The sequence below is a fragment of the Oryx dammah genome, unplaced genomic scaffold, assembly GCF_014754425.2.
Source record: "Oryx dammah isolate SB20612 unplaced genomic scaffold, SCBI_Odam_1.1 HiC_scaffold_8, whole genome shotgun sequence".
NCBI classification, from domain to species: domain Eukaryota; kingdom Metazoa; phylum Chordata; class Mammalia; order Artiodactyla; family Bovidae; genus Oryx; species Oryx dammah.
The window spans coordinates 20,175,035-20,313,921 of record NW_024070192.1 but is presented as its reverse complement, the minus strand read 5'-3'; the positions used below and the strand labels follow the sequence as shown (position 1 = coordinate 20,313,921).

The window sequence follows — 138,887 nt, the reverse complement described above, 5'->3', positions numbered from 1 at the left end:
GTCCCACAGATCACGTGCTCGGACAAATCAAGGTTATCGATCCCAGAGCTCAGGCAGGGAGACCCAGTCTCAGGCGCAAGGCTGGGGAAGGGAGAGAGAATGGAGCTTGACAGGGAAAACTTTTCCGCACAGACTTTCCCTGCTGACGACAACAGGCCTGCAGAGCTAATCAGTTTGAGTGGGTCCCTGGCGGCAGCCAAGGCGAGACAGTCCTCACCCTCCCTCCCCGCGTGTCAGGAAGCCCCCGCCCGCCCATGCGTGCGTCATTGCTGAGTCAGGGACCAGACAGTGATCCATCAGAGGTAATGAGCCGCTCCTGCCCGGGCAGACACTGCTGCCAGCTCAGATGTCCCCAGCGTCTCCCCCCACCCCCTGACAAAAGCCAGCTAAGAATGAAGCATAAGGACCTCCCTGGGGACACTGCTCAGCCCCTCAACCCTGCTGTCCTCTCCCCAAAGGCCTGGGGGCATGAAGGTCAAGATCCCTCCACCCTCAAGCCCGTGTATAACTTCAGGGATACCTCTTTATCCAGGAGAGCCAGAAATGGGAAATTAAACAAGAAGAGCTGATTTAAGGAAGCCCGGGTAAAAAGGAAGATGGCTCCATCACCACCTTCATCCTACTCTGGGGAGATCAAAGTTAGCAGCTCAACACTAATCCACAGGCACCCCAGATGGGACAAAGCCAGGTATGGACAGCAAATGCTCCCCGGCTTAAGCCGAGCCTTGGTCCACTCCCTCCCTTCAGTTCTCCAGCTCCCTTGGGGAGAAGAAAAAGAAATGCAATTTTATTTCTGGGCATCACTTAGCCTTCCTAAGCCATATTTCACCTCAACTCTCACCTACAGAGTTGAAATTAATCAACAAACTGGGAGAAGACAAGAACTGAATTGACTCTTCAGTATTAATTGTCTCTTCCTAGATTCTTGGCTCAAGATCGTTTCTGCCTAAATGATTCTGCATCTCCCTTCAAGTTCTTTTTTTTTCCTTTATCGTTCCTCTTATGTATGCAGGTCATGGTGAGCTACCCTATCCTTTCTGGTAATTGAAAAGAAAGGAGGTCCCAGAGTAGGTCTCAGAGTCCCATCACCACGACTGTTGTTAAAGGAACAGACTATCTCGGCCTGGCTCGGGTTCCTCAGGCTCAGCTTCCCTGCAGCACGTGGGATCTTACTTCCCCGACCAGGGATAGAACCTTCATCCCCTGCATTGGAAGGCAGATTCTTAACCACTGGACCACCACAGAAGTGCCTGTAATACTTCTTGTACAGCACATCTCACCATTCCCTGTCAGGGGAGCTCGGAATGAGCATGCAATGGCCCTACTACATAAGCCAGCCCTGCAGGACTCCTGCCCTCCCCAGGCTGCAATCGGAGCAGTCGTGGGGGTGATCCATAGGGTTGCAGATCTGGAAGCAACCATGTTTGCTTCTGTTACCAGAGCACATCCACCCCAACCCTACACCCAGACTCACTGTAGCCTCCTGTCCCAGGCGTGGCTTCAGCCAGGACTTGACTCCATCCAGAGTGAGGTTGACCCCAACGAGGCCCAGCTTTCCACGCCGTTTGATCAGCTGGTCTGGCTTGACCACCAAGCTCTGGAACAAGAGAGTTGGTTTGCTTGTTTTGTGTTTTGGCTGAGCCATGTGGCTTGTGGGATCTAGTTCTCCAACCAGGAATTGAACGCAGGCTCTTGGCATTGAGAGCCTGGAGTCCTAACCCCTGCAGTACCAGGGAATTTCCAAGAGGGGTTTGTATTTAGAGCAAAGAAGGAGAGGGAAGAGTTAAGAGGTAATAGTCTAGGGCCCCAAAGCACAGGATAGCCTGGGTGGCTTCCAATTCACCCCACCCCCAAGGTAAATTCCACCCATCTTCAAGGTCAGCTCCCAGAAGCTTCCTTCACCTATCCCAGCCAACACCTTTGACAACCGGGAATCTAGAGCTGTCCTGGCTCAGGATAGGGTCTTGCACAGAGTAGGTGCTCACTGAATACCTGCTGAATGAGTAAAGGATTCCCTACCCTCCCTATGTGATATCTTAGCTTCATTCAACACCTCAGAATATGGACTGGCACCCACATTCCAAAAAGAAAGAATAGAAAGACAGAGCCCTGGGGTGACAAAGCACCATAGAAGACATCTGGTCAAGATATCCCTGTGTTTGAACACCATCTGCAAGATCTACAAGCAGCCCCTAGCCACTGCTCACACACCTCCAGTACCAGGAAGTTTACCAACTCCCTTTGTGGTTTGGGGTTTGGGCTGCCTCATAGCAGAAGGAAAATTGCATCCCTGAACACCCTCCCACTCGGTCCCTCACTGGTCCTTGTTCTCTGGGACCTGCCAGAGACGTCTAAATGGATCTACAGAGAGGATTCCCTACTCCGGGTGGATTCTATCAGCCATTCTACATAAAGTCCAGCATCGCATTTCCTCATGGCCCTGACATACTCCTGATGGAGCAGGTGCTTTTTACTGAGCATTTACCAAACGCCAGGCAGCAGACCAAAGACTTTCCAGGCATTATTACTAGTTTAAATTCACAGGGTGAGTGGTTTGCCCATATGACAGATGGGGAATCTAAAACTCAAGAGAGGTGAAATGGTTTGCCCCAGGCCACATGGTTAATAACCAGAGAGCCGCCACCCGGACTCCAGTTGACCAGTTCCGGTCCAGGCGCAGCACCTCAGCGTGCGGCACACAGGGCTGAACACAAAACGCGCTCAGCCCCCTGCACCCTGCCCACCCAGGCAGGCCATCTGCCATCACATGTTCTGAGGGGACATCTGGGCCTGGAGGAGGGGTCTGGCGGGGCGGAGAGCTCACCTGGCTGAGCAGCCACGGGTGGTCCTGCAACAGGCGGGCCCAGTCTGTGTCAGGGGTGACCCGGGCGTACTTGAAGCGGTTCTGGATGGCCGAGGTGGTGCAGATGTACTTGTAGAGGAGTTCTTTGCCTGTCTGTTCGGAAATCGCCTTGGCCGACATGGCTACAGAAGGCCCTGCGCTACCTGTTGGGGAGAGAAGGGCTGGTCAGCGGGGGCGGAGAGATGGAGGCGCTATCTTCTCCAGCAGGACAGACCCCCACCCAGCTGCCCCCAGACCATAAAACCTGATCTCAGCGCTTCTCCAGAGGGAGAAGAGGGCTGCCCCAGAAGGAGGGATGGAAGGGAGATCTCAAACAGCACTGACCACAGAGAGAGCGGATTAGAAAATGATGGGTGAGGACAGGGTGGAGAAAAACAAAGGTGGCATTTACGTCCCCGGGGACTCATGGCCTCTACTCTCCAGGCAAACTAGCTCACCCAAGAGCACATTCACGAACACTCACCCTGGAGCAAAGAAAGCTGGATGGGGAGACCATGAATAGCAGGGATGTGACCCAAACCTGAGTGCCTGTCCCACCCGAGATGGGCACAAAGACCCTGAAATGCACCCTCTAGTTCTGTGACCTGCGGGGAACACAGTTAAATAGCGTAAGACTGGCCCTACCCCTCCTCCATGTCTGGTCTCCAACACACTCAGACTCACTCATTTTACACACTCACACACATCACCAGCCCAAAGGTAAGCAAGTCTATTTAGCCTCACGCAGGACCACGCCCCGCCCAGGAGTGAAGAGGAAGAGTTATGTCAAAGCCCATTTCTCCCAGGACACCAGACTCCCACCCAAGTTCAGAGCTGACACAGGGCAGGAAACTGTGACCTTCAGTGCATCCCACCCACCCCACTGAGTCATCCAGCTACTCATTTAGAGCAAAACAGAGTCCTCTCTGGGAACCACCCATACCGGTCACTTCTAACCGACCCAGAACTGGGGGAAGAGAGGCAGAAGCCATCCTGGGTCACATGTAGGTGAGCCCTGGGAGGTGCATGGAGATTGAGGGTCCTGTTTCTTATTTTTATTTTTGGCCACACCACGTGGCACGCAGGACCTTAGTTCCCCAACCAGAGATCAAACCCATGCCCTCCGCAGTGGAAACACAGATTCTCAACCACTGGACCGCCAGGGAAGTTCCCACAGCCCTCCCTATTTCTTAGATGAGGAATAAAAGCTCAGAGGGGTTAAGGCAACTTGCCCAAGAAGCCTAATTAATATGCAGGGGTCCCGAGGCTTGAACTCAAACCCTCTCACTCCTGGTCCCCAGAAAATCCCACAGTCAGCCCGAGAGAAAAGACCACTTGTCCAGGAGCCAGGCCACTTCCCCCGTTCACCTCGTTCACCTCACAGAAGGGTCTGTGATGACAACTTCACCTTCCCTCCCTGTCACTTTGTCCTGACACACCCCTTCTCTCTTGGGGTAGTGCCTGGAGCAATTTGGGAAGATAAAGGGTGGGGAGACAGGAAGGGCAAGGAAACTAAGTCATTCATGCCAAGAGCTTGGCCAGATCAGGAAGTCACCCCTGTCTCTCCGACAAAGATCCAGAATTGAGGTTGTTGAATTTACCGGGAGGGAAAAGCCAAGTGTAAATAAAGGAGGGTGGAGCTGAAGGGCTGGCTGCTTTACATATTCAGGAAGGTTAGTCTCTCCATTTCCAGCTCAGGGAAGGAAGGCCAGAGTTTCCAGGGCCACTCTGCACCTCCTTTCCAATTCGCCAGGCTGGGCTTCAGGTTCTACTCCTGGATTGACTGGCTGGCTGAGCCTCCCAGCTATCCTCCAGCAAGGCACAAAGGGTACATTCAGTCTGGTGTCTGGCCCAAAGGCGGGTAGCTGGGAAGGGGCTCAAAGGAAACGTTCCCGTTTCTCGCCTTCCCCTGGGATGACTCCGGCTCCTTCTCAATATGAGTTTCCAAAGGAGATGCCTCAACCAGCCCCACTGCCCCATACCCCTCCACCCCCCAGCCACTCCAGCTCCATTTCCCAACCTTCTTGACACAGACCAGAAAAACTGGTCCTGAAATCAGATGGGTACATGTGCCCCTACCCTCTCCCAAACAGAGTGCAACCCAGGGCAGATCAAGCAAATAAAGGAGACAGCAGCCGCTGACCACCCTTAGTGGTTAGGACACATCAGTTCAGTTCAGTTCAGTTCAGTAGCTCACAAGCTAATCACAAATTCCAAGAGAAAGGAAGGCCCCGCCCCGTCCCCCAACCCTGGCTAAGCCTCTCCAGCAGAGAGACATTCCCAGAACAACGACCGCCCCCCACCCGATACAAAGACCCAACTTTGGAAAGAACCTGGATGAGAAAAGGGACCTGCAACTGAAAAAAAAAAAAAAAAAAAAAAATCACAATTTCCATGAGCCTTAGTTCAGATCTCAAATTCAAGAACTCATCTCTGCCTGGGGCTCAGGAGAGGGATGGGAGAGCAGATAACAGGGGAATGGCACAGGATAGAAAAGCTTTGCCAGCTCACCAAAACACAGACTGGCCACCAGAGCACTTTGGCATAGATGGGGCAGGCCCTCTCAAAGCCAAGACAGAGAATTTATAGGATAGAGTAGAAAGACAGGAAAAGAATCTGGCCTCTGCATATTTACCAAGACAGAGTAAGAAGGCTCACAAAGCCAGGGAGTGGACTGGGTGGCAATAAATCACAAGTTTAATCATTCGGGGGAGTCTCTTGAGGGTAGTGGATCTTAACTTATTTGAGGTCTCAGACTCTTTTGAGCACCAGAAGAAAAGCCCAGAAAAATGTACACATACCCAGTTTTGCTTATCCCTTCAAGATGGTGACCTGTGACCATGATCTGACAGCCCAGAGACCCACAGCTAAGAACAGTGGCTCAAACGACAAAAGCACTTAAAGTATAAACCTGTCTGGGCTGGGAACACAACACACACACACACACACACACACACACCCCCACTGCGGAGTCTTGGGCTACCTCCCCAGTAGCTGAATAACTGAATGTGCTGTCAGACTGGTCAGAGATGGTTTCAGGGCAGAGCTAAGATCCTAGGGGTCCACTTTGGGGGTCCCAGGAACTGTTACCTAGGTAAATTTGGGGAAAATCATGACAGGGGCCCTGAACACACATACACACACATTCTCTCAATGGAAAGGAGGGCCCTTCTGAGCTGAATGGGGTCTTTTCTGCAGACAGGATAAGTGACCCAGAATTGAGTTCATCCACAGCAGCCACGGAGGGCAGAAGTAGCCCACAGGGAGGGATGAATGAAAGGAGTCTGTTCCCCAGGACTGTACCCCTGGGACACAGCCAGTAGAGAGGAACCACTGGGGATGCTATGTAGGGTCTCTGTGAGAAGGATAAAGAGCACTTATTTTAAGGTTAGTATCCACAGGAGTGGTTTTTTTTTTTTTGGAAAGGCCAGGCAATCCCTGGAGTAAAGAGAGGGACAAAAGTCTGAGGGTCCTCTACTGCAGCAAATATAGTGGAGAATGGGGGTGAAGACACCTACCACCCAGCTGAGCTCAAGAGCTGTTCCCATTATCATCTTCCAAGCTGTTTAAGAAGCTCTTTAAATATTAAAAGAAAAAAAAAAAAAAAGAAGCAGCAGCAGCAGCAACAGCTCTTTAAAAAGTGAAAACACCCCTCTGGGCAGCTGGGTCTACCAGCTGTCCTTCACCCAACATTTCAGAATTTCAGAAATCCAATGATCTGAGCTGACTGAAACAGTGCAAAGTTAAAGGGTGGAGAGAGGAGTGGGCTGGTTGACCGAACAGTGCTATGCACTGCTTCCCCGCCACCCCCCACCACCCCCACCCCCCGCAAAATCCTCTTTCCAGGCAGACTCCGGAGGACCACCTAATAGTACAACTCCTTTATCCGCCAAGGTTGGAGAGGGCAGCAGGCGCTGGGACTGGCCCTCTGCCAAGCCAGACAGGAGGTTGGCGGCAGCATCCTCCAGCCCCTGCAGGACCTTGTCTCGGCCAAGCTCGGCATCAACGCCAAGGGTGGGGAGAGAGACGGGCACCCCAGCCATTTGTCCCTTAGCGGCTGGGCCTAACGGCACCCCCAGAGCGAGGAGGGTCCTCCCTGCGCCGTCCATCCAAGGATAGGTCCTCGTGGCGAGGCCTGGGGCGGCCCTGCCAATGTGATCCTCGGCGGCTGCGCGCCCTGCTCGCTCCTTCCACTTTGGCGCGGGGCTCAGTCGACGCTCCACAGAACTAAAAGGGAGGGCCTGAACCGACTGGTGAGTAGGAGTGGGGAGACTAGCCACCGCTCTACCTCCTTTGACCGGCATCCGATGGCGGGGGTGGAGGGACCCAGATCGGGGCAAGAAGTGGCCACAGAAAGCCCGATGAGGCTCGGCGACTAGTCCCGGGGTGGGGATGAGAGGAGGCAGTTAGGGGCAATGTAATACGGCGGAGGGAAGGCAAGCAACAACGGCGGTCAGCCTTGTGCAAACTCCGGGAACTAGAATGTGGAGGAGTTGGGGCGGGGGAGGGGAGGGCGACACGAGGCCACCGGCCGGGATCCCAGCGAAGGCTAGCCTAAAACTAAGACCCCCAAAACTCCAAGCAGGTGCAGGGAGCGCGCGTGAGCCCCAAGCCGGCTTCGAGGGCGGCGGTTCCGGGTTGGGGGAGGGAAGCAGGAAGCTCCTGGACCAGGTGGGGTCCATCTCGCGAAAACAGCCGTCCGCCACTCACCTCTCCGAAAAAGTCTGTGCGCGGCGTTCAGGCTACAGGCCCCAAGTCACCACCCACTGCTAGGAGCGCTCCAGCCTCCCGCAGTCGCCGGGGACCTGGCTTTTGTCCGCGCGCTGGCGGGCTTCTCCCCGCCCCCATCGGCACACAGCGCGAGCCGCCGGGCCATTGGCCACACGCATTCCCTAGCCTGAGCCCCAGAGCTCCTCCCAATTCGCTGGCTGATATAGCCCCGCCCCCGAGGCCAGGCCCCAGGGTTTGCTGGGACTTGTAGTCCCGCTGGTGCGTCTGTCCTGGACGGCTGGCGGGCACCGCCTCTCCGGAGCGGGCCGAGCCAGGGAGGGGTCGGGGGCGGGGCCTCTGGTGGGGAGATGGGCCGGGCTACGCTGGGAGGAGAACATACAAGGCTGGGGGCCATGGCCTGATCGCTTAGGAGGTGGGCCTAGAGCCGCTGCGATGGGGTGTTGGGGAGTGGGGGCTGGGGTATTGGCCGAATGGGCTGTATCGCAGCCTTGGGGACCCAGAGTCTCCTTCCCATCTCGCTTTGGGAGAAGCTGACGTCCGTATCCTGGCAGCTTGAAATCGGCCACATCGAACCCAGATGTTTAGACCTGCTTTTTGCAAGACTGCTTGCCCATTTGCACGTGGACCCTCTTCCTTAAGCTGGTGGAGCGAGGCCGAGAGCAGAGACTAATAGATGAGACCTCCCACTGTGAGTGGGGTAGGGCGGAGGACCGCGTGAGCAGGTGGGGCTAGAAGGGGTCAGTCACCACCTTGCGTCAGTCACCACCTTGCGTCAGTCACCACCACTCATCCACTCACCTGGGCGCACAGAGCAGAGAATTCAATGAGAGATTCTAGCGCAAGGCTGGGGCCATCTCTGCTGCTCGGGCTCCCCGCCCCGCCCCCACTATCTCACGCTTAGACAAGAGGAATGAATGAACTGCTGCCTTCCCCTTCTCCATTACCGGGGAAACAGTGCATTTTCCAAATCAAAATCTGGGACACCCGGTCTGACAGGTATTGGTGAACTTGTGGGACAGAATTTTTTAAATCAGACAGTCCTAGAAACCAAGACATAGATTTACTGCTGAGACATCCTGGAGCTTTCCTATGTCCATCCCAGTCCTCTAGGTCTCTGGAGCTGCTCCCTGACCCTAACAGCTGTCTGGCTCCAGGAAGGAGGATCATGCACTGAGCAGCTCAGGTGAAAGGGTCAGCACAGTGTGCAAACAGACCACATGTCTGTGTTCCTGCCAGGCGCTGGGGTCACACTATAACATTGTTACCACATTGCTGTACACAAAAACCTCGCCAAATCCTTCTCCCCCAAGTCCAGTCACAGCCAGGAACAAGGAAGCTACACTTGTTGGCCATGCCTGAACAAAGTGATCCCTGATGATGTCAGTTTCTGGTCCGATCCCTCACAGGCATCTTTTTGAAAGAGCATTTCCTCATCTCCTCTCTCCTATTGGTCATAGAGAGCCTTCCACTCTTACATGGAATAAACTCCACCCCTACTCAGAATCTCCCCAAATAGCACCCATCTTGGAGAAGGATCACCTCTCCAGAGCTAAAGAAAACACCTCTTGTGAAGGTACTCCTTTTCTGGCCTTGGCAGACAGCCACTCAGGATCTTCGTGGGCTAATGGGCAGACTGAAGTCAGGGAGAATCCACTGTGTAGCAATTATCCCCCTGGTTAGAGAGATACACCCATCCAAACAACAAGGTCCTACTGTATATCACAGGGAACTATATTCAATATCCTGTGATAAGCCATAATGGAAAAGACTGTAAAAAAAATAATACATATGTATAACAATCACTTTGTTGTAAGCAGAAATTAACACTTTGCAAATCAACCATACTTCAATAAAATTTTTTTAAAAATTACACATCCAGAAACAGGCATTCAGACTGTAATAAACTTTGTACATCAATTTGACAGTATTGAGAAAATTTTTAAATGCACATGTCCACAGCCCCAGCAATTCCATTTCTAACAATTTATCCTTCAATATATTGCAGATGTATGTATTTTCTGGCCTCTCTCCAGCACATGGGCTTGCCAGGTGGTGCTAGTGGTAAAGAACCCTCTTGCCAAGGCAGGAGATGTAAGAGATGCGGGTTCAATCCCTGGGTCAGGAAGATCCCCTGGAGGAGGGCATGGCAACCCACTCCAGTATTCTTGCCTGCAAAATCCCAAGGACAGAGAAGCCTGGCAGGCTACAGTCCATAGTGTCGCAAAGACCCAGACATGACTGAAGCAACTTAGCCTGCATGCACCTAGTCAATAAGTATTTGCTGAGTGATTAAGTTCCCCATCTCGATGTTGCTGGACCCAGGTTTTGACTAATCTTGGGCAGAACAACAAGAAAGTTACTATCCAAGGAGTGAGAGAGGAGAGGTGCTGACCAGGGGATCCATGAGCCAATCATGGAGGTTTTTCAGTTCCCTCAGTGGGCCCATTGCAGACCCCCAACACTCCCCAGACTCCCTCATTACCCCACCATGCCACCACAGAGGCTCCTCTGCCTCAAATGAATCAATATGGACCCCCTATTTTTACCTTTCTGTTCTCTGACTTAAAAGCTTTAAACTCTTCTGATTTTCCTATTTGAATCACCTCCCTCCTCAGCTTGGCAGAGGACAGGTTCCTGTCCCTGGGTACCGTTGATGGCCTCAGGCTGCAACAGCTTGGAGCAAGGCTTGGGTTCCCAACCAGAGGTTGGGGTTGGGTCGCAGCAGTGAAAGAACCAGATCCTAGCCACTAGACCAGTGGTCAGTGACAAGGGCCCTGGCCCTTTGGATTTGCGAAAAGAATTTCCATGAAAACAGAAAGTAGTGAAGCAAGTAAGTATTAGGAGGAAAAAGAGTACAGTACGTGTTGGTAGGCACACCAGCAGACTCAGTGGAAGAGTCCCTGTGTTGCACCATTATGGCAATTTAAATCACTTAAATGGGGCAATTCTTCCAGTTTTCCCTTGGCCAATCATTTTGATTTACCTGGTTCACAGTCCATATTTGGTATATCTCAGTGTCCTTCCATGTGTGCATACATCTCTTAGCCAAGACGGATTCTACCGCAAAGACCTATGGGTAGAGCATCCCTTGACATCACTCCTCCTTTGATTCCCAAGGATCCTTTCTGAGCACCTGTGGTCAGGGAGGTCTCCTGACTTCGGGAATGAGAAATACGTGGTCTGGGCAGGGCTCAGCCTCCTCCCTTAATTGTCCTGCTATTCTTGTATTAAAGTTTTGCTCCACAAGGAATGAATCTCCAATTGTTTTATGCTGAGGGCAAGGGGAGGAGGCATTTACCGCCTGCCTCACCATCTTTGTGCCTAGGCTTTGGGCATTCTCTCTCAGTTTCAGAAGCTTTAGTCTGGGGACTTCCTTGCTGGTTCAGTGGTTGAGAATCTGCCTTCCAATACAGGGGCCTCAGTTTAGATCCTGGTAAACTAAAATTCCACATGCCACAAGGCAGCTAAGCCCAAACTAGAGAGGCCCACGCTTGGCAACTACTAAGCCTGCACTCTCTGGAACCCATAACAAGAGAGGCCCTGGCACCCCAACAAGAGAAGTCCCCATGCCACAGCGAAGACCCAGGACAGCCAAAAAAAAAACAAAAACAAAAACAAAAAGAGAGAAGCTTTAGACTGCCTAATGACTCCTCCCTGGATTTTAATCCATTTTAGCTAATATTCATTGAGCACCTACTATGGGAAACCCAGTCCCCTACAACCGCTTCAGGTGAAGAGGAGGGAAAGATAATCCTATCCAGTGCATCTCCCCATTGGCTGATGTGCCTCAAGACTCAGCTGTATGCCTGTTCATTATGCCATCCCCTGTGCCTCACAGGGAGCTAGGCACATATTAGGCACTCACTGTATGCATGACCGAATATCAGCTGGACTGAATATGTGGATGAAGGAAAGGAATCATAGGGGAACAGTAGGGGGGAGGAAGGAGAAGATGCAGCCAGGAGGAGGGTCTATGAGAGCCTGGGGTTCTAAACCCACTTCTATCATGCGACAGCCATGGGTCTCTGACTACAGAGACCCGTCATTCTCCTCCCTCTGGAGAACCAGGGGGAGTTCTCACTCCTACAACACTCATTTTTTTCCCCACAACAGTTAGAACCAAGGACGAGTGTGCTCTGGGGAAGTGCCCCAGGGAGGGTCCACCAGAGCCAGCATCTGTGCTCAGGAAATATTTCCCAGCCAGACCAACTGATTTGTGGCTGGCCTCTTTCTAGTCATCCTCAAATTTACCACCCTCCATGTGCGTAGTCACTCAGTTGTATCCTACTCTTTTTGACCCCATGGACTGTAGCCCGCCAGGTTCCTCTATTCATGGGATTCTCCAGGCAAGAATACTGGAGTGGGTTGCCATGCCCTCCTCCAGGGGATCTTCCCAACCCAGGGATCAAACCCAGGTCTCCCACATTGCAGATTCTTTACAGTCTGAGCCACCAGGGAAGCCGTCACCCTGTCTAAAAAACTGCTGCCGCTTCCTCCCTACCAGGTGTTTTTCTTTGATATTCCCTCTTCTTTCAGGAAACTTTCCCCTAAGAAGGCAGTTGACCACTTCCTCTTCCAAGACAGAACCTGTACAACTTCTCCCTAACAGATCACTCACCTTCAGCCTTTACTTGCCATGTTTTGCCTTATCTCTGAGTGGATTCATCATTTTTCCCTCTTGTCTCTCTTTGTCATGTTCTGTTTTGGGGATGTAAAGGGTAGGTAGAAGCAGAGGTCATGATGTACAGATAAGAGATGTCAAGTTCCATCAGGGCCACAGTCTCTACCCTGACACCGATCCTTTTTTTTTTTTTTTTTTTAATTTGTTTATTTGGCTGTGCTGGGTCTTAGTTGTGGCACACTGGATCTTCGATCTTCATTGTGGCATTTGGGATCTAGTTCCCTGACCAGGGATTGAACCCAAGCTCCCTGCATTGGGAGTGCAGAGTCTTAGCCACTGGACTACCAGGGAAATCCCACCACCAATCTTAAGAGACATCCTGGGATGTTGGGAGGCCTCATCTAAAGCATGAGTTGTGTTCACCGCTTTCCCTCACAACTTAGGTGTTGCTTCAAGGATGCACAGCCCCAAGTGCTATGTATTCAAGGCTCCGTGATGACAGAACCAAAAGAGACCTCAGAAGAACCCTAGTCCAGTTCTCTAATGTTACAAAGGAAGTACAGGGAGAATTGAGGTCCAAAGAAGTGACTGTATTGCAGACAGGTGTCCTTATTGCAGATGGGAGGGCAGATTGAAGCAACTAGTTTGGAAACCATTTGACATTATCTTATTAAGTTGAAGAGTCATATACACTAAGTCCCTGCAGCTCCACTCCTGTGAATGTATCTCGTAAACATATGTGCCAGGACACATATACAATATTGTCCAAAAACTAGACAGAGCCCAGATGTCCTTCAACACCTGGCTGGCTGGATTGTAGTGTATTCATACTATAGGAAACTTGACAGCAGGAGGAATTAATGAACTGCAGCTACACACAGCAACATGAATGAATCGCATAACAGAGTATAAAGCAAAAGAAAGTGGAACCAAAAAGAACACAGTCATGGTAAGATTCAAATCGCATGGAACCCTGGAGAAGGAAGTGGACTCCAGTGTTTTTGCCTGGAAAATCCCATGGCCAGAGGAGCCTGACGGGGTCCAGTCCATGGAATGAGTTGGACACGACTGAGTGACTGAGCACACACACAGCACACAATATAAGGACCAGCTTTTGCCTTTAACCAGTTCTACCACTCCTTTGGAAAGTCATTTCTGACAATGTCTTTAAGTTTGAATTTATTGCTATGAGTTGAGTATTTACTAAAGGTCTCTTTTTTTCTTGCCTTTGCTAGAGACTTATTACTCTGGATAGACATTTTGAATAATCACATAGAGTTAAAATAAGAAAAACTAAATTGTATTATTTGGAAGGGATACATAGTTGGAAAAACTGCAAAAAAAAAAAAAAAGCATGGAAATGATCACTGCTTAAAAAAAAAAAGAAGAAGAGGATAGTCCTTCTTTCATTCAGTGAGTACTTACTGAACTCCTGCAATATGCCAGGTTCTGTTCTGAGCACTGGAGAAACAGTGAGTGAAACAAACAAAAATGCTCACCCTGTGGAGCTCACATTTTATCAGGGGAAGCAGCAATAAACAATCCATAAAATAAACAAAGAAGTTATAATAGTATCTTGAAAAGTGGGGCTATGGGAAAAAGAAAACAAACAAAAAACAGAGGATAAAGAATTCCCAAATCAGGGAAGGATAAATTAGGAGACTGAGATTAACATATACACACTACTATATATAAAATAGAGAACCAACAAGGACCTACTGTTTAGCACAGGGAACTCTACCCCGTATTTTGTAATAACCTATAAGGGAAGAGAATCTGAAGAATGTGTGTGTGTGTGTATGTATAACGAAATTTCTGTGCTGTATACCTGAAACCAACATGATGTTTTAAATCAACCATACTTCCATACAAATATTAATTAAAAAATAAGTAAATGAATACAGAATTTCCTCATCAGAGGTTGAGGGCAAGTAGGTTGCAGTGTTAAATAGGGTGGCTAGGGTTTGCCTCATTGCAAAGGAGAGATTTGAACAAATACACAAAGGAGGGGAAAGAGTCAGTTAAGTAGTGGGGAGGGAGCCTTCCAGCCCAATCCCAGGCTGACTGGGGCTGAGAGAACAGGCAGCATGAAGGTCCTAAGGAAGGAGTCTAGCAGGGGTCTTCCTGTGCAAGGAACAGTGAGGAGGCCAGGTGGCTGGAGCTCAGGGCATGATGGGGAGAGTAGCTTTTACTCTGAATGAAATGGGGGACCACTGTAGGGTTTTACACAGAGTGACATGATCTGACATATTTTATAACTCTTGGGTTTTTGGGGGTGCTGTGCTGAGTCTTCATTGGGGTGCATGGGCTTCTCTTGTGGTGCACAGGCTTAGCTGCTCCAAGGCATGTGTGATCTTAGTTTCCAGACCAAGGATCAAACCTGCATCCGCTGTATTGGTAGGTGGATTCTTAACCACTGGACCACCAGAGAAGTCTCATCTGAGCTATTTTAGAAGGAATATTCTGACACCAGCGTTGAGAAGAAAGAGGGCAAGGATAGAATGTGGAGACCTTGTTCGCAAGGATCTTGCATTAATCCAAGAAAGAGACCATGGGCCCCCAGCCACGGTAGTAACTGGAAAGATGGTGGTTACCTGTGCAGGGGGTGGCTGTGCAGGGGTGTGGCTGTGGTTGGGGAGGAGTCTCACAGGGAGCCCTTGGTTGACAATATGTTTTTCGACCTACCTGGGTGATGTTTATGTGGGTGTTCATTTTATAATTATTTATTAAACTGCACTTATGTGTTTTATTAATGTTTCTGGTGTTGCTATTGTTCAGTTGCTCAGTCGTGTCCGACTCTGTGACTCCATGGTATCTATATTCTAATTCACAATAAAATAAGAAAGAAGTAACCTAAGGAGATCAGCTAGTAAATGGCTGGGACAGATTGGGATCCAATTCCAGTGACTTCTACTCTACCAATCCAATCCAAAGCATGGGGCCCAGCTCAACTTACCTATATTCTGGTGTTGTAGCTTAGGGCAAACCCTGTCACCTTTCCCAGGTCCTGTGTTTCATCTGGGAAACCAGGCAGATACTCTGCTTCCTCCCTTCTTCAGGTGCTGTGAAGATCACAAAGTGTTTCTTAAGCTGCCAAAAAGCACACATTACTGTTATTATTTTATTGGATTTTTAAAAGCATCTCTATTGATATAATTGAAGTATGATGAAATTTACACATTTAAGGTACACAGTTTGATGAGTCTTAACACATACATACACGATGAAAATGTTACTACAATTAAGATCATACACATAGGGAATTCCCTGGCCGTCCAATGGTTACAACTCTGCCCTCTCACTGCCAAGGGCCTGAGTTCAATCCCTGATCAAGGAACTAAGATCCCAAGAGCTGGGTGGCATAGCCAAAAAAAAAAAGATAATACACACATCCTACACCTCCCAAAGTTTCCTTCTACTCTTTTGTAATCAATCCCTCCCTGTCCTAACTCTGTGTTCCCAGGATACATCATTTTTCTTTTGGGCAATAAAGATTATGTTTGCATTTTCTAAAATTCTATATAAATGGAATCATATAGTCTTTTTTGTATGAACTGTTTTGTTCAGCATAGTTTCTTTGAGATTTATCCATATTATGCATGTATCAATATTTCTTTCCTTTTTACAGCTAAGTAGTATTCCATCACAAAGATAAACTATGATTTATCCATTCACCAGTTGATTGGAAATGTTTCCACTTTGGGGCTATTACAGATAAAACTACTATGGATGTTCTCATACAGCTTTGATTTCTCTTGGGTAAATTCCTAGGAGCAGACTGGCTGGGTCATATGGTAAGTGTGTTGAACTTTTTAAGAAGCTGCCAAACCATTTTCCAGAGAGGTTAAACCATTTTACATTTTCACCAGCAGTGTATGAGAATTCTGGTGGCTTACCGTCTTCATCAACACCTGGGAAATTCAGTCTTTTTTCACTTTAGCTATTCTAGTAAAGTGTGTATCGGTGTCTACTTGCGGGGCTTATTTTGTATTTTCCTAATGACTAAAGACACTGGAGCATGTTTCATATTCTAATTGACCATCCATATATCTTCTCTGATGATATAACTATTAAAATCTTTTGCTCACTTTTTATTTGCCCTCTTATATGGAGTTGTAAGAGCTCTTTATTTATTGTGCATACAAATTCTTTGTCAGATAGATGTTTTGCAAATATTTTGTCCCAGTCTGTGGCTTGCCTTTTAATTTTCTTAACTTTGTTGTTTTTTAAAAATATATAATTTTATTTATTTATTCTTGGCCATGCTGGGTCTCCGTTGTTTTACGGTGGCTTTTCTCTGATTGCCAAGAACAGAGGCTGCTTTCCAGTTGTGGTGCACAGGCTTTTCACTGCAATGACCTCTCTTGTAGCAGAATACGGGCTCTAGGGCATGCAGGCTTCATTAGTGTGGCACGTGGGTTCAATAGTTGCAGCTGCCAGGCTCTAGATCATAATAAGCTCAGTAGTTGTGGCTCGAGGGCCTAGTTGCTCCTTGGCACTTGGGATCTTCCCAGACCAGGGATCCAACCTATGTCTTCAGCATTGGCAGGTGGATTCTTTACCACTGAGCCACCAGGGAAGGCCCAATAATATTGTTTTGAAGAACAAAGAATTTTCACTTTGATGACATCAAATTTGTTTTTTGCTTTTCACTCTATTACATTCACCTATTTTTCTGGTTTTATAATTCTACCTCTTACATTTAAATCTTTTGAGTTAATCTGTCTATATCGTCAGATTTTTGTTTGTTTTGGCACAGTGAAAGTCGGTAAGTCACGTCCGACTTTTTGAGATCCCGTGGACCGAAGCCTGCCAGGCTCCCCTGTCCATGGACTGCAGTGGGTTGCCATTTCCTTCTCCAGGGGATCTTCGCGACCCAGGGATCGAACTCAGGTCTCCTGCATTGCAGGCAGATTCTTGACCGTCTGGAGCCACCAAGAGGCTCACTCTTGAGGGCGGTACACGGGCACAAATACTTGCCACGAATGCCTTATCCCTATTTGGAATTATGCCCCCAATCTTTTCCCTATCTTCAGGGCTGTACTTTTTTTTTTTTTTTTCCTGACGGTGGCTTCTGAATGCGAAGCAACTCCGGGAAGAACCGATGGAGCGTGCAACTGCCAACATTACAAGTCGCAAAGAGGCCTCCTTGAAGCGAATAGCCACGCGCTCGTCGCGGTCCAACCAGTTCGCGGTTCCCTAGGCACCAGCTACACAGGCGGCGGTTGCGACCCGGACTCCGCCCCGCGCTCGAGGGTCGGGGCCGGAAGTAACTTACGACTCCCGGTTGCTAAGAGACGGAGCTTCCACAAACCAGACTGAGGTTCTCAGGCTTCTTTTCCTTCCTTTCTCCGCTTCAGCGTCTCCGACTTCCGTCACCATGGCGGACCCAGAAAATGAAGTCTTGCGAAGCACCTTTCCATCTTACATGGCGGAGGGCGAGCGGCTGTATCTATGCGGGGAGTTCGCTAAAGCCGCCCATAGCTTCAGCAATGTGAGTCGTGCTCTGAAACGTTCAGCCACCCATTACTGAGGGCTTGATGATGCCTGGACCACCCTATTGTTTCCACTATTCCATTGTTACTGATTGATGCACCGCTGTCAAACCCCTGTTTAGTCATTTTCTACCATTTCCCATTTGTATTCTACCTGGTTGTTAATAACCAACCTCTGCGCTAATAGTGACCCCGTCTCCTACATTTTTGCTCAAATGTGTCGTGATTGGTCTCCTTCCTCAGTTTCCCATAACTGGCTAGGAGATTGGCTAGGGGGCTGCTTGCAGAACGGAAGTCTCTGGCACACAGTTGCTTATTGAAGGTGGTCGGTCAGTAAATAACATCATAAAACTTTACTGTAGTATAAATTGTTCCAACCCACCCTAAGGCGGTAACAGTTGAGCGCTGTTTTTGGATACCAGACGTACTGCTAAGTGGCAAGCTTAGGGGGAGGTGCTGTTATTATGCCATTTTGAAGGTAAGAAAGCTTTTATAGAAGTTGAGTAACGTGCCTAAGATCACTGAACTAGCAGGTGGCAGAGGAGGGATTCAAACTCGGGCAGTCAGACTTCAGTGCTGAGGTGCTAACCTTACCATCATACACTACTGTACTGTCTTGCAAATAAGCTATTGGATGTTTTATTATGACTGTTTTTTTTACAACAAATAGCCCACTTGTTACAAATAATGGGGTGGTAGCATAGCTCTCTAACGTGTCCCAAGACTCCTAAAATCAAACTTCTCAGTTGCTACCTAGAGTCTTTAGTCCCTTTGGATCACCAACCGCATCCTAAAACCAGAAATAATGGATCAGATGGACCAGCAATTAAGTTCAGGAGCCCCATCCATTCTCCTTTTTCTGGGAACGGTTTCATCTTGGAGAAGCTCAGGTAGAAAAAAACACCACAAGGGCTTATAGCTTTGGGTGAGAAGTGGTCTTTTCTAGGAAAGAAAGGCTCTTTCTGGAAAAGTAGGAAGGTCTTAGACGGAGGTGGGTACAGTCTGATGCCTCAGGAAGGACATCGCACTGCAGACTATGTAGTGATCTCCGACAGGAGAAGGAAGGACATGGGGACAAGGAGAAGCTTTCCATTCCCACTTCGGGTCCAAAATCACAGTTTCCTTTTGCCTGGCATTTTCATCTTAATCCCCTGAAACAATGATTCATTCTCAATAAGCTATATAAAAAGAGAGGGCATGTATAATGGGTAACACAAGTTGCATATCATCCTAAAATCCATTTTATTAGCCTTCAGAATGCTTGTTCTTCAAATAGTATTGTTTTTAAAATATTTATTTATTTGGCAGCGTGGGGTCTTAGTTGCAGCCCATGGGATCTTCATTATGTTGTCCCTTGTCATGTCATGGGATCTTCCATTGTGGCACACGGATTCTCTAGTTGCGTCACCCGGGTTCAGTAGTTGTGCCGCATGGGCTTAGCTGCTGTGTGGCATGTTGGATCTTAGTTCCCCGAACAGAGATTGAACCCACAACCCCTACATTGCAAAGCTGATTCTTGCCCCTTGGACCACCAGAGAAGTCCCCTTCAAGTAGTATTTTGAAGGTGTTGTACAACCATTTCAGGTTCATGGTTGAATTTGTTAAGCACTAAACACCCTAGGATTCTAAGTGAACTGGAGGAATCCCAGACACTGGGGAAGTTCAGTATATCTACTGGGTAGTATAGTATATTCTCACATCTCAACCAGTAGTTTCCAAGATAGCTTGTGATGTGACCTTGTCCATGATGACTACCCGCAGATAACCTAGTTGACTAAGCAGAGATCAGTGTGGTGCTGGTTTTAGTCTAAAAGGATCCAAAGAAGACCTGTTTGCTGGCCCATGGAGTCCCCCTGAAACTCTGGCAGAAGGATTTGGGCTGCTGTGTCCAGTCCAGCTTCTTGCCTCTCCCTGCCAGATGCCTGTTAATCTGAGTGGTTCCTTCTTCAGGCTCTTCACCTTCAGAGCGGAGATAAGAACTGCTTGGTTGCCCGCTCCAAGTGCTTCCTCAAGATGGGAGAGCTGGAAAAATCCCTGGAAGATGCTGAGGCTTCACTCCAGGGTGACCCAACTTTCTGCAAGGTGACTGTTGGGGTGGGAGGACTCCTTCTCGCTTTTCTCACTGCCACTACCTGCAGCAGCCTCTGATGGTTAAAGAGCCAGTAGACTGCCTGGAGTTTACTGTTGTTTTCCTTCATAGATCACTTGCCTCTGCCCCTGTATCCCAACATTTGTTCTCAACCCAGGGGTCCTTACGTTCCACCACACCTGAGTCTGGGAAGGCTTTGTCTGTTCCCTTTGATTTGACTTCCTCTCATTTCAGGGGATTTTACAAAAGGCCGAGACCCTGTACACCATGGGTGACTTCGAATTTGCCTTGGTTTTCTACCATCGGGGCTACAAGCTGAGGCCTGATCGGGAATTCAAAGTTGGAATTCAGAAAGCCCAGGAAGCCATCAACAACTCGGTGGGAAGTGAGTGGCCATGGGGCCTATGCGCTTATTTGGGAGGTTCTTGGAATCCTTAGGTTTGGAGGGAGGCCTCAGGTACACGGGGTGAGCACCCCCCACTGGGAGGACTACAGGGAACCCCCAGCTTAGATTTGGGTGCTCCTGATTTTCTTGAGGATTAGAAACTGTCCACTGGGAGGACTAGTCTCCAGTCCACTGTCCTAAGCACTGCAGCATCTGTTTCTCTTCAAAATCAGATGAATAACACTGTTTCACTCACCCCAGTCCAGAAGAGTAAGCCTCTTTTTGGCCTGGTGTCATAGTAAAGAATGAGGTTCTGAGAAGGGCCTTCCCTGGCCCCTGCCTTCCTCCCTTACCACACATGCACCAGGGGCTGGCTCTCCCATCAGTTCATCTTGTGCAGGTGGCGGGGGGAGGGGGGTGCTGGCGGAGGGGCTTGCCACTGTGGGTGGCAGAGTGTGTAAATGGAAAGGGGCCCTGGTATCCAGGGCCTGTTTTTGTTTGGAAATGTGGCCTTGGGCTAGTGGGAGTGGCTTGGCTGCTCGGAGAGAGAGTTCCACCCTCCCCACAAAGGCCAACTATTTCCACCTAAAATGTGTGATAGGTTGTGCCTAAGGCCACTGCCGGCCTGAGCCGCAGCTTCTGTCTTTGCAGGTCCCTCTTCTATTAAACTGGAGAACAAAGGGGATCTGTCCTTCTTAAGCAAGCAGGCTGAGGTAAGAGCCTGGCTCTGACTCCACCTCCCTCAAAGGGCAGAGGCCCCTTGTGCCTGAGGAGCACAGGGCTCAGTGGCTCTCAGCGCCTGCGAGTGAGGAGCTCCTGCCCAGCACGGGCGGTCAGGGGGTTCTGCCCCAGCCCCCACGAGCTGTTCCCATACCAGACATCCTCCATGGTTCTCAGCACACAGAGGTCCTGGAGGGAGGGGTCTGGGATCACAGGCTCGGGGGACCTTGGCTGGTGCTCTGGGCTCCTTTCTAAGACTCTGTGGGGGTACTGCTCCATCTTCCCAGAGTATGCGAGCCCAGCAGAAGCCTCATCCCGTGAGACAGCTCGTACACCACCCCAAGAGAGAGAGCAAGCGGAAGGGCTCGCTCAAGAGCGAGAAGATTGTCCGCCAGCTCCTGGGTGAACTCTACGTGGACAAGGAGTACCTGGAGAAGCTCCTGTTGGACGAAGGTGTCGGACACTTTGTTTGCAGCAGGGAATTCAGGGCAAAGAAAACGTGGGGTGGATGCTTAACACATGAACCAGAGGCAAAGCCTATAAAACGATATTTCCTGATACGTTCCTCTGGACAGGTTCCACTACTGTTCTCACTTTACAGATGAGGAAACTGAGGCATAGGGAGGCTACATAACTTAGTGATGCGGCTGTCAGATTGGAAGCCAAGAAGTCCAGTTTCAGAACCAGTGCTCTTAAGTCCTCTGGTACCCTGGGTGGGAACGCTAGAGATCTGGGTTTCTTTACCACCTTGGTCCCTGAAGGGGCACCCCCCTGAGCCTTCAGTGTGTTCCAAAGGCAAAGGAATCCAGCTCAGAGGTGCTCACAAGGGACTCCCAGGACTATGGAATTAGAATGTCCTAAAATCTCATCTGGTCCAATCCCTTCTATTATCGGTAAGGAAAGAGAGACCCTGAATGGGGAGTAACTTGTCCAAGGTGACAAGTTAGTGGTGGAGCTGACAGCAGCTCCCAGGCCTCCTAACCTCCAGTTCCACACTCTTCCCGCTGCACCACGCTGGCAGGAACAAGAAATAGGAAGGCCCCTTGAAGTGAATATCTCGTATGAACACTGGTGGTGGGAGTGTTGCCATTAAGCTGTTGAGCTTGCACAGGGATCACTCTCAAATCCAAGGGCTTTTCTCCAGAACTGACTTCCCAAAGTCCTCTATAGGATTCCCTGTGGGTTGCATCTCAGAGGCAACTTCACGGCTGGCCCATCTCCTCTGAACAGGCCTGGACGCTTCCCTCTATATAGAGGAGCTTCCAAGGAGGGAAGAGGTGGCCCACGTGTTACCCAAAAGGCCTTGCAGCTTTACTCCCATTTCTGACCTCTGCTCAGGTGAGCGAAGAGAGCTCGGGCCTGTCCCTCTGGCTCCCAGTTTTCCCTGGCCCACTTGGCACCCAGGGACCCACTGGGCACTGGCAGCCGGGGCCAGGTTATGCATTTCTACTCCGACTACTCTGGGGACAGCTTGAAATAAAGGAGCCCTGAGGGCTGGGAGCCTCTCAGAAAGCAATCTACCAGCTGCTGCTTCTGCTAGCTCGTCCTGTCTTGCCGTGAGGGGCCTATGCCCTAAGCCCTGTACCATAGGAGTGCCACAAAGAGGGGGCTCTGGCTTCATCTGATCCCAGATAGACCCCCCTCTCCCACCCAGGTGCTCTTGATTTCCTTACTGTCCCACAGTTCCAGGTAGAGGTCCCCCCAGGGACACCTTTAGTTGAGAGGAGGTGACTCCCCTCAATCCCTGTTCTAGTTGGCTCCTCCCCACCCCCTTCCCCACAGATCTGATCAGAGGCACCATCAAGCATGGCCTGACCGTGGAGGACCTCATCATGACGGGCATCAACTACCTGGACACGCGCAGTGACTTCTGGCGGCAGCAGAAGCCCATCTACGCCAGGGAGCGGGACCGGAAGTTGATGCAAGAGAAGTGGCTGCGGGACCGCAAACGCCGTCCCTCGCAGACAGCCCGCTACATCCTCAAGAGTCTGGAGGACATTGACATGTGTGAGTGGCATTCTCAGAAGGGCTGGCCGATGGCCAGTTGGGGACAGAGCCACATGGCAGCTGGAGCCCCCTGGCTTTGCTTGGCCGGTGGATGGAATCTAGTTGGGGTGGGGGGTGGGGGCGGGTGACCGGGGTGGGGGTGGGGTTAGAATGCAGGCTCTTCTGTCGGCCAGGGGGAGACTGCTCCCCCCTCCACAACACCTCTTTCCTTTCCCAGTGCTGACTAGCGGCAGTGCTGAAGGCAGCCTTCAGAAAGCTGAGAAAGTGCTGAAGAAGGTACTGGAATGGAACAAAGAGGAGGTGCCCAACAAGGATGAACTGGTGGGAAACCTGTACAGCTGCATAGGGAATGCCCAGATCGAGCTGGGGCAGATGGTAGCAGCCCTGCAGAGCCACAGGAAGGACCTGGAGATCGCCAAGGAGTAGTGAGTGCCTGCACGGGCTCGGAAAGCCAAGTGGCCAAGGCCCAGCTACATACGGACCTTTCAGTGGGGCTGCTGGGGCTGGGGGCTGAGCCCCTGCTTTCTGCCTGCGTGCTTGAGGTGGATACCCTGGATTGAGGAGCCACCTCCCTAGGATAAGGGCACATCTAGACTGTCAGCTTTTTTGCCACAAAGAGGGAGGGTAGAGGCCCCAAACTCCAAAAAACTCCCTGTGGTTTGGCTCCTAGGTATATTTTTATTTTTTAAACAATGCTTATCATTTTATTTATTTGTTTGGCTGCGCCAGGTCTCAGTTGCAGCCTGCAGGATCTTTAGTCTCCACAGTGGCAGGCAGGATCATTAAAGTGCAGCATGTGGGATCTAGTTCCCTGACCAGGGTTCGAACCTGGGCCCTCGGCATTGGAGCAGAGTCTTAGCCACTGGACCAGCAGAAAGTCCCAAGAGCTTAGGCTTCTGAGCTGTACCTCCCAGCTGTGGGGCCTTAGGCAGGGCACTTAACTAACCTCTCTCAGCCTCTGTCAAAGGGGCACCATGGTAGCCCCTACCCAGTAGGGTGAGAAGGAGAATGACATGCAGAAATTCACATAAAGATCTCAGAACACCACTGTGTATCCATGATGACTATTGTAACGTCAGCTCTCAAAGGAACCAACTCTTCCCAAGACTTGATGCCCCCCCCCAGAGGTACCATCCCTTTCTGGGCACCCTGGTTCCAACCTCTGGAGCCGTTCATGACTTTGTCTTAAGCAATTTTACTCGCCCTGCACTTCTGAGCCCCCTCAGCCTCCCATCCTCCCATGCCCACTCGGGTCAGCCCTCGCCTCTCCGTCTCCAGCTGCTCTCATAAGTCACCTCCAGAGACGCGCTACTTCTTACCCTGTCAACTGTTTTCCTGCTGACAAACAGGCCTTGGCCTCTCACTGCCCTCAGGTTCAAAGCAAATGGGCCTTTCCTGGTCACTCAGGGCCCTCTCTGAATCCACTTCTGCACAACCCTCCAATGTCAGGGCACTCTTTGGGTCAAACTGGATTTCCTGAACACACCCACCTCCTGTCCTCTCCTCAATCACTAGAACCCTATAAGCTGTCCGTCCATTTCCAGTTCATTTCTTACCGGCCTCCCATCTTGCAGAGCCAGAATCTCATGTGTTGGGCATTCCTGGTTCTCAAACAATAGCTAACTTTGGAGATAGACCTGGCTTTAATTCCTGCCTGGGGCACTTAGAAGTAATGTGGTTTTAAGTTGCTCACTCAGTTTCCTTATCTCTAATGAAGGCACGATAATACTGCCTCATGGGGAATTTGAGGATTAAATAAGTATAGACAGTATTTAGGGCTTCCCTGGTGGCTCAGATGGTAAAGCATCTGACCGCAACGCGGGAGACCCGGAGTTCGATCCCTGGATTGGGAAGATACCCTGGAGAAGGCAATGGCAACCCACTCCAGTATTGCCTGGAAAATCCCATGGACCGAGGACCCTGGTAGGCTGCAGTTCATGGGGTCGCAAAGAGTTGGACACGACTGAACGACTTCACTTTCTTTCTTTCTAGACAGTATTTTGGATCCAGTCTTTTCCCATGCCTTAAAGACATAAATCTTCACATCTTGCCAGCCCTCCCCTCCGAGCTCTCAGACCTGCATATCCAGCAGAGTCTGAGGCATTTCCACTTGATGTCCCATGGGAGCCCCCAGTTTGACATATCCAAAGTGGAATCCATCATCTTCCTTCAAGACCTCTTGCTCCAGGGCTCCCTTTCTGGGAGAATGGCACTGGTGGCTGCGTTGTCCCCAGGAAAGAGCCCAGGTGGCTTCCTAGACACCTCCCTCCCTTCGCTACCCACACCAGCCTGCCATGTCCTGTCCACGCCTCTTCCTCCTATCGAGAGAATCTTCCCTTCTGTTCCCCTCCCACGGCTCTATCCACATCTTCCTCACTTCTTGCCTATTTCCTCTGACCTGGGTTTCCTGCTGCCCAGCTGGCCCTTCGATGCAAAACAAGTCCTGCAGTGAGGTGCAGTCCCAGTGCCCGCCCCACCCTTGCTGACCTGACTTCTCCTCATCTCTGTTGACTTGGCTGTCTCCAGGACCCTGGGCATCCTGAACCCTGGCAGCAGCACATGGCTCTGCTCCTATCAGCCTTCTCTTTTGCCAGTGCTTTCTTCATCAGCTCCCTCCTCCCTGTCCTTCAGATTGTAAAGAAGTGTTTCCCGCCCAGGGAAAGACCTCCATGTGCCCAGAGTGACCTAGCAGCCCTCGTCCACGCTCCCCCCCAACCCAGGCCACACATTTCATCTGCCTGATAGACCTTGGACTTCTCTGTTTCCTTTCTCTCCCCAGCACCTGCCCCATAATGGACATGCGGTGAATATGTGCTTAGTGGCTGATTGCATAAACAGAAGGGTCCCTGCAGCAATGTTGGTTCCTTTTCAGTCTCTGTCCACAGGCCTCCAGTCTCACCCGTGAGTCTCATGTGTATGCCCCACATGCTTCCTCAATCAGATCAACCTCACCCCTTCTTCCAAAGACTACCATCCTTACAGCCGTGGCTCAAATCCGACTAGTCTGAGTAGCTTTTCCAGTGACCTTAGTCAGCCCTCATTTCTTTCCCTGATTACTGTATAGATGAATTGATGGCAGGCTTTCCCCATCCTGCACATCTTAGTACACATTACTTAGTTATCTTAGTACACATTACTGTTATGAGTAAATCAACATATTTATTCACACCACAACAGAGCAGCCACTCTGGAAGCCCACATCAGAGCTGCAAACATGGCCCAGGAGCCCCAGAGAGGGGAAATGAGGGAGCCTCTGAGAGAAGGGGGAGATAGGACCAGGGGGTGGCCCCCAAGGCAGAGGGACAGGGCAGGGGTAGGGGGTTTGGGGCGCTCCAGGTAGTGTTGGGGTGGCCAGGACCTGGGGGGACTGGGAGGAGGGGAGGCCACGCTGAGGCAGTGAGGGCCGCTAGGAGTCTGCTCTCACACCAGTCCCGGAGGCTCCGTGCTTGACCCAGGACGTGTGGTGCAGAGAGCAGGACTCAGATGTCTCCCCTTTCCCCAGTCTGGGGCCACGTTGAGATAATGTCCTCCTGGCCCCTTTGCAACATATTTACTTGCATATTTATGTACCTGTACACATACATAGCATTAAAAAAGTATATATTCCTTTATGTGGCTGTGCCGGGTCTTGGTTACAGCATGCGGGACTGATAGCTGGAACATACAAACTCTTAGTGGTGGAATGTGGGATCTAGTTCCCTGACCAGGGATCACACCGAGGGCGCCTCCCCCGACTCCACATTGGGAACATGGAGTCTTAGCCACTGGACCACCAGGGAAGTTTCCCCATAGGATTTTTTTTAAACAGAAATGACCCATTTCTGTGGGTCTTCTTTTTAAAAAGCCTGTATCTTGGAAAGGAACATCTCATTCTTTGAATGGCTTCAAAGAAAGGTGTTTCGGTGCCCACAGTAACGTGCGTAACTGCATCCCTGGGCAGCCACTGAGGCTGCTCCCCTTTGCCAGCACACACAGAGCTCCAGTGAGACCACAGACACACATGGGTATGTCTGTGGGTGGAGGGAGAGCTTGGTCAGATTTGCATGTGAGAAGGCAGCCCAGCCCTGTGAGGAGAGGGAATCAGCAGAGCTTCCTACCGCTGGGGGTCAGGGGCTGAAGGGCTAGGGGACAATGGGAAGAGGGGGAGCTGTCCAGGGAAGGAGGGAATGAGGGCGATGCTGTGGGAGGGGGCTCAGGTTGGGTTTCTTGGTTTATTTGTTGGGAAGGAGATATTTTTTTAAAATGTATTTTTGGCTGCGTTGGGTCTTTGTTGCTGCACACGGGCTTTCTCTGGTTGTGGCAAGCGGGAGCTACTCTCCAGTTGCGATGCACAGGCTTCTCCTTGCAGCAGCTTCTCCTGTTGCAGACCACAGGTCTTCGGGCATGCAGGCTTCAGTAGCTGTGGCTCACGGGTTCTAGAGCTTGGGATTCATTGCCCCACGGCTGGTGCCATCTTCCTGGACCAGGGATTGAACTTGTGTCCCTTGGATTGACATTCTTAACCACTGGACCACTTGGGAAGTCTCCCGCACATTCATTTTTAATACTAATAGGGCATCGGATATTGTGCGAGCTCCTATATTCTGACTTTTTTTTCATAATTGATTTTTTAACTTAAATGTATCAAGGACGTTTTTTGTATGCAAAAATTGCACTGATTGCATTTAGATTATTTCCACCGTTTATTATTATAAACAATACTTTAATGAGTGTTCTTGTCACATTATCTTCTGGAGGTAAATTTCTAGAAGGGGAGTTGCAGGACCAAAGGGGTATCTTTGTAGGCTGTTGCTTGTTTGCCCTCCAGAGAGATTCTGATAATGTCCGTTCCCACAAGAGGGCCAGGGTACCTCAGCCTTGCCAGCCTGGGCATTGTCCCTTCAACTGGCCTGTCTTTACCTTCTTTCTAGTTTCCATAGTGCCTAGAATGACCTTGTCTTGCTTCTTCCCTACAGCGATCTTCCTGATGCCAAGTCCAGAGCCTTGGACAACATTGGCAGGGTTTTTGCCAGAGTTGGGAAATTCCAACAAGCCATTGACACGTGAGTGACCCAGGACCACCCCCTCCGTACTCAAGGGCCAGGACATCCCAACCTCCCCCTGGACTCCCAGCCTGGGGCAGGACGTCAGGCAAAGAGGCATCAGAAGACCCGAATTTGGCTCCTGGCTATGCTAGGCGACCAGGAGAAAGCCACTTTGTAAACTCTGGGGCTCATCAGCTATATTAATTAGTAGAATAGAGTCAGCATTTTCTCCTAATTTCCTGTTGACAAACGTCAGGACACTTGTTTTTAGGCATGTGCATTATCGAGCCTCTCCCCTGGACATTCTCATTCTACAGGTCTGGATTGGAGCTCAGTTCAGTTCAGTCGCTCAGTCGTGTCCGACTCTTTGCGACCCCATGAATCGCAGCACGCCAGGCCTCCCTGTTCATCACCATCTCCCGGAGTTCACTCAGACTCACGTCCATCGAGTCTGTGATGCCATCCAGCCATCTCATCCTCTGTCGTCCCCTTCTCCTCCTGCCCCCAATCCCTCCCAGCATCAGAGTTTTTTCCAATGAGTCAACTCCGCATGAGGTGGCCAAAGTACTGGAGTTTCAGCTTTAGCATCATTCCTTCCAAAGAAATCCCAGGGTTGATCTCCTTGCAATCCAAGGGACTCTCAAGAGTCTTCTCCAACACCACAGTTCAAAAGCATCAATTCTTCTGCGCTCAGCCTTCTTCACAGTCCAACTCTCACATCCATACATGACCACAGGAAAAACCATTGCCTTGACTAAACGGACCTTAGTCGGCAAAGTAATGTCTCTGCTTTTGAATATGCTATCTAGGTTGGTCATAACTTTTCTTCCAAGGAGTAAGCATCTTTTAATTTCATGGCTGCAATCACCATCTGCAGTGATTCTGGAGCCCCAAAAAATAAAGTCTGACACTGTTCCCACTGTTTCCCTGTCTATTTCCCATGAAGTGATGGGACCAGATGCCATGATCTTCGTTTTCTGAATGTTGAGCTTTACGCCAACTTTTTCGCTCTCCTCTTTCACTTTCATCAAGAGGCTTTTTAGCTCCTCTTCACTTTCTGCCATAAGGGTGGTGTCATCTGCATATCTGAGGTTATTGATATTTCTCCCAGCAATCTTGATTCCAGCTTGTGTTTCTTCCAGTCCAGCGTTTCTCATGATGTACTCTGCATGTAAGTTAAATAAGCAGGGTGACAATATACAGCCTTGACGTACTCCTTTTCCTATTTGGAACCAGTCTCTTGTTCCATGTCCAGTTCTAACTGTTGCTTCCTGACCTGCGTACAGATTTCAGGAATCTGATTTTAACAAGTTCTCCAGGCAACCCTCACCTCTGGCCAAGTTTATGACTGGGTGGACCATTGACTTCTGGGAGTTCTTCGGAGGCTATTCTGTGATTCTCTGTGGTCACATCGGGTCACTGGGAATGGAGCCTGAGTTCCCTAGAGACCTTAACTGATGGACTTTTGATGTCCAATGCTGGAGCTGGTGACCTGCTCCAGTGGGGTGATTCAGCCCCTCGGAGCCTTAGGGGAGGGCTTGACTGCAGAGAGAAATTGTCCTTCAGGCATTCGTTGCCTGACTAGAACAGACTTGTTGACCGGAGCCTGGTGCTCCAGGTCATTTGGTCTCCCCAGTGGCCCTTGGCGCCTGTGTGCCAAAAGACAGAGGCATGTGAGCATTCACCTCCCCATTCATGTCTTTTCATAAAAAAATGTTTTATAGTAAATATGTGCTTAATGTGGGGCTTCCCTGGTGGCTGAGCTGGTAAAGAATCTGCCTGCAATGAGGGAGACCTGGGTTGGATCCCTGGGTTGGAAAGATCCCATGGAGGATGGAAAGGCTATCCACTCCAGTATTCTGGCCTAGAGAATTCCATGGACTGTATAGTCCATGGGGTCGCAAAGAGTCAGATGTGCTTAACCTTAAATTATTCATTTGGAAAATATAGAAAATTAGATGAAGAACTCTTCAGTCCCACCATCCAAAGACAAGTGCTCATTCTTATTCTCCTCTGACTTTTATTGATATTTTGTTTTTTCATCCCAATCTTTTTCATTGTGTTGATTTTCTCTTAAATGTGCTTAATCATATTCTTAAAGGTTATGTGTGGGCTTCCCTGGTGGCTCATATGGTAAAGCGTCTGCCTGCAATGAGGGAGACCTGGGTTCGATCCCTGGATTGAGAAGATCCCCTGGAGAAGGAAATGGCAACCTACTCTAGTACTCTTGCCTGGAAAATTCCATGGATGGAGGAGCCTGGTAGGCTACAGTCCTTGGGTTTGCCAAGAGTCAGACACAACTGAGCAAATTCACTTTGACTTTCAAAGGTTATGGAGTTATTTCAAATGCTATTTTACAAGCATTATTTTCAACTGTGGTATCAAAGCCAATTCTATAGATGCACCAAAATAACCCTGGTAGTTTAAAAAATACGATAGTGCTTGTTAGCTCCACTCCTGAACCTGAAAGAACTGGTAGTTGGAGGACAGTTTTTCTTCTGCCACCAGTAGGAAGCCCAGCCTCCTAAGTCCGAGTACAGGGCCTGAGTGGAAGAAGCTGACCCGGTTCTTGGTGTCTCCAGGTGGGAGGAGAAGATCCCTCTGGCCAAAACCACCCTGGAGAAGACCTGGCTCTTCCATGAGATTGGCCGCTGCTACCTGGAGCTAGACCAAGCCTGGGAGGCCCAGAGCTACGGTGAGAAGTCCCAACAGTGTGCCGAGGAAGAAGGGGACATGGAGTGGCAGCTGAATGCCAGCGTCCTGGTGGCGCAGGCACAAGGTACAGTGCCCTTCCCAGCGCTCAGGCCCTGCCCTCACACCCGCGCTGAACTTTCCATCCTGATGGGCCAGACAAATCCTGATTTTGAGAGTGGGGAGAAACCCCCATGTTTTGACCAGGGTGTATAGTGCCTCCTCTAAGCTACACTCAGTTAGGGCTTGGGAGACCCAGAGAACTGCCCTACCCTTGAGGAACTCAGCTGAGCCGCATGCAGGCCAGCACAGTGTCATGTCCTCATCAAAACAGCTCCACTCCTCTTGGCTCAGTAGTCTTTATACAGGCATTCTCGCTTTAATCACTCTGCAAGCCAGTGCTGGAGGTATTGTCCTCCTTTTATAGGCTGGGGAACGGAGACTCTGAGTGGTGCCGCAGATTGCCCCAGGTCTCGAGAGGGCGCTTTTCTAGGGGGCTGGAAAAGTTCTGAAGCTGAGTTGTGGTGTTCATTGCACAAGTCTATAAATTTTCTAGAAATCATTGAACTGTATACTTACAAAGGGGTGCACTTTATACTGAGTGAATCATATTTCAGTACAGTTAATGGGCTTGTTAATAAAACAGCAAGGAATAGGGATGAGGAGGAACAGATGGAACAGGATTGGCAATGTTCTGGTAATTTTTAAAAACTTTTATATTAGAATATAGTTGATTTACAATGTTGTATGAGCTTTAAGTGAGCAGCAAAGTGATTCAGTTATGCATATATCTATTCTTTTCAGATTCTTTTCCCATGTAGGTTATTACAGAGTATTGAATGGAATTCCCTGTGCTGTGCAGTAGATACCTGTTGATTGTCTATTTTATATATAGTGCTGCTAAGTCGCTTCAGTCATGTCCAGCTCTGCACAACCCCATAGACGGCAGCCCACCAGGCTCCCCCGGTAGTGTATTAACATATATGTGAATCCCAACCTCCTAATTTATCCCTCCCCACCTTTTCCCTTTTGGTAAGTTTGTTTTCTGAGTGTTTCTGTTTTGTAAATAAGTTCATGCGTATCATTTTTTTAGATTCCACATTCAAGTGACATCATATGATATTTGAATCTAGGTGATGAGTAATGGGGATTCATGATTCTGTTCTATTCTATTCTTTTCTGTATATTTGAAATAGTTCACGATACAAGTTTAAAAGGAGAAGTAGCTCTAGGCCACAGTAATAAGGAAGCCGTGGAGCTGGGTCTTCTGTTCACAGTTTCGGACCTGCCCTGCCCTGGGCACACGGCTGACCCCAGAGAGAGGGTTAGCATGACAGGCACTCTGATCACGGGTCTCATCACTCATTCACTTACTCACGTCATTAATGCTTTCCTGGCACCTTCTAGGCACCAAAGCTGGGCATACAGTAGGAAGCAAAATTGATAACTGTTCCTGCCCTCCTATCTGAGGGGTAACTATTTTTTAATATTTATTTATTTGGCTGCACTGGGTTTTAGTTGCAGCACATGGGATCTTCACTGTGTCACGTGGATCTTTCACAGCTGGGTAATCCTTTGTGGTGTGTGGGCTTAGTTGTTCTGAGACATGTGGGATCTTAGTTCCATGGCCAGGGATCGAACCCTCGTCCCATGCACTGCAAGGCGAATTCTTAACCGCTGGATCACCAGGGAAGCCCCTGAGGAGTAACTTTAAAGCAGAATCATTAAGAACACAAAGGCACCAGTTCCAAGTTCTGAAGGCAGAACTTTTCAGCCAAAGGAACCGCATTTAGGGAGGTGGGCAAGAATTTGGCTGATTTAAGAAACTGATGGAGACCAGTGTTGAGCTTCTGGGGGCCAGGAAAGTCTGGAGGAGGGAGGCTGGTGAAGGGCCAGGTCCACAGGGCCTCTCAGGCCTCCTTACACGTCGTGGATTCTTTCCTAAAAACATAGAGGAAAAAACCACTTGAAAGCTTTAAACTGGGGAAGATGTGATTACTGTGCCTTTTCCTAGAACTGTTTGCTGTTTCTGTGATGACTTTTTTTGTGTTTGCTTTTTGGCTGCACTGCAACAGGGCTTGTAGGATCCTAGTTCCTGATCAGATATTGAACCCGGGCCCTGGCAGTGAAAGCGTGAAGTCTTAACCACTGGACCACCAGGGAATTCCTGTCCCTGGTGAGGTCTTGTTAGGCTCTGAGGGCCTCTGGAGAAGCAGGCCACTGACTACTGGCCTCAATTTCCATGCTGTATGGTGGAAAAGTCCAGTCCAACACAGCAGCCAAAGAGCCCCTGGGTTGTAGAGGCAGCCTGGCCAAGCGGGCAGATCTTGGGCTCTGCAAATAGGGATAATTATAGTATGTATACTAGAGAAGGAAACGGCAACCCACTCTAGTATTGTCGCTTGCAGAATCCCATGGACAGAGGAGCCTGGGAGGGCTACAGTCCATGGTGTCACAAAGAGTCAGACACGACTGACACGACTTAGCACGTATAGTGTGTATGTATCTTCTTCATAGTGTGAAGACATGAGGTAATGGCTACGCATGTAAGCTCTTAGACTAGGAACCAGCATATAACAAGCTCTCCAGAAATACTCATTTCTTCCTTCCTCCCTATCAGCTCCCCATAAGTGTTTCCAACAGTGGTAAGAAACAGTCCCTGGAAAAGCCAACAAAAATATGGATATACATGTGTGGATTTGTGGATGCACAGAGTGAGAAAAAGAAGAGCAAAAGGTCCCCAGAACGGAGATAATTTCAGGTTATAGATTCAGTTGAAAACAAATAGAATGGTCTTTAATGCTTCCACTCACTTGCATGTTGACTCCTATTCTGACCTACCATGTCAGAATGACGTAGACATTTATTCATGGTGGCCTCTGAGGCATTACTGTGAGTTTTCTTCTTTTCAAATGTGTATTTGAGAAAGAAATGTATATTGACGCCACAGACTTTTCAAACTATGCTAGAATCGCTTTTCAAAGTCAATTGCCTTTTGCACTTTGAGTTGTGGATCCAAGGCCCTTCTTTCCCCAGGAATCCTAAAGCAGTTTGTGGGAGAGGGGTAGATCTTGGGGTGCTAGTTACAAGAGGAAGCAGTGGAGGGACTTCCCTGGCGGTCCAGTGGCTAGGACTTCATGCCCCCAAAGTAGGGCGCTCAGGTTTGTTCCCTGGTAGGGGAACTAGATCCTGCAAGCCACAACTGAAACCCAGCGCAGCCAAATTAATTAATTTTTTTTAAAAAGCGGAAGCAGTGGTGTGTAAAGAGAGTGAAGTGTGGGGTTCCCAGCCCTGGCAGGGGAGCACTTTTCTCCTTCCTTCCTGAAATTAAGGTTTTTCCAAGGGCAGTCAGTTTATAGCCCTCATCCCTGGCCCAGTGCTAACTGGTCAGGTGAGTGCCCTGGGGTGGGTGGGGGGCTGCTTCCTTCCTTCCTTCCAACTTGGCCACTAATGTCCCAGCCACTGGCTCATGAAGAGTCACATCCAGTCCTGCCAGATTGCGTTTGGTGTCCACAGTGTTCTTTACAAATCTGAGTAAACATTAAAAAAGGAAAAAAAAAATAGATGTCTTCTCCTGGAACCATTTAAAGATGGGGTATAGTGGGAATTCCTAATAATGTAATTTCATGGCCTTGAGAAATTTCACAGAAATAGCTCTTGGAAAAACAGCATATATTAAGAAACTATATTGATGATTCTTTTTCATGTCTTTCTTAGAGTTATAGCCTTGTTACAAACCCCTGGGCCAGACCCAGAAGGTATTATGACTGGGATCATAAAAGCATAGAGCTTGGAATGCCGGGTCAGCGTCAGGCATGAACTCTGCCTACACACTTGCTAATTGTTCCCGAGACCAGCCCAGAAGGGAATGGACTGGGGTAAACGCAAGGACATCTGGGCTATGTCAGTGTAGTCCGTGATATTTAGGAGTATGTAATTGATATGGCATGTGTCTTGAGAAAGATAAGATCTGAGAAAGTCTTATGGTCTGCAGTTAGGAATAAAAGCTGGATTCAGAGTGGACTCTGCACCTCAGTCCAATAGAGGCTGCTGGTCCCCTGACCCATTGCACCAGATTTCACGTTCTGTCTTCATTCTCATCGCTCGCTCCCAGACCATTAGGGCAACAGTGGGGCAGGATGGACTTGTCCCCCTGGAGATGCACAATGTGGGCACAGACCCCTTCCCTCACTGACTCTTGGCACCTGAAATGCAAGGCTCCAGTGCCCAGGTTCTGTTCCCTAGTGGTGAGGTGGCCCAGGAAACGTCTGGAAAGGGTAGTGCTGGGCAGCCCGGTGTTGCTGCTCCTGAGGGCCCCTGGCACCCTGATATTGTACCCTGAATATGGACACTGATAATATGTCACTATGCTCCCTTGTGCCTTTCAGTGAAGCTGAGGGACTTCGAATCGGCCGTGAACAACTTTGAGAAGGCCCTGGAGAGAGCGAAGCTGGTCCATAACAACGAGGCGCAGCAGGCCATCATCAACGTGAGGCGCTCTCTCTGGGGGTGGGGATGGGCAGGCCCCGGGACCCTCAGCCCCAGATGTTTATTTCCCCTCAACCGCGGAGCACCTTCTAGGTCGGGCAGTGGCTTTCCAGTGTCTGTTGTTGCCATCAGTTTATATAGCAACCCAGCCAGTACACATACTGTGAACTTTGTTGTTTTGGCCACACTGCACAGCAGCTTAAGGGATCTTAGTTCCCCAACCAGGGATCAAACCCACACCCACTGCAGTAAAAGTCAGCATCCCAACTACTGGACTGCCAGGGAATTCCCCTCAATACACATAGTTTTATTTGAAAAAACAGATCAAAAATAGCAAGTTTTACAAAACATATTTACCTTTATTATGTACACTGTATTTCTTACTCTATTTTCTTTTTTCTTTTCATTCCTTGTCTTTAATGCTGGCTGAGACCCTGTAAACTAACTTTAGGACTTGCGCTTGGAAAAGTGCAGCCCCCACAGAAGATAATAGGAAAGCAGCATGATGGCCTCACCAGTCCAGACTTCCGCTGCTCAGTCAGGCGGCCACGAGCCACCTGCAGCGTTTAGAGTAAATGGAGTTAGAAGTAAAGGAGAATTGCGGTTGAGTTCCTCAGTCACACCAGCCACATTTCAAGTGATCAGTTGCCACGTGAGGCCTCTGGGTATCACACGGTGCAGATCTAGGCTTTCCGGCACTGCACCAAAGGTGATGACATGGCCCTGGCCCTCGGGAAGCTGAAAACACAGTCCCTCATTCCTGACTGGTGCGTCAAGGACTAGAGGACTCAGACTGAGAACTCCAGCGGGCAGGCACAGCTGGGCCTTTCCTCTCACGGAGGCGGAGGTTTCGAGGTCACCTCGGAGGCTGGGCAGGGCTTTGAAAGTAGGAGACAGAGAGAAGTGCCCATCAAGCCAAACAGACGCACAGCCCTAAATGGCTCCTCAAGGGACCTAGTCCCTGACCTGTCACCCCCTGATTGGCATCTCCAGGCAGGAAAGCATACCAAGGGGCAGACTGCACTGCCCAAGAGCATCCAAGCCTGGCAATCCAGGGCCTGTAGACATTCCCTGAGTGTCTAGAGGTGTTCCACCCAGGGCAAGTCACAGGGAGGGCTGCAAGAGAGCAGCATTGCCCTCAAGAAACAGCACAGGCTGAGTTCCCAGTCCCTGGCTGTCCTGCAGAGGCCCTGGAAGCCCCTCTGAAGGCAGGCCAGCCCCCAGCCCCACCCCCACCCACGGTGTGCTGCTGAGTCCCCTCCATGGCTTGCTGCCTGGCTGCAGGCTCAGGGGCTTGCCTTGTCTCCTTTAATTTGGCTGAAGCTTTAGGAATCAGCAGACGGACGCAACCCCTTAAAACATGCCTGAGTCTGAGGGAAATGAGTTTGAGTCACCCCCAGTGGTGTATCTCTCATACCACTTAGCATGGGGAGTTCCAAGTCCATAGGATCCATGAACCTCAGGCAGGAGTAGTCAGACGAGTCAGGAGGAAGGGGCCGGGGGCAGGGTTGGGGCTTGGGTGGGGAAAGGACAGGTCCTACAGTGTTCAGAGAGTTCACTGATACTCCTCTCACCCACAGGCCTTGGATGATGCTAACAAGGGCATCATTGAAGAGCTGAAGAAAACCAACTACAGGGAGATACTCAAAGAAAAGAAGGAGAAAGGTGAGTTTTGGAGCTGGAAGACGGCATCTTCAGAAACCTGCCTCTGCTCTCCTTCCAGTGGTCCTCGCCCCGCTTCCTGCTGCTCCCTCAGTTGGGCTTGGCACTGCCCACTGAACATTCTGATTTCAGTGCCGCCAGCAGCCATTCCCAAGGCAGGAGGGGGACCCCTCAGCCTGTGGTCAGATCCCATGCTGTCTGCCCTATTTCTTCAGTACTTCTGTATTTTTTAAAAAAGATGCATTCGTTTATTGTATTATTTATTTTACTTTCTGGCTGTGGTGGGTCTTTGTTGCTGCACACAGGCTTTCTCTGGTTGACTGGGGACTACCCTGTAGTTGCGGTGCTCGGCGGTAGCTTCTCTTGTTTTGGAGCACAGACTCCAAGTGCACGGGCTTCTGTAATTGCAGTACGTGGACTCAGTAGTTGTGGTGCCTGGGCTTAGTTGCTCTGAGGCATGTGAGATCTTCCCAGACTAGGGATCGAACCTCTGTCCCCTGCATTGGCAGGAGGATTCTTAACCACTGGCCCACCAGGGAAGTCCAATACTCCCATATTTCTTCAATTCATCAAATATTTGTCAAGCGCTTGTCACCTGCCAGGGAAGTGTGAGATTCTGGGGGTAAGAGAAGCTCGGCCCCTGCCCTGGAGGAGCCCACAGCCCAGTGGGAAAGCCAGGTACCTGAGTCTACTGAGCAGGGGCCCGCGCTCTGCTGTAAGAGCCTGGGCAGGGCACTCCCAGTTCTCTGGGGTGGTAGGGAAATACTTCCAAGAGGAAGAATCTTACGCTTTAGGCTCCAGAAGATGCCTGGGCGTTTTCCCGGTGCAAGGTGAAAGGCTGAGGGCATTTCAGGCAGGAAACAGGAGCAAACACGGAAGCAGAACACAAGTAGCTTACACTGTGGGGGCTCTTACCGCTGGCCACACTGGGTTAACATCAGCCAGAATGATCTCACTAGATCCTCACTGCCAGGAGGCGGAGGTACTGCTTAGGGAGGAGGACACTGGAGGCTGAACGTTCGGCCCAGGTCACTCAGCAGTCTGACTGGGAGCCACACTCACTTCCACCGTGGGCACCTGCTCTTCAGGGTCAGTAATGAGCAGAGCAGGGTCGGGACAGGGGGCCCAAGGGCCAGCTGAGGTGCAGAGGTGACAGGACTGTGCCGGTCTAGCCTTACCACGTTCTTTCTCCCAAGAATTCCAGGGAGTGAAGAGGCCTTTGATCCCCACCCCCACCCCCCAGGCACTAGCTATCTCACTGGCCCCCATGAAAGGAGTGAGGGAAGAGGAAGTGGCTGGGACTCCAGGCCCCAAGGAGTCGGCAGGGATGGGGGCTGGGCCCCAGAGTGTTGGAGGTGATAAGCCAATCTCCACTCAGGGCTTCCTGCCTGCCCAGGCGCTCTTTTAAGCTTTGTACATGCTGACTCATCAGATCCCTCCTGGAACACTAGGAAACATGTGTTGTGGTTTAGTCGCTCAGTCGTGCCTGACTCTTTGTGACCTCATGGACTATAGCCCGCCAGACTCCTCTGTCCATGGGATTTTCCAGGCAAGAATACTGGAGTAGATTGGCATTTCCTTTTCCAGGGAATCTTCCCGACCCAGAGATCAAACCCACATCCCATGCATTGGCAGGTGGATTCTTTAACACTGTGCCACCTAACAAGCCCCAAATAAGTATGACATGCTTGATTTTACGGATGAGGACGCAGGGCCAAGGGGTTAAAGTCGCACGGTGGTTTCTGGTCTTGGACAGCCTGACTCTGGAACCCATGGTTTTACCATGGTTCTGCACATAGTATTTCTGTCACCCCGACCTGATCCCGTGGGCCCTCCCTCCAGCCACACTGAAGTGAAGGGGAGCTAGGGCTGGGGCTCCCTTGGGGCTTCTGGGAGGACAGAGCTCCTTCCAGGCACCAAGGCTGAAGCCCTCTAGGATCCCGGCACAGCAGCGGCAATCTGGGTGTGGAGTTTCGGGGCACCTGAGCAGTCAGATGACGGCTTTTTATTACCCAGCGCCTGCACGTGGTGGCTGGATCCCCTCAGAGATCTGCTTCTGCCTCCACATGCCGTTGGAGCCGCTCTCAGAAGCCACAGAAGCAATAATGTCAGGGAATGCAGCAGGTGCTCCAAGCATCCTCCTTCCTTGGCTGACAGCACGCTGGGAAAGGCATCCTGAAAACTTGAGGAAGGCCCCCAAAGGCATAGGCAGCTGCTGGGCACTTCCCTTCCTGGACAGCAGGTGGCAGCATCGCATGTGTCTTCACAGCCAACAGCAGCTTTTGCTGGCTCTGAATCCAGAAGTCCCTGTTGGCATCTTAGAAACCAGGACTTCCAGGAAGAGTGTGGAGGAGACTCAAGAGGAGATTGGTAACTTTTCTCCAATAGCTGGTAAAAACAAGGAGCAAGGATCCCTTGGGTTGTAAAATTGCCCTGCATCTGAACTTCCAGCACAATTTGCTCCCTTTTTTTCACAGGGGAACCTTCCAACAAATGATGAGTGTGCTCCCCAGGGACAAAGAGAAATGCAGAATGAGGATGCCAGAGGAGAAGCCTCTGTCTTTTCCCAGCACCTGAGCTAGTTCTTGTAGGGAAAAAGAAAGAATGTGGGCTGGGGCCGGACTGTCCTGGGTTCAAATCTTGGCTTTGCCAATTATATTCATTGACGCCATGTGTGATTTCCCCTTTCTCAGTCTCAGGCCTCTCATGACAAAATGTCATGTCTCTTCTCTCATTTCTCCTGTTTTTCAGAAAACGCCACTATGTTGGATCAAACACGGACAGCAAAGGAGAAGGAAACGAGGAAAACCAAAGATGAACCTGAGAAGGTGATGAAGCAGTGGGAGCAGGAGAAACAGCCTGAAGGTGTCTTTTCTAAGGAAACTTTGGGGGTCACAGCTAGGCAACCAGAACACAGGCAGAGAGAAGACCCAGAAAAAGCCTCATGGAGAAAAGAATTGGGCGCGAAGGAAAGAGGTCCAGGAGACACCGCCAAAGGACAGTTTGGAGAACCAGGCAGGACAGAACAGAACAGAGAGGAAACCAGGGAAATTTACAGGAGGCCTTCAGAACTGGATCAGAACCTTTCAGATGAATCAAGCCCAAGGGAATCAGAAGGACTAGAGAAGAGACTTTCAAAAACTAATGGAGGAGAGTTGGAAGCACTTGGGAAAACAGAATCAGGAGAAATAAAAGAAATGGAAATAACAGAAAATTCTGAAAAAATAGAAAAAGATGAAAAGGAAGATGAACCCATTGAGTAGCATTAGGATCAGCAGGCTGGTATTCACAGGGACCATGGAGGTCTTACTAAACTGGACATTCAAGCTGAGATTTGTCTCTTATGTGGACTGGGTCCCACAGGTCACCGTGTCTCTTTCTATTACTGTTTTCCCTTTAAATGTGTATCTTTCACTCTTACAAACCCCGAGTCTGTCATTTTGCCTCCTTATTGCCACCCATTCTCAGAGGAGCCTTAGAGAATGAATGCATAGGCATGGGAGTCCCACTTGCTGAGCAGAATGCTGACATTCTGACTAGGGGAGAAACACGGAGACCCCCTCACCAAACAAGGCCTGACCCACAGTGTCACCAAAGTGTGAAATGTGGTCCTCTCCCCCAGACCCTGTGCGAGGACCTTATAGGAGAAGTGAAAAAGATGCTAAGAAGAAAGGGTTGCAGGGGAGGAAGAAACAGGTGAACTCCAAGGAACTCAAAAAGCCTAAAGTGGGGAGGAAGGAGAAAGGCTTGGGAACAGAGGTGTGGCTGCCCAGCTGCTGACCATTGGCTCATCTTGCTGAGTACCACCGTGTGCAGGGTACTGTGGGAGGCTTTCTGGAAGAAATAAGGATGGGACAACCTCAGCCATCACATAGCGAGGGAGACCTACTTGTAAACCCCGAAGCCTTGAAAACAGAATGAAGTGCCTGCTGGCACTGGTGGGGCTCTTGGAGCTCAGGGGGAGAAGGAAGATGTCTGGCAGAGAACAGGGAGCAGCTGGGAGTAGGAGATGCCTCGGGACCCACCTGTGCCACCCTGGGGGCCTGCGTACAGTCGAGTAAACCAAGCTCCCCAAACTTGCTTCATCCTCTGTATAATGAGTACCTGCCTCGGGGCTTGGTGCTTAGCACATCCCTGGTACACAGGAAGCTCTTGAAAACCCACCAGAGCTTCCAGTGGTTTCACAGAGGGGCGGCTGAGCAGCTGCCCCAGAGGAGGAGTTAAGAATTTCACTGCTTTATCCATTTAGCCCCTTTGGCCATTGCCATCCTAGTTCCAGCTCCATAGTTCCTGGAAGGGTTGGGCTTGATTGGGGCAGAGGCTGACTTTGGGCCTGCCAGACTAGGGAGAGGCAAGTGAGGCATTTCAACTGCAACTTTTAAGGAACATAGGGTCAAAAAACTCAGTAAGCAAGAGAAACAGTATTTTAACACAATATCGCAAAAAAAAATTGCAAAACTCTGAGAAATTGAATATTTCCTGCCACATCAGTAAACAAGGATGTCACAGCCATCAGGGATTGCAGCCACCATGGAAGGTGAGCTGGTGAGCCCCAAGGGAGCACAGAAAGGTGACTACCTGCAATCTAGCAGAAATCAAAGCACTCCCTACGGTTGGGCCCTGAGGAAAGGAAATTCAGGATGTGAAAAACGCAGGACACAGGCTCCAAATAGCCGAGGTGCGTATTAAAGGAATGATTTCAGTGAGCCCACACTCTTGCATCTTCCCATACATAGAAAAGTTCTAAATTCCTTAACTTGGGATACCTGGTTTTCTTTAACAATCTTTTCCACGTTCAGATTGCCTGCCTTTTGTTGGAAAACTATATAATGCAGCTCCTACTCTCGCCTCCTCAGAGCAGTTTTTTCAGGATTACTTGAGATGCTATCTTCCTGGCTTGAAATCCTAAAAAATTCCCGCGGAATAAAACAAATCTCAACTTTCAGGTTGTGAATATTTTTTAAATCAGCCTGATGATGAGTAAAATATCAAAATTTTAAAGAAAGACAGGATTCGCCTTCGCACTCGCACAATCTTGCCTCAAATCTAATCTCTACACTGGGCCAGGGAAGGGGGTGCCGCCTTGCCTCTTTACCGAGTTCATCATTACCGGGGTGCCAGAAAAAGAGGCCAAACCCCCGCTCCCCTGCCCCCATACCCCGCCCCTGCACAGGCGCCTCCAAACAGGTGCTGGCCCAGGGCTGGCGCGCCGGCAGCGGGCGGGGCGCCACGTTCCGTAGCTTCCTCCCGGGGCCGAGTGAGCGTAGAGTTTCGATTCGCAGGGCCTGCGCAAAGGTGGCCGGCCAAGCCCGCCCCCGGCCCGTCCCCGCTCCGCCCCCGGCCCGCCCCCGCTCCGCCCCCGGCCCGCCCCCGCTCCGCCCCCGGCCCTGCCCGGGTCCGCCCCCGGCCCGCCCCCGCTCTGCCCCGGCCTATGTAAGGCGGCGCCGCGTGGCCTCGAGCCACCGCTAGACTCCGTGTCCCTCCGCGCAGGCGGGCGGCCCCGGAGAGCTAGTGCTGCGAAGGCGGCGACGGCGGCGACCCCTCCTCATCATGGTGAGCGGGAGGACTGGGCCGGGACCCTATGCAAAACGAGAGTATTGGGGGACTTAGGGGGGGGGGGGGGGGGGAGGAAGTGGCATGCAAATGAGGACTCGAGGTTCCGGAGTTGAGTCGGGGCTTTCTTGGCTGAGGTAGGGGCGACGCGGGGAGCATGGGGAGAGAGGATGGCGCTGGAGAAAGAAGGGAAATAGGGAATCGAGCCTCAGAAGCAGCTCCCCCGGAGCACACCCGGGTGGCGGGTGGGCCGGGGTAGCGGGCACTGGGCCGCTGGGCGGGCATTCGGCACCTCCTCCCTGCCCAGGGCCTCGTCTGAGATAGTGTGCGCCTGCTGAGCTGTCTGGGTGCTGGCGGGAGGTGGGGCCTCGCGGCTTAGGGGAAAAGGCGCTTTACAGTAAAAAGTGTTGCCGCCTGTGGCTTGCGCAGGCAGGCAAACAAGTGGCTCAGAGAGGTGCTGCTGACATACAGCAACGGGTGCGAAGAGCTAGACTCCGACGCAGGTGCCCTGTACCGCCCAGTCCTGGGGCAGGCACAAAGACCACGACTTTGTGGGGGGCCCAGGGCAGAGGAGGAGGTGGCAGGCTGTGCTGAATGAAGCCCTTTGTCCAGCGCTCTCCGGCCCAGCCCCCCACCAGCCCTTCTGTGGGACCATTGTCCCCCCATCCCAGACAAGAGAGTATTATCTGTTACTGACATTGTTGGGGGAAGGGAGGCGGTCTTTGGGTGACCCTTCTCCACCCCCACCCTCCTCGGTGCCCTCAGGGGCCAGGGCAGCTGTGGTTTTACCCAGACATAGACCCCTCCACCTCCAAAGAGGTCATCCTTAATAGAGGCCAGGAATATAAAGTTAGGCTTCACTTCTAGAAACGCAGGCTTCAGGCCCTCCCCTGCAGGCACTTCCCACCAGTTTTCCTTTCAAGGTGGCCGCAGTGGGTGATCCTTGAGGCTACTTGGGACTGCCCAGACAGCCCTCTGCATACTGCACAGCCAGAAGCCCTCAGGTCCCAAGGTCGCAGGAGAGACCATCTAGAACCTCACGGCTTGGGAAGGTGCCCACGGCCCCGGGGGTGCCTGGAGTGGGGGGATTCCTGGATAGAGCCAGGCCTGAGAGGAAGAGGTGAGGCTGGCGGGGCGGCCCTGCGTGACCTGGCTGTGACCTGGCTGACGCCTGTCTTCCCCTCCTCACACAGAGTAGAGGCTTCTCCCGAAAGAGCCAGACGTTCCTGCCCAAGGTCTTCTTCCGCAAAATGTCATCCTCAGGGGCCAAGGACAAGCCGGAGCTGCAGTTTCCCTTCCTGCAGGATGAGGAGACGGTGGCCACGCTGCAGGAGTGCAAGACGCTCTTCATCCTGCGAGGCCTGCCTGGGAGCGGCAAGTCCACGCTGGCCCGGTTCATCGTGGACAGGTACCGGGATGGCACCAAGATGGTGTCTGCCGACAGCTACAAGATCACCCCCGGGCGCCGGGGGTCCTTCTCCGAGGAGTACAAGCGGCTGGACGAGGACCTGGCTGCCTACTGCCGCCGGGATGTCCGGGTCCTGGTGCTGGATGATACCAACCATGAGCGGGAGCGGCTTGAGCAGCTCTTTGAGCTGGCCGACCAGTACCAGTACCAGGTGGTGCTGGTGGAGCCCAAGACAGCCTGGCGGCTGGACTGTGCCCAGCTCAAGGAGAAGAACCAGTGGCAGCTGTCAGCAGACGATCTGAAGAAGCTGAAGCCTGGGCTGGAGAAGGACTTCCTGCCGCTCTACTTCGGCTGGTTCCTGACCAAGAAGAGTTCCGAGGCCCTCCGCAAAACTGGCCAGACCTTCCTGGAGGAGCTGGGCAACCACAAGGCCTTCAAGAAGGAGCTGCGACACTGTAGGTGGTGGGGTGGGTGGGTGGGGCACTCAGTCTTATTCGTGAGCCCCCTTGCTAGCTGGGCATAGGGTGCTGCATGCCTGGGACCATTGTTCTCCAAGCTCTTGGGGGATGCAGGGGGGCTCACCTGGCGCTGGCGGAGGTCTCCTGGGGCGGGCAGAGGTCTCCTGGGGCAGTGCACACGCAATGGGACGTGGGAGAGATGTTCGCCGGGGACGTTCCCTCTCACCGTCTCCCCAGCTGCCCTCTCCCAGCCTGGAGCTAGACCACCGACCCTGTCTTAGAGGTGGGGAGAACAAATTGCATACTGTCATAATAGGAAGTACATCAACATTTCATAGAACCCTGGAGGGAGAGTCTGGTCCAATGTTTTCAAACTCATTTTTAGCTGCAGAACCGTTTTCTAAAATACAATGTGCCATGGAGTCCTAAGCTGCAGAAAACTTACTACTAGAACTATTGTAAACGCCAGCGGGGATGGTTCCCAGGCCCTGAGTTAGCCAGCGCACCTCCTGTGGCTTTGCACAGCTCCAGAGAACAGTCTCATACCTAGAGTCCAACCTCATTTTTGCAGATGGGAAATGCACAGAGCAGATGTGGGGTTTGCCCAAAGCTGTCTTGAGAGCCCTAGACTCTATCGCCTCTAGAGGAGCCTTCCCTTACTGGGTCGGACCAGAGTGCCCTCCTGCTGTTTGTTTGCTCCACAGCTGTAGAGGAGAGATTTGGGATAGGGAAGGCCCCCCCTAGTGGCTCTTCTCCTCCAGTGACCTGTAGGAGACATGTCACCCACCCACTAATCATCTCTTCTCTTAACGCATTCCTAGTTCCCCCCGACCCCAATTTTAGACTTGAAATATCCCCACCGGTGTTTCTTTGGGTTGTCAGAGGCGAGTTGTGCCTTATACGTCTTCCAAGGACTTTTCTCAGCTCCTAAGATTCGAATGCTGGGAAAGCGGGAAACCAGGATGCCTACACCACCTGATGTGAGCTGTGCCTGTAAGTGGTGTGACAGAGATGCACCCGAGGCAGGGCTCCTGGTTAGCACTGGTTCTGCCCTGTAGAGTGACTGCCTCTTGAAGCTGCATTTATCATTAAAAATTGGGATCCTCAACCTCCTAGAGATCCAGTGGTTAAGAGCCTGCATTTCCAATGCAGGGGCCATGGATTCAGTCCCTGGTCTCAGAACTAAGATCCCACATGCCCCACGGCATGACCAAAAAACCAAAACCCCCTGGTGTCCCTGTGCATAGGACAGCGCAAGAGAAATGTGGTGGGCCACAAACAAGGCCTGCCCTCCAGGCGGGGGTCTCCCTCCCCTGTGGAGGGTGAGCTGCATCCTCAGAGGGACTCAACCCTGGGAGCTAACAGGAAAAGCCTAGTGATGGAGAAGCTAGCCTTAAGGTTATCCCATTATCTCCTAAGACCCTTCCTGTACCCATTACTTTCTAAGACCCATTGTAGCCTCTCATCCACCAAAGGAGGCTGCAGGCTACCTATTGTGCCAGTGACCAGCTGTTTCTTGTTCCAGGGGCCCCGAGTGAAATGGGTCGTGACTGATAGTTATCTGGGTGGTCACCTCCTATTGTATGTGACAGATGAGAGCCCCAGGTCCAACAGCTTGGAAGTGGGCTGGCTGTTATGCTCTTTCTGGCTCCTTCCATTATACCATACAGTTCCCCTCCTCTTCTCTTTCTAGCCCCTTTTTCATGACCTGCTTCCCTGTTTTTTCAGATGTGTAGCTCTGTTGAAGCTCAGATTCCCTCGGCTTATGCTGCCTTCCCCTGGGTTACAAGTGCCTTAGTTTTCAAGTCTGGGTAAGAGATGTAAAAATTTGCAGAACAAAAAGCAGGGAACTTAAAACACCTTTTCATAGCTCTAGAGTTGCTTTAATTTGACCAACAAATGAATGGCAGTAGATTGCTCAATTACAGTGGATTGCACACTTAAGCTCCATGTTGGATGTTTTTCCTCTGGCTCTCCCCAGCTCTTGGTGATAGCTGCTTCGATGCCCCTACTCTCCCGCCCTGACCACCCTCCCTCTCCCCCCTCAGTTGTCTCTGGGGATGAGCCCAGGGAGAAGATTGAACTGCTCACCTACTTCGGGAAGAGACCGCCGGGCGTGCTGCACTGCACAACCAAGTTCTGTGACTACGGGAAGGCCGCTGGGGCAGAGGAGTATGCCCAGCAAGATGTGAGTGCTCCCCAGGAACCTGGCGGAAGCGGGGAGAGGGCAGGGCCCTCTGGAGACCAGAAACCAGCAGCCTCTCGGGGAAACTGGAGTCTGCCCCAGCTTGTACTTCTGCAGCTTAGTGGTACTGAGCTCAGTGCCCCTGCGAAGCAGTGGCACCAGCTTGTGCTGTCGCCCCAGGGCCTTCCCCTTCTGCAGATGCGCAGGGAATGCTGGCTTCTAAGCCTGTATGCACTTCCAAAGGCTAGAAGTCCCTTACCCCAGGAGCCTGGTGCTCTGAAGTCCCTGTCCTGAGCCTGAGGCCTGGTAGTGCCCCAGAATGGGGAGTGTCGAGGGATGGAAAGGCTCATTGGCTTAAGGGCACCAGCTCCTCCCCTGCCTGCAGGCTATCCCCCACCTCTCGTATGGGGTCCTTAACCACCTGGCGTGGCACCCTGGTGTGCCTGGCTGACCCCAGCCTCCTTCAGGTTGCCTCTGCAGGAAGACAGTCCCTGACCCTCTGCCAGCTCCCTCACTTCTCTGCCTAGTTTAACAGCCATTTTACCTACTTGTTCAGTGGTCTCCTCCTTCACGAATGGAAGCTTTCAGAGGGCAGTGTGGTTCACCTTGTATCCCTAGTGCCTCCCACAGTTGCACGAATGAACACGTAGCACACACTTTCACTCCCACCTGTACATTCATTTAGTAAGATTTACTAGGCACCTGTTAACTGCCAGACAGGGCTTCCCAGGTGGCTCAGTGGTAAAGAATGTGCCTGCAGTGCAGGAGACTCAGGTTCAATCCCTGGGTCGGGAAGATCCCCTAGAGAAGGGAGTGGCAACCCACTCCAGTATTCTTGCCTGGAGAATCCCATGGACAGAGGAGCCTGGCGGGCTACAGTCCGTGGGTTCGCATAAAATAGGGCATGACTGAGCACACGGGCACGCACACAGTAGACACTGTTGGGATGAGGGGTCATGAGCAAAATAGGGAAGTTTTTTATGGTCAAAATGGGAGAGATGGGCTTTCTGAGAATCAGGTATACCGTAAGCCACAGTGTATGGAGATTTTGATCAAAGGCCTTTATTTCTGCCCTCGCCCCGCCCTCCAGGATGTTGTCTGGATACCAGAGTGCTTTTAAGGGGTGAGTTGAGTAGTAACGACAGCAGCCCTTGCTAGGTCCTCAGTCCTCACCCCGAGGAAGCTTCAGCATCAGCCCTCTCTTACAGGTGAATGAGCCTTGCAGCTTGTGGGCGGGGAGCCCAGGCCTGAGCTCAGGAAGCCTGGCATCGCTCACCCCTGCTCTCTCCTGCCTCTCTGGCTCTCTCAGGCAGCCTGGCCAGTGTCAGTGGAAAGACGTCCACCTGGCACCAGGCTCTCTGCTTGTGGCGCCCACCGTCCTTCACTGCCTCCCCCTCTAGCTCGGTCCTCTGCCCTCTCCCCCTCTGTAGGTAGTGAAGAAATCCTACTGCAAGGCCTTCACGCTGACCATCTCGGCCCTCTTTGTGACACCCAAGACGACGGGAGCCAGAGTAGAGCTGAGCGAGCAGGAGCTGGCCTTGTGGCCGAACGACGTGGACAAGGTGTCCCCCTCTGACAACCTGCCACGGGGCAGCCGCGCACACATCACCTTGGGCTGCGCGGGTGACGTGGAGGCGGTGCAGACGGGCATTGACCTGCTAGAGATTGTGCGGCAGGAGAAGGGGGGCAGCCGCGGCGAGGAGGTGGGTGAGCTCAGCCGGGGCAAGCTCTACTCCCTGGGCAGCGGGCGCTGGATGCTGAGCCTGGCCAAGAAGATGGAGGTCAGGGCTATCTTTACGGGATACTATGGGAAGGGCAAGGCCGTGCCCATAGGCAGCGGCCGCAAGGGTAGCTCCTTTCAGTCCTGTACCATCATCTGAGTGCCCTGGGCCACCTGCCCCTTCTTTACAGCGGAAGGGGGAGGGGAGGGGAGCATCCCTCTGCTTGATTTCTGATTTTTTTTTTTATTTTTTACTCAAAGTTAACTTTCCTGTAATTTTTAAAAACTTGTAAAATAACTGCTCTCTTTTCCTGCCCACCCCTTTCCCCTCTAACGCTCAAGCTTTCAACACAAGGGGGTGGGTAGGCATCATTTAGGAACCTGGACCACAGTTGACTAGGCTGGGCCAAGTTTGGCCTGGACTGGAGCCACAACCCCAAGCCCTGCTTCCAGTTAACAGGCCCCCAGGCCCACTGCCCCGCACAAGGCTGGCTAGTGGGGAGGGACACCCCAGCATTGCAAGTACTCATGGGGTGGTCACCAGCCACAGAAAACTAGTGGTGGATTTGAGATGGGAGGATCCCTGGGTTTTGAGCCCATTTCCTAATCACAGTGTACTATTTTCCAGGGTAGAGAAAGGACTTATCTTACACCTTTGGTCCTAAGTGCCTGTCCCCTCCTCACACTGTAACTAGGTAACAGTTTGACAACTAGGGGACAGAGTAGGCAGCAGCCACACCCCAGGCTGGCTGCACGTCTCACCCGGGGAAAGGGGTGGGCTGCCGTCCTTCCAGCCGTGTGGCCCTGCTGTGTCGGTGGGGAGATCAAGGCCAGAGACAGAGCCTCAGTGAGAAAGTACCAGTCTTGCCGTCTACCCAGCCTATCCTGCCTCCTTGGTGCCTCTGGAGGCCTTTGTGTCTCTGCTGAAAGGGGTCAGTGGGCACCAAAAGCGAGTGGAGTGGCCCCTGGCTGTCACGGGCCAAGCCCTATCCGGTGCCTCTGGAAGGAGGGGTTTTAACACTGCTGTAGGAGCTGGGGTTCCTGGGGTGCCCTCTACTGCCCTCCGCTCAGTAACGGCCTTGCTAATCAGGCTGTCACTTGACAGAAGTGCCTGGACAGAAGTTATTCTCCCGGCTTTGCCCAACCTCAGCAACTTGTAAGACTGATAATGAAATAAATCGTGTTAATCCTAGCTGCGTGCATCTCTCTCCCCCTGTGGCCCGCTCAGTCTTCCTTGGGGCAAGGGCAGGGTGCATTAGGACTGCCTTTGTCCCCCAGCTTGGGGCCATCGGTCCTGTCTCCCCTCTGCGGGCTGGGCACAGCTGTGGCGAGGCTGGGCAGCTGAACAGTGTCGGCTTTCATGAGGAGGCAGAAGGGAGAGAGGCTGGCCTTGGAGGCGCACAGACAGCACGAGTTGGCTGAATATGAGGGACATGTAGCACAAAGCAGCCCCCCGCCCTGTCACTGGGCACAGGCCCCCAGGTGTGCCCAGCCAATCCAATCGGAAGGACCTCAGCAAGACCCTGAGTTCTCCAGGGAGGGCCACCTTCAAGTCAGTGCCCCTTAAACACAAGGGAAGAGCTGACATTCAAGAATCTCTTCCAGGCTAACAAAGGCCTGGTTGGCTACATGGGAACTTCCCAGGCCTAATGCAGTCAGCATTTCACCATGGTCTTTGCACTGAAGGGAGAAGACTGAAAAGAAAGGGGTCGAGGCTCAGAAGGAAGAGAAATAGTTAGCTATTTGGGCCAAGGTCTTTACCTAGCCATCTCTACTTACCAGAATACCAAAAATCGGAGCTTCAGCCAAAGCCTCAAGTGTCTGCCTGGATGTCCTGAGATGATTCACCACAAACACAGAGCTCAACAGCATGACCAATGCCACTGCTTCCTGCCCCCACTTGCCTTCCATGCAGAAAGGGACACGTGTGGAGAAGGCTAGGGGTGTTTGCTAAGAATTCCACCTAATGAGCTGATGTCAGCACCCATACCACTGGGCCCAGGAGCTGCCCGTCCCACTTGGAAAGGGTATGAGGGTCAGGGAGGCAGGATTGTGTCTTTGTTGCCATCTCCCTCAAGCAGTGGGAACTGTGAACGCCTGTATAAATCTGAGTTAGCCCAGCCGGGCACCTGGCACCCACTTTGGACACATGCAGCTTCTAGTGATTTCTAGTGGCCCCTACCATAAAATGTGTTCTGAACTCACTGCCCCATGACTGGCATCAGGCTGGGCCCCAGAGCATCTCCAGGGCCTGCTTAGCATGCATGTGCTAAACACATTTTTGAGGGGGCACCCACACCCATCGTGGGATGGCTGACTGACCCTGAAGTCCACGTGGGCATCCACTCCATGCCGGGGGCCCAGGTCTGGCCCCGCTGACTGGAGTGACAAAAAGCAGCTGCCAGAGCAAAGTGCCAGAAAGGGTCAAAACATTTTATTCTCTTCATTTTTTTTCTTTTTTAATAAAGTTAAACAGTAAAACAAAAATTCACAAGCTGCCCTGTCCGCCCCCCGCCTCCCTCCCCTCCCCGCAGTCTTCGGCGCTGGCTCCCTTTCCTTCACCCCACTCACACAGACACAGGGTATCCAACTGAGAAAACGAAACTGCTCTAAGGACGTGGAGGCATGATGAAGGGAGGAGGTGAGCTGTGTCCACATTCGAGGTTAAGCTGAGCAAGTCTGCCTTTTCTGGATTCTGGGTGGTGCCCTTTCATTAGCCAAACTGGAAAAAGAAATTCCCGGGACCAGACGCTGCAGGGAAGAGAAGATTTGTCAGCTGGCTCTGGGTTTCCGAGGGAAGATCACTGCCCTGGTAACGAAGGGCTGCTTCAACCGCGAGGGGAAAGCCACCTGCGGGTATCAAACAGGCTGGGCCCCTGGGTGCAGGAAGCCCACAAGCAGGTGACATGTGTGCAACACCGTCACCCTCACAGGGAAGCTCTGGTCAGACACCTCCCTGGCCCCAAGCAGGTGTGGCTTTCGTGCTCCCGAAACCTCCGCCGCCCCCCTCACCCCCCGCCCACGCCCATCCTCAGCAGCACCCAAGGGGGTGGATGTCCTGCTAGAAGAGGATTCTGCCGCCTCCACTGATGGGCCTCTCTGACTCTCAGAGTGCTGCCTAACTGGGGAGCCCCTGAGTTGGCTTGTGGCCTGGGAACTCAGGCACACCCACCTTCAAAGCTGAAGCCCCCAGGACCACCGAAGAATGCCTTGAAGATGTTGTTTGCATCAAAATCTGTGGAGCAAAATAAGGAGCAGAGAAAGCACAAAAAGGTGAAAAAATCCAAAGTGTGTAAAGAGGAACTTAACAGAGAATGGGTCTCCAAAGCTCTCCCAGATAACAATCACTTCCCTCCTTTCCCCAAAGTCATGGTCGAGAGGCAGGCCCACTACTTGATCCCACTTTGTTCTGTTCTACTTCCAAGTGTGTCCCAAAGGAAGCTTTCCTTGCCTCAACCCACTTTGCTGTGTGTTCTCCACAATGGGAAAGGCTATTTGCTCCTAAACACTGTCTCCCAATGATGCTGGGGCTGCTCCTGAAAGGACCAGACTCTACACCTTAGGTGCCACCAGGCTATATCTAAGAATGGGACATGGCTGAATGCATGCATGTGATGCCATACTCTGTCTACATCACATGCCAGAAAAAAAGCTGCCCAGTGGCAATCAGTGTTGGGACTGGCATACATTAGATCATTCCCAATTAATACTCAACAAAACCTAAGGGGGAAGCTCAAGCAGCCCGCCCAAACCCCCTTGTCAGTGACAGCAACAACACTGAACACCGCTGCCTCGAGCCTCCCCCAGCGTGGCGCTCTTCTCAGCAGGCCATGGTGGGCCTCACGTAGCCAGTCTGCCCAAGCTGCACAGGATTTACCTCCAGCGGCCAATCCCACAGGCACATGGTATTTAAAAGTGAATTTCTTGCCTGTGTATCTGCTCATCTTCCTGGCTCCCCCAGCTCAGTGAACAGCCCCATAGAATCAGCTGTGCCCAAGCCACTCTCGACTTAGTCCTCTGCTTCTCCTGACACGCTCAGCAGCCGACTCCTGCCAATGCTGTCTCCCAACCGCGCCCTCTGCCTCTCCTGAAACGCTCAGCAGCCAACTCCTGCCGATGCCATCTCCCGACCGTGCCCTCGATCCTCTCCTAGTGATCTTGTTTTCCCTCCTCTTCACCTTTTCTAAACCAGCTCTCCTCACTGCCATCACAAATATAACTCCAGAGCTGAAATCAGGTCCACGGCTCCCTTTCTTAAACCCTTCAACAGCTTTTGACTGCTTACAGCTCTTCTCAACTGCTGGGTAGAGCAATGTTTATTATTGTTAAAATTAGGTTTGTAAAACACACCCACCCACCCTGAACTGGTGAGGTCACGGTTATCTATATAGCATCATCAACCTTATTTTTTTAAGTTCCGAGAGAGTTTCTCAGCGGAAGAGAAAGGGCTGGCATTAGAGGCAGTGGTCTGAGAACTGTGCACAGCTCAGGGCTTCTTTTATCTCTAACTGAGCTCACAGTGAGCAATGATGGTCTCAGCTACGCTTCACTTCATTCTAAGTCTTCTGGGGAAACTGAAGTCTGTGAGGGCTTATGGGAATGTGCCAGACACGTAAGTATCAGTCATCAGACACTTTGCAATGGGAGAAAAAAAACCTTCCAGCCAAAAGGAAAAACCCAGTGTTTCCTGTAGCCTCTAAGGCCTGCTAAGGTCTGACCCAGCTACTGTGTGGCTATGCCCTGGGCACCCTCTACCCTCCTAGCCAAGCCTTGGTCACTCCCCTACAGTGCTGTGCTTTTCTGCATATCCAAGCTTTCCCTTGCTAGTGCTGACCTCTGCACTCACTCTGTACCCCTGGCACCTGCTACCCTTGACTGCCCTCAATGGGCTCCATGTCTATCAGACCAAGGGTGAGACGTGGCCCGTGGACCAGGGTTTGCAAACCCTTGGACTGTGGGTTTGATTCAGCTTTGTTATTTTCCATACCCATCACAGCACCTCACACATTACAGCTACTCCTCAGAGTGCACTTAACAAACTGTTGGGCACTGGCTGATGGCATAAGACACCCCCACCCCCACCCCACTCCTCCGCCCACAGAATGTCTTCAGGAAAAATGCTAACATTTCACAGGTGTCAGATTCAACCCAGGCCGCCCCAACCAGCTCCCAACTTACCACCCATATTCATGCCCTCTTCATCAAGGTCTTGTCCACTGTCATAGCGAGTCTTTTTCTTGGGATCAGAGAGAATGGTAAAAGCTTCTCCGACTTCCTTGAACTTTTTCTCCTCCTCCTTCTGAACTTCGGCACTGGCTCCACTGTGCCGATCTAAAGGGAGGAATACAGGAAGAACTCAGAGTCTCAAGAAAACAGAGTTAAAGGGAAAGACTACATTACGTCTCATTTTACAATCCAGTACTTCCCACATTTGGAGTATACAGAACCGAGCACCACCTAATTCCAGCTGAGGAGCCTCTCTGAGGCTTTGGTGCTGGACTGACCATGGCAGCAGCCGGCCCAACTTGCTCCTCCCACTGAGCCCCACTACCGACCCGCTCTACCTGGATGGTGCATCAAGGCCCGCTTCCGGTAGGCTTTCTTGATCTCGTCCTCAGAGGCATTCTTGTCTACACCAAGAATCTTGTAGTAATCTTTCCTCTTACTCTTCTTCAGTTCTAACTGTGCATTTTTAAGGAGCTGTTTGTGTTCTGGAGGAAGACATTTAGCGTCAACGGATAAATCTGTTTTGGGCTTCCTTTACCAAGTCCCAGCCCAGATGCCCTGGAGTCAGAAGCCCTGTTAACCACAGAACAGGCTTTTATGATGATTTCTTGTGGAGATTAAAAAATATATTTATACTTAGGTTCTTCACATCAGCCTCATCACACAGAAAATGAAAGTGGCAGGGAGAACTAGGGACCAGAAAACAGGTGCCTTGTCCCACATTTGGGATCTCTGCTCACTTCTTCCAATGAGCTTCAGGTTCACCCTGGAATCAAACAACTCCCATGTCCCATTTTAGGACCTACAAGTCAAACCACACAGTTCCCTAAGGAACATGTGCTCAAAATTCTTTACCTTTTGTTTTCTCCGTCTGATATACTTTTTCATAGTCCCGTACTGCTTCTTCATACTGTTCTGTGTCCAAGTAACTGAAAAGGAAATACAGGGCAGTACAACGACATAAATAGCAATGGCCTTTGGTATCAATCTAGGGAAAGAGGCATGGCTCAAGCAAGAGACACAAACTTTTGGTTGAGATGCTTCATGAAATAGGAGTTCTTTAAGCTAGCCACAAGAAAACTTCACTACCAGTTCCTCAAGAAAAAGAGAGAGGTCTCACGCCACTTGCACCCACCAGCAAAGTGATACACTGCTCTGAGGAGAAAGCAACCAAGGGGAGAACGCTCCTTCTGATTCCACTCAGAGCCACTGAGAGGCATCTGGATCACCTTAGGAGAGACCATGTGAGGGCACCTACTTGACACTTGGGACTGAAACAAGGGAGAAAAATTATCAAGTGAGATCAATGGATATGGAAGAGTTTTGAAACCGAAAGTGCCAGAAACATGCGGGGCCAGCTCCAATCCAGAGGAGATGTGGGATTAGTCAGCCACGAGAAGGATCAAGTTCAAGGTGGTGGCTGCCGGCAAATGCTTCCATTAAGACTAGTCAGTCTGAGAGATATAGGTTAGTGAGACAGAAAAGGAGACTGTGAACACAGGCTTGATTCTCTTTCAGTGGCACAGAGGAAGGAAGGACCCTGACCCAAGATGGGAGGAAACCAGGCTGATCGCCAGATCTTATAAATGTCTCTTCCACAGAAATAAAGTGGCATTTTCCTGATGATATCACTCGCTCCGAGACTGCCCTACTGATTGAACAGACTCTTGTAGGAATCCCAGAAACAGTCACCATCAGCTGGGGAGTGGAGAGTGACCACACAGTGCCACTTGCCACTACAGAGAGAGGTTCAATTTCTCAGACCGCTGCTACCCAAGCTCATCTTTGCAAACATCACATAGCACCCCCAGGCCTAGAGGCCAGGGCGGAGGGAGCATTACTGATGGGGCTGGTGAGAGACAAGCCCAACATTCTTAGGCATCTCCAATTTTCTGGCCACATCTTGATTTATGACTTTTAAAAAACGGCGCAAAACCAATGCCCCAGAGATGCAGGGCACAAATGCTACTAAGAATGCAGAGAACCCATTTTCAGGATTAAGTATAATAATATAAACGGAAGTAACACAAAATTAGAAACAACTCTGGGTAAAGACTGATGTGACAAAAAAGCTAACCTGATGGACTTTCCAGACCCTTACATAATGTACCAAATAAGCCTACATTACAGTTTTACTTCACACTTTTTTAAAAAATTCAAGGACATCCTAACATTAAAGAAAACAATTTTAGAAAGAAAAAGAAAAGTAGAGCTTTAGGGAAAATGGAAAGCTCCATTCAGCCCATGACAGGAGCTGCAGCAAAGGTCTGGCCTCTCCCCACCAGTGGGGTGAGCTGACGCAGATCCCGGCAGCACTCAGGCTTCTGGGAAGGCTTCAGCCTGAGCTAATCTCCAGTACGTCTCATCAGTCCCAGCTGCTCCAGAGGGCTGTTGCCAAGTTCTCAGCCAACTGTGCTCAACAGTGCAAGCTGTGCTCTGTGGCAGGATCTCACAGCAGACCTATGCAGAGGACAGTTCTGCTTCTACCACAAAGATAAGGAGCTATCTGACCAAAGCAATTTCTGTTTATTGCACACATATGAATAAAACATAATCTTTCCTCCCATTACCCTCCTAACAAATCCAGAATTTTCTGTTCTCTTCCCATTCCCTGTTCAAACACTTTAGAGTGTTCCACTGAGTTGATACAGTCTTATGTTTCCAGTCACGCCCTCCCTACCAGACATCTAGGTGAGAGTCTGCTTTTTTTTCTTTAATAGTAACACTGCTGTAAACATGGATACAACACTTTTTATCTGTTAAAATAAGTCTTTAGCTGGTCAAAGGGTACACTATACTTCTGTATTCCAAAGCTTCCATGTGTGTCTGCAAGTGGTATGAAAAGATGAGATGACTGATAGATAGTCTCATAGAATCTGTAATATAATTGTGTGTGTGACAGACTTAGTCATCTACTTTAGAAATTCACTTAAAAAAAAAAAAAACAAAAAAGCACTACACAGGAGAGCAGTTTTCCTATTTTTCACAAACGTGGATAATCTGGGGCACACTAAATGTGAAGCAGCCCATGCTCTCACCGCTGGTGAGACTGGGGAGCCTGAGGAACTATGAGCTTGCTCACCAGGTAGCAGTAGTAACACCTGTCCTTTGGCTAGGACACTCCACAAGGAACACGACGGCTGTGGGAGGACTGGGACATAACAAATGGGTCTTCCTCTAGGAACTTTAGAAGACAGAACATTCTTCTCTGTCTGGGAAATAATCTGAAGTAAGATGGATTTGGGGGAGCGGTCTCTCTCAGCCCTTGCTCATGTTCCTGTCTGGAGAAGAGTCTAGCGGCTTCAAAAATAAGATGAACAAGTATGCTGCAGAGCAACCTGACTCTGAAGGCAAATCTAAGCGCTGGATCTAGGCAGGCACATCCTGGCTCATAAATAACCTAGCCAGACAAGGATATTTCAAAGGGGACTTCCCTATACTGCAGCGATGCACAGCCAGATTAAATCCCTTCCTATGGAAGCACTGTCTTCCCTAACTCAGAACATACAGGATAGGCACAACTCTAAACTACCACAAGAGACACCTTATTCTTCCTCTTCCAAGCACCATACATTCATTCAACAAAGCATTAATTGAGTGAGCACCTACTGTGTGCTAAGCACTGTGTCAAGTTAGAGCAAAAGTGTACAACACAAAATAAAATCTCCAAAGGAAATGGATTTTAAACTTTAACAAAAGGAATTTGGGTCAGGCATCAGAGGAAACTTACTGACCGTGAGGGGCGTAAGACACAGGCATGGGAGACTGAGGGAGCTTGTGCAATCTCCTCCGCTGGAGGTCTATAAAGATAGCTCTAGGGCTGGAACAATCCCACCTAGAGGCAGGGGGAAGGACCAAATGACCTCACAACATCCCTGGGTCTGCTTCATCATCCACAATGCAATTCCCCTGGCAGGCCAGCAGCAATGCCCTCTTCCCCCCACCCACCAGAGGCACTTACCACTGAGCTCTTCTCAAGTAGGCTTTTATATAAGTGTCATCGAGCTTCACTGCATTTGTGCAGTCTTCTATTGCATCATCTAGTTTCCTAAGCTTCAGGAGAGAGAGAGCAGTCATACTTCACATCTTCGGTGACTGAGGGAGCCCAGAAGCTGTGGCCATGGGTTCAGAATTCTAAGAGGATCCATTAGTCATGCTGGCCCACTGTCACATTCATTCTTAGAAAGCTAGTCCCTCAGAGGGCTAAGGACACCAAATTCAAAATTGGGTTCTTAGAATTCTAAGTGATGGAAGCCAGGCACACTTAGCTGCAAGCAAAAACCACATCTAATGTTTCAGGTTAGTGCCCAACCAGACATGGCAAGAGGAAGGGTGGTTCTTGCCTCCTATTCTTCCAGAGGCCAACTGGAGGAATAAGAATTACTGTAATTTTTTTAAACCACTAGGACTCTGCAAGAGTAAGGAGCCTATTCTTGTTTCCTGATGGTTGTGTGGGACAGCACTTAGGGTATTTTCCAATGAGCAGGGTGACCATCGGTTATACTGGAGAAAAAACTAAGCCTGCCTAATATTCTCATGTCCTCGGAATCCCTCCTAAAAAAGAATCACTTGGTTAGGCAAAAAGAAGCAACACTTGCTTTAAAAATTGTCTCAATGCCTTTAGCCATTCTCTTTTTTTATCCCTAGCCATTTTTTTACTGTAAGAAAGGATCTTGAAGAACAGGTGGGAATATCCTTCCAAACTGTCCCTCAAGTGTCCCTAAATTCCACAGAAGAAATAAAAGCTTGCCTCTCAGAAGTTCATTCCGCACAAGCTGAAATATTAACCTTTTCTCTTCTCATCTGGTTTACCCTCACTGGGCAAAGTTCTCAAGACTTTCTGTTGACCCTGAAAAATATAGGCCCCAGGCCACAGACCAAGTGCTTACCTTGGAATTAACCGTACCCCGATTACAGTAGAGTTTAGCATTTGTTTTTATATTGTTGGGGTCTATTCCCAGGGCTTCTGTGTACAGTTCATATGCTAGCTTGTAATTTCCTTCTTTAAATGCTTTATTTCCATCTTCTTTCTTTGCTTTAAGTGCTTTGGCATTCTATAGAGAAAACAAGGGGAGTTTCAGTTCACATCCAGAAACGCTCAGACCACTGCAGAGAGTCCAGAGTCTATTTTCTGTTTCTTAGATCCCAGGATGGCCCCCTACCCTGCCCAACCCCACCACCTGGGCTATTTGTTGCTCATTGGTGCTTGCTACGGAGTGGACAGGAGAAACTGAGATTTATAAAACAATACCAATGAGACCTGTGTTACCCAGAGTTTACCTCTCTCTACTCCCCAGGATAAGCATGACTATCTTTTCTTCACTGAAGGAAGAAAAAAAGAAAAAACACTGAGATATCAAAAGGATCTGACTCTAAATTATCGTATTTACCTTCAGGCAAATACAAAGTTGTCCTGAAATAAATTCTAATGAAAGAACCAAGCATCCTGGCAAGGTGGGAAGAAGTGCTATCGCATTCCCTGTGACCATCGGAAACCTTTCACCCTGTCTTAAAGGTGCAAAGAGGAAGCTTTCTTTCCTGCCCAGATCTGGTGCCTAGAACTTACTCTGCAAGCAACGCAGGCCTTCTCGTGGTCAGGAGCCATCCTGAGAGCCTGTACAAAAAACTGAACCGCCTTCTCAATACAATCTTCATAATAAAGGCAAAGACCTCGTACGTACAGAGCATCAGCATTGGTGGAATCCATTCGTAAAATGTCACTGCAACAGCCAGAAAGGGGCACATTCAGCTGTGGTCTGGATTTCCCTCACAGTTACTATCATTTGGCCATTTTTTTTTTCCTTGACCATGTGTCTAATATGGAAAGAATCCAAAGGTAGGTTCCCAAGAACTCCTCCAAAATTACCTGTTCCCCGCCCTTACACACTGTGTCTCACAGTCTTTAATTAGAACAGGGTTGGCAGATACAGCCCACAGGACCAAATTCCACTTGCTGCTGGATTTTGTAAATAATGTTTCCTTGAAATCCAGCCATCTATTCGTTTATCTATTATCTATGGCTGCTTTTACACTGTAGTGATAGAGTTGAATTGTTAACAGAGACCACACAGCCTGCAAAGCCTAAAAGTATTTACTAACTGGTTCTTTACAGTTTGCAAACCCCTTGAATAGAAACAAAAGAACACTTAACATCTGTTCTTTCACATACAGGTCAAGTACCTATTGAACTTTGTAAAACCCTTAGGTTTTCAGACTTGGTCTAACCTTTGGCTTTAAGTCCCAGGAAGGTCTGATCACCCTATCTATAGGAGCGTACGTAACTCCCGACGTAGAGAGCTGCTGGACAGCATTTTTCCAGTGCTACCTGGCCTTTCACTGCAGAACTGGCTTGGCTTCATACCTGGCCACAGACTGTGCTTCTGGGTAACGACCCAGCATTGCTAAACATTCTGCTTTGAGGATTTTGAAGCGATGGCAGGCAGGGGCATATTCTAGGGCACGGTCCATGCAAAAAACAACCTATGGGGAAGAAGAAAGCAAATGAGATTCTTTATCCTGAACTCCAGAAATGTCTTCACTTTAGTCTGGTCACAGGTAACAGAGAGATTTAAGGGAAAGTAATGCCAGAGGTTTAAAAACATTCCTAAATTACCAGATTAAACCACTGAAATGAGGAGAGCAGTTGATCCAGATGATGACAACAGCAGCAGACACTTACTGAGTACTTTATACACTAACTCATTTAATGCTCGCAACAATTTTATCAAGAAAAGTTGTACTACTACCCTTATTTTTAATTTTATTTTTTCTGGATTTATTATTTTTTAAATTAATTTATCTGACTGGGTCGGGTCTTCACTGGGGCACACAGGCTCTTCGCTATGGCACATGATTGTCTCTAGCTGTGGCGCCCAGGTTTAGTTGCCCCGCAGCATGTGGGATCTTAGTTCTCTTCTCTGACCAGGGATCAAAATTGTGTCCCTTGCATTGGGAGGCAGATTCTTAACCACTGGACCACCAGGGAAGTCCCTATTACCCTTCTTGAGTGATGAAAAAACCAGAGATTAAACTAACTTGTTCAAGGTCACCAAAGCCAGTAAGTGATAAGAATAGAATTTGATCTTAGACACGAAGACCCAGAGCCTATAACCCTAATCACCATGCTAAGGTGCCTCCACAGGGAATCCATTCAACAGTGACTGTGATCAAAACTCTCATTCTTGTACTTCCCTGGTGGTCCAGTGGTTAAGAATCCACCTGCCAATGCAGGGGACCCAGGTGAGATCCCTGGGCTGGGAAGAATCCACATGCTGCAGGGGGACCGAGCCCACGCACTGCAACTCCTGAATTCCCACACTCTCTAGAGCCCATGCTCTGCAACAGGAGAAGCCACCACAACGAGAAGACCACACACCATAAAGACAACAGCCCCCACTCACTGCAACCAGAGAAAGCTCTCGGGCAGTAACAAAGACCCAGCGAAGCCCAAAATAAATAAAATTAAAAAATAAAAACAACTCTCATTCTTCTAGAATACTATTATTTGCTACTTTGCATAACTCATGTTTAGCCTAGTAAGAAAGACAAGGAACAGCAAAAAAGAACCTGATAGAGTCACTGTTCCCTGACGCCACTGACACCACTCAGTTTCCTCCGTCCTATGACGTGAGCCTCACATCTCACTGACTGCCCTGGTGGCCACTCTTCCACTTTAGAATATCCAATATATTAGTTCACCTTCGGTGGTCCTAGACTATACTTACTATGTCACTATACTAACCAAAATGTAAGTCACACACACACACAGAGCTCGGATTTTTTTCAGTCTTTCAGCTTAATAAAGATTCTCCATATATTCCCATCTTTTTTCTCAGTTTGTTCTCTGAGCTTTCACTTGTTGTTTATCTGCTATACCTGGGAGATCCCTCTTGAATCATTTTCTCCTAGGAATAACTGATCCAACAGAGAAATCTGGAGTTTAGGGACATCTATTCCCTCTAAAAATCTGGTCATCGTGATCAAGAAGTGATGAAGTTTGAAAACATAGAAATAACTCAAATTCCATCAACAGGAGACTAGTTAGGTAATGCAGACATTCATAGAACAATATGTGGATCTAACGTAGAATGAAGAAGCTCTACGTACTAATATGGAAAGACTTCCAAGGCCTATTAAGTAAAAAAATTAAAAAAGGGCAAGGTATAGAACTTTGCATAGCATTATTACCTTTCATTCAAAAGAGAGAGAGAAAAAAAAAAAAAAGAAAATGAAGAATCTGTATTTGTTTTTGTTGGGAATTCCCTGGTGATCCAGTGGTTAGGACTTGGCGCTTTCTCTTCCAGGGGCCGGGTTCACTCCCTGGTTGGGGAACTAAGATCCTGCAAGCCACACAGCACGGCCAAAATCTGTATTTGTTTATTTATGTAGACCAAAACTGTAGCAGAAAATAGAACAAGAACAGTGCTTACCCAGGGGGTGAGAAATAGACAGATGGAAGACAAGTTTGGGGAAACACTTATCACTGTTTACACTTTCCAGCTTCTGAACAAGAATAGCATTTATTCAAATATTTAAATTTAAAAGTAAGGGAGAGTACGTGAACACCATGAGCTGTTGCACCTGGAAGACTTTTCTGCAGTGTCAAAAGTGGGGACGGCTCTCCTTGAATGGCACAGGTTATACCCTGGAAATTCTAAGGACCATAGGAAAATGCAGGCATTGAGTAGGGGAGTCATGGTGCTAATTTTCCCTTCCTTAAACAGAAAAAGAATTGGGGGAGAACAGTCAGTCAAATGTAAGCAGTCACACCCTGCTGCCTTTGCTAGGTTCTGTAGCGAGATGGTTCGGCTCCTGGTGGGGAGTGTCAGTTGGAGCCTCAGGGCTTCACTTCCCACCCCCACCTCCCCAGGACTATCGACAGCTGCAGGCAAAGAAGATCTTTGTTTCTTACAAGTTCATCTGTTTCCCCTGCCAGAATCATAATTCTTCATTTGTGACATCACCATGAACTACAGTGGGGGGGTTGGGGGGGGTGGGATGTCACAAACAGAGGATTCTGTCACAAACTGGGGATTCTGGCTCCAGGATAGGCAAGAAAGAAAAGAAACCCAAAAGACTGCCTTTCGACACAACGCTTTTGCTTATGTAAACCTCAGAAAACATGACAGGAGGCAGAACTGCTTTCCAAACACACACACACACACACACACACATACACACAAAGTACAAATCACACTACAAAGACACCGTGGTTACTAAAACCAAAGGACAGAAGAGGGATGCTAGTAAGTTAATGCGGACTCTATAAGCTAATCAGATATTACCAAATAAAAAGACCATCACAGTCTGTGACTTAAGAATGATTCTTAACTGTACCCTTTCATCAAGCATTTGAGGACCTGCTACAGAAAGTACTGAGCAAATTCCCACATATGAATTGACAACTCCAGCTCTTGGATGATACCAACTTCTTTTAAGTGATCCTGAAAACCGATCCTTATCAGTGACTTTTAACTCTTTTCAGGGCCACTTACCTCCCTTTGAAACTAGTGAAAGCTGCTTCCAAGTTCCCTTGCTCAAGACCTAGAAAGATACCTGCAACTCGGATACCCTTCCCGTGTTTCACACAGGTCAATCCCTTTGCCAAGTACATTTTTCATGAACTGTCATACAGCTCCATAAAGGACAATGGTGTGCTTTCGTGGAAACGCTTACTGTCAGAAGGGTAGTGTTTATAGCCTAAGCTATAAACACTATTCAAAAACGTAAAAGGGGTCTCTGCTGCGTTCAGTTCACAGGTATTAAAGCTAGCTCTCATTATTCTAATAAAAATATGTAATCCAAACTTAGTATTTAATTCCAACTGGCTTTTCCTTTACTAACTAACACACTTTTAGGCTACTACCTCCTATTAGAAACAGGGATGAACTCAAGTAACAGACCTGTACTGCTTTTTATTACACAGTGAAATAAAATTAAGGAAAAAAAAACACTTCCAACAAAAAAAAGTTTTTTTAACTCTGTTGATGTGGAGCAGCAGGAGCTCTTATTCCTTGCTGGTGGGAATGCAGAAGGATACAGACCACTTCTGAAGACAGTTTGATAGGTTCTTGTAAAATTTAACAAATTTTTACTATAGGATCTAGTAATTGGACTTCTTGGTATTAACCCAAAGGAGGTGAAACTTAAAGCCACACAAAAACCTGCACACAGATGTCTAGAGCAGCTTTATTCATAACTGCCCAAAACATGATCTAACAAATATACCTCTGGAATTTCCCTCTGGGGAATGTGGATAATGGGGGAAGCTATGCAAGTGTGGGGCAGAAGGCTATGGGAAATTTCTGTACTTTCCTCTCAATTTGGCTGTGAACCTAAAACATTCTTAAACAAATTAAGTCTTTAAGAAAAAAAGAGGGAAAGAAATGGTCAATGCCAAATTAAAGGGAAAGTTATTGTTTTAGATCTTCTGTACCTTACTATTCCTCTATTTACCACACACACACACACACACACACACACAGAACTTTGTGAGAGAAGTGTAGATGAGATTTCTACATAGTTGTAGTTTACCTTCCGAAAATCCCGCTTCTCAAAATCCGTTTCTGCTATTTTCTCATATTCTATGACTGCATTCGCATTCTTGAACTATACCAGAAAAATAATATAATAGAGTTTTAATGAAGCTGTAGATTCCACAACCACAAAACCCAACAGGGCCTTGATGAATTTATTTTAAAGAAAATCAGAACCACAGACTTTTCACAAGTCATATTGGTGAAGATATAGCCAAGACTTCTTAACAGAAAGGTTAAGGTCCAACCTTCACCCTCAGTTTGAACTTAAAAGTTAGAAACGTGAACCATGACAAGATGTATGTAAAATAAGAGGCACTGTCAGGGGTTTGGTGAGATTCTCACTAAAATGTATCCAACAGTAAACAAGGTACATAAGAAAATGGAATTAAAACATGTTTCAGCTGCTAACAATTTAATTAGGATCTGAATTCATAGAAGGTTTTTAACCTCACTCAAATCAGTTCCTTGATGCATCTGCCCACGCCCCACTCCCACCAACTCGGAAACTCTCTACATTTCACAGATTTTCCAAAGCTATAAGTCATATTCAAAACCCCTTTTATGATAAGGAAGCTGAGGCTCTGAAAGACTGAGACTTGTGCACAGTCACCCAGGTGTGGCTGATGGCAGAAGTGAGACAGGATCTCGGTTCTGATTTTCAAGTCACTACTCCTCCCAAATACACCACCCTGTTTCCTCTGATACAGACAAGGCCAAGCCCATACCTCCTGCTGGGCCTGAGCATTTTTGTGATCCAGTTCTAGGGCTCTCTGGAAACTACGACACGCCGCCATGGCATTCCCTAGAGACAGGTGGCATTTGCCTTCTCGTAGATGTCCCTAGGAGAAACACAAACGGGGAAGAAAAGGAACATGACTGGCCAAGCAGAGGGACATCAACAGCAGGAACACCCACACAAAACCAACAAGGGATAAAAAGAGCCGGAGCAGCAGTTATCAGCCAGGGGTGACTCTGCCTTCCACGGCAGCATTCAGCAGCGCTACGCATGTTGTTCCTTGTCACAATTGGGAAAGCAGGGAATCTGCTGAAAATATCCTACAATGCATAGGACAGCCTCCTACAATTAAGAATTATCTGGCCCCAAATGTTAATAATGTCAAATCTGAGAAACCCTGGGCTACAGGAACTCAAGTATAAGCAACTTAGTACCCCTGAAACAGCCCTATTACATACCCGGACGAAACTGTCATCCAACCTCACTGACTGCTGTGCATCCCCGAGAGCTTCCCGGAACTTTCCGAGCATCATCAGAGTGGCGGCTCGATTCCCATAATAGCTAGCATTTTTAGGACACATATCTACAGGAAAGGCAGAAGAATGTAGAACAAAGTTTAGCGTGGGTCACTGCTTCAAAAACTCAGGGGCACCGACACCCTCAGAATTATATCAAGACAATCAAACTAAAACAGGAATGTTGGCATGCTCTCTTTAAAGGCCATGGCCAAATTTTTGACTACTTGTGCAATGGACAGTAACAATGGTGAAATCAATTTACAAATAAAAGTTATTTAGAAATAATTTATACTTAGCTTTAAAGTGTACTGATTATCTTTTAGGAGTGAGGGGTTAGCACATTTATCTTAATGATTTGTATTTTATGTAAGAAGATACAAAAATGAATTTGCATTTGTTGAGTTGGAGGTGCAGACGGAGCAAGTTAGGTGAGAAAAATGCTGATACGAGATTAAAATACTGCAAACTGAGCGTGTAACTAAAACTCGTTAATATCTACAAAGGTCTCTCTATTCTGGTTTCCTCCGTGTGAAAGAGATCACCAGTCCAAGTTCGTGCATGAAACAGGGCATTCAAAGCCAGTGTACCAAAGGGATAGGATGGGAAGGGAGGTGGGAGGGGGGTTCGGGATGGGGGACACATGTACACCCATGGCTATTTCATGTCAACGTATGGCAAAAAACACCGCAATACTGTAATCAGCCTCCAATTAAAATAAATTAATTAATTTAAAAATCTAGAAAGGTCATTTTCTAAGACAGTAAATGAATTGGCAATGGCTGAGAGGATTAAGGTGGATATCCTTCTGCCATATTACCTAGCATTTCTGGAACTGCCTTTAATTTGCCAAATGAAGAATCACCTGCTTGAGCCAGAGGAAGTTATTCTTTCAGATCATTAAACACAAAACAGTTCACACAGTTATCAATCCACTAAGCAGAAAGGTTACTTCTTACAGAGGAGCTATTTACAACAGCATTTGGCAAATTATTTTCCAGCATGTTCCTTCTCACCTATGGCTTTTGTGTAATAGTTATAAGCTTCATTGTAATCTTTCTTGGCATAGTAGGCATTTCCTTGTTCCTTGAAAGACTCTGCTTCTCTGAAAAGGAAAGAGAAAGAGAATCATGTTACTACACCCAGGGAATGACCTCTATAATCTCATGGGAGCAATCTTTTGGTCTTGAGTCCCCGGCACATTGAGCTGAAAGTTAATGTGATACTTGAAGGAATTTATAGATTTGTTCAACGGGCTGATGGACCAAAAGGAGGTGCTAATGAAAGAATCTGAGTTTTTCGGATGCTGTATTTTTTGGTCACTTAGATACATTCAAACTAAATCAAGAAAACTCTCTCATGCTGCCTGATCTCCCTTCTCACTATCCCTACCTTTAATCATTCCCTTAGGACAGACACCAGCTTATAGACACTCTCTCACAGAGACGAAATTTTTATATTTATTTCCTTTCTACTGTGTCACAACTTCTGCCTCTTTAGCAAACTGACAAAATCAGTTATAGGTAATTCCTTTCAGGGGTAACTGATTTCTCAATGTGGAATGAGTCATAGCCTTGGAATTTTGATGATTTATTCTTTCCAAAACTGGGCTTATGCATTGGTCACCGGAAGGACAAACAGAGCAAAAGCAGGTGACAAAGATGTGAAAAGCACAGCATATTGGTGTTTAAAAGGGAGGACAGAGCTGAGTGACAGGGGACACCAAGAAGTCGGGTGACGGAGGCATACAGAATATCGGCTGCCAGAGTCACACTCTAAGAAGGACCCGCCTACCGGAAGTCTCTCTGCCTGTCACATCTGTGTGGATGCTTACTGCTCCCTTGACCATCCTTCCAGTACCTTGCATAACCACCCAATGGGTAATATCAAAAATTCTGCCCTAGTCCAAGATCCATTTTTTGAAGCTGTGCCATGAGACAAACTATACTTTCAAAAAGAAACAATGATATATAATGGGGAATTATAATTTTGACCAAAAAACTAAAATCAAATCAGATATGACCAACAATGTCTCAAAGAACAAACTTGTAACCTATATCAGAGATACCCAAAATCACTCTGATGAATCACCCTAATGACCAACCTGAATGACAGTGATAATTCTTTACCAAAATAATTACTGTAACATAACTAAATATCTGGGCATTTCTATTATAAGGAAGAATAACAAAATTTTTTTCCTTTTTCTTTCCTTAACACACGCTAAGAGCCCAGTTCAAGGGCTGCCTGAAGTGAAGATGAAAGTACAATTCTTAACCTTGGTAATGGTACAAGAAGTTTACAGCTTGATTTTGTGCACTATGCCACTGGGGAGATTTGTGATTTTATTTACTCGTGTATTTTAAACTATAAACTGGTAAAGCCACCTTTTATTGAGGCGATCTCCCTTTCCAGTTTTTTCCATCACTGCCCTGGCAAGACCCACTAACATGAAAGGTCTGCTAGCAGAAAGGAGAGGCAAAATGGGGGACTTCCTTGGCAGTCCAGTGGTTAGGATTTGGCGCTTTCACTGCAGGGACCCAGGTTCAATCCCTGGTTGGGGAACTAAGAAAAAAGAAAGAATTCAGAAAAAAAGGAAAATGACCTATAAATGTTGACAAATTTGATCTGTGATGGATTTGAATAATTTTACTATACCAATTGTCACAATGCTGTAAAGAGGCCTTCTGCTATTAAAAGTTTTCAAGGAGGAACCCCCAAGTGCAAGACTTGTAAGACCAAGCACAATCTTTCTACATGGTGAACACCTGTAAATTAAGCCAGGCACTATAAAAATGATGAAGAGCCTATCCTTTAAAAGCAGACATGCCAGGGACTCTCCTGGTGGTCCAGTGGCTAGGACTCTGATCTCTCAGTGCTGGGGACCTGGGTTTGATCCCTGGTTGGGAACTATATCCCACATGCCACAACTAAGGCCCTGTTCAGCCAAATAAATAAAGAAAAATAAATATTAAAGAAAAAACAGCAGACATGCCAAAAGACTGAAGAAAGGACTTCTCCAACACTGGCTGTCAGAAGTTGAGTCAAACCACTATGAAGAAATGGGAGGAGAAAATGAAAAGAGGCATTAGGCCCAAACTGTACTTGAGAAGACCTAGCCTTCTCTTCAGTTAGCCAGTGGCTGCTGCTGCTGCTAAGTTACTTTAGTCGTGTCTGACTCTGTGTGACTCCATAAATGGCAGCCCACCAGGCTCCCCCGTCCCTGGGATTCTCCAGGCAAGAACACTGGGGTGGGTTGCCATTTCCTTCTCCAATGCATGAAAGTGAAAAGTGAAAGTGAAGTCGCTCAGTCGTGTCCAACCCTCAGAGACCCCATGGACTGCAGCCCACCAGGCTCCTCCATCCACGGGATTTTCCAGGCAAGAGTACTGGAGTGGGGTGCCATTGCCTTCTCCGCAGCCAGTGGCTAAGACCACACAAATTCTTGAGGAAAACTAAAGGCAGCTGGGCAATCAGATACATGTTGTGTCAGTGTAGAAAGCCTGTCAGTCAAAGACGGAACAATCTGGAGAGCTACATAGAGGTGCCCTTTCTTTCCTGAAAGAGAAGGAGGCCATAAGTTCAGCACTGGCTTTCTATCCAAGATTCAAAATATGACTTCTGTGGAAAATCAGTAATCATTACTGAGACCAGGTACTTTCCATACATTATCTTACCAGGTGAGTTTCATTATTCCCATGTTTCAAAGGAGGAAATTAAGGCTTAGAGGTTAAAAACTGGCTGGAGGTCAGGGTGTTGACCCACACCTGTCAGATCCCAAAGCTGAGCTGTACCCTATCTACTATACTGAGCTCTCTCTAATACTCTTCTCTACCTACTGCCTGCGACTTTAAAAATTAATCTGTAATGCTAAGACACAAAATAGCCCCAGCGTATAAAATCCAACTCCAGACAGGCAATCTGGATTTAAATGAGTTAAATGACACTCCTAACAATTAGTCACAGAGAGAGCAGGGCTTCTTTCCCTTTAAGATGCATGACCTAGTGAACTGGACTTTGCCTCCCCCAAGAAATGCATTTCATTTTAGTAAATGGTGAGTAGATTCCATTCTAGAGCAAACAAAGCGAGTAATGTAGAGTCAGCCCACAGCAGAAAGAACAAGAAGAATTGTGTTGTGACAAGTTACCATGTTTTTAACCTCACACTGCACAGCATCAGGCCAGAATTAGCTATTCCCACATAACTGCCTCATGAAAAGGACTTATTTTCATAAAAACATGGTTGATTAACAGCTGCCTAAACAATGGGCACTTTAGTGCTTTTAAACTGAATGCTTATTTTTTGCCTCCAGGTCCAACAACCAAAGCGGAGTCCCTCCTTCACTGTGAACTCCCCACCAAATACACGATGAGCTTGTTGACCAATGGGCCTGCCCTGTGAGACCAGCCAAGGAAAGAGTGGATCTTTGGAATCCAGCATGGCAGCAGCAAGAACTGAACAAGGCTGCATCAGGAACAATTCCAGGGTCAGATCCATTCAAGTCCTGCCTGGGAGTCTGAGAAAGGGCTGAAGCTTGTTCAAGTTGCCCTTACAGCCAAGGGACTAAAGGATGAGATGTCAAAGGCATAGGACTGGAAAAGGAGGAGAGCTGGTTAACACTGGAGCTGAGGGCAATCTGGCAGTGGCCTCTGTCACTCCACTCAACTGCCAGCCAATTTGAGAACCAAGTGAGGTTGCATGTACCTAACTAAAACACATCAGTACTAAAAAACAAAGAATTAGGATTAATTGGGTTCACCTGGATCGGGTTAGAAAAGGAACAGATTCAAAAGGGACTACATTAAACTACATATTATCTCTATGGCTGCAAAATAAAATTCAGACTAAACCCTGAAATACAATACCACATCAAAATACAGACTTAGTCACAGCTGACCCGATGTCACGATTAACATCTACACTATATTTCTAGTGCATTTTCAAAATTTCAAAATATTTCCAATGAGGACCCAATATCGTGTGTCTTCCAATAGAGGAAGACCTAGTAAGGCACCCAAGGGGGCTGCACAGGTCTCCTAAATCTTCCAGTCTTACGTTCTCCCCACTAGATCCTGTTAGTGGCAAGGTTTTTTGGGTTAAAACTAATTTATTCAGTTCTACACCCAATCCCTGGATCAACTCCAGGCATAATAAGTGTCACTTCTCTGATTCAATAAGAGATGCTGGGAATGACTACCTCCATCAGCCCAGTCCTTTCACTTTAATAGTCAGCAACAAATTCCTGTGAAAACAGTTACTGAAAGGTTTTCCAAAAACTCTGCTCTCTTTGGATGTATGCTGGGAAGGTGTCCCACAGCAGGATCAGTGCCAAAGGACCAGGCTGCCTTCCCTCCACAGACAAAGGTAAGGAGAAGACACTCCACTCTTGTTCTGCTTTGCTACTTTAAAATATGTTTCTTTACTTTTCAGAAATCACTTCATCAATCAGAAAGCTGCAGCATGAAAACCTGCTCTTCTAACACTACATGTGCACTAAAAATCTGTACATCCTCTGATCATGCGGTTCCATTCTCCAATTTAGCACTCATTCACCACAGGTGCTAATTACACCAACAAACCCTGCCAAGGGAATCATTTGGTATCACACAGGTCTTAGCAGGGCTCAGCATCATGTGATCAAATCAGACAACTTGGGCTTATGATCACCAGCCAACTTTGCACATTTACAACTCAGCTAAATTAAAAACACATTAAAACGCCAAAGCTGAAATATAATGTGTCCCAAGTTAGATGCTCTATAAAAACTTCCATTTTCTCTCTAAATACTTCCATGTTAAACAATACCTTTGCCTTAGGCCAATTAGTCTACCTTCTAGAAACAAAAGAAGTATTTAGAAACTTTACTCAGCTCTCACTTAAGGCAGGATTCACTGGCAAGTATTTTGTTTTTGAAATGTCTCAACATTACTGGGTTCCCTTGGAATTACTTCACAGGTATTTTTGTAATATACCATTTTTAGATATATTTTACCCCAATGCATGAAAAATAAAGACTTCGCTATTCTACATTTGCAACTGAGGCAATACTGATTGATTAGATTTCTGAATGATCAAAGTGAGGGGGTGGTGGGTGAACCACTGTGCTCTTATTTCAAGTATTGGGCTAGAATAGATTTTTTCATAAAGTTCAGCTCTTCCAATAGCCATTAATAACAGTTTAAATCAAAACATATGTAGCAGCTTGAATGAGGTTTTTTTTTTTCCTTTGTGTTTTCCCGATGTATTTTGCTACTTCAGAAGTGGAAGAAAAATCTAGCTTTGCTAAAATTACAACTCGGGACAAAATGATTTCTTGTTAGAGCAAAGGAGTGCTAGGGGCCTGACCTGGAGACTATTTTACTGGCAGGAATAACTTTACAGCAAAAGGCATCTTTCCTTTCTTTACCCTCAGGCTTTTAATAATACTACTTCATACTGTCAATGAGCCAAACATCCTGTATGCATTTGTATCGTGTTTAGTACTTCCAAAATGTCACCCTTACCCTATGATTGCTGCACCCATGTCTTTTAGTCAATCAGATTCACTAGTTGCCCGCTGATCTAGAAATGCCCTCCATCCTTCAGAACTTACAGGATCTTGGCCAGTTCCAGAGTAGAATTCCTCCTTCCTTCCCACAGCATGAGCCTCTTGTCCCAAAGGCATGCCACAGGGGCTGTACCATCTGTACTCTCTCGGGCCTTCATGGAGAGCAAAGTAAAAGGAGCCAGAAGCGTTTCACTCCAACTTACCAAATGCACATTATTCAATTTCTTTCTACTTTAGTCCTCTAACCTAACAATTTAAGTTTCACATGAATAGGTGGAAGTTACATATGACCTGGAACAAATGTCATGGACAGAGGAGCCTGGCGGGCTACAGTCCAAGGGGTCACAAAGAGTTGGACATGACTTAGCAACTAAACAACAACGCGATTTCACAGATAACAGTGTTTGCGAAATGCCAAGTGCTGCGTACTGATTGCAAACAAAGGCCTCATAAAGGTCCAGAGAAAACAGAACCTGGTCTCTATCCAGCTGCTACATGTTGGTAAGGGTGGGCTGCTGCTGCTGCTAAGTCGCTTCAGTCGTGTCCAACTCTGTGTGACCCCATAGACGGCAGCCCACCAGGCTTCCCCATCCCTGGGATTCTCCAGGCAAGAACACTGGACTGGGTTGCCATTTCCTCCTCCAATGCATGTAAGTAAAAAGTGAAAGTGAAGCTGCTCAGTCGTGTCCGACTCTTAGTGACCCCATGGACTGCAGCCTACCAGGCTCCTCCGTCCATGGATTTTCCAGGCAAGAGTATTGGAGTGGGGTGAACAGTGGGCTACCCAGCTTCTTTTCCCCAGCTTCTTTTATGTAGAATAGAAAGCTTCTGCTTTCACTTAAAAGCCCAGTTAAAACATCCACCCTCCCCCAGAAAAGAGAAGGAGATGGAGATGAAGAAAATATACCAGTTCAAACTGTCCTCTGTCTGGACACTTGCAGGAGTCTCAACAGGGGCAGAGCCAGAAGAGACCAAGAGCTGCCAAGGGCAGACAGAGACACGGACTACACAAGGCAACAGCGCTCTCTACTGCTCAAGCAGGGAAGGACACCAGCCAATGCTCCGGAGCAGGCTCTGTGGTCTTCTCCTACTCAGCAGGGAAAAAAAGGAAGCAAGGAAACAGTCAGGCTGGACAGAAATTTCATCACTAAAGGCGGAAGGATATTCTCAAAGAAATGGTGAACTCAACTTTGTTAAATACTTATGCTAGTTCCTTAAATGGGATGTCACAATCTGTGGCATCTACTTAACCTCCATTTACCCCTGGGCACAGGAGACCCAACCGTAAGGCTGTTTCTGAGAAGTAAGCTTGGTAGAAGCTACTCTGAGGACAACAGCCACTGGCTTTTCAGCGTTAGCCAGAAACTTGTTTTCAAAATATCTCCCCGAATCCATCATTTTCTATCCCTTGGTTTCCCATTCTGTGACATCTCCCACTACCCTCATGGGGACACTATCATGCATCAAATATCAAGAACTGGGGAATTCCCTGGTTAGCACTCCACACTTTCACTAGGGAGGGCCTGGGTCTGATCCCCAAACAAGGAACTAGGACCCCTGCGACCCTAGCTGCGCGATGTGGCCAAAAAATCTAGAACTGAGGAACTACAATTAAGAAAAAGGCTGCTTTCCAAGTTGTTTTTCTGTGTGTATGTGTATGTGTGAGAGGGGTGGGGGGAAGTGGAGATGGGAACCATAGTCAGGCATCTACATTGCCAACTGTTATTTTGCTTTCCAAGTTTTCTTGGTTCTTGAGTTCATCAGGTGGTTGATGGTCTCAGAGCAAACTATGCAAGGAAGAATTCTCAGGACAGCAACACCAGTAAGACAAGGTCCTGCTTGTCTCAGACACCCTCCCCAGAAGCCTAATATTAGAATGAGAAGAGACAGTTAACACTTTGCTTATCGGACAATCTGGCCTCCCCACACAAAGTCATATGCCAAATGAACATTAGGTCTCAGAATCAGACTTTGAAAGTCAAATATTCCTGATCATATTACCATTCTCAAAAGTCTCAATCACTTAGACCCCTGCCATGGTGGGCTAAAACACAGAAACTGCTGTTTGGATCTTGCATGGGGAAGGAAAAAAACTGTCAATCCAATAAAATGGACAGACTACTGGAATAACTTGCACGCTGAATCCTGTTCTTACTGCTGAAATTAAGACAGTTTAAAATAATACCTGGAACGACCTCTAAGTAACTTCCACATCACTCAGCACAGGAGAAAGGGGACCAAACATTAAGTGAAGTAAGGGAGAAATGGGCTCTCAGAGGGACTTTGCATCAGACCACAAGGCACCTAGGCAGCCACCGACCATTGTTCTCCAATCTCTTAAAGGCCTAGAGAAAGAAAGCAAAGGCAAGTGCCTAGTAGGCAGATTTTAAAAACTTTAAAACTACTAACTTCAATGACTAAACCAATCCCTGATTGGTTGGAATGTACAATAAGCCTGGGCTTTAAGCCAATCAGAGTTCTGGTCGTTGGGAATGAACTAGACAGTAGAGCAACTGCCACTCACTTGGGCCAACATTTTATTAAAATTGCTCAATTTACCTGGCTTCAGTTAATACGTGGATCTGAATGAAAGCAGCAGAGAATAGAGACATCCTTCCTCCAAACTCTACTTTTGCTCCTGCTATGATTAATTAGCAATTTTGCCACTTGTTAGTATCAGGGTTCACTCAATTATTTGCTGGTATTCAGGATTCTGTATTCCTAGGCTTAGCCCTTCCCTAACCATGACTTATTTGTCCCAGGTCCCATTTCTTCATGGGACACACATGAGTACGCCACACACTCAGAGCACACCAAAACGAAAATGAATGCTGAGAACAGAGTTTCTCTCTGATTGGGACTCAAGGTCAAAGACAATTCCTATTCACCTTGCATGCTTTGTCAAGCTGCCTGCCCTGGAACATCAAGAGAAAGTTTAGGGGGACAAAAGCCTAGGAATCTGAAACAGAGTGGGGAAGAAGGGGGAGAGGCATCCCGGCAAGCTCCACAGTTAAGGCCACAAACTCCAAAACACCCCAAGGAGCTGCACTGAATAGCAACTCCTGGATACGGATCCAGGGTTCAGTACGACCAATAGGCAGAGGGAAATAAAAGGCGAAATTCCAAGAGTTTAGTTTACAATACCGAGGTACTAAGAAAGGGCCTCATAATGACTGTTCTTGCTTTTCTCCGTCAGGAAAACAGATACTGAGATGATCAGCCCAAGGAATCAGGTTAGGATGCCCTGCTCCCAGGTGGCTCAAGTGGTGAAGAATCCGCCTGCCAACACAGGATCACTGGGTCGTGAAGATCCCCTGCAGGAGGAAATGGCAACCCACTCCAATATTCTTGCCTGGAACATCCCATGGACAGAGGAGCCTGGTGGGTTACAGCCCATGGAGCTGCAAAGAGTCCAACACGTCTGAGCGTGCATGTAAGCCCTGCTCCTCAGCCAATGGCTCCTGTAGGGTCTTCCAGTCCTCACTGCCCAGTCATATACCCAAGGGATATGCTGAGACACAAGTGCTGCTTCTCTTGATAAGCAACTTGAAATCCTTCGATTTTACCATAATAAAGACTACCTACAGTGACCAAACTGCTCCCCAATCCAGGAAATGTGAGCTGAGAGCCTGCACTCAAGATAGGCATTCATTCATATATCAGGTAAAACAATCAGCAACTTCTCAGGAAAACCTTAAATTAGCCGAAATATACAACCTCAGAAATTGAGTTCTCTGGGCTTCCCAAGCAGCTTTGTCTGTTCTGGTGGGCAAAGAGAAAGAATAATCCTCATATTCAGAAGCCTGATCTATTTTGGACTGCCAACTCACACACCTTTTATTCTAGCCTCTCAGCTAAGAAGGAAAAAAGAATTTTGTACAGAAGGACAGGCAAAAAAAAATGAAGTCCATTTCTTTCTCTCTAGAGACTCTAAAGCTAAGGAAATAAAACATGCAGCCATTTAAAATGCTACAACCACGAGGTCGAACATCTTGAACGCGCCTCACTCTGCCCCCATGGGACTATATACAATTCAGAAGCAGGCTACCCTTGGGTCACAATACAAGGAAGAACTCCTTGCTGGACTTTACAAAAACAACCCAAGAGACCCATCAACGTTTCTGTCCCCAAGTAAACTGGGACTACGACTGTAACAAGAGACAACACAAACTTGGCCAAATAACTAACCAAGTCAGATAGTAAAAGGCATTTGTAAGAGACATACCTATTCCTGCCCTCTGCTGTGGCTACACAAGAGGACTCCAGTGCGAAACCATATTCCTCCAAAACCTCTAAGTCACCACTCCATTTTCAACATTGGAAATCTACATATAAACAAGGCTTTTTCTTACTAACAGAGTCCAATATTTACCCCCCTAAGGATGTCTTACAAGACACAAAGTGAAACTGTGACAATAAACATTTATATTTTATTATGTTTTAAAAAGATCTATATGTTTAACATACAAGTCTATTTCATAAGGATGCTTTTTTGTTTGTTTGTTTTTTTCTTGCTGCTGCTGCTGCTAAGTTGCTTCAGTCGTGTCTGACTCTGTGAGACCCCAGAGACGGCAGCCCACCAGGCTCCCCCATCCCTGGGATTCCCCAGGCAAGAACACTGGAGTGGGTTGCCATTTCCTTCTCCAATGCACGAAAGTGAAAAGTGAAAGTGAAAAGTGAAAGTGAAAGTGAAGTTGCTCCGTCGTGTCCAACCCTCAGCGACCCCATGGACTGCAGCCTACCAGGCTCTTCTGTCCATGGGATTTTCCAGGCTACTGGAGTGGGGTGCCATTGCCTTTTTTGTCTTAGTGGTAGCTAAAACAACCATGTATTTTACACTCAATGAAATCTTGAACTCCATGAAATACGGTAATTAATGTAAGTTAACACCTTTCCTTATTCTGTTAACTGCCTGCAAATATCATGTTTTTGTGTGTATGATGGCGGTCCCCAGGTGGTGCAGTGGTAAAGAATCTGCCTGCCAAGGCAGGAGATGCAGGTTTGATCCCTGGTTCAGGAAGATTGCCTGGAGGAGGAAATGGCAACCCACTCCAGTATTCTTGCCTGGAAAATTCCATGGACAGAGGAGCCTGGTGGGCTATAGTCTGTGGGGTCAGACTGAGCAGGCAGGTGCTATCACCTGGTCACATTACAGCAGCACCTGTTTTACCTTTTCTTATGATAAAATATCGGAGAAGGCAATGGCACCCCCCTCCAGTACTCTTGCCTGGAAAATCCCATGGACAGAGGAGCCTGGTAGGCTGCAGTCCATGGGGTCGCTGAGGGTCGGACACGACGGAGCGACTTCACTTTCACTTTTCACTTTCGCTTTTCACTTTCGTGCATTGGAGAAGGAAATGGCAACCCGCTCCAGTGTTCTTGCCTGGGGAATCCCAGGGACGGCAGAGCCTGGTGGGCTGCTGTCTATGGGGTCGCACAGAGTCAGACACGACTGAAGCGACTTAGCAGCATGATGGAATATCCTCTAAGACTGAAATTTTTTTTAAGGAAAAAGATTTGGTTTACATAGGGGCTTTGACGTGAAACTCAAATTAGGGACAGTGCCTACATCAGAAATTTATACTGAATTCACTTTAAATTACATACAGCCCATCCCAGGGACCTACTAACCTGCAAACTACATTTTGTCAAGGTTCTCAGCTCCCAACAAGTCAGGAACTTGAGACAACTGGTTGCAGTAACCACCTTTAAGCTAGTTAACTATTCATTCTGCCTCCTTGAGTACTTCCTATGTTTCAAATCTGGATAGTTAAAAAGAAAAAAAAAAAATCTCGGAATCCTGATTTTAGATCTCATGAACTAACCACCACCTCAAACCACCCAGACTGAAGCCAGAATGGCCTTGGTATAAAGATACGAAATATGTGGGAAAGAGACTGTGGAACTGTAGTCAATTAACTCGCGGTTGATAAAGACAGAGCTCCAAACTTCCAGAAGCTTTTTGTTAATTCTGCTCCATATTCAGGACAAGTATGACTACCCACAACTGTGTTCCAGCCCCACTTCCAATAACCTGCCTTAGCTGTAGCCAAAATCCAGAGTGTTCTCGAAAACCACTCACTCAGCAGCTCCCTAGGCTGGTCCGGACTGGCAATCTCGAGCCACTGCGGCTGCCCAGCAGCGCCAACAGCCCAAGCAGCTGCCCTCCTCCTTGCTGCTTAACTTAAAAAACAGCCGTGGGAAGAATGAGGATCTTTGGAAGGGTGGAGGGAGAGGGTTTGACGCGTACAGCATGAGACAAAACCCCTCACCCTTCTTTCTCTATCACCTTCCACTTCTGGGGTAACCGAAGTGCCACCAGGTCAATCATGGAGACACACACAGTCACCTCGGGCCCAACTAGTGCTCGCTGGGCTACGATTACGAAGGAAAGGGGTGAGGACAGCCAAAGCTCTGGAGATGCAAAGGGCTGATAGACAACAAGGTACAGAAATTAACAAGAGAAGGAGGGGGTCGGGGGCGGTGTAAGAAGGAATCATGATTGCGGTGCCGCCTCCTCCACCCCGCAAAAGACCTCCAAGATCCCCTCAGAGACCTGGCCTCTACAACGAGAACGACCTTCCTCTCTGCTTAGGGTACAAGGCCATACCTCAGCTCCTCAGCAAGGCGGAAGCGGGAGAGGAGGGCAAACCTCCAAGAGCGCCCCTTCAGGGGGTCCATCCGGACTCAATCTCAGATTGCGGGGGGGGGGGGGGTTCCTCGGAGGGCGGGGCATCGCCTCTACAGGGGTTGCACCACAGCAAGGACGGGGTTCCCGGAGCCATGGAGCTGAAGCTCGCCTCTTCCCCTACCCTGCCACCCAGTTACCTCTTCGCCTCCTCGTCGTCTAGCAGCTCTGGCTCGGTCGCCGCCATTACCACATCGCACTCAGCGGCAGCCGCCATCTTACCGCCGGGACCAAAGAGCCGGGTGGGAGGTCGGCGGTGAAGAGCACTTCCGGTCGGAGCATCGAGCAGCTCACCGGCGCTGCGCCCAGAGGGGCTCCCTCGGGCGGGTCTACCAGCGAGAGGCTCCGCTTCGGGCCAGAGCGGCCTCCCGCCCCCGGAGGTCCAGGGTGGTCTCCGCGCCGGGGCGGGGGGCCAGGGACGGTTCCTGTGCGTAGGGGGCGCCACTTTACCCGTGGGGGCCGAAGAGGGTATAGGAGGGTGTCGCCTCTCTAGGCTTCGGCTTTCCTCAGTATTCCGAGAGCTTCGTTGCCATAACAACTTCCAATCCTAGAGCGTCTCCGGTGATGCTCCGGGAGTCTGAGTTGGGTACGGACGCGGTGACCCAGAACCCTGGAGATAAAGAGGCCCCCCTACTAATACCTTCCCGACCTTTGAGTATGTCCACAGCCGCCTCCTGCGAAAGGCAAGAAGAGACACTTTGAATCCAGTTTTCCTAGTGTTCATCGGCCCCTGGAAGCCCTGCCCAACCAAGCCTGGGGAACGCAGGGCGTCTTCGCACCGCGCCTTTCATCCCCTCTGGACCTCCAAGTACCAACTGGTTCATCACCCTAATGACGCTGACCCTTTTATGAGGCTGCTTTCATGTCAGCCGCCTGGGAGTGCCATCTCAGCATTAAGCCTAGGGAGGGTGACACAGAGCCCCAGACCCTGCCCTGGAGTTTATAAGGCAGCTCGCAGGGTGAGGTCCCTGTTCCACAGTGTCCCCAATGCTCCCAACCCTCATATAAACTCCCTGCTCAGCACGCTTGTTTTGCCGAATGCAATCTGGATTGGGAACTCAGACAGGGCAAGGACACAGCTTAATTTTCGTAGCCCTTCACCCAGACCAATAATTTTTGTGGACCTGACTTAAATTGGGGTTTGAGAGTCCCTTGGACTGCAAGGAGAGCCAACCAGTCCATTCTAAAGGAGATCAGCCCTGGGTGTTCTTTGGAAGGAATGATGCTAAAGCTGAAACTCCAGTACTTTGGCCACCTCATGCGAAGACTTGACTCATTGGAAAAGACTCTGATGCTGGGAGGGATTGGGGGCAGGAGGAGAAGGGGACGACAGAGGATGAGATGGCTGGATGGCATCTCCGACTCGATGGACTTGAGTTTGAGTGAACTCCGGGAGTTGGTGATGGACAGGGAGGCCTGGCGTGCTGTGATTCATGGGGTCGCAAAGAGTCGGACACGACTGAGCGACTGAACTGAACTGAACTGAACTGATGTTAAACTGAGGGGGCCGGGGGAGGTTGAGGTTAAAGTATTAAAGTTAACGGTTACCAAAGAAGGGGTCAAGGGAATTTAAGAAGAGTTTATCCCCTTCTCCAGTAAAAGTCACTGCTATTGTCCATGAGCTGCTTGCACAGTCCCTGCTTACCACTGTGCTGAGGGAGCTGAAACCACGCCTGTCACTGGGTAGTGGAGGATGGGAGAGGCTCCACCAGGGTTGGAAGAGACACGTCATTCTTCCAGCCAGTCATTCAACAACTCTCTCCAAAGCTAGGTTGGGAAGGCACAGACTTGGGCCCGGCTTGCCAATGGCTCATGGTCTACGGTCTAATGCAGGAGGCCCACCTGTCCTTAACCACGTTCCTACTTTGTGTTCTCTGAATCTTAAACTCTCAATTTAGAGAATGGATACATGCATATGTATGGCGGTGTCACTTTGCTGTGTACCTGAGACTATCACAACATTTGTCAATTGACTATCAGTTCAGTTCAGTCGCTCAGTCGTGTCTGACTCTCCGTGACCCCATGAATCACAGCACGCCAGGCCTCCCTGTCCATCACCAACTCCCGGAGTTCACTCAAACTCACGTCCATCAAGTCGGTGATGCCATCCAGCCATCTCATCCTCTGTCGTCCCCTTCTCCTCCTGCCCCCAATCCCTCCCAGCATCAGAGTCTTTTCCAATGAGTCAACTCTTCGCATGAAGTGGCCAAAGTATTGACTATACTCCAATATTAAAAAAAAAAAACCCTCCCAATTTATCACCAAGTCTTGTTAATTCTCTCATCAAATGTCTCTCAAATCTACCTCCTTTACACCCCAATTCAGATTCTTACCATTTTTTGGAAATCTTGGAATACTACCCTACTCTCCTAACTAATCCCAAGTCTCACCTCTCTCCAGTCTTCACTCTTTACCAGAGTGACCTGCTTAAAAGCAAAAACTGATCATGTCACTTCACTGGCATAAATCCTATCAATGGCTTTCCACTGCTGTTAGGATAGAGTTTGAACTCTTTGGCCAAACACACAGGTCTTAGACTGTTTGACTCCTTTCTACTATCAATACTGAACCCAAATATGTGTAGTTCCAGTAAATGCCATGGATGTTGCCACATTTTCTTCACCCTATCCTTCCACCCCCTTCAAACCTCAGCACAGACCTGACCACCTCCAGGAAGGTTCCATGGATAACGTTATGCCTGCTGTCCCCAAGTTAAACACCCCTTTGGCTGTGCTCCCACAGCACCTCTGTAATAGATCTTACATGCTAGACTGTAATTGGGTTAGATGTCTAGAGGGTGACATTCTAATGGGCCGCAACCAGGTCTAATTCACCAGCCTTTTCTCAGCACATAGTCCTCCTGTAAGTGGCACAGAGTATGCGCTCAGAAGACATTGGATGAATAAACGACTGGATAAACGAAGTGTTACTCTAATAGCCTTTAGAAAAAGAACATTAGGGCATCTGAGACACCAGAACAGCACCCGGCGCGTCCCGCCAGCGTATACCCTGTGCCCTGGCGACCACCTAAGCCGAGGCTCAGGCCGTCATCTCCCCGCCGGCCTCTGAGGGCGCTGTGTTGCCGGCGACCGCTCTCCGCCGCCGGAATTGGTCTTGCCGGATGGAAGCGGCGGGGGCGGGACCAGCCGGAGCCTGGATCGACGCAGAGGAAGATCCGAGTGTTTGCCGCGGTGCTGCCCCACCCCTGGTCCCCGGGAGCCTGGGGGGCCCCGGCTGTGCTGCTGCGAGGGCCCTAGGAGGTACGGAACTGGGAGGCCGGGGTCGACCACGGCTTTTGAGACGCTTTAGGTGGCAGGATTCTGATTCTCTCTGAGACCCCCCTGGTGGGGAGAGTGTGCAGGAGGCTCGTGTGACAGTCTCTCTTGGGGTACCCCTTAATTGTGGGGCTCGCGGGAAGGGGCGATCTGTACTGGGAGTTACCTCTGGAGAAGTTTCTGTGTGAGAACCCTTTGGGAAGTTATCTCTGCCTCTCCTCTCTGGGGAAATCTTTGTCTAGGACTTCTGGGAAACCCCTGTTTGAGGTGCCTTGAGATCTCTTGGAGTGTCTTGAGATTTCTATGTCTAAGCCTTATCTGGGTGTATCCAAGGGCAGCAAAATCTTTCTCCTTTCCAAAGTATTGTTTTCTTAGATTCCTTCCCTCCTTTGTTTCTTGTCTGATGTTCTTCGTCCTAGCCATGGCCTTGACTGGGAATTAGAGGGAACGAATTGTCCAGATAAGCCTTTCTGAAAAGCAGAATGTTCTTAATTGTTCACTCCCCAGGAAGACTGATGTAAGATAGATCCACACAAAATACTATCTCTGGTTATTTCTTTACGGGATCATGGTTAAAGAGAGGGAGCTGAGCCAGAGCTCCCTTCAGCAACTGGTCTTGTACATCCTGTACGTTCTGTGCACAGAAAAGATGCTGGATAGTGGTTCCTTTAAGCCAGCTACTCTTCCCGCTTTGTGGCAGCATTTACTGAGGACTTGCTCTGTGCCACTTACTGACCACGTCCTGGGGATAAGATGAGTACAGTACAGCTCACTGTCCAGTAGCAGACATATACACGTCAGAAACACTATAGCGGACACAGTACACCCTGCCGAGGGTAGTGGACAGTGCCGACTCCTCAAGGCTGTGCGTTCGGTTCAGAACTTGGGCCCTCAATTCAGGGAAGGCCCTGTGTTTTAATCCTGCCTCACCCAGTGTGCTTCCATTCTTCAGGGTTGAAAGCTAAGCATGGGGAAGAGCTGCAAGGTGGTCGTGTGTGGCCAGGCTTCTGTGGGCAAGACTTCAATCCTGGAGCAGCTTCTGTACGGAAACCACGTAGTGGGTGAGTCGCTGGGGGTGGGCTGTGGTGGAGGAAGTGGAAGTACGAAGAGAAGATTTGATCACAATACCAAGAGGCTAAAAGTTGCTCCTAGTGATGCTCCCAGGATCTGAAAGATCCCAACCCTGCCCCACAGAAGCAACCTGGAAAGAGGAAACCCAATAACCAGAGAAGGATAGGAAGGGAAAGCTTGCAAGTCACGCTGTGCTTAGTGTGGTATCAGCATAAGATTGACTCTGTTCCCCAAATCATTCCAATCCAGCCAAATTTGAAGTCTGACCCCGATCCTCAGCCCTGACATTCCTTTCTCCCCCTATCTGGTTGGCTTGTTAGGATACACTCAGTCACGCAGGTTCCCAATCTCTTTTCTCCCTAGAAACAAGGTGGTGGTTGTTTTCTTAATCTGTGCTGAGTCTTCGTTGCTACACGGGTTTTCTCTAGTTGTGGCAAAGGCAAGAGAGGGCTACTCTGTAGTTGCAGTGCAGGGGCTTGTCATTGCAGTGGCTTCTCTTGTCATAGAGCACAGGTGCCAGGGCACGTGGGATTCAGAAGTTGTGGTTCCCGGGCTCTAGAGCACAGACTCAGTAATTGTGGCGCAGGGGCATAGTTGCTCCAAGGCACGTGGGCTCTTCCCAGATCAGGGATTGAACTCAAATCTTCTGCATCAGCAGGTGGATTCTTGACCACTGAGCCACCAAGGAAGCCCAGAAACAAGTTTTTCCTCCTCCTTTTGTCCCAGGTTCTGAGATGATCGAGACGCAGGAGGACATCTACGTGGGCTCCATTGAGACTGACCGGGGGGTCCGGGAGCAGGTGCGTTTCTACGACACCCGGGGGCTCCGAGACGGGGCCGAGTTGCCCCGGCACTGCTTCTCTTGCACTGACGGCTATGTCCTGGTCTACAGCACGGACAGCCGGGAGTCCTTTCAGCGCGTGGAGCTGCTCAAGAAGGAGATTGACAAATCCAAGGACAAGAAGGAGGTGTGTGGCGGAACCCCGGTGGTGAGAGACAGTGGGCCCTGGGCTGGCTTTGGGAGGCCCGGAACGGCTCTGTTTTTCACTCATTTGCCAGGAGCTGGGTTTGAAACTGGAGGGCGGGGATGGCAACCACTGCCGGGTGTTTTCACCACTAGAGGTGCCCACATGTTGAGACAGCTCAGCCAGAGAGGCTACTCGAGTTTAGGAGATCCCTGACCTAACACACATGATGTCCTCACTAGGCTTTTTTAATAGTGGTTGTGTGCTCAGCTGTGAAAGCCCTTTTGTTCTCAATCAGGCATGCTGGGAGTGCTTCCTCACCAGTTAACTTAGCCAGCACTAACTCCCAGTAGTGATCAGGCATTGCTTGTAACAGAACCCCTGGAGGGGGTACCAGATGGAGGCCCCGCCCACAGTTTCTAATGTAGGAAGAAATGAGACCTCAGCTGTTGAGACTTATTCCCCTGCCCTAGGACTCTGAGGTGGAAGTGGTTGGTTTTTCCTCTCCTTCCTCTGTTCAAGTTCTGGCTTCCATCTGTACCCGCTCTGGGAGTTCCATGACAAGCCCGAGGCGGTCACTGGCCCTCAGCCCGGCCCCCAAGGTCCATGCTGCAGCCACAGGCCTCTCCTGTGTTCCTCTTCCACAGGTCACCATTGTGGTCCTTGGCAACAAGTGTGACCTGCAGGAGCAGCGGCGTGTAGACCCGGACGTGGCTCAGCACTGGGCCAAGTCGGAGAAGGTGAAGCTGTGGGAGGTGTCAGTGGCTGACCGCCGTTCACTGCTGGAGCCCTTCGTCTACCTGGCCAGCAAGATGACCCAGCCCCAGAGCAAGTCTGCCTTCCCCCTAAGCCGCAAGAACAAGGGCAGCGGCTCCTTGGATGGCTGATGTGGTGCCTTCCCAGCCCTGGAAGTTGGGTTGGGGGAAAAGGGGGGTTTAGGTGAGCTTTGCTTCCCAGTTAAGGTGGGGAGCTCACCACTAGGCCAGGCAGCTGGGCTGTCTGAGGCTCAGGTCGCTCTTGCTCCCTCCCAGCTCTGGGAATTGCTGACAGTCTAGGTTAGCACCGCCAGCGCCGCCAGCCCCCAGCATATCTGCCCTGCGGTGACTGGGGTGGTTGTGGGTCACTGTCCCTTTCGCCTGCCAGGAGAGGAAGCAGAGCTCTGTGCAGAAGTCCCGCATCTAGGGTCTGCTTCCTATCACGGGGACCTCCCGCTTCCTGGTTTCCTGCCAGTGTCTATTCTCTCTCTCTTACGTGTACACACCCCCTCTTCAGGAGGCCTCTGCATACACGCACCCACACACACCCACCCATACACACACACACACACACAGCATCAGCCTGGACTCTAGAGAAAGGGTGTCCACGTATCTGTGTAGATGTGCACGTGTGTGTGCTGGTGTTTGGGTCACACACACACACACACTTATGGCACCAGCCTGGACTCTAGAGTAAGGGCGTCCCCGTATCTGTGTGTAGATGTGCACGTGTGTGTGCTGGTGTTTGGGACACACACACACACTTAGGCACCAGCCTGGACTCTAGAGAAAGGACGTCCCCGTATCTGTGTGTAGATGTGCACGTGTGTGTGCTGGTGTTTGGGACACACACACACACACACACACTTATGGCACCAGCCTGGACTCTAGAGAAAGGGCGTCCCCGTATCTGTGTGTAGATGTGCACGTGTGCATGCTGGTGTTTGGGACACACACACACATCGTCTCTCTCATGGCACCAGCCTGGACTCTAGAGAAAGGGTGTCCGGGCATCTGTGTGTGTATGTGCATGTGTGTGCGTGCTGGTGTTCCGGGCACCTCCTCATCCAACAGCCCAACCTCTCTCCTGTCCTCGCCTTGGCTAGAAGAAGGTAGCCTCCTGGGAGTGTCCTTTTCTGTTGTAACTCTTCCCTCAGCTTCCTCTTCCTGCTCAGGGAGCATGTCACTGGGTGAGGTGGAATGAGACGCAGCTGGGCTGAGTCAGCAGCTGGCTTTGTGGGCCTGCAAGGCCCTTCCCCTCTCGGGGCTCCGCTTTTCTCATCTGTAAGATGATCTCGATTCTGTGCTCTCTAGCCCTGTGGTTGGATACTGCCCGCAACTGCGACTGTCCCCTCAGCTTCTCCCTTTTCAAGGTGCTATGCCTACAGCCCCGCAGGCTGGGACACTGCTCCCCCCGACCACCAGGGGGCAGGAGCGCACTACTCGCTCTAGTTGCCAGAGCGGCTGCCCAGTGCCCAATCAGCGGACCTCCCGGCCGGGACCGGTCTTTCGCGTTCCTGCGGTGGTTTTCAGCTGATGGCTGGACTCCTATTTATCAATTTCCTGTGTTTATATGCCTGCTGCCCCAGTGGAGGCTGGGCAAGGTGCTCCTCTAGCGCTCCCTTCTTACCTCAGCTGCCTGAGCAGAGCTAGGCCAAGCAGGGGCAGCTTCCCAGGAGCTGCCAGGCCTGTCGGGGGCTCAGAAGGGTGGTCACACTTCCAGCAGCTGTTCAGGTGAGCTTGTAACCTGCAACCTCCCGTGCTCACCTGCTTCTGATGCACACACCTAGCACAGGTGAAACACTACAGCCAGATGACCTCCAATACATGCCCCTTCTCCCCAGGACGGGAGGGGCGAGCAGGGGCAGGCGGCCCAGCTGGGCCAGTCCAGTTTTAGGGCGTATACAGGCTTGAGCTCAAATTCATTTATTGATGTGTTGGACACAATAAAACCACAACTGTTATCAAAAAGTTTCCCTTCCCTCCCCCTTTTTTCTTGTTCCCCCATTGGAAATAGCTTTTTTTAAAAAAGATAACAGGCGGATACTGGCGAAGTCCCATATCGTGGAGTGGTGGGTGGCAGTGCTGGGGTGGGAGGGGGTGGTGGCAGTCATCTTGACAGCACGAAAATGGGTCTCGAGAGTGGACCCCAACACTCGGGTTCACAGCGAGGGGGGCTTCGGCTGCTGGTCTCGGGGGAGAGCTGAATTGAGTGCTGAGGGCCAGTTTGAAGTGAGGGACTGGAGGGGGGCCCTGGGGGGTGGATTTGGTGTCAGGGGGCCCCATAATCTGAGGGAGACCCAGTGTCACTCCTCTTCCCCCTCGAGAGCTGGGGTTCAGGAAGAATCAATGAAAGGCTAAGAGGGGAGAACGTGTGTGGGACTGGTCATTTCCTCTATTACAGATGGCCCAGCCAGAACACCACCGTCACCTCACCCCATCCTGTCAGCAAGCGAAAACCCCAGAAGCTTGCGGCCCCAGCCGCCCCTTGGCTTTGCCCCACTTGGTGCCGCGCCCTCTCCACAGTCCACCACACCCTTGTTCAGGCGACCTTGAACCCACTCCCACTGGAGACCCCCTCCCTCATCGCCAGTGATTCTCTGGGGAATCCAGTGAATGAGGAAGACCACCCCCACCCCACCCCCTGCAGGGCATAGGAATAGAGGTCACAGTCTTGTCCTCAGGCTAGGAGAAAGTCAGATTCCTTGGGCCTCAGGCCACATGGCTATAGGTCTTGAGTTGGGGGGGTGAGAGCACCATGGGGCTGGGGCTAGGATTATTGCATAGATCTTTGGGTTTTTCGGTTTGCTCCCCGTAAGTCAGGATGGGAAATGGAGGGGAGCCCAGGACTAGCCCTAGACACCAGAGGCAGGGAGGGTGCAGATGGATGGTCCGTGGGCCAGGGTGGCATTAGTTGAGTCCCCAGTGCAGACTGAGGGCTGGGCAGCAGCTCTTAGCGTTAGCCCAGCTCTTCCTAGATTGGGCAGGACCCCGAGGCTGTAAAAGGCATTCTCCTGCAGGATGGAGGGAACTGAGGCATCTCAGGGAGAGGGGTCAGGGCCGGTGGCGGGCAGGGGCAACTGCTAGGAGGGCGACTGCTGGGAAGTCAGCCCTGGGCTCCCTGGGAGGGCTAATAGGGGGCAAAAACGATGGGTCCCGTGGCAGGGCGAATGGCTCCCGCTGGGGTGCGAAACAGAGCTGGACCCAGGATTGGAGCTGGGAAGAGGGTGGTGGCCGCTGTAGGGGCAGGCCGGAGGGCCAGGGGCCCTGGCAGGGCACAGATGGCTGCTGCCGCGGTGGGGAGCGGGCTGGGCGAGAAGCGGGCTGCCAGGGTCTTGGTGAGTTGCTTCTGCAAGGCCAGTTTAGACTGCAAAGAAAAGAGGGGTGGACACAATGTGACCCCAGGAAAATCCCCCCCCTCCCTTGGCCCCGGCCCTAGACCTTGTGCTGCAGGAAAAACGTGACTTTCAGGATTCCAGACCTAAATCCTCCTCCCTTCCCGCCCCCACACATTCATTCCACAGGGCTTTCTCCACCAGCTGTCGTCCTGTCCAGAGAGAGGAGACTCTTGGGATGGGCCAAGGGGGGAGGCTATGGGGAGTGGGGGGTGGACACAGTCTCCAGGAGATGCTCGCCCACCCCTTGCACTTGTCCCTGAGATGACTTTCCTGGGCCTACCTCCCCGGAAACTTTTCTGGGCAGATCCCAAAACAACCAAAAACCCAACCCCAGTTCTTTCCCTGCCCAGGCTGCCATGAGATAGGGTGGGGAGGCTTCCTTCCTGCCCCACCTCCCACCTCCCAGCCTGCCCTCCCTTCCGGCCAACCTTCTCCCCTCCGGACCTGAACCAATACCTTGAGGAGACTCACAGCCAGGGCTGCGTGCTTCTGCAGCTTGCTGTGCTGGCTGGAGGGCTTGGGGGGCTTCCCGGCCAGGCGGTCTTTGTGCCTCCTGCTGCTCAGGTGCTAGTGGACAGACAGACAGACTGGGAACAAGACGAGGAACCCAGGGACCCCAAAACTACCCTCTCATGCTTGGCTAGCTCACCCTTCTGCTACCCACAGTTCACACACCTAGTCCACTTAGCCCTGGAGCAGCCCTGGGAAGGGGAGGCAAGAGTTGGCCTTTGCCTTCCAGGAGCTCACCATCCCTTGAGCGTCACCTCTTTCTCCACCTGCACCCTGCTCTGCTCCACCCACCTTCTCCCGGAAGGCTCTCTTCTGCCCGCCTGGCATGGGGCCCACCCCCTTACCTCTGCTCCACCCCCAGTCCCAGCCTCACTTGCCCCACCTGCTTGAGTTGGGTCTCTGAGTTGACCTGGAGCTGACAGAGAGCACAGTGGAACGGGGGGCTGGGCCCCTGCCGGCCGCCCCGGCCCCCTGTCACTCTCTTGGCCTTGTGTCCAGCTCCTCCCCGGGGCACCGTGCGGCCCCGGCCCCTGCGGGGAGCGCCCCGCTGACCTTCCACCATCCACCGGTGCTTGGCTCCTGGCAGAAGGAAAGGAGACAGCTTGTCAGCACCAGCGAGGGGGCGGCAGGGCTACAGAGACCCCCTCCAAGCCAGGTCAGCCTGGCTGTCCCTTGAAGCCTCCAGGCTGCTCCACGCCGACAGCCACATGAAGTTTCTCTTTCCCTCTGAAAGATCCTCCCATGCGTGTTAAGTTGCTTCAGTCGTGTTCAAGTCTTTGCAACCCCATGGACTGTCTCCCGCCAGGCTCTGCTGTCCGTGGGATTCTCCAGGCAAGAATACTACAGTGGGTTGCCACGTCCTCCTCCAGGGGATCTCCCGGCATCTCAGGGATTAAACCCACATCTCTTATGTCTCCTGCATTAGCCTGGGTTTCTTTATCACTAGTGCCATCTGGAAAACCCCAAAGATCCTCCCAGCTGCTTTCATTTCATGCCTCAAGGAAGCTTCCTTGCAGAGTAAATGGTCAGCCTCCCTTTGACTCTCATCCCAACCCCGTCCCCCAGGTCTGACCCAAGGAGAGAGAGAGAGGGTGTCTCCCGTCTTCTGTAGGACCCTTCAGATCTTGTTGCCTCAGACGTCTCTTCCCAATCCTCTCTCCCCAAGCATTAGCTGGAGGACCCCAAATGCCTGCCCACTCACAGCTGGGCACAGCACCTCTGTCACCCAGCCCTCGATCACAGGGGCCACCCAGAAGCGACAGCCTGCCCACATCTAGTGAGGGGCATCTCCTCCCCAGACTCAAGCTGGCTGGGCGCACTGACCTGTGTTGTGAGCCTGAAGCTGGGAGGCAGAATTCACAGTCACCTTACATGTGGGGCAGTAGAGGCGCCCCTTCTCGCTCCTGCCTTCCCCACTCACACCGCTTCCCATAGCAGCTGCTGCTGGTTCAGGCTCTGGGGCCTCTGGCCCAGGCTCTGGGGAGCAGGGTGGGAAAGATGAAGAGGAGGAAGAGGAGGCAGCATCCAAGAGGTCTGAGGGGACTGGCTCCCTGGGCGTGGGTTCTGGACTCCGGGGTGACTGGGTTTCAGGACCAGGAGGAGGGGCCGCAGGAACTGCTGGGGAAATGGAAGGCCTCGGGTAAGAGGGCAAGCTCCAAGATGATTCTCGAGACCATAACTTTAAAAATATTTATTTATTTTTTCTAACTTTTGGCTGCATGAGGTATGTTGGATCTTAGTTCCCCAGTTCAGTTCAGTTCAATTCAGTCGCTCAGTCGTGTCCGACTCTTTGCGACCCCATGAATCGCAGCACGCCAGGCCTCCCTGTCCACCAACTCCCGGAGTTCACTCAGACTCGCATCCATCAAGTCAGTGATGCCATCCAGCCATCTCATCCTCTGTCGTCCCCTTCTCCTCCTGCCCCCAATCCCTCCCAGCATCAAAGTCTTTTCCAATGAGTCAAGTCTTCGCATGAGGTGGCCAAAGTACTGGAGCTTCAGCTTTAGCATCATTCCTTCCAAAGAACACCCAGGGCTGATCTTCAGAATGGCCTGGTTGGATCTCCTTGCAGTCCAAGGGACTCTCAAGAGTCTTCTCCAACACCACAGTTCAAAAGCATCAATTCTTCAGCGCTCACCCTTCTTCATAGTCCAACTCTCACATCCATACCTGACTACTGGAAAAACCATAGCCTTGACTAGATGGACCTTAGTCGGCAAAGTAATGTCTCTGCTTTTGAATATACTATCTAGGTTGCTCATAACTTTTCTTCCAAGGAGTAAGCATCTTTTAATTTCATGGCTGCAATCACCATCTGCAGTGATTTTGGAGCCCAAAAAAATAAAGTCTGACACTGTTTCCACTGTTTCCCCATCTGTTTCCCATGAAGTGATGGGACTAGATGCCGAGCAGGGATCAAACCCATACCTCCTACAGTGGAAGTTTGAAGTCTTAACAACTACCAGGGAGGTCCCTTGAGACCATGATTTTAAGCATAGACATTCCGGGGGTAGCATGGCTGAGTGGAGGGCCCCTGGTGTAGGGATGACCAGCACTGAATCCCAGACTCCTCACCAAATCACTGGGCAGACTTGGGCCTCTTTGGGCCTCAGCTTTCCTACATGAAATCATAAAGTTGGGCCCAGTGGTCTCAGAGAGACCACCCAGTCCTGATAATCTACAGTTATTAGCTAACTGTTAAATAAGTGGAAGTCACCAAAAAGATGTACTGTAATATTCATAGAGCACTATTCATAGCAGCAGAAACTGGAAACTATCCAAATATACATCAACAGGAGAATAGTGAAAAGAGTTGGTGGTCAATGGAATACTACACAGCAATGAAAAAGGACAAAACACAGCGACACACGGCAACATGGAAGAAGCCAGATGCAAAACCTACTTACTCCAGATCTTCCTCAACCTATACTGGGGTTACCTCCCAATAAACCCATCATAATTTAAAAATGCATTTAATACACCTAACCTAAAAGGCAGAGGAACCAGAGATCAAATCACCAATATCCGCTGGATCATCAAAAAAGCAAGAGAGTTCCAGAAAAACATCTATTTCTGCTTTATTGAGTATGCCAAAGCCTTTGACTGTGTGGATCACAATAAACTGTGGAAAATTCTAAAAGAGATGGGAATACCAGACCACCTGACCTGCCTCTTGAGAAACCTATATACAGGTCAGGAAGCATCAGTTAGAACTGGACATGGAACAAGAGACTGGTTCCAAATAGGAAAAGGAGTACATCAAGGCTGTATATTGTCACCCTGCTTATTTAACTTATATGCAGAGTACATCATGAGAAACGCTGGGCTGGAAGAAACACAAGCTGGAATCAAGATTGCCAGGAGAAATATCAATAACCTCAGATATGCAGATGACACCACCCTTATGGCAGAAAGTGAAGAGGAACTAAAGAGCCTCTTGATGAAAGTGAAAGAGGAGAGTGAAAAAGTTGGCGTAAAGCTCAACATTCAGAAAACTAAGGTCATGGCATCTGGTCCCATCACTTCATGGGAAATAGATGGGGAAACAGTGGAAACAGTGTCAGACTTTATTTTTTTGGGCTCCAAAATCACTGCAGATGGTGATTGCAGCCATGAAATTAAAAGACACTGACTCCTTGGAAGGAAAGTTATGACCAACCTAGATAGCAGAAAAACATCTTTAAAAAGCATAGACATATTAAAAAGCAGAGACATTACTTTGCCAACAAAGGTCCATCTAGTCAAGGCTATGGTTTTTCCAGTGGTCATGTATGGATGTGAGAGTTGGACTGTGAAGAAAGCTGAGCACTGAAGAATTGATGCTTTTGAACTATGGTGTTGGATAAGACTCTTGAGAGTCCCTTGGACTGCAAGGAGATCCAACCAGTCCATCCTAAAGGAGACCAGTCCTGGATGTTCATTGGAAAGAATGACGCTAAAGCTGAAACTCCAGTACTTTGGCCACCTCATGCGAAGAGTTGACTCATTGGAAAAGACTCTAATGCTGGGAGGGATTGGGGGCAGGAGGAGAAGGGAACAACAGAGGATGAGATGGCTGGATGGCATCACCAACTCAATGGACATGAGTCTGAGTGAACTCCGGGAGATGGTGATGGACAGGGAGGCCTGGCGTGCTGCGATTCATGGGGTCGTAAAGAGTCGGACACGACTGAGTGACTGAACCAAACTGAACTGAACCTACCGAACATAAAAGTTTGGCCTAGCCTACCTTAAATGTGCTCAGAACACCTACCTTAGCTTACAGTTGAGCACAATCATCTAACACAAAGTGTATTTTATAATAAAGTGTTGACTGTCTCATGTCATTTATGGAATACTGTGTTGACAGTGAAAACCACATTGCTTGCATGGGCACAAAATGGTTGTGTGTCAGTTGTTTACCCTCCTGGTCACATAGCTGCTGCTTTCCAACATCACAAAAGAGTACATACCTCTGTCATACAGAGTGAAGTAAATCAGAAAGAGAAAAACAAATATCATATACTAATGCATATATGTGGAATCTAGAAAAATGTACACATGAACCTATTTGCAGGGCAGGAATAGAGACACAGAGGTAGAGAATGGACACATGCAGAGGGTGGAACAAGTTGGGAGATTAGGACTGACATACACACACTGCTGCTGCTGCTGCTAAGTCGCTTCAGTCGTGTCCGACTCCGTGCGACCCCATAGACGGCAGCCCACCAGGCTTCCCCATCCCTGGGATTCTCCAGGCAAGAATACTGGAGTGGGTTGCCATTTCCCTCTCCGATGCATGAAAGTGAAAAGTGAAAAAGTGAAGTCGCTCAGTCGTGTCCGACTCTTAGCAACCCCATGGACTGCAGCCTACCAGGCTCCTCTGTCCATGGGATTTTCCAGACAAGAGTACTGGAGTGGGGTGCCATTGCCTTCTCCGATACATACACTACCATGTGTAAAACAGACAGCTAGTGGGAAGCTGCTGTATAGCACAAGGAACTCAGTTCCGTGCTCTGTGGTGACCTGGAGAGGTGGAAGGAGGAGGGTATGAGAGGAGGGCCCCAGAGGGTGTGGATATATGTACACAGAGAGCTGACTCACTTCCTTGTACAGCAGAAGCTAGTACAACATTGTTACCTTCTTGGGCTCCAAAATCATTGCAGATGGTGTCTGCAGCCATGAAATTAAAACACACTTACTCCTTGGAAGAAAAACTATGACCAATCTAGACAGCATAGTAAAAAGCAGAGACTTTACTTTGCCGACAAAGGTCCATTTAGTCAAAGCTATGGTTTTTCCAGTAGTCGTGTATGGATGTGAGAGTTGGAACATAAAGAAGGCTGAATGCCAAAGAATTGATGGTTTTGAACTGTAGTGTTTGAGAAGACTTGAGAGTCCCTTGGACTACAAGGAGATCAAATCAGTCAGTCCTAAAGGAAATCAGTCCTGAATGTTCACTGGAAGGATTGATGCTAAAGCTGAAGCTCCAACACTTTGGCCACTTGATGCGAAGAATTGATTCATTGGAAAAGATCCTGATACTGGGAAAGACTGAAGGCAGGAGGAGAAGAGGATGACAGAGGATCAGATGGTTAGATGGCATCACCGACCTGATGGACATGAGTTTGAGCAAGCTCTGGGAGTTGGTAATGGACAGGGAAGTCTGGTCTACTACAGTCCATGGGGTTGCAAAGAGTCGGACACGACTGAGCAACTGAACTGAACTGAAAACAACACAGTAAAGCAATTATACTACAATGAAAATTTAAAAAGAGTATGTACTGTATATCTCTAGCCCAGAAAAGATCAAAATTTGAAATTGGAAGTCCAATTTCTAACTGAATGCATATCGCTTTCATACCATGGGTGCTGTGTGCTAAGTCGCTTCAGTCGTGCCCAAATCTTTGCGACCCCATGGACTGTAGCCCAACAGTCTCCTCTATCCATGGGATTCTCCAGACAAGAATACTGAAGTGGGTTGCCATTCCCTTCTCCAGAGGATCTTCCCGACTCAGGGATCGAACCCCTGTGTCCTGCATTGCAGGTGGATTCTTTACCGCTGAGCCACCGGGGAAGCCCTGGGAAGTCAAAAGACCATAATCCAAATCACTGTGAAGTTGGGAACCATCTGTATGTCATTAACCAAAACCAGGTGGGACTAATCTCTGGTGAGACAAGTCAGGCTCATGGTTATCCTGGGGAAGGGTTATAGGTGGTTGAATAGCATCACCCCCAAACTCAAGTCCATCTGGAATCTCCGGATGTGATCTTATCTGGAAAGCAGAGTCTTTGCTGATGTAATTAGTTAAGATGAGATCAAACTGGACTAGAGTGGGCCCTAGGTCAGTGACGGGTGTCCTTCTAAGAAGATCGTGTGAACACACAGGCACGAGGGAGAAGGTGATGTGAGGGTGGAGACCGAAGGTCAGAATGAGGCCAAGGATAGCTGGCAACCACGAAGCTAGAAGAGGGGGATGAAACAGACTCTCTCTCTGCACCCCAGGAAGGAACCAACCTTGCTGACCCCTTATTCCAAAGGTCTGACCTCCAGAAACTGAGAAAATACAGTTCTGTTACTTTCAGCCACCCAGTTTGTGGTCATTCGTTACCCCAGGCCTAGGAAGCTAACAAGGTAGTGACTGGGAGAGGGCCTGAGGAGTGGGGGGGGGGTGCTTCTGGGATGCTTGTGACATGTTTCTTCACCTCAGCAGATTCGGGTTGGAAAATCCGAGATGCTCTTCCATGTGGTGTGTGCCTCTTCCTGTACAGACGGAATACTCCAACACAAGCGGGAATAATAATAAGCAGAAAACACTCAACCCCTTGTCAGAAACCAGATTGGGAGTGGGACAGGGGCAGGACAAAAATTCAGGACTGACCTTTGCTGTGCAGCTCTTCAGGGGCTCCACCGGCTGGAGTCGGGGTGGGGGACACCAGCGTCTCATCCTGGGTCAGGGTTTGCGGCCTCTGCTTGCTCTTGGCGGCTTCAACAGCCTTGAGTTTTCTGGCATGTTTGTGGCCTTTGTAATGTGCTTCGGCCTGGTTCTGGGGAGGGGAGAGCCTGGAGTCACCATTCATTTGCTGCGTCTACCTTCCCCACCCATGAGCTGGCACATAGGAGGCAGGTCAGAGGGAGGCAGGGCTCCGGCCACCCAGGGAGCAAATCCTTGCCATTATCATTGTCATCATAGCACGTGTGTGGGCCCAAGGGTTACAGAATGCATTCTAATACGTGAACTCCCAGGCAAACCGCCACCACCTTCCAATTCTGCCTCAGCGCCATTTTAGCTGTGCATCTTTGGGCAAGTCACTTCACCTTTCTGAGCCTCAGTTTCCTGACTCATAAGCTTTGGGATGATAATACTGATTTCACAGGGTTGTGAGAATGAAAATGAGAACATGAATGACAAGTGAAAGCAAAAGTGTTAGTCGCTCAGTTGTGTCCGACTCTTTGCGACCCTATGGACTATACCCTGCCAGGCTTCTCTGTCCGTGGGATTCTACAGGCAAGAATATTGAAGTGGGTTGCCATTCCCTTCTCTAGAGGATCTTCCCAACCCAGGGATGAATGACAAGGGCCTAGTACAGAGAATAGATGCTCAGTGAATATCAGTTACTAGGTTTATAAATGCACGAGTGGGAAAACAGAGCAGTCCCCACGCTTTAGGGAACATACACTCCAGATCATTCATCCTTCTGTACGTGTTTTTTAACAAATAGTTCCTGGGCATTTGCTATTTGCCAGGCACTGTGTTGGGCCCAGCATGAGAAATATATGGTTTCTTTATCAGAATGAGTCTCTCTGTCCATCACTTGCATGACTCATATAACCTGAAAGCCTGGAAGGAACCCGCAAACCTGGCCTGTCCACTAGGGATTCCTGCTTGTCGCTCCCCAAAGTAGGAAAGAAGGCCCTGTGGCCCCTCCTTAGGCGCTTTCACAAGAGCAGGTCTGCCAACAGCATCTCCCCAAACTGCAGAAGTTGCCTGGACAGAAGGCAAACGTTCCCTTGGAGGCCAGAATGAGGCTTCCCTACTCTCTAGGGGCAGGCCCTGCTAGGAAGTATGTGGACTGTGGGGTCAGCCAGGTCTGGGTTCAAATCCCAGCTCTGCTAATTACCAGCTGTATGACCTCAGGCAAGTCACTTAACCTCTCTGAAGCTCAGTTTCCTCATCTGAAAAATGAGGCTGAGGATGGGACCTTGAACCATCTCACAGATGTATCATGAGACCTAATTAAGAGGATAGACACAAACAGATTCTGTAAACTCTCGGGTGTGTTAAGAACTCAGCCCCGAACCAGAACCGATGGTGGCCCCTGGGACCCAGAGTAGGGAAGGGCAGCCTGCTCTCATCAGAAGGTTCTGGAACACAGGAGCGAGGCATAGGGGTAGGAAAACAGAATCCCAGGGGGATGGGCTGGGAAGGGGCACAGGAATCTGGAGAGAGGAAAGGATGGGATGGATAGAGGGCCAGGAGCGGCTCTTCCTCAACGAAGGACAGAAAATGCAGACCACAGTCCCTTTGCCACCCCTATTCCTCCAGGCAGGAAAGACCTGGAAGCCAAGGGTCCAGCCCGCTCCCTGCCCAGAGCCCCCCAAGCCTGTTTCCACAACTCCCTCTCACCGCTGAGTTGAATCTCAGGTGACAGATGTTACAGGAAATGAAGAGCTTCTTCTTCAGGGGAGAGGGGACCCCAAATGTGTGGCTGATGACAGCTTTCTGGACCGGGTCCATCTGTGGAGGGAGTGGGAGGGCATAGTAACTGTGGGGTCAGCTAAGCAAGGTGGAAGGGCAGTGCCAAATGCCCAAAAGTGGTCAGCCCATAGGAAGAAATTTCCTACGTCTGTGGATATTAAAACACTGAAAAAGAAAAGCCTCTTCCCTGGCTGACTCTCTTAGACGGCCTAAGCTTGCGCTTGGAGGCAGGGGGATGGCCATGTGACTTTTGTGATCTTGAGAAACACACATGGCCTGGTGATCACACTGGCTTCCCTTGCCGCCCCTCTGGTCTCTTTTTTTCCTCCTTCATGAGAATCGCATCTACGTGTGCAGAGAGCTGAGGGCAGGGAGAAGCGGAGAAGGGAATTTGGAATTTCCTCCCCCATAATCCAGCCTTGTGCTCGGCCTGTGGGCTGGGGGAGATAAAGCTTATCATATCAGCTTTGCCACGGTCACAGGGCCTGAGAGTGAGAGCCACAGCCCAGGGGCAGTGGGGGACCAGGCTGGGGGCGGGGAGCAGGGTTAGCCAGAGGGTTCCCTGAATAGTAGGGTCATTTCCCTGGAATATGAATTTGTATTTTTTTTCTTTTCCTTGTTTTAACTAATTTCTGTTTCTTCTATCAAACCAAGTCTTTATGTTCCCTTTTCTCAAGGGCTGGGTTGTTGTGTCAAAAGCAGAAGTCGTTGGGGGCTTACTTGTCAAGAAGAACTTTCCAAACCTTCCTGAGAGAGAAGAACACAGGCTTTGAGAGAAGAACATGGTTTCAGAAACTTCCCTGAGACCAGAAAGAGGTCCTAACCCTCACAGCACCCAGGGCCAGGGGCTGCGGTGGGTGGGTGGCGGGACGGGACAGGATTTCAGGGGAGAATGGCCTGCAGGGCCCCCAGTGATGAGAACAACAGCAGATTGACCCCCTCGTAGGGACCATGTGCCTGAACAATGAGCATGTCAGCAAGTGACCGTGGGGACTAAAAACCAGAGGATCCCCGCCCCAGTTGTCTTGGGCTCCTTAGGATCTTTGAACAACCCTGGAGGGTGGGAAGGAAGGGGCTCCCAAGGGTGATTAGATAGAGTTTCCCACCATATTGTCAGGATGGGGTGAGGCTCATCAATGATTACATTTGATTTTTCAAAAAAAATTTTTTAAAGGGTCGTATACCTTATAGCTCATATAGTGAAGTAAATTTCAGATTTACACACATACATGGAAATACTAGTACACAGACTAGTAGGCAGACACACAGCACATAAACTTACAGGTAATTATGAATCACAGAAACAAGCAGAAAGATACACACTCACCTGCACACCAATGGCACACATCCACAAACTTACAATCACACAAACCATATGAAAACATACACGCAGAGGCCAGACACACACCAAACACATACACAGTCGACACAAAAAAACTCAGATACCCAGGCATATACACTACATAAAGACAACTACACAGGCATAAAGAGTTCACAAGCACCCGTGCACAAACTCACACCCATAAATACACAAAGTCCTACAGAGACAAACTAAAACAGAAAGGCACACAGACATATACAGATCATCCACAGATGAAAACTTGATGAAACCTGCAGCTCACAGGCCCTCCAGGCTCAGCACCAGTTGCTAGGGGAGAGGACAGTAGCATCCCGGATATTCTGGCCTAAGCAGGAGCTGGGCCCCATTTTGGGAGCACCTGGTCACTCGGAGGGATGTTGCTCCTGGTTGGACCCAGCTTCTAAGAGCCGGCCCCTGGGAGCCCACCTTCCCAGCCCACCCCCATGCTGGGTTGCACTCCCGCCACCCACCCACCCAGCCCGTACCGTGCTGAAGTTGGGGAAGAGACTGAGCGGGGTGGCGCCATTGAAGTGGAAGGTGAGCAAGTGCTTGAAGTCCAGCGGGGGCTGCAGAGGCCTGGCGGGCAGGGCCAGGGAGGCCAGCAGCGGGCTGGGGGCTCCGGAGGCCGGGCCTGCTGCAGGAGGAAGAAGGGCAGGGTCTGAAACAGGGAGTTACAGGGCTCGCTCCTTCCTCCACAGCCAGAACAAGAGGTTGATGGGCTTCTTGGCTGTGGAGCCAGGACGGAAACTCCCATCTCCACAAAGCAGCGCTGGCTAAACCCAGGGTAATTACAGCCCATTTCTGCACCTCTCCCCTGCACCACAGGGGGAGGGGAAGCAGAGGGTCCACAGTTCTAGGCTCCCAGCCCAGAAGGATGACCACCTCCCCCACAGGGGCAGCATTACGGCCCCAGTGAACCCCAGAGGGGAGTCGGGGCGGGCCCCTGACACACACACCACCATGGAGACTGCACGATGCACTGGGTTTCCACTTTATTGCAAATTAAACCCAAGCCTAGGAGACTTGGAAAGGCCAGCCCCATCCCCTCTCACTAACTACTCCCCTCCAGATTCCCCACAACATTCACAGCAAGGACTGACAGAGGGGATAGGAAACCCCCCAGAATCTGAAGGGATGTGTTCCCCAACTCCGGTGAGGCCCCAACTGCTCTCCACTGGAGACAAAAGCCCTCCAACACCCCTGGGTCAGGCCTGAGCCCGGTCCTTGGGTTCAACCAGTCCAGCACTGTGGTTTATACAGTCTTTGGTCTTAAAGGTCTGAGGCAGGGGCCTGGGTTCAATCCCTGGTCAGGGAACTAAAATCTCAGCACTGCCAAAAAAAAAAAAAAGAGAGAGAGATCTGAGGCAAGGGCCAGGGAAGGTTAGGAACTTGGAGAACAGCCAGACTTTGAGGAAGAAAAAAATTAGAAATAAATTCAGCCCATTTGGGACTTTTTTGAACCCTGTTGTTGCAAAAGCAAAAGAAGTCCTTTTCGATTTTGTGTGTTAACACGAGGGAGGCTAGGACAGATTTATTTCACACTGATACATATGTATGTCTATGTGAAGTTGCTTCAGTCTAGTCTGACTCTTTGCCACCTGATGGACTCCCAGGCTCCTCTGTCCATGGGATTTTCCAGGCAAGAATACTGGAGTGGATGTCTACGTACAGCCAAGTACAGAAAAGTCTCAGGCAGCCTGTTGGTGGAGAGGGCACCTCTTACTTCCCTTGAGCTTTTTCACAGAGAAGGTGCTCTGCTGTGTCAAAAATAAAGACAGTCATTTTTCCCCCCAGTCATATCTGAAGAGAAGATATGTTGCTAGGGGCAGGACTAACAGTCAAGGACCCAGTCTCCTGGCCTTCAACCCCTCAACTGCGGAGGCTTTGTCTTCCTCCTTCCAACCAAGACCCCTCAGCTTTTCCAGAGAGAAAACTTGAGTGGAGTTCCGAGGGAACAGGGTGAACTACTCCCCACAGAACCAGAAAGGTCAGGAGTGATATTTAGGGTGCCTGAGACCCTAGCAACTCTGCCCACGGGCCCAAGCCCCCGCTTGCACCCCCGACACATCCCACTGAGCCGGGTTAGTACTCAGCGTGGAGCCGAGGAAGCCCGGGGAAGGTGGGTGGGAGGCCACAGTTAGGAGGTAATCTTGCTAGGTCAAGTCTGGCTTGGTCCTTAGCGAGTCCAGGGCCCCAGACTGGCTGGACAGAGAGGAGGCCGCTCTCAGGTGAGCTGCGAGCCCAGGAGGCCCTCGCCCCACCCGCTCTCTAGGAACTCTACCGCCAGCGCAAAGTCAAACTCGTGCAGCGGCGGCCCATCTACCGCGATCTTCACCGCGGGGCCGCCCCGTCCTTCCCCTGCCCCGCCCGGCCCCCACCACCGCAGCTCCCGGCTGCGGCCGACCTTGTCCAGGAGGCCGGCGCCCGCAGGCAGCGCCAAGGCCAGTGCGGCCAGGGCGGCGAAGTCGGGGAAGAGTTCGTGCAGTTCTGAGCGCGCGCACGCCAGCTTGGTGCACAGGGCCCGCGGGCCCAGCCGCCCCAGGCTGCACACCACGCGCTTGAAGAGCGCGAAGTCGCCCAGCGCCCTCTGGCGCACCACAGCGGGGGCGAAGGCGCGCAGCAGGACGCGGAGTGCCCCCTCCCCGTGCGCGCCCAACTCCTCGGGGGCCTGCGGGTAGCGGCGGGTGTCGAAGATGGCCGCGAAGGCGGCCACAGCGTCCAGCGAGGGCCCAGGGTAAGAGTCCCGCAGCCCCCTCCGCATGGAGTCCAGGAAGGCCCCCCGCAGCCGCTCCAAGCCCTGGACCGCAGCCTCAGAGTAGCCCACCAGCTCCACGCCGCGGTAGGTGCAGCGGCCACAGCCCAAATCCGGGCTAGAGGATGCCAGTTCCTGCAGGAAGCCCTGGAGGCGCGCCCCACCTGAACTGCACTGTGTGTGGAGGGAGGCTGTAGCTGCCATCACCAGAGGCTGCAGCAAGGCCAAATCCGGCTCTTCTGGCTGCAGGACAAGGGCCAGCTTCTGCACGGAGGGCAGAACATCCAGCAGGAGGTGGGTGAAGGCCACGAAGGTGAACTGGCGCAGGGCGAGGGCCAGCGCCCTTGTGGTAGGCGAGGCTGGGGCAGAGGCCTCCAGTGTGAGCACCAGGCAAGGCCAAGCCTCAGCCACAGCTTCCACCACAGGCAGCAGGGAGGCCCAGGGCACTGGCCGTGGTCCTGCCAAGTCAATAGCTGCAAGGTCCAGTGCCGCCCTGAGTTCAGGGACCACGTGAGAACTGGGGCCGCCGTGCAGGCGGAATAGGGCATCCAGTACACTTTCATATTCACCTAGGTAGGCAGGGGGCTTGGGGTCTGTCCGGCCAGGCAGGCAGTGTAACTCTGTGAGCAGTGGGCAGGCGGCCTGGAGCTGTGGGCGCACCCTCCCCAGGCGGTCACTGGGGAGGCTTGAGCTGAGCCAGGCCAGCTTGGATGAAGACACGCCGAAAGCCTTCAGGATGTCCAGGACTTGGCCAGCAGTGGCCTCGCCTTCCTGTAGCTCCACGCTGCCCAGAAAGGTGGTGGCAGGCTGGCCATCGCAGGGGGACACTGAAGTGACAAACAAGGCCAGACGGTGGGACTCAGGCCAGTCCCTGGTCTCGTCCAACACCAGGCCCACATACGGGGATGCCTTCAGGCGCTGACGGGCCTCTGTGTGCAAGACACTGGCGATAGCCACCTGGGACAGCCAGGGAGAGAAAAAGAGAGGACAGGGTTAGGCTTGTCCTGAGAAGGGGAGGCAGACGGGATGGGGTGAAAGAGCACAGGCCTCGGTTGGACAGTCTCAAGGACTAATCCTAGCTTTGTCACTTACTGGCTGTGTGACCTTGGGCAAATCATTTGACCTCCCTGTTCATCTCTCAGTTGCCTTGAGGCTAATACCTGCCCCCAATCTCCTTAAAAGGTTGTTGTGACTTACCAATTTTTTTTTAACTTACGCCACACTGCTTCTGTGATCTAGTTCCCCAACCAGGAATTGAACCCGGGCCCTCAGCAGTGAAAGCTTGGAGTCTTAATCACAGGACCTCCAGAAACTCCCATCCATGTAATCTTTTGTTGTTATGTTTACAAATGTGAAAGTGCTTTAGGAATCATAAAGATTCTAAAGCATTGCCCCGGCCAGCCCTATTCTTGGGGGTCTCCCTCTGCTCTGCTGCTCCAGGATTAACTGATATGTTGACTGCCCACAGGTTAAACAGGGCCCCAGCTGTGTGCTGTTTGTCTCTCATCTCTGGTAGGATGAGATCCAACCTCTTCACCCCCACACCAGCCCCCAGGACTCATAAAGCCAGTACCTAGGACAGAGCTACATGAGTGCGCATGTCCCCAGCGGCCATGTGGGTGATACTGAGTTTCAAGAGGACCAGGGATAAACCAAAGGGAATGGGGAAGCCCATGCCCTGCTCTCCAACTCCAGAACTTCATGCCCTGACTGCACAGGACCTAGTTTTTCAGCAGAAGTCAGAAGTCCACATTTTTTTATGGAATGTCTTTTTTTTTTTTTTAACTTGGAGACTAGTTTAAGTCTTTCGAAAACACTGTGAAAACTACCAAAACATGCCTGTGAGCCAATCAAGCCCCCAGGCCACCAGTTTGCAACCTCTGGCCTAGGTAGTGAGCCAAGCACCCCTCAGCCCCCGAGGACAGAGCCTGGTCCGGCCGCTTCACTGTTAGGCGCCCCGCAGCTGGCCCGGGGCCTGGCACCTAGTATGCCCTCAGTGCAGGCTCTGATGGGTGAAGGTGTGAATGAGCTGCTTTGGCCTCTTCCCCGGGGACCTGGCATGCTGGTGCCATGCCCAGGTGGCTCGGTGTCCTCCCTCCTCAATCCCTCCCCCACACCCCTGGCGGCCACCCACCTGCATGTCCCTCACCCTCCTGGGGCTGTAGTAATCGCCGTGCTCCACGCCCAGCAGCGCCTGGCACAGGTTGAATCTCTGCAGCTCGAGCAGGGCAGAGCAGCGGTCGTCAGGCACTTCCTCCTTGGCCATGCAGTACACTGTGGTCAGCACGGCCACTTTAGCTGGGTCTGCTTCCACCTTGATGCCCCTGGAGCTGGGGGCGGTGGCCAGGCCTGGGCAGGCCCCTCCGCCCTCAGCCTGGCCCTCAAAAGAGGGCTGGCCCCGGTTGGCAGCTAGAGCCTGGCGGTGCGCCCCCGAGGTCACATGGCGCAGCAGGGCGTGGCGCTGGAAGTTGTCGGTGCCCACGGTGAAGGCATTCTCCGCTTTGCCATGCTTGTTCCGCACCAGGGCCTGGCGGCACTCGAGGCAGAACATCAGCTTCCGCTCGTAGTCAAAGTCCAGCCAGGTGAACTCCTCTTTCCAGTGCTCGTTGAAGTAACGCTTGCACTTCTTGTTGGAGTTGGAGGCCTCTCCAGCTGGTTTCTTCCCTGGGGGTACCATTCCTCCTCGGGGGGTCAGGGCACCCCCAACCCCTGCCCAAATGCTCTTGCCCCCCAGCCTCCCACACACACCAAAGCACCTCCCTTGACAGGGGGAGTTTGTAGGGAGGCAGGAGGGGGGCAGCCCGCCAGGCTAAAGGGGACCATTCATCTAACTTAGCCAGGAAAGTTTACTTTCGCTCCGCTGGTGGGAGACTGGAGGTAAAAGAAACAAAGGAGAGGTGTTAGGAGTCCATTGGGGGTTACGCTGCCCATAGAGCACTCCCCGACCAAGGGGTGGTTTGAACCCAATGGGGAAGGGCTACTGGGAGTTGGCCATAGAGTGTTATCCAAAGTGGGTCGAGGTATGGGGGGGTCCCAGCTCCCCGGAGAGGGTCTCCCTCCATCCAGGACAAGGCATCAATTGCTTTGACTGCTGAAGCATGTCAGAACTCAGAGCTGGAAAGACCGGCACCACCTACACAATTTTATAAGTGTGGGGACTGAGTCCTGGAGACCAATAGCGTTTCTCAGGGCTCATGAAGAACTTGTGACTGAATCCTGACACCTTGCCCACAGGATAACTGGTGTCTTCAGAAGGAAGTTAGCAGCTAGCTCTCCTCCCAGAGCCACAGGACTGAGAAACAGGATTGGTTTTCTCTGGAGCTTCATTCCCTAAAGACACACATGGATACACTCATACACACACCAGTAGTGCGGTTCTAGGAAGGTAGCCCAGACGTGAGGTGAGGGCTGGGTCCCAGACTGAAGGCAGTCAGCTGGTTGCCCTTACCTCCCTCACGTTATCACCACCCCTGGTGCTAGAGGAGAATGAGCAGTTCAGTCCCAGAAGGCCACACCAAATGATGGCCAAGACCTGCCACCTCTGCTTCCTAATTCTCTCTCACACCTGCCCCTCCTCTCTGGGTTTCCTGATGACAACAGCAGTCACTACCACTTACTGAATGTGAACTGAGTCAGGCCCTGTGCTAAGGGTTGTGATGACACCATTAGGAGACCAAGATTACTCTTGCAAGTATAATCCTCACTTTGGACAGGAGGAAAGTGAAGCTCGGGGACTTTCAGGGACTTGCCCAAGGTTTGTCAAGCAGTAAGTGGCTGAGGTGGAATTATTGGGTTGGCCCCAAAGTTCATTTGGAGTTTTCCCCCATAACATCTTGGGCTTCCCTGATAGATCAGTTGGTAAAGAATCCACCTGCAATACAGGAGACCCCGGTTCGATTCCTAGGTCAGGAAGATCCACTGGAGGAGGGATAGGCTACCCACTCTAGTATTCTTGGACTTCCCTTGTGGCTCAGCTGGTAAAGAATCTGCCTGCACTGCAGGAGACCTGGGTTCAATCCCCAGGTTGGGAAGATCCCCTGGAGAAGGGAAAGGCTACCCACCTCAGAAGTCTGGCCTGGAGAATTCCATGGACTGTATAGTCCAAGGGGTCACAAAGAGTCGGACACGACTGAATGACTTTCACTTTCCCATAACATCTTACAGAAAAACCTGAATGAACTTTTTGGTTAGTGCAATAGAACCCGAGTCTTCCTGACCCCACAGGCCACACTGAGACCCTGGCCTGCACCGTCTCATCTGGATTATGCAGCGGCCTCTGCCTCTGCAGTGGTTCCCCCACTCATACCTCATGAAACAGCCAGACAGCAAGGCCACACACAGATCTCACTATGTCACTCCCTTGTCCATGTCCCACTGCCTAAGTCTACATACCTTGCCACGAGCCAGACAGGCCCCCCTAACCTCTAGACACCTCCAGAACCTTCCTCACCTCTGTCTGCTAAGCCAGATCCAAAGGCTTACTGTGACCCACACACATTACTGTTATGTTTGCTCCTGCCTCCACACCCTGTGCCTGGAACTCCCTTTTTCCCTGGTTGTTTTCCATTCATTCCTGGAGAGCAGCTCAGGCATCCCTTCTGCCACCCGCTCCACCCCCCAACCTGGGTTGGTACCTGTCCTCTTTGTTGTTTAATTGCTAAGTCATGTCTGACTCTTTCACGACTGTATGGACTGTAGCCCGCCAGGCTCCTCTGTCCATGGGATTCTCCAGGCAAGAATACTGGAGTGGGTTGCTATTTCCTTCTCCAGTGGATCTTCCCAACCCAGGGATGAAACCCGCATCTCCTGCATTAGGAGATGGATTCTTTACCACTGAGCCACCAGGGAAGCTCCACCTGTCCTCTTAGCACCCATAATTCTCCGTGTACCAGTCTTCGTAACACAACACAGTGAGCACAGGGATCCTCTATGTAACTCTGCACTTGGTTCCTGAAAGGCCACAATCACATTTATTCATATATTATTTCTATACCTCTAGGTTCCTGTGCATGCAGATGGCTCTCAGCAAAAGTTGATTGCTTGAAAGAATGAAAGGATTTATTTTGAATGTATGAAACAGCTTGTTTCTGAGACCATTGGTTTAACTGATTCTAAACTCTGAGAAAGCAGTGACTGTCTTGCCCACCTGATATTATTCCCAGAACTCTGTGTAGAACCTGGCAATTAGTGGGTGGGTACAATAAGGGTTGCTGCTGCTGCTGCTGCTGCTAAGTCACTTCAGTCGTGTCCAACTCTGTGCGACCCCATAGACGGCAGCCCACCAGGCTCCCCTGTCCCTGGGATTCTCCAGGCAAGAACACTGGAGTGGGTTGCCATTTCCTTCTCCAATGCATGAAAGTGAAAAGTGAAAGTGAAGTCGCTCAGTCGTGTCCGACTCTTAGCGACCCCATGGACTGTAGCCCACCAGGCTTCTCCGCCCATGGGATTTTCCAGGCAAGAGTACTGGAGTGGGGTGCCATTGCCTTCTCTGACAATAAGGGTAGATGGGTAGAATTCCAGGGAGAACCCATTCAGTATGAGGAGAAACATTCCATGTTGCCCGAAGTGGGTGAACCCTGCTGGTCCTCTTCCCCTGGATTGTAGGGGGCCAATTGGTACTGCTCATCACACCCTCCTGAAACACACTTTTCTCTGACCTTCCAGGATCCCACATCCCCTGGATTTCGTTGCTTTCATCAACCACTCCCTTGATGTCATCTCACCCTCTTTTTCCCAATCTCAAACCATCCAAAGAGTCAGAACCATTTCTGAAGGACACTCCTCTGGGCACCACACCTCTCTATCCAACTGCCTTCCTGGCTGTTCTAGACAGATCTCTCCTGCATCTGTCCCTACAACATCTGCTCCTCTCCCAGGCTCCCTCACTCAGAAAACGGCCCATTCTCCCACCCAGGTGCTCTGGCTAGAAACCTGCCTGTCCAACCCCCACTCTCTTCCGCATTAGGACCTGATCCAGCCACAGGTCCTATTGAGTCTACCTCCCCGATCTACCTCTAACTCCTCCCTCCTCTCCCATCCTCCTCCCTCCTCCACCATCCTCTCTTGATTGGACTAGGGCAGTTGATTCCTGATGGCACTCTGGGTCTCCACTCTTACCCTGCTCTTGGGTCAGAAACTCTCAGTACCAGAGGGAGCTCTTAAAAATATACCACTTAAAATCCTCTCACTGTTGGGACTTCCCTGTGGTTCAGTGGTTAAGACGTGCATGCATGCTAAGTCACTTCAGTTGTGTCCAACTCTTTGCAACCCTATCGACTGTAGCCTGCCAGGCTCCTCTGTCCAAGGGATTCTCCTGGCAAAAAAAAAAAAACTGGAGTGGGTTGCCATGCCCTCCTCCAAGGCATCTTTCTGACCTAGGGATCGAACCCGCATCTCTTATGTCTCTTGCATTGGCAGGCAGGTGCTTTACCACTAGCGCCATCTGGGAAACCCCAGTGGTTAAGACTCCATGCTTCAAATGCAGGGAATGCAGGTTTGATCCCTGGTCCAGGAACTAGGATCCCACATCCCAAAGGAAAAACCAAAAGCCAAACAAACATCCCGCTCTATTGCCCATTGCTCTGAGGCCAGCACCAGAATCCCTTCCTAGGTGTGCCAAATGCTCAGGCACTGCTGACGTCCCAGGGGACACTTGTGCCTCCCTCCCCTTCCAGATACACTGGTCTTTACTCAGAGTGCCAGAGTCTCGTCCCCAGGACCTCTGCACATGCTGTGCTTTTTTCCAGAATGTTCCCACTCTCCCTCCCAACACTTCGCCTGTTCTGCTTCCCCTCTGTCTTAGCATCATGGCTGCTCTTCAAGGGAGGCTTCGCTAATAATCCTGTCCCAGCAAGTCCCCTTATTCTCTGTCACTAGCCCCTGTTCTTTCCAACACGCTCCCCAAAGTTTATAAACCTGCTTATTTCTGTGCAATTTCTATTGCTTGCACTCTTGCTGTCCACCCACCCATTCCCTCCCACAAATTCCCTGAGGGCAGGAAAGGTAATTAACTTGTTCCTGTCTGGACCTCAGAGAAGGGAACCATGCCTGGCACCCAGCAGGTGCTCCAGCAAATTTGAGAAGTAAATGGATAAGGAAGCAGGAGCTCTCCAGCAGAGAGAGTGATGGAGTGGGCCCCTGGGCACCTGTTGGGTAGCTAAAATAGCTACCTTGGACATCCTTTTCTCCTAGATCCCATGCTGCTTCTGTGGCCTTGTCCAGTCTACCACCCAAAGGATCTCAGAATGGGGAGGAGGTACAAAGCCAAGGTAACATCCTTCTGGAAGTTTGTCAGGGCCTTTCCTGTACCTAGAAGCTATCCCATTTGGCAGAGGGATAAAACTACCGTGAAACCTAGGATGTTCTTGAGACAAGAAACAAAGAGTAGGGAGAAAGGAGAACTGGGAAGATGAAAATTCTGAAACTGCACTGTCCAATAAGGTAGCCACCAGCCACACGTGGTGGTTTAAAATTAATCCGAATCTTAAATCTAAAAGTTCAGTTCCTCAGTCACACTAGTCATATTTCATCCTCTTGATAACCACGTGTGGCTAGTGCCTATCTTATTAGATGGCCCAGACAGAGAACATATACACATCCCAGAAAGTTCTATTGAACAGCGCTGTTCCAGGAGATCCTGGCAAAAGCTATTGACATTCCCCCACCTCAATGGGACTCTTTGCCTGGTTCCTGAGGGAACCAGGCTGGGTGGGGCCGGATGTAAATAAGACTGACTATGTGACCAAGGCTAACCAGGAGGGTGTACCTGTTGCAGACCCAGGTGGCCTCACACGTCTCCACACCCTGGTCAGCTGGATGGGGGCCCATGAGGTGATGACGTGTTGGCCGGCGGTCCCCACTCCATCCTTGTACGAAAGCCTCAAACTGAGTGTTCATCTGGCTCTAGGATGGGGGTCCTCAGTCCCCTGCTTAGGCTTCTTTGGGTCCCTTCCTTTCGGGATCCCACTAGAAAGAGTTCCCGCTTCAGGCAGGGTAGGGGCGGGTGTCCCCTCTCCCACCCCGCAGGCAGCCAGGTGAGGTCGGGGCTCCCTGCACACCCTTGCCCAACCTCCCCGGGCCGGGTTGCGGAGGGCTGGGGAACTTCCTCTGGGGGGCGCGCGGTGGAGGAGCCCTCCGATGGGTGCCGCCCGCCCCGCGCCAACTCGCCCGCAGGGCCCCGAGCCCCCGTCGCCGCCCCCTGCCCGGAGGCTCCGGGAGGGGGCGCCCCGCCCGCCCGGACTCACGGAGACTCGGGAGCCACCATCTTGCTCGGTGGACGCTCTGGCCGCGGTCTCCTTGGGCTCCACTGAGCGACAGCAGCCACTAGCGGTAACCCGGGCGAAGAGGCGCCAGCGGCGGCGGGAGCCGGGGTCGCCGGCAGGGCGGCGGCGCCGGGGGGGCTCGGCCCGCCGCTCCCACCGGCCTGCGCTCGGACTCGCGGCGCGCACTTGGCCAGGTGTCTGTCACTCTCTCACCCTCCCCGCTGCGCGCACTGCAGCAGGAGCGACTCAGGTTAGACCGCAGGAAGGATGCTCCCCGCCAGTGGGAGGGACAGGAGGCATTCATTCATTACAAGTATCCGTGGGCGCCTAGAGGAGCTCACGGGTGAGAGCCAAACAGGTGGAGCGCTAGGGAGGCTATACTCTGGCAAAGGCTCTCAGAGTGATGAACAAAATGCTTTGGGATCACAGGGGAGCAGGCTGTCAGCTGAAAAGGTTACCGGCCTGGAGCAGCAATGAAGTTTCACAAAAGGGTCAGTGAGGTTTTACCAGGGGAAGGGCATTCCAGCAGCGGGAATGGCAGAGCCCTGAGGAAACCATCAAGAAGTTCAAAGTTCAGTGCAGGTTCTCAAAGGTCAAGATAAGGGCTTCCCTGGTAGCTCAGTTGGTGAAGAATCTGCCTGCAATGCAGGAGACCTGGGTTCTATCCCTGGGTTGGGATGATCCTTTGGAGAAGGGAAAGGCTACCCACTCCAGGATTCTGGCCTGGAGAATACCATGGACTGTATAGTCCATGGGATCTCAGAGTCGGACACAACTGAGAAACTTTCACTCACTCCCTCAGAACAGAGGTGTGGAAGCTCTACAGTGAATGCTGTGGATTTTGATCTAGTCTCCTAGGGAAATCTCAGGAGGTGGGTGAGATGGGAAAGATCGTAGGGGATCTTAGTTCCCTAACCAGGGATTGTACCCAGCCCCTCAGCAGTGAAAGGGAAGAGTCCTAGCCAGGGAAAATGGAAGTGAAAGGGTTAGTCGCTCAGTCATGTTTGACTTTTTTTGCAACCCCATGGACTGTAGCCCACCAGGCTCCTCTGTCCATGGAATTTTCCAGGCAAGAATACTGAAGTGGGTGGCCATCCCCTTCTCCAGGGGATCTTCTTGATCCAGGAATTGAAGCCGAGTCTCCTGCATTGCAGGCAGATTCTTTACCATCAGGGAATTCCCAGGAAATCGATGTTTTAACCTAATGAGCCAATGAGTTACTTGTAAGAGGGATGACAGAAATGGGGTGGGTGGGAGGAGGGACCTCTTCCTAGAACTTTCAGATGTCCAGGAGACCCTCTCCACTGTGTGGGTTCCATGCAGGAGGAATGTGGGGTTGTGGCACCTCCTTCCTCCCAGACCTGGAGGCCTGCAGGGGAGCTTCAGAGCTGAACTCTGGGGCCTTGGCAGCCCAGCGCTTAGCCTCATTTTCCTCACCTGTGAAGTGGGAGTTACAGCTGGTGAGGAGGAATGGGCAGGACAGGAATGGGTCTGAGGACCAAATTCGGTGCTGGGTGTGGCGGCTATTTGCAGAGGAGGTGCCAGGGCACTTGGTGACCCAGTCACCCAGTCAGCACAAAGTCACCCGGAAATACCTTCCAGCCCCCGCACAACTGGGTACACTCCTCTCCCACTCAAGGCCTAGGTCACACATTGAGGTCAGGGCATCTCAGGCTGGGAGCTCCCCCCAATCCCCTTCACACCATGCTGCTTCTCTGCCACCCACTATCTGCCTCTGACATTCACTGTGCACCTTGGCACCCAGGGCCACCAGGATGACGCATGTATCATGGGACACACACACACACACGTGTTGCCATTTGGCTTGTGGGTACACTCAGACAAAGGGAGACACCCCTGTTCTAGGATGGTCCCACACAGCCTGATAGGCCTAGAATTCTGCACCCCCAAAATGGCCAGGTGTGTGCTGGAGGGTCCTGGTTAGCATCCTTTAAGAGTAAACATTTTGATTTTATTTATTTTTATTTTTGCCCCACAGCCCTGTTTGTGGGATCTTAGTTCCCCGACCAGGGATTGAACCGCCCTTGGCAGTGAGAGCTCAGAGTCTTAACCACTGGACCCCTAGGGAATTCCCTAAGTTAGCATCTTGCAACAGAACAGTCACCCTGGCTAAGTATCTCAGAGCAGCCCCTCCTCCCTGCCTCCATGGCCAGGGATCCGCAGCCGGGACCCAGGACTCACTGGATGCCGCCTCAAGAGGGTGACTGTTGCTCTGATCAAACTGGAACAAACCAGACTGAGTGATGGAGAAAAGACCACCCAGAGGGGTCCAACCGAGACTGGGGCAGGGGAGCAGAGCAGGTGTCTCATGAAATAACATCACCCTGCCTACCACCCAAGGGAGCAAGAATCTGGAGAAACTCCGTCCTGCTGCTTTGCCATCACTGGGGAAGAATCACATGAAAGAGCAAAGGGGCACACACACTGAGGCCCACAGGCATCCACACAGAGAGTGACAGGGACAGACGCCAAGGGACACACTCGCACACGTCTCCCCGTGGTGAGACGGCCTACGCACACTGATGTGTGCACACATGGAGGTCGTACCCGCAGCAGACAGACAGGCCTGCTGGCCAAGGGGCGGGCACAGAGGCCACGCACAAGCATGCACGTACACAGACGGCCATGAGCAACACAGACACGCTCATACACACCCAGAGGGACAGACACACGAGGACACACAGACCCCTACAGATGCACATACAGACATGCAGCGGCACATGCCATCACAAAGTGACGTGTGTGTTCAGGAAGAGTCACGTGCAGAAACACACGCACCCCGTACAAAATTAAATGCATCTGACATACTCAGGTTCAGGCAGCCAAACCCAGAGTCCCCTCCCACCCCTACCTCGAGTCACTGGGGCAGGTGATGGGGACCCTGAGGCATGCGCACACACACGCACAGATACACACCCCTCAAGTAGTAAAGTTGTCGTTACTATCACAAATAAAACCAAAACACTGTGAAGAAGGGGAGCCCAAGAGAGAGAGAGAGCCGAACGCAGGGAATGAGAGGTTGAACCAAGGTCCCCACTTCCTGCTAGGATTAGGATTCTTCCCCTCGTTCTCCAGCGCCCCCATCCCACTTCTGGGCTGGCCAGCACAATGGAGGCATCGGTGTTCCAGGGGTTCCAGACTCCTACCCTTTCCGCGTCGGAAGAAGACCCCAGAGCCTGAGCAGGGGAACTAGCCCCACGGCCTCCAGCCCTCGCCCCTGTAGCAGGGCATCTCCCACATCCTTAAAAGGTAATGGTTGTTTCCCTTGGAAACGACCAAGAAACCCCTTGTATGGGGAGGTGAGCCAGGAGACCACAAATAAAGTATGTGGGAGGGGCACTGATGTTGACCCCAGCATGCTGGGGGGCCTCAGTGGATGCTGCCCCCCATCTGCCTGGCTCGCTCTCTGTCTCTCTCCTTCTGCTGCATTCACAATCCCCTCTTAGTCCCCTCCTCGTGCCTGCTCCTCCAGGCAGCCCCTTAGAGGCATAGAAAATATGATTTGATACAAGGAACCTCTGTAGCAGGCTCCCCGGACGACACACACCTGCCCCAAGGTGCAGCTGCCTTATTCCTGCAGGCCGGACCTCCGGACTCCCAACCATTCCTGCCGCCCCACCCCAGCTTTGCTCCCAGCTGGAGTGGGGGCTCCCCCTGTCCATACTTGTACCTGGGAAAGGTACCAAGAGCCAGCTGGTTACTGCAGCCTCTAAACAGACAACTTTGTTTAGAGGCCAACAACAGGAGGAAAAGAATAGGGCAGGGGAGAGGGGAGAGGCCCACCCTTGGCTAGAAGCCCCCTCCCCATCCCCCAGCTCAAGTGTCCTCAGCACTCACCCAAGAGCATTCTCTGCCTTTGGAGGCACCGCTGAGCTCTGAGTGAGGAGCAAATGAAACCCAGCCAGAGTGACAGAGGGAAGGGGTGGGGGATGCGAGGGACAGGGGAGGGCGAGAGGGAGGGACTCTTGCTTCTGCTGGAGAGCCGTGGTTTCGGGCGCAGGAAGAAGCTGCCTGTTCCCTGGTGTCCCCACATCACAACCACTGATGGAAAGAATGGGGCTCTTCCTTCCCCACAGGTATGGGGACAGAGGGAGGGTATCAGGGGGCCTAGTGCCTCTCATACCGAAGAAGAGTTTACTCCAGGCCCCAGGAAAAGAGGTGCTGCCAGCCCCTTCTCTGCCTGCCAGGTAGCTCTTCCTGCTGAACTCAGCTGCTGCCGCAGGAGCCCCTGTTCTTCTCTCCAGCCTTACTCATCCTCTGCTCCCATTATCTTTTATTTACCTCCTTATTGGCTCAGATGGTAAAGAATCCGCCTGCAAAGTAGGAGACCCAGGTTCAGTCCATGGGTCGGGAAGATCCCCTGGAAGAGGACATGGCAATCCACTCCAGTATTCTTGCCAGGAGAATCTCGCCAGGAGAATCTCATAGACAGAAGAGCCCGGTGGGCTACAGTCCACGGGGTCAGGTCGCAAAGAGTTGGATACAACTGAGCAACTAAGCACAGCAGGCTACAGGGAAAGTGAAGTACAGAGTGTCCCAGAGTATTGGCCTTGGTGGTGTGGGAAGGGAGCCCAGGTGGCTTACAGTTCAGGACCTGGAGACTGCTGGCCAGATCTGCTACCTGGCAATGCCAGGAAGAGGGGGAGGGGCACATTTATCTGATCACCTTAGAAGGTCTGTCACCCCGGCTTACCCATACCCTTCCCTCCCCACTCATCTTTTCTCTCCTCATTTTGCTCCTCCCTCCCCTCTTCTTCCTGAAACCTGCTGGTTCCCAATTCACCTGGGCACCTGGTGCCGGGAGGGTGGGGTGGAATGTGTCAGGGGAGACAGCCAAAAGCCACACAGCTGGATCCAGCCTCGCATTCCAAGCCCGGGTCCCAGCGCTAGCCCCCCACCCCCTCAGCATCCTGTCTCCACCAGACAATAACCCATAATCTCTGGAGCAGCCAGTTCTCCAGCTGCAAAGAAGATCTGGGGAGGGGCTGGTGGCAGCAGCCCCTGAAAACAGGTTTGTTAGGAAAAGACTCTGGGGGGAGGGCTTGTGGGTGTGCTCAGAGGAAGGAAACTCAAGCCCAGAGCTAATTAACCCACCTAGAGACACAGACAGAACCTTTGTCTTCTGTGGGGCCAGGGATCTGAGCTAAGCCCCCTAATTCTCCACCCAGACAGCCTTGCCTTTCCTGGTGGTCCCTAGGGGGAGGTGCTGATGGTCAGGTTCACACCTTTGGCAGGGGGCGGGGAGGCTGTCCAGGGTCAGTGAGGGCACTTACATCACCTAGCATTAAGGAGGACAGCAGCAGGAGGCACTGCTGGTTAGACTGCAAGAACTCACTGGCCTTGGGGGTGCTGTGTGCGTGCTTAGTCGTGTCCAACTCTTTGAGACCCTATGGACCATAGCCCCCCAGGCTCCTCTGTCCACGGAATTTTCCAGGCAATACTGGAATGGTTGCCATTCCCTCCTCCAGGGGATCTTCCTGACCCAGGACTGAACCCACATCTCTTGCATCTTCTGCTTTGGCAGGTGAGTTCTTTTCCATTGAACCACCTGGAAGGCCTTGGAGCCAGGGGGAGACGTGCATGCAGAGGCCTCAGGATGAGTTGGGAGGGGCCACTGAGGAGGAACTGGCAACCAAGGGAGATGCTGAAGCCGTGGGGGGACAGGCTGGAGGGCTTTCAGGACCTCCTGATGGGACTGAAATTAATCCATCTGCAGGGAGTGGGGGGTGAATAGCTCATCAAACCAGTGACTCAGGCATGACCCAAGCTCAAGGTCTTTGATCTCTGGGGCTCAGAATGCAGCCAGAGGTTTCTGCAGGCAAAGACTAGGAGAGGAGATGGAGGGACTGATTACAACAGGAGCTAGGTCTGAGGGCACAGGGCCGGGAACAGCCTCCACCTGCCACTCTGATGCCTTCTCATTCCCAAAGGCACAGGGACGTCTGATTCAACTGCAGCCATCTTTGCCCTGAAATCCAACACAGTCTGCCTCCATCTCTGCTTTCCTGTCCTCCTTAGGGTCTACCCTTCACTCCCCTTAAGCCAGAGCTTAAGACATTTCTGAAATCCCCTTCTCTCCCCTCTGGTGTCATGTTGCAATGATGGGGGGCAGGGGATGGGCCAGCTGGGTCAGTCCTGCCCAGAGACGGGGGAGGAACCAACTGGATTTAGGAGGCTCCCCTCCCTGTCCCTAGCTAGCCTAGGCAGAGCGGGAGATGGCTGGCACCTCCCCATTTTTTCAGTTGAGGACACCAAGGCATGGGCCCTGCGTGTTTGATCAGCCTGTCCTGGGAGCCTGTCCACCTGCTCTGGGTCATCCCCCCTCCCCATTCCTGAAACACTAAGGCTCCGTCTCTCTTAACAGTCACAAGGTGGGGAGGGCACAAGAGATTGGATTTAGAGTCAGAGATGCTGGGATTTGAACTTGGCTGTGTGGCCTTAGGTCTGTTGCTTACCCTCTCTGAGCTCTAAGATATTTCAATTTCTAACATGAGGGCTGAATGCCAATCATCCACACTCTGGGATGTCTGGGTAAGAAAGGAATGCAGTGCTGCACTGCACGTGGAAGCGCTTTGCAAACAGTTCATCTCCCAAGCACATGCTCAACTTGGTGCTGGGTGTACATCACAGCTCTTGGTCCCCCCAGATCGAGGTCCAGGTGTCTGTCCCCCAAGCCTGGAGCTGGCCCCACATCCACACTAGAGGTTGGAGGTGGAGGGTTGAGCCAGCAAACCTTTATCTCTGTGGATGTTCAATAACTATCCACAGTTGTTTAGGGGTATGTGTGTGTGTATGTGTTTGTGTGTGTGTGTGATGGTCAGTAGGGTCATTGACTTCAGCCATATTGGAGCTGGGGTTCCTGGTGCCCACCCCTCTCACAGGACGAGGGGCAGGGCGGCTGAAAGATGGCTCAAGATGAACTCCTGAAGGATGAAAGGGCCGGCTGGGTGGGAGACCAGTGGGGAGGAAGGCAAGTAGGGGAATGACCTGGAGTAGGGGCTGGGGGAAAGGGTGGGGTTCCTGCTGTCTTCCCAGCCAGTGCCCCTTCCTGGGTGCTCCAGGCTCAGTCCGGGTGGAAGCTGGGTAAGGCTGAGTAAGGAGGGCTCTGACCCAGGTGTTGGGGATGAAGCTCAGAGAGAGAACGGCCCCCACGTCTCCTTCCCATAGAAGCCTCGGGGACAGGATCCTCCAGACACCATCCCGCCTCACTGCCCGTGACAGCCTGTCACTGAGCAAGGCTCCAGCCTCATAGACCCCTAATCAGAGTGACAGCTCCAGGAGGCCTTCTAGAATGGGAGCCTCCAAGGGGCCTGACTGGGCCGTCCCACCCCCACCCCCTCAGCACCGTCCCAGGGAACGGGCGGGGCGGCCCTCCTGGCTGTCACAGGCCTGAGATCTCAGGCATCCAAGGACAGAGTGGTGTGTTAAGGGCTCTTCACACTTCACCTCAAGCCTCCTCCCAGTAGGTGTGACTCTCGCTCTGCTTCTAGTGCATGCTAAGTTGCTTCAGTTGTGGCCGACTCTTTGTGATGCTATGAACCATGGCTTACCTGGCTCCTCTATCCATGGGATTCTCCAGGCAAGATTACTGGAGTTGGTTGCCATGCCCTCCTCCATGGGAATCTTCCTGACCCAGGGATCGAACCCACATCTTTTAAGTCTCACGCACTGGCAGGCAGGTTCTTTACCAGTAGTGCCACCTGGGAAGTCCCAGCCCCAGTCAGCTGTGGCCTCAGGTCTCTCTGCTCTGGCCCAGTCCCTTCCTCTGCTCTGGCAGAAAGACCCCCCTGGCCCACCCCCTTCCTTTTCCTGAAGGCCTGGGAAAGGCCTTCAGCAGAATGGAGGTCCCTACCCCCCACCCCTGGGGGAAGTTGCTAGCATCTCTTGCTGTGGGCTGCCTCTCCCACCCCCAGCTCTCAGGAGGCCAAGGAGACAGGAGAGTCCATGGGAGAGGTGGGTGGATGCTGGGGGGTCATGGCCTGAAGTAGGTTCGAAGATAACCAGGTTAATGGAGCACCGGTTCCCCACTGGAGCCCCGGGATTCCAGAGTTCCCAGAAATCTGAGGGTTCTGGCTTCATCCCTGCTCTAGTCACAGCCATCACCACCCTCCTGCTATGCTCCCACAGCGATGCTCGCTCCTCTTAGCATGGTGGTGGGAAGGTCGGCCACCTAGCCTGAGTGGCCAGCACTGCTCAGCGCAGAATCCTGGCATCCTGCCCTGGACCAGCACAGGGCCCAAGGGCTCAGGGATGCACAGACAGGTGACTTACCCTGTCCTGTTTAGCAATCTGGAGGGGAGTACCAGGCCTCAGTCCTCCAGGTGACTCCACACCTGGCCCGTACTAGGGCTATGAGAAAAGGGAAGCCGAGTGAAGGGGGACTCCCTCCCTCTGGGCAGCCTGTCTGGGCCACCGGTATCTAGGTGCTGTGGTCCTTTCTCTCATACCCCACATGCTCCCTCCACTCTGGGATAATGGGAGAGGAAGGAGAACCACTGCCCAGGAGGAGGGCCTGCAGAGCCCGAGTTAGAGGGGAGCAGGCGTGAGACAGAGTCCTCTGGCCACAGGAATGGCCTTCCCCAGCTACCCCTACCCTCCAGCCCCACTTCCCTCTGAGAGCCTCCTTTCTGATCATGGAACTGCCCATCATAGCACCCTCTAGGCTACGGCTATCTTGGCACCTCCTGTTTCCTTGGCCCACATCTCATCAGTCACCAAGTCCTGCAGAAAAGACTCCAGAATGTGTTTCCTTCATCCCACCCCCTTCCTTCTCATGTACCCCAGTTGTTGTGAGTTGTTGCAAGTGTGTGCCTGCTCAGTCATGTCCAACTCTTTGCGACCCTATGGACTGTAGCCCTCCAGGCTCCTCTGTCCATGGGGATTCTCCAGGCAAGAATTCTGGAGTGTGTGAAAAGTGAAGTCGCTCAGTCGTGTCCAACTCTTTGCGACCCCATAGACTGTTGTGTAGCCATTCCCTTCTCCAGGGATCGAACCCAGGTCTCCCACATAACAGGTGGATTCTTTACCATCTGAGCCACCAGGGAAGCCCCTGATTGGCAATACTGCCTTATATACTTGAGTAGATCTTAACTGTTATCAGTGCACACACACAAAATCATAATTGTGTGAGGGGGTGGCAATATGAACTAACCTTATTATGGTAATCATTTTATAATATATATATGTATCAAATCACCACACTGTACACCTTAAACTTACTGACATTTGTTATATGTCAGTAATATCTCAATAAAGATCAATGAAGAAAAATACAACAAGGACTTACTGTATAATACAGGGAACTACACTCAATATTTTGTTATTTTCCCAATAATCCATAGGGGAAAAGAATATATATATATATATATATATATATATATATATATATATAACTGAGTGTGCTGTATACCTGAAACTAACATAACACTGCAAATCAACTATACTTCAATAGAAAAATACTAATAAAAGAAAAAATATGAATACCTCAAACAGCAGCTAAGTATTTGATGAATTAATGAATGACTTTGAACACACACATACAGTCGAATATGCTCTTATTCAGAGTCATGTCCTGAGGTCCAGCCCCGATGGGGGAATGCTCAGATGGGAGAAACAGTCCCAGCCACTAGAGCATTCCCAGCTCTGCTCCTGCAGTGTCCTCTGTCCGAGACATCCCTCCTCCCCTCACCCCTATTCCAAAGCTCAGTGCAGCCCCCTCCTTCAAGAAGCCTTTTGTGGTACCCCCAGGTAGAATCACCCTTTCTCCTTTGTTCCCATGGGGGCATGTCCCACATGCCACCCACAGCATTCATCTGGTCTTTTCCTATCTCAGCCTGAAAGATTTCAGTCATAGTGGGAGCAAGAGGCGGCGGTGGGGGCGCGGGGGGCGGGGGCAGGTATAGAACTGGGACTTCGTCGTCTCCAGGCCCCAGCACAGTACTGGGAACACAGGTCGCCCCATGAACACACACTTGGGCAGCAGGCAGCCCTCAAGAGCACCCTGGGCTGCTGGGTGTGTGTGCAGGGCACGCTTCTTGCGGCTGCCTCCAGGAACCAGGCAGAAGTTCCAGCCCTTCCCGCCTCCCATGCTGGGCCTGCTTCTGAGCCTACTTCCCCTGCCGCCAGCAGCCGACTGCTGCCCATCTCTCCCGTGACTCCCATGCGCCTGTCAGCTGGAATCATCCTCACAGATCCATTCACCCATTTTGCCCAGAAATCTTCCTCGTAGCCAGTGGCCCTCTTCCAGCCAAACCTCTGCAGCGGCACCCCATCCAGGGAGAGGCCGAAATCCTGGCCAGGAGTCCGGCAGCCAGAGGGAGGGGGACTTCCCTGCCCCCCGCACCCCCTCACCCCCATTCTCCTGACCACTCTTCAGCCCTAAGCTGACGTGTTGTGTACCTCACTGACCTTGGCCTGCAGAGACCAGAGCAGAAAACCAGGACACTCCGGTGAGTCCCTTAACTGGAAAACAACCTTCCAGGGGGCTCCAGGCTGGAGAAATGCTACTTAGGGGATGTGGTCCTAAAAGATCCCCCAGGAAGAGCCCCAGATCCAGGGGAGGCCTCAGACCCCAGGCCCTGAGAGACCCCAGAGAGAGCTGTCCAGATGCAAAACAAAACTGGATGGCCTTTGGGAAGCCTGAGACCCTAAGATCCCACTGAGGGTCCCTCAGATTGAAGGACTCCACAAAGAAAGACCAGAGATCCAGAGCCCCTCACAGGGGCCCAGTCTGGAGGAAGTCTGGAGGAAGTGCCCCTCCCAACTGACCTGGCCCGGGAGTTGTCTTTTCAAGGCTGAGCTGCCGCAGGCGCCTCTGGTGGGCTCGCCCCCCACAGTGCACCTGGGCCTGGGCCGCTGAGTTCAGCTGGATGTTACACACGTCACAAAGGGTGTACGAGGGCCGTTTTCTTTCCCGCTTGGGCTTAGGTGCTTCTGGGGGCCGAGGGGGGCACTCAGCAGCTTCAGATACGGGGGGCTCCTTCTCACCCGCGGGAGATGGGCTCAGTGGCCGCTTCATACCTGGGCAGAGAGGGAGGCAGGTAAACAAAGGTGAGTGCGGTGAACACAGAAGGAGCAAGAGGGCTTTAGAACCCAGAGATGACTGTGCCCTTTGTCCCAGCTGGACCTCCCCGGGGCCTTCCTTCTGAAAGCCCCAGCCCAAGAATGGCCAAAGCGAGCAGGATGGGGCCTATTTCAGACAAAGCAGCAGTGAAATGCAGGAATATCTGGAAGATATCAGAAGATATCAGTCATATCAGAAATGGCTTCACACTGGGACATCCCTGGTGATCCAGTGGCTAAGATTCCACACTCCCAGTGTAGGGGGGTCTGGGTTCAATCCTGGTCAGACAACTAGATCCCTCATGCTGCAACTAAGACCTGTTGTAGTCAGATAAATAATCTAAAAAAAATTTTTTTTTAAGATTTAAAACAAAAGAAATGGTCACACACTGGGAGCCTAACGTTTAGGGACTCAGAGTAAAGCACTCAGAGGGAGACTGGGCCTCAGCCCAGACGTGGACTATCCTGGGACAGGCAGGCCTGTGGTACCTGCTGGAGACGCAGAAGCTGCTGGGCCAGAGGAGGGACTACAGAAACCCAGCCTCCCAGTGCCCAGCGCCAGTGACACTCACACACGGTGACACAGTGACAGCACGTGAAGCCATCCCCACCCCTAGCCACGTGGCTCCCAATACCCCCTGCTGTGCTGGCCACTCGGGCTATGGCAACAACAGTTGGTGTTTTCAGTGGAAATCTGGGCTCTGCTGCCTGGGTTGCTGAACACAGCCCCTACACACACACACACACACACACACACACAGACAGACACACACACACAGACACACACACACACACACACACACACACCCTGGGCCCTGCAGAGTATGCACACCACCCCTCCAGGCCCCTCCCCTTCTCCTTTCTGACTCCCTTTTCTGAATCTTTCCCACCAGACTTTGCCTCTAATGGGCTCTGTTCTGCCCCATGACCTTCCTCAGACTGAACTGGGTTGATTTTCACTTCCTTCCAGAATCTGTGTGCACGTTTCCTGCCTCTGCTTTAGCTGGGGGCTTCCTAAGGGCAGGGCCTGTGTCTCCCCCACCATGACAGAGGATTCCTGATGTCAGGAACTGTGTCTCTCCCCCAGACTGGGGCTGCCCCCTGGCTTGGGCCTGAGTGAAGATGACTGAGCCCCTTTCTCTCATATGGGCAGAATTGTGCCCAGTGACCCCGTCCTCTCTCCCCACAAATTTCATGACTTGAAGTCCTAACTCCTGGTACCTCAGAATGTGACTGAATTTGGAGAGAGGACCTTTAAAGAGGTAATCAAGTTCAGATGAGGTCATTAGGGTGGTCCCTAATTCAATATGACTGGTGCTCTTCTAAGAAGAGGAAATTTCAAAAATTCCCTGCTAGTCCAGTGGTTAGGACTCTGCACTCTCGCGGCCAAGGGCGTGGGTTCGATACTTGATCGGGGAACTAAGATTCCACGAGCTTCATGGGGCAGCCAAAAAAAAGGAAATCTGGACACAGTTACATAGAGAAGACCATGGGAAGACCCAGGAAAAAGATGGCAGTCTGCAAGCAAAGGAACAAGGCCTCAGAAGAAACCAACCCTACACCTTGAACCCAAACCTCTATCCTCCAGAATTGGGAGAAAATAAATAGTTGGTGTTTAAGCCACTCAGTCTGTGGTTCTTTGTTATGGCAGCCTGAGCAAACTAATGTGCTGCTGTGCTAAGTTGCTAAGTTGTGTCCAACTCTTTGTAACCCCATGAACCGTAGCCCGCCAGGCTCCTCTGTCCATGGGATGCTCCAAGTGAGAATACTGGCGTGGGTTGCCATGCCCTCCTCCAGGGGATCTTCCCCCCCCAGGGACTGAACCTGTGTCTCTTACATCTCCTGCAATGGCAGGAGGGTTCTTTACAACTAGCACCACCTGGGAAGCCCTGAGCAAACTAATATATCCTCTTAAAAGGCATTTCCTATGTCTTTAGATTTGTGTTCATTTTGCAAATTAGACCCAGTGAAGTCAAGTGATGGCCGTAACATTCCCATAAGGCCACACGCCTAGTGGTGGAGCCCACATCTGAACAAAGCAAATTCATTTCTCAAGTTCACAGCCAAGAACCTTGCCTGTAGTCCCTGGACCCCACCCCCTGCTCTCAGTAAACTGCTTGTCACTTCTGTGGGCATGTGCCCACAAAATCGGCTGTCATTACGTGTGTGGGGAGTGTGAGTGAATGGACCAGAGTGGCACAGCAATTAAGAGCACTAGCTCTGAAATGACTGCTACCTGGTTTCGAACCTCAGCTTGTCACTTCCTGGCTGTGTGACTGGAGCCTCAGTCCTCTGATTTGTATATCTGTAAAATGGGGTGATGAGCAGTTCCCAAGTCACGCACATTGTGAGGATTAGACGAGCTGCTCTCTGTAAAATACCCCTCAGGGTCCTATAAACATCGGTTCTTTTAAATCTGGGATGTGTCTGTGTTTTGCAGCTTGTGAATGCAGTCCCTTCGTCTGTCACTCTATGTGTCTATCATGGTGTACCTGGGTCACTGTGACTGTCTCGGTTACCTTGTTGTCTGTTGGGGCGAATCTGTGTCACTGTATGCATGTCACAGTGTAGCTGAGTCATGGTGTGGGTATCATCATGCCCAGCTCATGGAATGAGGCTGTCACTGAACATCTGTCCCCACCTCAAAGTTGTATGTTGAAATCCTAATCTCCAGCATTTCAGAATATGAAATGCAACCTTATTTGGAAATAAGGTCATTGCAAATGCTATTAGCTAGGTTAAGATGGAGTTAGGGTGGGCCCCTAACCCCATATGACTGGTGTTCTTATAAAAGGAGGAACTGTGGACACAGTCATGCACAGAGTTCCCAAGTGGCACAAGTAGGAAAGAACCTGTCTGCCAACGGAGGAGACAAAGAGGCACAGGTTCAATCCGGGGGTCGGGAAGATCCCCTGGAGGAGGATATGACAACCCACTCCAGGCAAGTATTCTTGCCTAGAGAAGCCCGTGGACAGAGGAGCCTGGTGATCTACAGTCCATAGGGTCGCAAAGAGTCGGCCACGACTGAGCACAGCACCACACACGGACACGGGAGGACACCATGTGAAAACCAAGGTGGTGGCAGGGAGCTGCTTCTACAGGCAGGTCTGGTTGGACTGCAGTACCAGAGATAGCCTCCAGATAGCGCAGCTAGCGTCGAGCGGGAAGGTAAGAGGCAGAACTCCGACCCAGGAGGGTAGACTCCACTCCTCCACACTTCTGAGGCAACTAGGTTGCCCCTCTGAGCCATAACAAACTCCTGGACATCATGTCTGGAGTCCAGGGGACAGCTCTGCCCACAGAGGGCACACAGGAAAGTCACTCCATCACCTTGTAAGATTCTACATCCTCTCACCTCTAGATGGAGGTCATCACAGCTACTCTCCTGCCTTTACAAGTCTTCCCCTGCTCTCTCAGAAGGAAAGCGGACCAGGAAAAAAGTACCAGGTACGAGTATGGGGGTGGGGGTGGTCCAATCAGCCAGGGGGAAGAGTCTCCAGGAGAGTGAGATTTTCTGGCCTTGCCCAGGAGAGCAGGCTGCCCCAGCAGCAGGGGGACAGTGGTATTTTGAAATCTCAGTGCAGTTTATGACAGGCAGGCCCAGGACATTGTCCAAGAGAGCAGACAAATATCTGCCACGGGGCTAATTAAACTCCCATGATATACAGCCTCTGGGCTCACAGGGCCCGCCTGGATTCTGGGGCTAATTGTGTACCCACCAGCCAGGTTGCTGGGCCTGCTGCAGCCTGCCCTGCCTAACACAGGCTTCGCAGCTGTCCTCTTGGGAGCTCCACCACTCCAGGTCAGCCACGGCTCCTAGCCAGAAATGTGGAGGGGTGGGCAGTTTTTATCGCACACACATGTCGGTCTAACCCCTGCTGTGAGCATTAAGAGGTCAGCACACCCTGTGCTGGCTTCTATTCAGAACCAGCATGACTCACCCTCACTGGACCCACATTTGGACAGGACACGCTCTCTTTAACAGAAGAGGAAGTTGAGTCCCAGAGCAGGGGAGAGGACTTGCTTCAAAGTACATAGACAGTGTAAGAGCTGCTTCTGGGGGACTTCCTTGGTGGTCCAGTGGCTAAGATTCTGAACTCCCAATGCATGGGGCCTGATTCCTGAGTAGGGAAGATCCCCTGAAGAAGGAAATGGCAACCCACTCCGGTACTCTTGCCTGGAAAATTCCATGGACAGAGGAGCCTAGTAGGCTACAGTCCATGGGGTTGCAAAGAGTCAGTCAGACACGATTGAGCGACTTCACTTTCTTTCTCACTTTAAAGCCTGTTATGCCCTGGTTTGAACTTCTGGGTGGGGAGGGGGACTACGAATGCAAAGAAGGGCTCCCGGTGAGGCTCAGGGCTGCCCAGTCCTTACTGTCCCAGATGCCAGGCAGGGAGATGCCAACCCCCTGGGCAGGGAAGGGGGGAGGCCAGAGCCAGAGAGACTAGGAAGAGAGGGTATGAAGACAGGGGAGAATTGGACTTAATTCAGGAAAAGACCTGGTGAAAGCAGAGAAAAAGAGCATAGGTGCGCCCAGGTGTCTGTCTGTAATTTACACAGGAAGAGGATAAAGTTCCTTCTGTTCTCACCTTCCTGCAGCAGGGGGCGGGGGTGGGGGTGGGGGGTGTTGGACCAGGGAGGGAGCCACCCACTTGAAGGCAGGCTCATGCCAGCACAGGAGAATTGATGGAGACTAAGGTGGCTGTCTTCCCAGCGGCGCTAGTGGTAAAGAACCTGCCTGCCAGGCTCAATCCCTGGGTCAGGAAGATCCCCTGGAGAAGGGAATGGCTACCCACTCCAGTATTCTTGGCTGGACCCTGGAGGGCTATGGCCCATTGGGTCTCAAAGAGTCAGACACGACTTAGCACACACACGAGGTTGCTGTCTGTGTGTCTGTCCTCGCGGAGGTAGAGGGGGCTTGGGGGAAGGGAGCACTCAGATATGGCCCCAGAGCCCATTTCCACCCCTTCTTGCTGAGTGTCAGTGGACTTCGGGGCCCCAGGTGTCAGTGGCATCCTTGGGCACTGCACTACCCAAAGATGGCTAGAGAGAAAGAAATTCTTCGGAGGCCGTGAGTGCAGAGCAGGAAGTTGTTGAATCCTGGAGAAGGGGGTTCTTGGGGAAGACCTGTCTTTGCAAAGGGTTAACAGGAGAGGAGGGTTCCAGGCCTGTCCCCAGCCTTTGGCAGGGCATGAAGGGCTCCCTCACCTAATCCTTAATGAGCCCAATTACACTTTGGTATTTTCCCCCAGGTCTGCCAATATCTACCCTTCGCCTCCCCAAGCCAGGTCCCCAGCACTGCCTCTGAGAAGGGAGCCTGGCTGGCTGGCCAAAGTTGGGCCAGTCCTGCCCCTCTGGGCTTCAGTTCCCTGTCTTTAAGGAGAGGGGATTGGGCTGGGCTAATCTCTTAGGTCCCTTGCAGGCAGTGCTGTAGTGGCCACAGGGAGCAGCTGCCTCTAAGGTTGGGGTGGAGGGGGGATGCCAAGCTTCAGCGGCCAGAGGAAGGTGGGGTGGGGACATAGAAAGAACTGCCCTGTGGCGAGTGCCCATTGCCTTCCGGGCACTGGACAGACATCACCTCTGTTAACCATCAGAGCAACCCTGAGGCTCACAATCGAAATGACAGGCCTCATCCTGTGATGCAGGGGAAGGGGTGCACAGCCCGGCGGCCCCCATCCCATCACTCACAGGGTCACAGGCCTGTATGGGGTCGTATCTGGAAGAAGAGAGGCCTCGTCTGTTCTTGTCTTGTGGAGTGTGAGCCCTCCTGGGCCTGGCTGCCCCCCACAGGCCCCCAAGGAGCCACCACCAAGCACTCTGCTCTCCCAAGGCTGACACCTTGCAGGGTGTTCACCGTGCGGCCCCCACAGAGCGGCACCCCCAGGGGATGGCCCAGAGAGCTGGGGTCACCCATGGTCACACCCAAGACTCCCCAGAGGAGTCAGAGACTCCCACCTAGAGGAGTGGGATGGCCCGACTGGGGGCAGCCATGCCTACCCCCAGCTCACACATCCCCACTTTGCCAGGCAGGAGGCCCTGAGGCTGGGCTGCTGTGGGTGGGGGTGGGAGGGATCCACTGGACAGACCAAGGCAGTCATATCTGTTGTCCCATCCGAAGTGATGAGAGATGAAGCCTGTCACCTTTCCCTGGGGATGGCTGGGTGCTGGGGTTTTCAGGAGTGAGCTGGCTAAGTGGTGCTGAAAGTCAACACTCTGGCTCCAAGGAAGCAAGAGAGAGGGCATGAGAGGTGATGGAGAGCAATGGTCCAGAGGTGAGGTCACCATCCCCCCAGGCTATCCTCACCCCCTATTGGCTGGGAGTCCCAGAGGGCCTCCTTCCTCTGAACACCCTAGAGATAAGGGCTGCCTCTCCTGGACACTGATACTCCCCTGAAAGATCCTCTGGCCACCTTCCGGAAGGAAGTCTTTCTTGTTATCTCAGCTGCATCCCTGCTCGAAGGGCCCACAGTGGTAACACAGAACAGCTGCCTCTAAAGTGGGGGCGGGGGGGATTAACCTCAGTGTCCCCTCTTCTGACCTCTGCTTCCAGGCAAGGCCTAGGAACCTGATTTGTACAGGAGAGCCCCCCCACCCACACCAAGCCCCCTGCCCAGGACCCTGGCACAGTTCAGCCTCATCCACTGCTTGCTCTACCGGCCCAACTCCCCCAAAGCCTGAACGCTAGCTCCCCCAAACCAGGCTCCCCATCGTGATGGCCCCAGGGTCAGCACTTCCAAGATGAGGCTGAGAGAATGAGTCAGAGAGAGAGAGAGAGCCAGAGGGAGGAGGGCTGAGAGGTCCAGGGACTGTTTGAGCTTTGTCGAGGCGGGGTGGGGCGGGGGTGAGGCGGAATCCTGCCTCCCACAAAGGCCAGGAGGGCCAACCTCTACCTCTGACCCTGACAGAAGAGGAGGCATTCTGCTTGAAGGAGGAGGGGCAGGCAAGGTGGCCTCCAATGACTGTGAATAATGGAGATGGGGGTGGCGGAGTCGGGGGGGGGGGCCCCCCGGCGGGGCGGGGATGAGTGTACTCTCTGCACCCACCCACCTCCAAAAGACAATAGGTCTCCCATCCCCCACCCCTTCCTTTCTGTTCTATCTCAGGGTCTGATGGGGTGGGAGTTGATTTTTGGAGTCTCTAAAGAACTTAGACAAAAAAGGTAGGTTCTGTGGTCAATCCCCCTGTCTGCGGAGAATTGTCCCTTCTCGGGATAAGTCTCGCTGTTCCTGGCCTGTGGTCGCCAGCCTCCCTTCCCCTACTTCCTGGGAGCTAAAAGTTCTGGCCATCACCCTTGTCCCCCCTCCCAGCCTCGGTTTCCGGTTAAGCCGTGATTCTTGTCGCCCACCTTCCCAAAACACAAGGCAGGGTAGGGTCCTCGCTGCTGCCACCAGCCCTACGGAGCCACCTACACCCCCACCCCGCGCGGGCCCCCTTGGGCGCTCAGTCCCAGCGGCGCGTCGGTCTGGGATGGGGAGCCGAGAGTGCGGTCCCACGGCCCGCGCCCGCGCCTACCTGAAGGGCGCTTCCGACCCGAGCGGGGCCGCATCCAGTCGTCCGCGGCCGCCCGGGGCGGTCCGGATTCTCGGCGGCTCCTGGCTCCTGGCTACCGGAGGTGCGCGGCGGATGAGTCCCGGGCCCGCGCGTCTCGGGGCAGCCGCCGCGTCCCCGGAGCCCGCCCCTGGGCGGCCCACGGGGAGCAGGTGCCAGGAGCCGCGCCGCCCGGAGCGGAGCGCAGAAGAGCGGGTCGGGAAAGTGGCCTGGCGCTGGGGCTCCCCGGGCAGCAGACAGAGGAGACTCAGGGGCTCTTCTGGCGGCAGGGCTGGACCCATCGGTGAGTAGCCTTTCTACCCCTGGCTGGCCAGTCCTGAGTGCCCCTCACCTTCCAAAGGGTCCCAGAGTTGGGGGGAGGGGACCCCAAATTGGCCACCCCGCACTGGCCTGCTGTGACCTTCCCTGCCTGTGCATGCTAAGTCGCTTCTTTGCCACCCTATGGACTGTAACCCACCAGGCTCCTCTGTCCATGGAATTTTCCAGGCAAGAATACTGGAGTGGGTTGCCATGCAGGGGGCTCTTCCTGACCCAGGGATCAAACCGGTGTCTCCTGCTTTGGCAAACGTGTTCTTTACCACTAGCACCACCTGGGAACCCTTCCCTACCCTTTTGTAAACCAGCCCCTCTTTGTGGGGGAAGCTCAGGGAGAATAAGGAAGCTGACATTCATGGAGTACCTTCTGAGTGCCAAGAGGGATGGCACTCAATCCTCATAACAACTTGCCCCAGACTGGTTTGATCCCCATTTTACAGACCAGGAGATGAAAGATTGGGGATGTTAAGTAACTGGCTCAAAGTCACACATGAAGTCAGGAGCAAACGGGAGACTTCAGGTTGTCCACAGGTCAGGGGATTAAATCAGTGGGTCTGTTGGGGAAACATCGTTGGTGTATGTGGCTGGGGATCATTTCTGATTCTTCCCAGGGAATCAGTGCACTGGCTCTGGCCCACAAAGGGGCATGAGACAGGAGAATGAAGCCAAGCAGAGGAGGGCAGGAGGCAGGGGCTGATGGCATAACCTCCTAACAGAACCTGCCATCATTCCATTACTGGAGAGTCTCAAGGAAAGGCGATAGGAATGGCTCTTGTATTAAAGAATATGGACCAGTGCCGTTCTTCCCACCTCACCCTTTGGCCAGCTTTCGTGTGAAACAGGCCTTCCAGAGAGGAGGGCTCACCACGGGGAGCCCTGGTGATGTCTCACTTGCTAGCTCCTGGCACTGCTTCCTGGTTCTCACGTCTACCAACTCACTCCTGTCTTGAGGTCTCTGCTGTTCCCTCCGCCTGGAACTGTCCCCTGATCTTCACAAGGCCTTTTCCTTGCCACTCAGGCCTCAACTCCACTATCACCTGCCCAGGACCCCCTTTCCCCAGCCCGGTTATTATTATCTTTATCCCAGGCCCTGGTTATTTTCCCTCTTAGCACATCTCCCAAGATGCAATGCTTTTGCTTAGACACTTACCTGTCTCCCCCGTGGGGAAAGGGCTTTTATTTTCCAGGTATCGGAAGTACCAGCACTAAGCTCTGTAAATGCTCTATAAAGAGTTGTGGAATGAATGCATGAATTCATTCTCACTCCAAGAGTCAAGCCACATTAACGTGTCCACTTTGAATGGGCAAACTGTATGGTATGTGACATATCTCAGTGGAGGGGTTACTCAAAAACCAGTAAGCGCCGAGTGGAGCTGACAGTCACATGGCAGTACCTGGCAAGCGCACCCCCAACACACCCACCCTCTAACTTGATCCGACCACGTCTCCTCTGTCATGGTCCACATCCTATGTCTGTCCATAGCAAACTGCATGCAGTTGGTCAGACCTGGGAGGGATCTTAGAGGTCATCCTGTCCCTTTTGTAACTTGTCCCTGATGAGTTAGCCTCTGGCCTTTGCTTGAACGTGCTGAGGACGGGGCACTCACTGCCTCTCGAGATGGCCCGTCCCATTGATGGAGGGTCTCAAGGACAGAAAGCCCATCAGTATGGGAGCTGAGAGTTGCTTTCCTGTAATGCCTGAGCAGGGGTTCCACATCTGCTCCCCAGTGGTTCAGTGAAAGTCGCTCAGTCATGTCCGACTCTTGGCGACCCCATGGACCATACAGTCCATGGAATTCTCCAGGCCAGAATACTGGAGCGGGCAGTTGTTCCCTTCTCCAGGGGATCTTCCCAACTCAGGGATCGAACCCAGGTCTCCCCCATTGCAGGTGGATTCTTAACCGGCTGAGCCACCAGGGAAGCCCAGATCTGCTCCCTGGCAATGCAGAAAAAGCCCTCCCCACCTTCCACAGCCAGCTGAACATGGCTGGCAGCCTCTTCTTCAGGGATCTCTCTGCTCAGTGAAAGAGACCCATTTCCCTCAGCTGTTCTTCCCCTGACATGGCCACCTCCTCCAGGAAGCCCCTCCTATGTGCTCCTAGGGCATCTTGTATGGGACCCTAACACTGCACTTATCATGCTGTATTGAACTGTGTCCCCCAGACCCTGCCCAGGCTACACCACTGTGCTGAGAGGGCTAGTTCTGGGCCTTTGTTCATTTCCTTCTGTCAGTACCCTGCATGGTGACCAAGTGACTTGAACCACTCAACTCAATAAAAACTTGTCTCCAGAGGTTTTATGATCCCACTCATATCCCTCTTAAACATATTTAGGCTTTCAATGACCTCCTTAAGACAGAGCCAGGGAGGGAATCACCTCCCCCGACCCTCTATCCTGTCCTCTATTAATGCTGCCCACTGTTAACTTTTCTGTACTTCTGAGTCAGCTCTATAGAGAGCCAAGGCTTCATGAAACCTCCCTCATTTATTTTCATGTCATTGCTGGCGAGCTCAGCCTCCCCATCTAGTCACCCAGAGAACGATCTCTAGCACTGTGAGCACCGGACCTTGTATTTAGGCTTGCTGGCTCTCCTGTTCTGCCTGGCCTGTTGAAATCATTCAACAGGAGCACAGGTGCCAGCTGAGTGCCATCACAAAGACGTGGCTTCACCTAGATACACCAGGATAACACACCCCCTGCACACACACACACAGCACAGCTCCTAGCTGTGAGCCTTCTGTTTTCAAGCCCCTTCCCACATCTTTATTGATCCATTTTCTCCTCCCAAATAGCCCTGAAAAGTCAGCATTCCTCTCCCCACTTTAAAGATAACAAAAGAGGGGGTTCCCTAGCAGTCTAGTGGTAAAGAATCCACCTGCCAATGCAGGAAACACGGGTTCGATCCCTGGTCCGGGAAGATCCCACAAGCTGAGGAGCAACTAAGTCCATGTGCCAAAGCTACTGAGGCCCGCCCACTTAGAGTCTGTGCTCCGTAAGCAATAAGAAGGCCAGGCACCGCAATGAAGAGTAGCCCCTGCTTGTCACAACTCGAGAAAAAGCCTCGTGCGCAGGAACGAAGATCCAGCATAGCCAAAAATAAATAGACAGTTTTTTTTTTAAGATAAGGAAAGGGAGGTTCTGAGAGGTTAGTTTACCTGCCCCAGGTCACACAGCTAGAAAGGGGTGAAATTGAACCCCATCTGGTTGACTCTAAACACTAGGCCTTCTTCCCTCTATCTCATGGTGCCTTATCCCAATACACTCAGACTTTTTTCCTATAAATGTGGGGTGAGGAGGAAGACAACACGGAAACCCTTTTCCTAGTCCTGACAGCTGGGGTTGCTGGGATGCTGGTGCTCCCTTTCCCATCTAGCATCTTCCAAGGAGGGGTTCCATCTCCTAGTTATCACCTTCCCCCGATAATGCCATCAGAAAATAAGTCTCAGTCTAAATAAAGCCACTGTGTCTCTAACTGGCCGACTCAGTTCTCCCTGCTGCTCAGTCTCATCCCGTTATCTCCTCTTCCTCTGTATTTTTAAAAAATATTTATTATTTGGCTGCTTGGTGGGGCGGGTGGCACATGGAATCTTTGATCTTCGTTGTGGCATGTGGGAACTTTCAGTTGTGGCATACGGGATCTAGTTCCCTGACCAGGGATCGAACCCCGGCCCCCGCACTGGGAGCGCAGGGTCTTAGCCACTGGACCACCAGGGAAGTCCCTCCGTTTCCTCTGTTTTGTCTGTGATGAATCCCCAGCCCTAGAACAGTGCCAGCATATCAAAGATAACCGACACATATTGCTGGATTTAAGGAATGAACCAACCCTCACTGTGGGCACCGAAAATGGATCGGGTTCCTTGCTCTGGCTGTGTGGGCCGAGGCAAGTTACTTTCCCTCTCTGAGCTTCAGTTTCCTTATTTGTAAAACAGGACAATTAACACATCCTAACATGGCAGAGGGTGATGAGAGATCAATCCTGCAGCGTGCTTGACATAATTTGTGCCCAGTTAATAACACAGGCGTCATTAATGAGGCGTTATGGTCCTCACTTTAGAGACAGGGCACTGGGGCTCAGAGAGGTGAAAGGACTTACATAACCCACATTACCAGCTTGGAAGTGACCCATACAGAACGGGAGCCGGGTGTGTCTGGCCTTAAGTTCGTGCCCCTTCCCCTGTGCCATGGGGCCTTCCCTAAGCGCTCAGTAAATATAATTCCTATCACAAATGTGTGAGATGGTTATATTAATTGTTCCTTCTAATAACACCAAGGACCCCAGTTAGAAAGTCTACAACAGAGGGGCTCAGGAGAGGAGCCAAAGACCCTTACCTAGTCAGCAGCTCGTGTTCTGCTCACTGCCCCACCTGGGGTTGGAAGTACAGACTCATTCTGGGGCCCTGAGTTTCAGGAAGTTGGGAGAAGCCTCAACCTCAGGTGGGCTTGCCTCCTCCATCCCAGGTCCTCTCCACTCCCACTGAAAGGGCAGAATCGCTAAAGGCTGAGAGCCCTCCCCCCGCAGGGCCAGCCTTTTGCCTCCTAAAATAGCCCGAAGCCACCATGTGCCCAGGGCGGCTCCCCACTGCTTGCAAATCCCCCTGAAATTAAATCCCCATCCTGCCCCCAAGCAGGACAGCACCACCTCCTGCCGCCTGCTGGGCTCTATGGCTGGCCGGGCTCCCCCCAGTGGAAACCGGGACAGTCGTCCTTCACGGTGACCGAGACATAAATCCCCAAATAATGAGACAGGCGCTGGGAACACAGAACCAGACACGGTGCTAATTGGTTTACTTCTGGGCAGGCGTGATGTGGGACAACAGCAACAGGCCTTGGTTGCCCAGCAGGGAAGATGGGGTGGGGGGTGTGATGACCTCCCAGGTTCCTGATTTTCTGTGATCTCTGGCCTTGCAACCAGATCCACCAGCAGCCCCTCCTAGAACAGTAACTTAGACGTAAAAGGGAAGGATTGGGATCCCTTGGTCCAGGTCTTGAAGTAGGGAGACCCAAGCATCCTTACCACAATCTAGAAATACCTCTTTCCACTAAAAACAAAACGTAAAACTGAAAGGCTCGGCCCCCCTCAACATGCGTGAGGATGGCGGTGGGGAGGCGGGGTGGGCCCCGTGCAGTCTCCCCACCCCTCCTGCATGACTAGTAATAGATTCTTGGATGGGCATGAGGTCCTCAGTTTGCAGTAATCATGATGAGATTATCACATTAACCTTTAAAAGTCTTTGCTCAAAAAGAAGCAGCAGCAGCTGACACCCTCGACTCCCCCGCCTTTGCCACCATCACCCTCTCCTGGACCATGGCCAGATGAGCTCCAGATATGGGCCCCATGGAGGCTCCACTGCACCGGCCTAGAGGCAGGGGAATGGACACCATGACCTTTTCAGGCCTGGGCTGCTTCTGAATTGTGGTGCCATGGAAGAGTGAGGAGCTGGGGGTAAAGGGTATGTGTGTGTCTGTGAGAGTAATTTGGGGAGGGGGGCCTCATGAAAACCAGAGTAACTTGTAATCAGGCAAACAAGCACTTACATATCACTCTGCCACTTACTGACCTGTGACTGGGAACATGGCCATTTTCCCCACATCTCAGTTTCCTGATCTATGAAATGGGGCTAACAATAACTAATAATAACTCCTCTAACCCAAGGCTGACAGCTGAGAAGATTAAATAAGATAACAAATAGAAAACACCTTGCAGGCTGTAAAGAGCCATTATAATGTGAGGGGATGATATTGTTAGTTAAAGCAGGAGGGACAGTGGTAAGACTGCAGAAAGAACTTCCCCCAGCTATGCAATGGAAACTAATGGGGCAAAAAGAGAGGAAAGACAAACGGGCCTGGGTGGAACCCCTGAAACCTCACAAATAATCTCCTCTCCCAACACATAGTACCTGTCTGCTAATCCAGACTAGACCCCTCCCCTCCTGCCCATCATCCTGCCGCTCAAGACTGCCAGCCCGTCCCCAGTTTTCCCTAGTCCAGAGTTATATCCAACTTGTGTTCATTGCCAATGCAACGGAAATTATTTCAACCTCCTCACCCAGCTGGGCAAAGCTGCCTGGGTCGTGTAGGAGAGGCTGGAGCAGGAGGAGAGGAGGCTGGGGACTAGGGTGTCCACAGCAGGGGTGGCCCCCTCCCCAGAATATTCATTGCAACAGCAGCAGGCTAGAAGGTAGTCAGCGTACTGTGGGGACTTGCTCATACTGCCCCATGGAAGAGAAGGAATGGCTGAGGGCCCAGGGGTCCTCACTGGGATCTTGGCTACCCTCCTTCCTACTTAAAGAGCTGCATTCAGAAGAGGCCAGGAGAGGCCCTGACTACCAGCCAGGATCAACCCTAAGGAAATTTAGATCTTTGAGTTTCCCCAACCCACCCTTCATTTCCTGATGCTTTTCTTTGGTTAGTTTGTCCAGCAGAATTCTCCCACCTTCCTGGACTTTGAGGTCTTCCCCTCTTCCTCAGTATAAGTAACTGAACCTAACACATGCTAACCTTAGAAGAATGAAGGCAGGGGAGCACTGAGAATGACCCTGAGAATCTGGGGTCACCTGGGGCAGGAGGGAGGGGAGAGCCTCCAAGCGCACTGGCTGAGGGAGATGGTGGGATGGCCATGGTCCATCTTGCTGGCCAGGGAGCAGCTGCCGACCGCATCAAGGAGTCCTCCTCTCAAATCAGTCGGGTGGGTGGAAGCGCACAGCCATTGCAGGCCATGAAGGAAACCTTTCAAAACCAGCAGAGAGCTTCCAAGAAACGCCCTGGGAATGGGCTGAGTCAACACGCCCCAGGTGCCCCAGGCCCTCTGTTCAGCCTCCAGGCTGTCAGGCTGCTTCCCATAGCAGGGGCTGCCCAAAGCCCTTGGCTGGGAGGCAGTTCAGGGCCCAGGACAAAGCCTGGGTTCTGGAGCCGTCAGACCTTGGGCAAGCCGCTTTGCCTCTCTGATCTGTAAAATGGGTACAAAAGTATCTACCTTGTGGATTTGTTGGGAAAATTGAGATGATATATGGAGAGTATCTCCCTTTGGGCCTGACACAGAGGAAGGACTCGATAAATTCACTCAATAAATACCCGTTGAGTGTCTTCTGTATGCTAGGCCCTCCAATCTATGCCTAGGGGATGCAGCAATGAACAAAAGTCTTAAGGGGCCCTCATGGAGCTTGCAATCTAGGATGGTCAGGTCAATAAGCGGATAAACACACAAGGTCAGGGAGAACAAGTGGCCAGGAAAGGACTCTCTGAGGATGGCACAGTTCAGCCCAGAGCTGCCTGAGATAAGGGTCAGGGCTGCTCGAAGAGACTCAACTATGGCCGCTCACTAGAATCGCCTGGGCAGCTTTGAAAATGATGGGACTCCTCCCCAGAGAGTCTGATGGAATTTGTCCAGGTTGCAGCCTGGGCACCAGGAATTCTCGGTTCTGCCCAGGTGATTCTGATGCCCAGCCAAGGGCGAGAACCCATCACCCAGCGGTTTTCCCATGTGCCTGGCTACGTGAGCGTCACCAGGGAGCTCGTCAGGCATCCTGGGCTGGGCTCTCATCCCAGGGAATCTGGAGTGAGGCTCGGTGTCTGCCTTTTTAACAAGCATCCAGGTGATTCCGAAGAGCAGACAGGTCTAGAGATGCATCTGGAAGAGCAAGTACCAGCTCAGAGCTTGGCACTCACAGCTCTCCACGTCCAATCCTGAGCCACGCCCACACTGGACCACCTGCTGCTTAGGATGTAAGCTACTGGCCTGTTTGACCTCAGCCTGGTAAGCCTCGCCTCCTTTTTAACTCAGGTTCTGCGCATGCTCAAAGGCTTTCCAGGAAGACCAAAAGTCCTGACGCTGTGCACTTGGGCTGTATTTCTCCAGCATCCTCAGCCCCTTGGCAGAAGCCCCCGACTCCATTCTGTTACATGTCCATGCTTTATGTCCAGCCAGACCCTGGCCTTCCTCCAACCACGTGGCTCCAAGTCTGGCACCCCCACAGGTATGGCTAGTCCTAGCTGAAGGCATACCACACCTACCCCAGCCTCTGCTGGTCACAGCTGCTCCCACAACTGGGCCAAAGGTGGCAGGGTTGTGACCTGCTCCTGTAACTCCCTGTTCCACCCTCTTCTCCTGTCCTTGGTCTCTGGTCACTCATAGCCCTGTCCTAGGGGCCAGGCTCTGGGAGGGAGAGATTGCATGGTTATGCTCCTCAAGGCAGAGGTGTTCCTGAATCCCTCTCCATCCCTGATGAAGAATCAGGCCCCTCACCCTGTGCTTGGGCTCCCTGGCCTAAGGGATGATCCCCTTCCTGTAGGGAAATAGCAGAGTATAGCTGTAGCCCCCACTGGGTTCAAGGGTTCAAGTCCTACTCCTGCCACTTCCCAACTGCGTGGCCTTGGCCACCTCTGTGCCACAATTTCCCCATCTGTAGTGTTAGTCGCTCAGTCACGTCCAACTCTTTTCAACCCCATGGACTGTAGCCCGCCAGGCTCCTCTGTCCATGGAATTCTCCATGGACAATTCTGCAACAAGAATACTAGAGTGGGTAGCCATGCCCTTCTACAGGAGATCTTCCCGACCCAAGGATGGATCTTCTCACACTGCAGGCAGATTCAAGGATAAAATAGGATCTTTCCTAGAGGGTTTTTATGGGGATTAAATGAGTCAACATTTTTACAGTGTTTTTGGAAACAGGTACCCGGTGATCAGTATGTGTGCTTGTTAAATAATATTTTAAAATACATGATTCCAGGAAGGTGAAGTTTTCATCAACAAAGTCAGTCCTGACAATGCAGGTAGTTCTGGGAGGCTGGGATTCAGATTCTATTTCACAGGTGAGCAGACAGGTCAAGGACAGGAAGTGACTTGCCCTAGATGACACCCAAACCTCAGGTCAGTTACTTCAAGCCTTCTCTCTTCAAACACCCTAAAGCCCACCTCCTCACTCCTCCAGCGCCTGGCCTGGCCCAGGTGGGCTCCGTGCCCCGCACTGACAGAGGCCCCTTTGTACCCCTGCGCAGGGTCACACCCAGAGCTCAGAGCCATGGACCAGACAAGTGCCTTGTGTCTGGGTCTGTTTCATGGCCAAGTCTGTGGTCTTCCCGGCTGCTGTAGCCACGTGCTCTGGGTGGGTGGATCTGAGGGCTATTCCATCCCCGAACCCCAACCTCAGCAGGGCATCCCTGACCCTCCCTCACCACATTCAGCCAGGAGACAGACTGGGAGACAGCCCCAAGGAAAACACCCCAGTTCTTGGTCTCCACCCTGTACAAACTTCAAGTGGCCGAACCCTGGGGTATCTGGGACCTCAGAGAAAGCGATGGCAGGAGCTAAGGTGTGGGAAATGACATGGAGGACATTCTGAGAGAGTGGGGAGGGTTGTGCTGGGATCCGGGAAGCAAGATGGGATTACCCTGTCTTTCTATCTCCCTAACCTGTCTTCAAGCTGTTCACTTCTCTTTACCACCTGGATTGGCACAACAGCCTCCTCATCAGCCTCCCTGCCTCCACTACCCTCCCAGTCTGTTCTCCACGTGGCCAGAGGGGCTTTTTTATTTGATTGATTGGTAGCACCGTGCATCTTGCAGGATTTTAGTTCCCTGACCAGAGATTGCACCTGGGCCTCAGCAGTGAAAGAGCCCAGTCCTAACCACTGGGCCACCAGGGAATTCCCTAGAGGAGACTTTTTCAAAGGCAAATCTGAACATGTCACTCTCCTGCCTAAAACCTCCAAGGGCTTCTCTTACTTTAGGAGATCTGGCTCCTATCCACCTCCCCAAAACCCTTCTTCTCTGCCATCCATGATCCTGCCCACAGATTAACTGAGATATGAATGCAACTCTCCACCTAAGACTTTGGCTGGTACAAGTAACACTGGGAATAGCTAGAACCAGATACAAGAAAACTTGTTGTTGGCTAAAGTGGACACAATAATCCAATCTTGAACACAAATCTGTTTACATTAGAATCTTCCAAAATTGGTGGAGTTACCCAGTCACTCACACAATGATGGAGAGCAGGGTCGGGGGCCTTTAATCATTGTGAAATTGATCAGTGAATCAATTCTCGGCTGCAAAATCTATACAGAATTGATGCCAGTGAAAATAATTTCAATAAAGTTAAAATAGAATGAAAAGAAAAGGAAATTTGTTTGTACCATAGAGGGAAAAAAATGGAAAAATCTGATGAAGGAATTAAAATGGATGAACAGAGTTCAAATGGGAAAGCACTTTCTGAAGAAGTCTTCAGTGATGGTATGTTTTGGTTTCAAATGTTTGCATTCAAAACATCCTTGGGGTCAAAATGTCCAGGTCAAAATATCCCGTGCCCCTCAGATCTGTTTTTATGCCCCTCCCTGCCTTGCTATGATACTTTGCTACAGCCACAGTGGCTCTTTCTCTTACCGGAGCAGAGTAAGCTCTCCCTCACCCCAGAGGATCTCAAGACCTGTTCTCTGCCTGCAGCTCTGTTTTCCTCCTGGCTCCTACCTCTCTCTCCTGTAGCTGATGCTGAAATACCACGAGAGGCCTTCCCTCCTCCTCCTCTTTAAGGTCGATGCCCTGCCTGCCTCCCCGTATGCTCTCTTATCCCTGCTCCTCAACCCCTCGTCT

At 51.1% G+C, this 138,887-nt stretch overlaps 7 protein-coding genes across 12 annotated transcripts in view; 3 read left to right on the top strand and 4 right to left on the bottom strand.

Annotated features, from left to right (window-relative positions):
* The window catches only part of ACLY (ATP citrate lyase), a 42,496-nt gene extending 34,783 nt beyond the window's left edge, over positions 1 to 7,713 (bottom strand). Inside the window, exons 1-3 of one of the 3 annotated variants that reach the window (XM_040245233.1) lie at positions 7,553 to 7,713; positions 2,825 to 3,006; positions 1,475 to 1,597 (exon numbers count right to left, since the gene is read on the bottom strand). In XM_040245233.1, coding sequence (XP_040101167.1) covers positions 1,475 to 1,597; positions 2,825 to 2,983 — 282 coding nt within the window. In that variant the 5' untranslated portion in view covers positions 2,984 to 3,006; positions 7,553 to 7,713. The remainder of the gene's footprint in view (positions 1 to 1,474; positions 1,598 to 2,824; positions 3,007 to 7,552) is intronic. The other 2 variants (XM_040245235.1, XM_040245236.1) reach the window with 2 other exon arrangements.
* Positions 7,714 to 17,467: 9,754 nt separating this feature from the next.
* Positions 17,468 to 41,700, top strand: ODAD4 (outer dynein arm docking complex subunit 4). Its single transcript, XM_040245286.1, has 12 exons — positions 17,468 to 17,688; positions 19,640 to 19,771; positions 20,013 to 20,163; positions 20,815 to 20,876; positions 21,171 to 21,336; positions 22,666 to 22,890; positions 23,108 to 23,315; positions 27,846 to 27,932; positions 30,497 to 30,693; positions 34,994 to 35,094; positions 36,674 to 36,758; positions 39,507 to 41,700. The coding sequence occupies exons 1-12, from the start codon at positions 17,575 to 17,577 to the stop codon at positions 40,016 to 40,018; spliced, it is 2,040 nt and encodes a 679-aa protein (XP_040101220.1). The 5' UTR covers positions 17,468 to 17,574; the 3' UTR covers positions 40,019 to 41,700.
* Positions 41,701 to 42,158: 458 nt separating this feature from the next.
* LOC120867110 (2',3'-cyclic nucleotide 3' phosphodiesterase) lies at positions 42,159 to 49,271 on the top strand. Of its 2 annotated transcripts, none has more exons than XM_040245318.1 (4): positions 42,159 to 42,308; positions 43,502 to 44,171; positions 46,223 to 46,362; positions 47,790 to 49,271. In XM_040245318.1, exons 1-4 carry the CDS (start codon positions 42,306 to 42,308, stop codon positions 48,237 to 48,239), a joined length of 1,263 nt encoding a protein of 420 aa, XP_040101252.1. In that variant the 5' UTR covers positions 42,159 to 42,305; the 3' UTR covers positions 48,240 to 49,271. The 2 variants fall into 2 exon arrangements, with proteins under 2 accessions (XP_040101252.1, XP_040101253.1); XM_040245319.1 differs by lacking the exon at positions 42,159 to 42,308 and adding an exon at positions 42,408 to 42,445.
* A 1,220-nt stretch (positions 49,272 to 50,491) lies between these two features.
* On the bottom strand, positions 50,492 to 78,776 carry DNAJC7 (DnaJ heat shock protein family (Hsp40) member C7). 2 transcript variants are annotated; one of them, XR_005721806.1, is made up of 15 exons: positions 78,471 to 78,776; positions 66,111 to 66,199; positions 65,038 to 65,162; positions 64,569 to 64,682; positions 63,839 to 63,913; positions 59,667 to 59,785; positions 58,872 to 59,025; positions 58,195 to 58,359; positions 57,267 to 57,358; positions 57,040 to 57,140; positions 54,161 to 54,234; positions 53,644 to 53,790; positions 53,258 to 53,410; positions 51,252 to 51,314; positions 50,492 to 50,830 (listed from the first exon to the last, which is right to left on the bottom strand). XR_005721806.1 is itself a non-coding variant. In XM_040245298.1 (14 exons), exons 1-14 carry the CDS (start codon positions 78,545 to 78,547, stop codon positions 50,793 to 50,795), a joined length of 1,485 nt encoding a protein of 494 aa, XP_040101232.1. In that variant the 5' UTR covers positions 78,548 to 78,767; the 3' UTR covers positions 50,492 to 50,792. The 2 variants fall into 2 exon arrangements, 1 of the variants encoding a protein (XP_040101232.1); XM_040245298.1 differs by lacking the exon at positions 57,040 to 57,140 and having other exon boundaries at positions 78,471 to 78,767.
* A 2,697-nt stretch (positions 78,777 to 81,473) lies between these two features.
* NKIRAS2 (NFKB inhibitor interacting Ras like 2) lies at positions 81,474 to 85,148 on the top strand. Its single transcript, XM_040245353.1, has 4 exons — positions 81,474 to 81,590; positions 82,558 to 82,666; positions 83,403 to 83,644; positions 84,289 to 85,148. Exons 2-4 carry the CDS (start codon positions 82,573 to 82,575, stop codon positions 84,526 to 84,528), a joined length of 576 nt encoding a protein of 191 aa, XP_040101287.1. The 5' UTR covers positions 81,474 to 81,590; positions 82,558 to 82,572; the 3' UTR covers positions 84,529 to 85,148.
* A 1,158-nt stretch (positions 85,149 to 86,306) lies between these two features.
* ZNF385C (zinc finger protein 385C) lies at positions 86,307 to 128,022 on the bottom strand. Its single transcript, XM_040245368.1, has 9 exons — positions 127,953 to 128,022; positions 120,144 to 120,395; positions 98,828 to 98,976; positions 96,911 to 97,021; positions 95,165 to 95,330; positions 89,628 to 89,921; positions 88,687 to 88,883; positions 88,251 to 88,361; positions 86,307 to 87,763 (listed from the first exon to the last, which is right to left on the bottom strand). Exons 1-9 carry the CDS (start codon positions 127,984 to 127,986, stop codon positions 87,527 to 87,529), a joined length of 1,551 nt encoding a protein of 516 aa, XP_040101302.1. The 5' UTR covers positions 127,987 to 128,022; the 3' UTR covers positions 86,307 to 87,526.
* CUNH17orf113 (chromosome unknown C17orf113 homolog) lies at positions 99,311 to 109,372 on the bottom strand. Of its 2 annotated transcripts, XM_040245288.1 has the most exons (3): positions 109,338 to 109,372; positions 103,229 to 103,965; positions 99,311 to 102,051 (listed from the first exon to the last, which is right to left on the bottom strand). In XM_040245288.1, the coding sequence occupies exons 2-3, from the start codon at positions 103,769 to 103,771 to the stop codon at positions 100,567 to 100,569; spliced, it is 2,028 nt and encodes a 675-aa protein (XP_040101222.1). In that variant the 5' UTR covers positions 103,772 to 103,965; positions 109,338 to 109,372; the 3' UTR covers positions 99,311 to 100,566. The 2 variants fall into 2 exon arrangements, with proteins under 2 accessions (XP_040101222.1, XP_040101221.1); XM_040245287.1 differs by lacking the exon at positions 109,338 to 109,372 and having other exon boundaries at positions 103,229 to 104,980.
* Positions 128,023 to 138,887: the final 10,865 nt, after the last annotated feature.

What these genes read in the sequence shown, in the direction of transcription:
- ODAD4 (XM_040245286.1), top strand. Translation starts at nt 17,575, where the DNA reads ATGGCGGACCCAGAAAATGAAGTCTTGCGAAGCACCTTTCCATCTTAC. An exon ending in TCTTAAGCAAGCAGGCTGAG is followed by an intron (nt 20,877 to 21,170) that starts GTAAGAGCCTGG and finishes CCATCTTCCCAG; the next exon opens with AGTATGCGAGCCCAGCAGAA. An exon ending in CCTGGTGGCGCAGGCACAAG is followed by an intron (nt 30,694 to 34,993) that starts GTACAGTGCCCT and finishes TGTGCCTTTCAG; the next exon opens with TGAAGCTGAGGGACTTCGAA.
- LOC120867110 (XM_040245318.1), top strand. An exon ending in CAAGAAGGAGCTGCGACACT is followed by an intron (nt 44,172 to 46,222) that starts GTAGGTGGTGGG and finishes CTCCCCCCTCAG; the next exon opens with TTGTCTCTGGGGATGAGCCC. An exon ending in AGGAGTATGCCCAGCAAGAT is followed by an intron (nt 46,363 to 47,789) that starts GTGAGTGCTCCC and finishes CCCCCTCTGTAG; the next exon opens with GTAGTGAAGAAATCCTACTG.
- DNAJC7 (XM_040245298.1), bottom strand. Translation starts at nt 78,547, where the DNA reads ATGGCGGCTGCCGCTGAGTGCGATGTGGTAATGGCGGCGACCGAGCCA. An exon ending in GGGGTACGGTTAATTCCAAG is followed by an intron (nt 57,359 to 58,194) that starts GTAAGCACTTGG and finishes TCTCTCCTGAAG; the next exon opens with CTTAGGAAACTAGATGATGC. An exon ending in TCAGACGGAGAAAACAAAAG is followed by an intron (nt 53,791 to 54,160) that starts GTAAAGAATTTT and finishes GTCTTCCTCCAG; the next exon opens with AACACAAACAGCTCCTTAAA.
- NKIRAS2 (XM_040245353.1), top strand. Translation starts at nt 82,573, where the DNA reads ATGGGGAAGAGCTGCAAGGTGGTCGTGTGTGGCCAGGCTTCTGTGGGC. An exon ending in GTACGGAAACCACGTAGTGG is followed by an intron (nt 82,667 to 83,402) that starts GTGAGTCGCTGG and finishes CTTTTGTCCCAG; the next exon opens with GTTCTGAGATGATCGAGACG. An exon ending in AATCCAAGGACAAGAAGGAG is followed by an intron (nt 83,645 to 84,288) that starts GTGTGTGGCGGA and finishes CCTCTTCCACAG; the next exon opens with GTCACCATTGTGGTCCTTGG.
- CUNH17orf113 (XM_040245288.1), bottom strand. Translation starts at nt 103,771, where the DNA reads ATGGTACCCCCAGGGAAGAAACCAGCTGGAGAGGCCTCCAACTCCAAC. An exon ending in GGAGGGTGAGGGACATGCAG is followed by an intron (nt 102,052 to 103,228) that starts GTGGGTGGCCGC and finishes TGGCTGTCCCAG; the next exon opens with GTGGCTATCGCCAGTGTCTT.
- ZNF385C (XM_040245368.1), bottom strand. Translation starts at nt 127,986, where the DNA reads ATGCGGCCCCGCTCGGGTCGGAAGCGCCCTTCAG. An exon ending in GGGTCGGAAGCGCCCTTCAG is followed by an intron (nt 120,396 to 127,952) that starts GTAGGCGCGGGC and finishes CTCTCTGCCCAG; the next exon opens with GTATGAAGCGGCCACTGAGC. An exon ending in AAAGACAACTCCCGGGCCAG is followed by an intron (nt 98,977 to 120,143) that starts GTCAGTTGGGAG and finishes TTCCTCCTGCAG; the next exon opens with CAGGCCCGGCCTCCGGAGCC.